The sequence below is a fragment of the Balaenoptera borealis genome, assembly GCF_965194805.1.
Source record: "Balaenoptera borealis genome assembly, chromosome: 9".
In the NCBI taxonomy this organism is placed as follows: domain Eukaryota; kingdom Metazoa; phylum Chordata; class Mammalia; order Artiodactyla; family Balaenopteridae; genus Balaenoptera; species Balaenoptera borealis.
Window position 1 is genome coordinate 35,208,789 of NC_138873.1, and position 110,832 is coordinate 35,319,620.

Sequence of the window (110,832 nt, forward strand, 5' to 3'; positions counted from 1 at the left end):
TGTGTTCTAAATTCAGGAGTGGGGTAGGGGTGGGGGGAAGAAATAAGACCTTGGGACCATTCCAGGTGGAGAGTTAAACTGAGTCCTGCCCTCCCACCCCTGCACAAGGTTGTGATCTTTGAAGGGCTGTGCCTTCTGAAAAATGATAAATGAGGCAAAATCTATACAACCAGAAAATGTGTCTGACTTCACTTGAGCTATGAGTGAGGAAAGAAATCTCCCTTGAGAATTTGTAAACACAGGCATGGTTCAGGCGGTCTTAGGGTTTTATTTTAAATCTCCTGGGTGGTTAAGTGCCAAGCTGAGAAATATACTCACACTGGTCCTCGTTGGCAGAGCCCTGGGTGTCTGGCAGAACACACTCCCTAAGGGCATAAATTTAATCCAGATTTGTGGATTAAACCTTGGATTCTCAGAAGTTCAAAAGTCAAGCAGATAAAGTCAGGGTAACAAGACCTCACACCTCATAATTACAAAACTCTCAAAGTTAAAACTGTTTTTAAAAAAAATTTTTTTAAATTGGGGTATAGTTGCTTTTACAATTTTGTTTTAGTTTCTGCCGTACAATAAAGTGAATCAGCTATATGTATACATATATCCCCTCCCTCTTTGACCGCCCTCCCCCACCCATCCCACCCATCTAGGTCATCAAAGAACACTGAGCTGAGTTCCCTGTGCTATACAGCAGGTTCCCACTAACTGCCTATTTTACACATGGTAGTGTATTTATGTCAAACTTAATCTCCCAATTCATCCTACCTTCCCCTTCCCCCCTTGTGTCCACATGTCCGTTCTCTACCTCTGCACCTTTATTCCTGCCCGACAAATAAGTTCATCTGTACCATTTTTCTAGATTCCATATATGTGTGTTAGCATACAGTATTTGTTTTTCTCTTTCTGACTTACTTCACTCTGTATGACAGACTCTAGGTCTATCCACATCTCTACAAATGACCCAATTTTGTTCCTTTTTATGGCTGAGTAATATTCCATTATATATATGTACCACATCTTCTTTATCCATTCATCTGTCGTTGGACATTTAGGTTGTTTTCATGTGCTGGCTATTGTAAATAGTGCTGCAATGAACATTGCGGTACATGTGACTTTTTGAATTATGGTTTTCTCAGGGTATATGCCCTGTAGTGGGATTGCTGGGTGATATGGTAGTTCTATTTTTAGTTTTTTAAGGAATCTCCATACTGTTCTCCACAGTAGCTATATCAATTTACATTCCCATCACCAGTGCAAGAGGGTTCCCTTTTCTCCACATCCTCTCCAGCATTTATTGTTTGTAGATTTTTTAATGATGGCCATTCTTACTGGTGTGAGGTGATATAAAAGTGTTTTAAATGCTTGAAGAAGTAGTAAGAAATGAAAACTGAGCAATTAACCAGGTATTATGCTTCTAACTATGGGCAGATGTGAAAAGTAAACAAATAGAAGTTATAGAAAAAAATTTAATATGTATGTATATAGTGTTCCAGAAGAAAGGAACAAATAGACAAAAAAGGGCAATATTTGAAGAGATAATAGTCAATAAATTTTTATAATTGATGAAAGACAAATCCACATAATTAGAATAAATAAAGAAAAATTCTTCCATAACTTATCACAGTAAAAATAAAGAACAGCAAAGACAAAGAGATGATCTTTAAAGCAGTCAGAGGAAAAAGATTGCCTACAAAGAAATAACAATTAGACTCAATGCAGACTTCTCAGTCTCAACAATGGAAAACAGAAGTGTTTCAAAGTACTGATACAGATTAATTTCAGCCTGTAATTATATACACAGATGAATTATTATTCAAGAATGTGAAAAAATAAAAACATTTCAGAACAACAACCAAAAATAGGTTCATTCTCCTCCAACAAAGGAAATTCCAAACTATATTTCAGAAAAAAGTAAAATGATTCCAGATAAGAGAAGGAATAATGATCAAGAAACTGATAAAAATAAAAAAGTGGTAAATCTTTCTTAAAGGACTGAATAAAATAATAATATTATCAATGTCTAACTCCAGGAACGAAAAAAGAAAATATAAAAAAATAGTGGACAATTACATAGTAAGATAGAGTTCATCAGAGTTATATATTATATTTATTATAATTTTCAAAGAAAAAACCAAGATAAATAGAATTGATAATTTACAAGTCAGTGGGAGAAAAAAAAAAAAAAACACAACAGTAGAAGTTTTTTAAAAAACTCCAGTAACCCAAAAGAAATTCAGAAGAAGAGGAGAACCTAAAAATCATGATATACAGAAAGCTTAAAATAAGAAAAATTTAATATGAAAACCAGTGAAGGACAGAATAAGAAAGAAAATCTGTCTTTTCCCAAGTCATAGATACAAAAACTGTTGTAGTAGTATCAGGAAACTGAATTAACAGTGTATTTAAAAATAATACATCATGATCAAATTGGATTGATCCCAGGCAAGAATGCAAGGATACTTTAGCATTTGAAAGCCTATTAATAGAGTTCATCACATTAATATATTGAAGGGAAAAAATTATCTGATCATCTCATTAAATGGAGAAAAAAACATTAATAATAAAATTCATAATTTCTATCACAACAATTCATAGGAAATTAGGAATAGAAGAAAACTTCTTTCCTGATAAACAGACCTATCATAAACTTGCAGAAACTTACTATACCTGATGGTGAAATGTCAGGTCAATGCACATTAAAATTGAGACAACAATGCTCATATCATCAACATATTGAATGTCATAAAGAAAGCTGGACCAGTACAGTTAGAAAAGGAAAAGAAAAAAGAGAAACTAATCAAGTAGTCATTATTTTAAAATGTGTTTGTAAAAAAATGTATAGAAAAGTATCTGATTTAATAAGATTAAAAACAGCAGCTGGATATAAGAAGATATATATATATATATATCCAAAAAAAAGACAGCTAGAAAAGATAATTTTAAAGATAGCATTTGTAACAGCAACAAAACAAAAAAATAGCAAGGAGGAATAAACCTAATAATATAAATGTATAACCTTAGTGGAGAAAATATGAACAATTTGCTGGAAGATATTAAAAAGATAAATCAAGTACCTGAAGGAAAGACTCCTATATAGCAAAGCTGTTTATAATCATATCTTAACCTGTAAATTTAATGTGAACTCCTTTCAAAATCCCACACAAGTTTGTTATGCAATTTGACAAACTGGTTTGAAAATGCAGATATATCAGCTAATGGCCATGAACAGGCCAGACAGTTTTGAAAAAGAAGAACAGGATAGAAGGATTTGCCTAGTTATATACTAATGCTTATTACAAAGCAATAATAACTGAGACAATACTGTGTTGGCTCAGAAGCAAACAAAAGATCAAAGGAACAAAACAGTAAGCCTAGAAACGGAACCACACACAAACAAACTTCATATATGACAAGTGGCATTGCTAATCAGTAGTGAAAATGTGGACAATTCAATAAATGGTGTTAAATAATTGGTTATAACCATGGAAAATAAATTATATCTATAAGTCACACCATACACAAAACTCAATATCAAATTAAAGTCTTAAAGACGGTAAGCAGAAGCATAAGACTTTTTTTTTTTTTAACTTTTTTTTTAAAATTTTTAAAAAATTTTTATTTATTTATTTATTTTTTATTTATTTATGGCTGTGTTGGGTCTTCGTTTCTGTGCGAGGGCTTTCTCTAGTTGTGGCAAGTGGGGACCACTCTTCATCGCGGTGCGCAGGCCTCTCACCATCGCGCCCTCTCTTGTTGCGGAGCACAGGCTCCAGACGCGCAGGCTCAGTAATTGTGGCTCACGGGCCTAGTTGCTCCGCGGCATGTGGGATCTTCCCAGACCAGGGCTCGAACCCGTGTCCCCTGCATTAGCAGGCAGATTCTCAACCACTGCGCCGCCAGGGAAGCCCAGAAGCATAATACTTTTGAATGATAAGGGAGCACTGTATGACTTTGGGACAGACAAGAATCAATAAAGAAGTTTAACGCCCTTAAGGAGTTGAAAATTAACCCTAATACAGGAGGAAGACTTACAGCATAAGAGGAGTCCGGCTCCTGGGTAAAACGCTTTGTGTGATGTTTCAGGCCTGACCAAAGGCCGCTTGGAGACAGCTGCCCTCCCCACCCTGGATCTGGCACACAGCCCTCCCTCTGCAGCTTCTGAAGGGGGTTGCAGTCAACGACTCAGGCTCCTCTGGCAGGCGGTGCTCTCTGCACAAGCCTTCATTCCCAAGCCTCTTTATCTGAGGCTTTGGGTGGGCTCTTCTTCAGGCACCTCTGCTGGGACCTCATTATCAGGGGTAGGAAGGGGAAGCGTTGAAGACACTTTCCGCCAGCCTGACTCAGTTACTCTGTACATTTCCACTCCTAGCCCTTCCCCCTTGCTCTCTCCTCATCCCAAGTTTCGTAAAACTGCCAGAGCCTTTTGCTGGGAATATTTAAATATTCCCAATTATCCTAAATTTTGGTTGATGAAATATGGGCATGATATTTGGAGATAGTAAAAGTGGGACTATTCTAATCAGCTTTCATTTGCCTCAGTGTTATAGAAAATGAGACGCTAAAATTTCAGCCTAAAGTGCCAAGTAATAGGTTGATATGGTGTTTCAAAGATTCAGCTACTCATTTGTGAATGATGTTATTTTCAAATTTTGAATCCTTCATAATGTGTGAATGATTATGGCAAAAAAGTTTTTCAATTACATGGAGTTTTGATTCCTTCACAGCAATATTAACAAAGTTCTATGAAAGAATGGATATTTTTAGAAAATATATTCTGTGGAAAAATATAAAAAGAATGAGAACAAAGTAAAAGAAAGAAAGCAAAGAAAATAAGTCTGATGAGAAAGTATAAAACAAGATAATCTAAATAAAATCAAAACCTCAGGAATAACAATAAATGTCAATACATTAAGCCTTTCCCCAGCAAAAATTGTGCTATCGGTTTAAATTTATACACACCCTAACAGAAATAATATAATAGATGGATATAATTTTTAAAACAGATGTGATATTACAGTTAGCAAGGAGAAGGGAATTCAAGGAAATTGCATTTTATGGAATTAAGCCAGTCATTTTATATTAATAAAATTCACAAGAAACTTTGTGTATGTATGTGTGTGTGCGTGCGCACGTGTGTGTTGAGAAATCTATATATACTAAAATATTGCATCAAAATATATGATATCAAAACTATCTTAGTTGAAGGGAAAAAAAATTCCCAAACATAATAGTAATAGACAATATAAATGTAGCTTCCAGTCCATCATAAAGTAGGCAGAAATTATAATGAAGGTAATCTGATAATGTAATTAATAAAATATATTAATTTTTCTAAACTTGTGCCCTACATACAAGACAACTTATTTCTTAAAAACCATGGAGAATCTACAAAAATTGAGTATTTATCAGGCCACAAAGGAAGCTCAAATTACAAAAAACATAAATGGCATAGGACACATTCTCTGAAAACAATGCATTGAAAACAATGCATTTAAACCAATGCAATACTAAAAGTATAAACAACAACAAAAATCAATCACTTAAAAATTTAAAACTCAGAGGATTCATCATATTTTCATCCAAGAAGAAATCAAACCTGTATTTTATTTAAACTGTAATTTTACTTAAAAATTATAGCAGCAATTTCCTTATAAACATACATTCTTAAACCCCTAAATAAAAATTAAGCAAAGTGAACTGTCATATGCTAAAAGTAATAAACTCTAATCAAGAAGTACTAGAATGGTTTAATATTAGAAAATTTATTCATATCTTAATTCAATCAATAAAGCCAAAATTTTAAAATTATCTCACTAGAAGCTGAAACAAAATTCAGTAAAATTCAATATGTATTTCTCCTGAAAGAATAAAATAAAAAGATATTTTCTCCACATGTTAATTAATAATATGGTGTTCCCTCTTCGGGTATTAGCAAAGCGCTTTATTATAGACTAGGTCTCTTACTAAGAACAACTAGACAAGCTGGATAAAAATATAAAATGCTCAGATATGCACTACAATGATATTGCTGAGTGAGTTGGCTCTGGACTGTAGGGAAAATTCATTTGAGTATGCTTCTGAAAGCCACCTGGATGGATAATCAGCACAATGGCCACAAGGTTTCCTACTGAGACAGGGGGAAATGGATGGCCTGGACTTCACTGAAATACAGCAGAGCACAACTCCCTCCATCTACTGTGCTCAAGAGAGGGGCAAGAAAAATGTTTACCCCATAATCCTAGGCCAGTTGAGGATACCAGAATAAACCCAAGCCTGCCACACAGACCAGAGATCAAGTCACAAGTCCCAGACAATGGAAATTAATATTTACTACTGTCAAGAGTATGTTTCCAAGAAACTGTCACAATATTTCACATAGAAAGTTTCAAGCGTCCTCTAAAGTCTACACGGTATCCAAATTTTTCTTCCTTTTGCACCTTCAGGCTTTGCTACATAAACCTGTGTTATTAATGCAGCTCACTCTGTTATTCTTTGCTTTACTAAATATGGGAAGATCAGAGAAGCAGGTCCTTAAGAGAAGCAAATATTAATGCTGTTGAGGGATGAAACGAACAGTTCTGCCTTTCCCTTTTCTAATGCTTAGGGGAGTGTGTACAAAAGAAAAAGGGAAAGAGAGAGAAAGTGAGGTCCATTGAATGCTCAAAAAACGATCTATAGAGCAAAAATGATTTATAGAGCAAAAATGTACTTTCCCCAAATTTTAGAAAATATTTCACCCCAGTAAAGAGCTTTCAGAGTATGCATTGATGATAGACTGAAATTTTCATACTATTCAACTGAAAATTATTTTGTCTTCCTAAACCATTTTTGTATACAGTTTTTCAGTTATTTAGGTTTTTCCTCACATCATTGTCTTTCATATCCAAACGCCATAAATAAGCTGAAAATGACAAGTGTAGATGGATTCAGAAGCTTTATATTTATCATCCTCCCACAGACTCTCTGTCTAGTTTGTGGATCCAAATGTTCCGTGTGCCCCCAGCTGCATCACATTATAGGCTGCCCTTGCCTCTGCTAGGGTTTCACGGGGCTCTAAGGCAAATGGGACTGGTTGCCTCTTTGTTTTCTCAGAGTAGATAGGCTTTATTCACTCCTTCCACATTTCTATCATCCTGACAAGTAGCAGCTCTTCAATTTCCTCTCTCTAAAGCAGAGTATCTTTCCCAGCTCCTTTACTTTGGCCAATGGGATGGGAGTAAATGTAAGGCAGGCAGGAACTTGAATGTGTTTGAGGAGGAAGGTTTACCCTCTTGCATTTCTGCTCTTTTGCTCTTATTATGGGGAGAGCCTCCCTTGGTTAGCTGCTGCTTCTTTTGCCTGGACCCCAGAATAAGGACACAGGAAACAGAGCTGCACCATTTGACCAATGGATCCAGGAGTAAAATAAATGCTCTTTGCTTTATGCCACTGAGATTTTGTGGTTTGTTTTTTGCAATGGTGAGCTGACACATGGGGGATCGACCCATAACACTGCTTTTTGCAGCCTAATTTCAGAATCAATGAAAAGAGAGAGAGAAAGAAAGAGAAACTGAGAGAGAGAGAGAGAGAGGAAATCAGACAGATAGACCTACTTTGGAGGACGAGGCTTAGGTGTACTTGAACTCTGGCTTCATAATACCGACCACTGAATCACACAGTGTTCCTGAACCAGCTAAAGCAGATTTGGCACACAGAAGCTTCCTTTTCCTTGAAACTCTGCCAGAAGGAGGAGAGCAGGATGGCTGTATTTGTAGGCAGATCCCAAAAGCAGAAGGATAGGAAGGGGTGAGATATGCATATCTAGCTCCCACTCTCAGGAAATGGCAAAGGGTTGGATACAAGGAGAGATGAAGAATAGGGTCAATAATTCAATCTACCACACTTTAAAGTCCTCAACAATGTAATCAAGAAAAATAGAGAAATGCTAGCAGTTTAGTAGGCATTGAGGTGTCTGTTATTATCCCCACTTTGACTATACAGCTTTATTTCCAGTTCTCTGTGTGGACAATACTGTTGCATACTTTTTTTATATCTTTGCACATGTTTTTCCCTATCAGAAATGCCTTTCTCTCCACCATTCAGCCTAGTAAAATACTACTAATCTTTCAAGACTCAGTTCACATGATACCCCCAATTTTAAGTTTTCCATGATTTCCTACTTTGGTATAATTTGTCATTATATATCAACTTCCATTACTACACTTGTAGTTCCTTAAGGCCAAGGACTGTACAAGTAAATCATGTTGTTGCTTGGATCTAAAATAGTGCCCTTTTTAAAGAAAATAATGTTTCATCAGAATATTTTGAAATAATTAAACATGAATTATATTATGCTATTCATTTTGACCCTGGGTAACAAAGTTATAGTTTCAGTAGTCCTGAAACCACTGAATTTGAAACAGCCTTTTTTTTTTTTAAAACAATTCCATTGATCTTTTATTTGTAATTCTTTACTTTTTAAAATTTTTTATTGGAGTATAGTTGATTTACAATGTTGTGTTAGTTTCAGGTGTACAACAAAGTGATTCAGTTATACATATACATATATCCACTCTTTTTCAGATACTTTTCCCATATAAGCCATTACAGAGTATTGAGTAGCGTTCCCTGTGCTATACAGTAGGTCCTTATTAGTTATCTCTTTTATATATAGTAGTGTGTATGTGTCAGTTCCAATCTCCCTATTTATCCCTTCCCCCCCTTACCCTCTGGTAACCATAAGTTTGTTTTCTACATCTGTAACTCTATTTCTGTTTTGTAGATAAGTTCATTTGTAACCTTTTTTTAGATTTCATATATAAGCAATATTGTATGATATTTGTCTTTCTGTGTCTGACTTACTTTACTCAGTATGACAATCTCTAGGTCCATCCGTGTTGCTGCAAATGTCATTATTTCATTCTTTTGAGTAATAGGCCATTGTATATATGTACCACATCCATTCCTCTGTTGATGGACTTTTAGGTTGCTTCCATCTCCTGGCTATTGTAAATAGTGCTTGAAACAGCCTTTTTATTTATGTGACAAACAGTTATTGAGCTCTCAAAATATCTAGATCTGATGGGAGAAACAGACATTAGGATACTATATGTACTTGAAGAGAGGGATGGACAAAATGTTGCATGAACTCAGAGGAGGAAACCTCCCACTGCCTAGTGGGTCGAGCAGAAATGTCACCGTTTAAAAATAAAATCTTGTTCCGCCTCCCTCTTTTCCACTCTACCCCACTACCACCACTCACCCACACACGTCCGACAACTTTCCTTGTCTCTTTCCGGAGCTAATCAGTGCCAAGTAACAGATATATGCTGTACTCAGATTCAGGAACATAGAGGTTAAACAGTTAAAGAAGTCCAAATCCTAGAGGCTAAAGGGCACTCTTCCTGGAAGACAGTATGTGGCCTGGCCTCCCCTCCCCTCTCAGGCCTCATAACACCTGGAAAGATACTCCAGTTCACAAGGCATTTTTACAGATGGTATTTCACTTCAACCTCACAAGCGCTCTGTGAGGAAGTCTTAAAGGTTAAAAGGATCACAGAGATCCCAACATCTTTGATTGAGCTGTCATTTAGCTTAAAGAACCAACCAGTGAGAATTTATCCTGAAACTTATCCACTTGCTTTTGTCTGTAAGATACTCATCTTTTTATATATATATATAAATATATATATGCACGTATACATATACTAGCTAAAAAGAACCTGAATTGCAATCACCTACTGTGTTCTGGGTATTCAAAAGCTTTTTGATTACTTTGAAAGTTAAAGCAGAGCCAGCAGTTTTTACATTACTTCAACACTTTCTTTAAATCTGTTCATGTTTGTCCGGTTGAGTTACATTATGGTAAATATGTAGTGGACACTCTAAAAAATGGCAACTTAACTAATACGATATAATATGAAATTATTTATTTTTGATGGCCCTTTAATTGCCTCATCCCTCCTGTTCTAAATGGAACCACCGTACCTATACGTGAGGGATTTTATATTGCGCTGTGCTATGGGTATGTTATTCTCTGGGCTATATGTAGCTCACCTATTTTAATTTTGTGTGAATACAGACATACCTTGGAAATATTGCAGGTTTGGTTCCAGACCACTGCGATAAAGTAAATGTAGCAATAAAGTGAGTCACATGAATTTTGGGTTTCTCAGCACATATAAAAGTTATGTTTACACTATACTGTAGTCTGTTAAGTGTGCAAAAGCATTATGTCTAAAAAAATGTACATAACAATTAAAAAATACTTGATTGCTAAAAATGCTATCATCTGAGCCTTTAGTGAATTGTAATCTTTTTGCAACAGTAACATCAAAGATTCCTTATCACAGGTCACCATAACAAATACAATAATAAGTAAAAAGTTGGAAATATTGTGAGAATTACCAAAATGTGACACAGAAACCCCAAGTGTGCAAATGCTGCTTGAAAATGGTGCCTGTAGACTTGTTTAACACAGTCACAAACCTTCAATTGGTATAAAAACACAGTATTTTTGAAGTGCAACAAAAGTGAAGCACAATAAAATAAAATACACCTGTATTTTATTTTTTAGTTTTTGAATTTTATTTTATTTTATTTTTAATACAGCAGGTTCTTATTAGTTATCTATTTTATACATATTAGTGTATACATGTCAATCCCAATCTCCCAGTTCATCCCACCACCACCCCTAGCTTTCCCCCCTTGGTTTCCATACATTTGATCTCTACTTCTGTGTCTCTTTCTGCCTTGCAAACCAGTTCATCTGTACCATTTTTCTAGATTCCACATATATGTGTTAATAAACGATATTTATTTTTCTCTTTCTGACTTATTTCACTCTGTATGACAGTCTCTAGGTCCATCCACGCCTCTACAAATGACCCATTTCATTCCTTTTTATGGCTAAGTAATATTCCATTGTATATATGTACCATACCTTCTTTATCCATTCATCTGTCAATGGGCATTTAGGTTGCTTCCACGACCTGGCTATTGTAAATAGTGCTGCAATGAATATTGGGGTGCATGTGTATTTTGAATTATGGTTTTCTCTGGGTATGTGCTCAGTAGTGGGATTGCTGGGTCAGATGGTAATTCTATTTTTAGTTTTTTAAGGAACCTCCACAGTGTTCTCCATAGTGGTTGTTTCAGTTTATATTGCACAAACAGTGCAAGAGCATTCCCTTTTCTCCACACCCTCTCCAGCATTTGTTGTTTGTAGATTTTATGATGATGCCCATTCTAACTGGTGTGAGGTGATACTTCATTGTAGTTTTGATTGGCATTTCTTTAATAACTAGTGATGTTGAGCAGCTTTTCATGTGCTTCTTGGCCATCTGTACGTCTTCGTTGGAGAAATGTCTATCTAGGTCTTCTGCCCATTTTTTGATTGGGTTGTTTGTTCTTTTAATAGTGAGCTGCATGAGCTCTTTATATATTTTGGAGATTAATCCTTTGTCTGCTGATTCGTTTGCAAATATTTTCTCCCATTCTGAGGGTTGTCTTTTCTTCTTGTTTATAGTTTCCTTTGCTGTGCAAAAGCTTTTAAGTTTCATTAGGTCCCATTAGTTTATTTTTGTTTTTATTTCCATTACTCTAGGAGGTGGGTCAAAAAGAATCCTGCTGTGATTTATGTCAAAGAGTGTTTTTCCTATGTTTTCCTCTAAGAGATTTAGAGTGTCTGGTCTTACATTTAGGTCTTTAATCCATTTGGAGTTTATTTTTGTGTATGGTGTTAGGGAGTGTTCTAATTTCATTCTTTCACATGTAGCTGTCCAGTTTTCCCAGCACCACTTATTGAAGAGACTGTCTTTTCTCCATTGTAGAGCCTTGCCTCTTTTATCATAGATTAGTTGACCATAGGTGTGTGGGTTTATCTCTGGGCTTTCTATCCTGTTCCATTGATCTATATTACTGATTTTATGCCAGTACCATATTGTCTTGATTACTGTAGCTTGGTAGTATAATCTGAAGTCAGGGAGTCTGATTCCTCCAGCTCCCTATTTTTCCCTCAAGATTGCTTTGGCTATTCAGGGTCTTTTGTGTTTCCATACAAATTTTAAGATTTTTTGTTCTAGTTCTGTAAAAAATGCCATTGGTAATTTGATAGGGATTGCATTGAATCTGTAGATTGCTTTGGATAGTACAATCATTTTCACAATATTGATTCTTCCAATCCAAGAACATGGTATATCTCTCCATCTGTTTGTGTCATCTTTGATTTCTTTAATCAGCCTCTTATAGTTTTATGAGTACAGGCCTTTTACCACCTTAGGTAGGTTTATTCCTAGGTATTTTATTCTGTTTGTTGCAATGGTGAATGGGATTGTTTCCTTAATTTCTCGTTCTGATCTTTCATTGTTAGTGTATAGGAATGCAAGAGATTTCTGTGCATTAATTTTGTATGCTGCAACTTTACCAAATTCATTGATTAGCTCTAGTAGTTTTCTGGTGGCATCTTTAGAATTATCTATGTGTAGTATGATGTCATCTGCAAACAGCGACAGTTTTACTTCTTCTTTTCCAATTTGTATTCCTTTTATTTCTTTTTCTCCTCTGATTGCCATGGCTAGGACTTCCAAAACTATGTTGAATAATAGTGGTGAGAGTGGACATCCTTGTCTTGTTCCTGATCTTAGAGGAAATGCTTTCAGTTTTTCACCATTGAGAATGATGTTTGCTGTGGGTTTGTTTTATATGACCTTTATTATGTTGAGGTAGGTTCCCTCTCTACCCACTTTCTGGAGAGATTTTTTATCATAAATGGGTGTTGAATTTTGTCAAAAGCTTTTTCTGCATCTATTGAGATGATCATATGGTTTTTAATACTTCAGTTTGTTAATATGGTGTATCACATTGATTGATTTGCGTATATTGAAGAATCCTTGCATCCCTGGGATAAATCCCACTTGGTCATGGTGTATGATCCTTTTAAAGTGCTGTTGGATTCTGTTTGCTAGTATTCTGTTGAGGATTTTTGCAGCATCTATATTCATCAGTGATATTGGTCTGTAATTTTCTTTTTTTGTAGTATCTTTATCTGGTTTTGGTATCAGGGTGGTGGTGGCCTCGTAGAATGAGTTTAGGAGTGTTCCTTACCCTGCAATTTTTTGCAAGAGTTTGAGAAAGATAGGTGTTAGCACTTCTCTAAATGTTTGCTAGAATTCACCTGTGAAGCCACGTGGTCCTGGACTTTTGTTTGTTGGAAGATTTTTAATCACAGTTTCAATTTCATTACTTGTGATTGGTCTGTTCATATTTTCTCTTTCTTCCTGGTTCAGTCTTGGAAGGTTATACCTTTCTAAGAATTTGTCCATTTCTTCCAGGTTGTCCATTTTATTGGCATAGAGTACTTGTAGTAGTCTCTTATGATGCTTTGTATTTCTGCTGTGTCAGTTACTTCTTTTTCATTTCTAATTCTGTTGATTTGAGTCTTCTCCCTTTTTTTCTTGATGAGTCTGGTTGATGGTTTGTCAATTTTGTTTACCTTCTCAAAGAACCAGCTTTTAGTTTTAATGATCTTTGCTATTGTTTCCTTCAATTCTTTTTCATTTATTTCTGATTTGATCTTTATGATTTCTTTCCTTCTGCTAACTTTGGGGTTTTTTGTTCTTCTTTCTCTAGCTGCTTTAGGTGTATGGTTAAGTTGTTTGTGATTTTTCTTGTTTCTTGAGGTAGGATTGTATTGCTATAAACTTCCCTCTTAGAACTGCTTTTGCTGCATCCCATAGGGTTTGGATCGTCGTGTTTTCATTGTCATTTGTTTCTAGGTATTTTTTGATTTCTTCTTTGATTTCTTTAGTGATCGCTTGGTTATTTAGTAGTGGATTGCGTAGCATTCATGTGTTTGTACTTTTTACAGTTTTTTTTTTTCCTGTAATTGATATCTAGTCTCATAGCGTTGTGGTCAGAAAAGATACATGATACTATTTCAATTTTCTTAAATTTACTGAGGTTTGATCTGTGACCCAAGATATGATCTATCCTGGAGAATGTTCCATGAGCACTTGAGAAGAAAGTGTATTCTGCTGTTTTTGGATGGAATGTCCTATAAATATCAATTAAGTCTATCTGGTCTAAAGTGTCTTTTAAAGCTTGTGTTTCCTTATTTATTTTCATTTTGGATGATCTATCCATTGGTGAAAGTGAGGTGTTAAAGTCCCCTACTATGATTGTGTTACTGTCATTTCCCCTTTTATGGCTGTTAGCATTTGCCTTATGTATTGAGGTGCTCCTATGTTGGGTGCATAAATATTTACAATTGTTATATCTTCTTGGATTGATCCCTTGATCATTAGGTACTGTCCTTCTTTGTCTCTTGTAATAGTCTTTATTTTAAAGTCTATTTTGTCTGATATGAGAATTGCTACTCCAGCTTTCTTTTGATTTCCATTTGCATGGAATATCTTTTTCCATCCCCTCACTTTCAGTCTGTATGTGTCCCTAGGTCTGAAATTGGTCTCTTGTAGACAGCATATATACAGGTCTTGCTTTTGTATCCATTCAGTGAGTCTATGTCTTTTGGTTGGAGCATTTAATCCATTTACATTTAAGGTAGTTATCGATATGTATGCTCCTATTACCATTTTCTTAATTGTTTTGAGTTTGTTATTGTAGGCCTTTTCCTTCTCTTGTGTTTCCTGCCTAGAGAAGTTCCTTTAGCATTTGTTGTAACGCTGGTTTGGTGGTGCTGGATTCTCTTAGCTTTTGCTTGTCTGTAGAGGTTTTAATTTCTCTGTCAAATCTAAATGAGATCCTTGCTGGGTAGAGTAATCTTGGTGTAGTATTTTCCCTTTCATCACTTTAAATATGTCCTGCCACTCCCTTTTGGCTTGCAGTGTTTCTGCTGAAAGATCAGCTGTTAACCTTATGGGGTTTCCCTTGTATGTTATTTGTTGCTTTTCCCTTGCTGCTTTTAACATTTTTTCTTTGAATTTAATTTTTGATAGTTTGATTAATATGTGTCTTGGCATGTTTCTCCTTGGATTTATCCTGTATGGGACTCTCTGTGCTTCCTGGACTTGATTGACTATTTCCTTTCCCATGTTAGGGAAGTTTTCAACTATAATCTCTTCAAATATTTTCTCAGACCCTTTCTTTTTCTCTTCTTCTGGGACCTCTATAATTCAAATGTTGGTGCATTTAATGTTTTCCTAGAGATCTCTGAGACTGTCCTCAATTCTTTTCACTCTTTATTCTGCTCTGTGGTAGTTATTTCCACTATTTTATCTTCCCGGTCACTTATCTGTTCTTCTGCCTCAGTTATTCTGCTATTGATTCCTTCTAGAGTATTTTTAATTTCATTTATTGTGTTGTTCATCATTGTTTGTTTGCTCTTTAATTCTTCTAGGTCCTTGTTAAACGTTTCTTGTATTTTCTCCATTCTATTTCCAAGATTTTGCATCATCTTTACTATAATTACTCTGAATTCTTTTTCAAGTAGACTGCCTATGTCCTCTTCATTTGTTTGGTCTGGTGTGTTTTTACCTTGCTACTTCATCTGCTGCATATTTCTCTGTCTTCTCATTTTGTTTAACTTACTGTGTTTGGGGTCTCCTTTTCGCAGGCTGCAGGTTCGTAGTTCCCGTTGTTTTTGGTGTCTGCCCCCAGTAGGTGACGTTGGTTCAGTGGCTTGTGTAGGCTTCCTTGTGGAGGGGACTGGTGCCTGTGTTCTGGTGGGTGGGGCTGTATCTTGTCCTTCTGGTGGGCAGGGCCACATCCACTGGTGTGTTTTGGAGTGTCTGTGAACTTAGTATGATTTTAGGCAGCCTCTCTGCTAATGGGTGGGGTTGTGTTCCTGTCTTGCTAGTTGTTTGGCATGTGGCATCCAGCACTGGAGCTTGCTGGTCGTTGGGTGGAGCTGGGTCTTAGTGTTGAGATGAAGTTCTCTGGGAGAGCTCTTGCCGACTGATATTACATGGGGCTGGGAGGTTTCTGGTGGTCCAGTGTCCTGGACTCGGCCCTCCCACCTTGGAGTCTCAGGCCTGACACTCAGCTGGATCACCAAGACCTTGCCAGCCACACGGCTCAGAAGAAATGGAAGGGAGAGAGAAAAAAAACAAAGAAAACAAAAAAACAAACAGACAGAAACCTAGGATAAATGGTAAAAGCAAACCTATACAGACAAAATCACACAAAGAAGCATACACATACACTCTCACAAAAAGATAAAAAGGAAAAAATATATATATATATAAAAAGGAAGAGAGCAACCAAACCAATAAACAAATCCACCAATGATAATAAGCACTAAATACTACACTAAGATAAACATAAAACCGGAAACAAATTAGACACAGAAAGCAAACCCCAAGTCTACAGTTGCTCCCAAAGTACACCACCTCAATTTTGGGAACATTCATTGTCTATTCAGGTGTTCTTCAGATGCAGGGTTTATCAAGTTGATGGTGGGGATTTAATCTGCTGCTCCTGAGGCTGCTGGGAAAAATCTCCCTTTCTCTTCTTTGTTCACACAGCTCCTGGGTTCAGCTTTGGTTTGGGCCCTGCCTCTGCATGTAGGCCACCCTCAAGAGTCTGTTCCCTGCCCAGAGAGGAGGGGGTTAATTCAGCAACGATTAGTGCTCTCTTGCTCACTCAGGCCAGGGGGAGGGAGGGGATCGGTAGTCAGAATTGGAATATGGGGAGAGCCGGAGGCGGCAGAGGCCGGTGTGATGTTGCAACAGCCTGAGGCATGCCGTGTGTTTTCCCAGGGAACATGTCCCTGTATCACAGGACCCTGGCAGTGGCGTGTTGCACAGGCTCCCAGTGGGGTGTGGATAGTGACCTGCACTTGCACACAGAATTCTTGGTGGCAGCAGCAGCAGTGTTAGCAGTTCATGCCTGTCTCTGGGGTCTGAGCTGATAGCTACAACTCGCACCCATCTCTGGAGCTCACTTAGGCAGTGCTCTGTCTTCTGTGGGCACACTGGGAAGGATTCCCCTCTCCTCACGCACCCTGAAACAAAGGTCTCTTGCCTCTCCAGCAGGTCCAGACTTTTTCCTGGACTCCTTCCCAGCCAGCTGTGGCACACTAGCCCCCTTCAGGCTGTCTTCATGCAGCCAACCCCTTTCCTCTCCCTGGGGACTGACCTCTGAAGCCTGAGCCTCAGCTCCCAGCCCCCACCTGCCCCAACCAGTGAGCAGACAAGCCTCTCAGGCTGGTGAGTGCTGGTTGGCACCCATCCTTTGTGTGGGAATCTCTCCACTTTGCCCTCTGCACTTCTGTTGCTGCACTCTCCTTCATGGCTCCAAAGCTCGCCCCCCCACCCAACCCCCATCCCCCCCAGTGAGGGGGCTCCCTAGTGTGTGGAAACCTTTCCTCCTTCACAGCTCCCTCCCAGAGGTGCAGGTTCCATCCCTATTCTTTTGTCTCTGTTTTTTCTTTTTTCTTTTGCCCTACCCAGGTACGTGGGGATTTTCTTGCCTTTTGGGAAGGCTGAGGTCTTTTGCCAGCGTTCAGTATATGTGTAGGAGTTGTTCCACATGTAGATGTATTTTTGATGTATTTATCAGGAGGAAGGTGATCTCCACGTCTTACTCCTCCACCATCTTGAAGGTCTCTCCTCAGAAAAACGTTGTCTTCATTTCCTTTCATTCTTTTTTCTGTTCCGTGGCAGTGAATTCCACCATTCTGTCTTCCAGGTCACTTATGCATTCTTCTGCCTCAGTTATTCTGCTATTGATTCTTTCTAGTGTATTTTTCATTTCAGTTATTATATTGTTCATCTCTGTTTGTTTGTTCTTTAATTCTTCTAGGTCTTGTTTAAGCATTTCTTGCATCTTCTCGATCTTTGCCTCCATTCTTTTTCCTCGGTCCTGGATCATCTTCACTATCATTATTCTGAATTCTTTTTCTGGAAGGTTGCCTATCTCCACTTCATTTAGTTGTTTTTCTGGGGTTTTATCTTGTTCCTTCATCAGGTACATAGTCCTCTGCCTTTTCATTTTGTCTATCTTTCTGTGAATGTGGTTTTCATTCCACAGCCTGCAGGATTGTAGTTCTTCTTGCTTCTGCTGTCTGCCCTCTGGTACATGAGGCTATCTAAGAGGCTTGTGCAAGTTTCTTGATGGGAGGGACTGGTGGTGGGTAGAGCTGGGTGTTGCTCTGGTGGGCAGAGCTCAGTAAAACTTTAATCGGCTTGTTTGGTGATGGGTGGGGCTGGGTTCCCTCCCTGTTGGTTGTTTGGCCTGAGGCGACCCAGCACTGGAGCCTACAGGATCTTTGGTGGGGCTAATGGTGGACTCTGGGAGGGCTCATGCCAAGGAGCACTTCCCAGAACTTCTGCTGCCAGTGTCCTTGTCCCCACAGTGAGACGGAGCCACCCCCTGCCTCTGCAGGAGAGCCTCCAACACTAGCAGGTAGGTCTGGTTCAGTCTCCCCCGGGGTCACTGCTACTTCCCCTGGGTCCCAATGCACACACTACTTTGTGTGTGTCCTCCAAGACTGGAGTCTCTGTTCCCCCCATTCCTGTCGAAGTCCTGCAATCAAATCCTGCTAGCCTTCAAAGTCTGATTCTCTGGGAATTCCCCCTCCCATTGCCAGACCCCCAGATTGGGAAGCCTGACGTGGGGCTCAGAACCTTCACTTCAGTGGGTGGACTTCTGTGGTATAATTGTTCTCCAGTCTGTGAGTCACCCACCCAGCAGTTATGGGATTTGATTTTATTGTGATTGCGCCCCTCCTACTGTCTCATTGCGGCTTCTCCTTTGTCTTTGGATGTGGGGTATCTTTTTTGGTGAGCTCCAGTGTCTTCCTCTCGATGAATGTTCAGCAGTTAGTTGTGATTCTGGTGCTCTCGCAAGAGGGAGTAAACGTACATACTTCTACTCTGCCATCTTGAACCACTCTCTCGATATGCCTGTATTTTAAATTTAGACAACAGTTGGAAATTCTCTTTACCTCTCCCTACGGTGAGCATAAGAACACCAAGAGTAGCATTTCAGACATATCACTGACATAAGAGAATTTGAATTCCAGAGGGATATTTAACGTGCAATTTCTTTACACAAAGATCATTTTCAGCTCGTTGTTTTTGACATTGACCAAATGATTTTTGCTTACTTTGAGTACTGCTTCACTTTCTGCCACTTAATTTTTGCAGGAACTGGGTTACTTTCTCTAAATAATGGCAAGCAAAAGACTGACTGACAACTTCTTTCCTCCTCCCACCATGATCCCCTCCTGCTGTCCTCATAAAGAAGGAAAAGAAGGGAGGATAGAAGGTCCTCCAAAAATGTCAGGAGGATACACAGTGATCTCTGCTGAGATGAAAACAGATCTGAAAAATCCACAAGCACTGTCCAAATTGTGACTTCTGGAGAGACTACCCATGACTTTGCACTCTGACCAAGTAATACATCTTTTAAGATTTCTGAAATTTCAAAATAAATTCTCCTCTCTTTCCTACTAAATTTGGTAAAGAGTAATATCGTTTCAAACTCTTTGAATCACTGGTATGACTCATTCAAATCCAAATTATCTGACAGGTAAAAATGACAGGAAGAAACCAGTTCCATGTTAAAATAAAACTAGTGCAGTGCTCACTGGGTTTTCCTCTGGTTCTATAAAGTTACATCCTTAAGCTTTCTCTCTCTCAGCTTCTCAAGTGAGTTTCATAAAGTTTTTCCTTTGGTACATTCAAATAGTCCTCTCTTATTTTAATTATTTGGGCAGATGTTACTTGATTTTTGTGTGTGAGTTGACTTTTCTAGGTGCTTGAAAGACATGAGGAAGTGTCAGCAAGTATAGAACTTTGCTTTGTCTGTTATTTTACCTCATTTTTCCAAGGCAAGAATAAGAAATGAGGAGGTGACTGAGATGGTTTGAGGAGAGAAAACCTACTGCACATCTTATTCATCCATTCGTTCATTCAAAAATAATTATCAAGCACCTCTCCTATGGTAATCATGGCAATTCAGAGCTAAAGGCGATAGTAATGGTCTCTGTCCTCATGAAACTTAGAGCTTGGCTAAGAAGACATTTATTAAATATATATTCACAAGCACACTGAGCCTTATAATGAAGTATAAAGTATACTGGGTGTGTGTGAAGAGCTAATCATGAAAACAAAAACCACTGAGTATTTAAAACAGCAGAAATTTATTGCAAAGGAATGATGACCCAGGTGATGAAAAACTGAGAAGCCCGGGCTTCCCTGGTGGCTCAGTGGTTGAGAATCTGCCTGCTAATGCAGGGGACACGGGTTCGAGCCCTGGTCTGGGAAGATCCCACATGCCACAGAGCAGCTAGGCCCGTGAGCCACAACTACTGAGCCTGCGCATCTGGAGCCTGTGCTCCACAACAAGACAGGCCACGATAGTGAGAGGTCCGCGCACCGCAATGAAGAGTGGCCCCCGCTTGCCGCAACTAGAGGAAGCCCTCACACAGAAACGAAGACCCAACACAGCCCCAAATAAATAAATAAATAAATAAATAATAATTAAAAGGTGCTAATAAAAATTCTCAGGCTCCCCTGGTGGCACAGAAAAACAAAAAAACAAAAAAAAACTGAGAAGCCAACAGAGGACCCTGAGGACCCTGAGGCTATCTAGAGGCTGGCAACAATAGGAACCCATTATCTCCTCACTTCAGTCTGAAGGGACAAAAGGCAGAGGTGGCATTATGAGAGCACAGGGGCCAGGGTCACCTGGTGGGAACTGGAGCCATGTTAGGAAACACAACTGCCATCAATTATGACACCACGGGCCAGGAGATGTGGAAACACCGTGGCTTTCCTCTTCTTCCCACCCTTCAGTTTCTCTACAGTAGTCATCATTGGCAGTAAACAATCTGGCATGGGAGTTTATCTTTTTGCTAAATAGAGCAGACCAAGAAGGAGATTTGAGGACAAATTGACCCAGGACCTGCACAGAGAATATAGAGAATTAGAAATATCTAACGTAGTACTGGGGATATCAGCTCTGAACCCTCTACTCACTTCCTACCTCTACATCAGCCTGGCTATGTAGCCACACGGTCAGAAATGTTCACTGCCAGTCTTAAAATACTCTTCCTTCTTCTTACTCAGACACAGATCTGAGGGAAGGAGAAAAATGAGGCGGAGGAAACTCTAAAAATGGTATAAGAGACCAAATGGAGGGGGAGTTTTATATATATGCAGCTCAGTATAGATACAAAGGAGAAACGTAGTCATTATCGAAGCACTATAAAGAAAAACCCCCGTAAGATTTGGGTTCAAATTATATCTTTTGCAATTACAAGCCATGAGCTCTTCGGCAGTTTATTTAACCAATTTGACCTCAGTTTCTTCATCTATAAAACGAAGTTAATAATATCAATACTTACCTTGAGTGGTGCTGCAAGGATTTCCATATATCAGACGTACGGGTGGCAAGCTGGTTGGGGGTGGGAGAATGAGAGCTAAACTCATGTTTGCACAGAAAACAGCAATTGCCCACTTTGGTACTGCCACCAATTAGTTAATGCCATGTTAATCGCTTGGATACATAGTAGGTGCTCAATAAAAAGTTACTTTTATTATGTTTATAAATCATTAAGAAAAACTTTGTGTGTAGTTCATTCATTTGGAATTCAGGTAGGTGTTGAAAGGAAAAGTATTTGTTTTGTCATCTCAGTGTTCGTGTTCATCTTTTTACAGCCATTTGGAATAACCGATGTAGAAACTTATGTAGAAAGAAACCCCTATTTCTTCTTTCAATGTCATCTCCTCCTCCTCCTCCTATACACCTGCAACCATGTCTATCTTGTTCGCTATTTGATCTTCAGTGCCTAGAACAAGGCCTCTTAGGACGAGAAAGGTCCTGAAATCATGTTGCTATGCAGGCTCCACTTTAGTAATTGATTGCTTAACTGGTAATTCTGAAATAATTAGGTTGTTGAAAGTGACCATTGAAATTTAAAGATCACTGCCCGACATGCCTTCATAGTTTGAAGACTGAACCTACTGTTTCCATATCGGAGCAAATGCTTTATGGGAGCCAACTATAAAATTCAAAAAGTTTTTATTCCAATTAGTAAATCTTAAAATAATCGTTGAAATTAAAGAATTTATTCTTGGTTGAATTTCTTCTGTGTGAATCAGCAAGACTAATGTTGTGGGTAATACTAAATAAGACAGATTATGTCTCTGTGTCAAATGTCAAAATAATTTTGATATGTGATGCATCATTTTCTGAATCTTTTTGCAACATCTCCTGGTTATGAAACATCCCAACATCCCACATCATCTCCTTTCACACCTTTAATACTAGGCTGAGAATTTTCTTTTTCCTTTCATCTCCTGCTGTTATATATGTATATAAATGACTCATCAGAAAGTCTAGCCTCATAATTTCTCAAGCTCCATATTTCCAAAACCTTTTATCTCCACTTCATTTCAGTCAGTCTTACAGCTCTGAATTGCTCCACTTCGAAGATTAAATCTCAAGACTCCACTTCTATCTAATCCTTTCCTCCTGCTCTGTTTCCTCTCCTATTTGTTGCATTTACTCTTCAGGAAGACCTCTGGTGTCCTTTCCCCTTCTGTATCTTTTCAGTACATTAGAGCCCCTTTTGGCTTCTCTTACTTTTCTATTTGGCCTAATTCCATGCTTGCACATTTCAACTCTGCCCTTTTTTCCCAGCACTTTTGAGTCCCTAGACCCTAACCTTCCACCGACTTACAAAATCAGGTCATAAACCTTGATAAGTGCTACACTCATCCCCTTCTTTTCCTTAGAACGCCTAATGTTCCTGTATGTCAAAGATGATGCTGAATCATATGAGTTCTTGCAATTTTTACCTCAATTCCAGGAATCTTTTGCTGTTCGTTTTTTTTTTTGGCCGTGTGGTGTGGCATGCAGGATCTTAGCATGTGGGATCTTAGTTGCCTGAATTCTTTGCTGGAGATCACAGCAGGCCCCAAGTGCCAGGAAAATGACTCGCTGGTGTGGGAATACATATACTCCAGCTCTCAACATTCCCTGGATGGGACAATTTTGCACACATGTTTTACACTGTCTTCTAGAGCTTCCCTGGGGATTAGGCTCCGTTTCCCCCACTGTGGTATCATGCTTAACTACACCTCCTTCACTTCTCTGTATCACCTCACCTGTGTTCCTGGCTACTTTCAATAAACTGCTTGCATGTGAATCCTTGGGTTAATGTATGCTTCTGGTGGAGGCAAAAAAAGACACTAGGAAATTCTAAAGTGCATACACTTTTGGGAATCAGTGCCTTAGCGAGAAGATCAAAGCCAGCTCTCATTAATTTATTTTATCTTTCCTGTTTTTCATCTCAAGACACATTGCCACACCACTCCCCTCATCAGAAAATATTCAGTAACGTCCCCAATTAACTTTTCCACTCTTGTTGACTTGGGAGAAAAGCTGTCTTTTCTCCTTGTCAAGCCATGTTACTTCTTATCTACTTTCAACACTAAAATCCACAGACTATTAAAAGATTGCCTTTATTTTAAAAAAAAAACAACAAAAAGAAACCTCTCCACCCTTGTACTTCTTGTCTATGCTTTTATAGCTACCCTATCTTGCATCAAAACATCTAAAAGAGTAGTTGCTAGCCAGCCTTTGCCTTCACTTCATTACCATCCTTTGAGTTTTTAATCATTTGCACTGCTTCTTCCCACCTTAATTAAAGCTGGTCTCTCAAAGGTGACCAATTTCAGGAGTCCCACCTCTGGAATGGCAGCATGAGGAGTTCCACGGACCCAGTCCCCAACCAAATAAGCATAAATAGTAAAACTTATTTTTAAAAAACATGATGTTTTAATGTATATGGAAATTGGCATAAGGACATACAACAAATAAACATTTATTCACGAAAATCTACTAAAACTCAGTAAGAACAGTGAGAATCTGGGCCATTTGAGTCACAACCTGTTCCCTCTGTCCCTTGCTCCACATCAGCATGAAATAAAGTTCATTCCAGACAAGTGCAACCAAGAACATAGGGTTCCCTCTCCTCTTAAGTGCTATGCAAGGGACAGGCTGCCAGTGTTTATCAAATACCCCAGCTACATTTTGCAGAGGTTAAATTCCAGGTGACTGCAATAGAGGTCAGAGCCTCTCTTCTTTCACCCAGCCTCAATTCATAGGCCAGAGGCTCTACCACAAGTGTGGTAGGCTGAGAAGACTGGGGCCTTGACTTCTCTCATGCTAGCTGATTTCGAGGTGGAGGTTTCATTATTGGAAAGGCAAGCCAAGAGGACCAGAGGCTACTGCCTACACTTAGCGCCTTCCTCCTGAGGGAAAGATACCATACATAGAAGTCAGAGATTTTTTTTCCTCAGGAGGACAGATAGGCCTTTAGAACAGAAATTTCTGAAGCTCTACCAGATGAACTAACTTTACATGAAACAGAGTGTGGGAAAGGTCGAACCTAAGGGTGCTCTTAGAAACAATGGAGCTGTTTGTTGGGAGTGAGAATGACAAGCTAAAAGGCTGGCCAGCAAGTTTGCTAGAGGGAAACAGGGAAAGAGATGCCTAAGAAAATCACTCCTGGCGTCAGAGCAATCTTCATACGCTGGCTTCAGACACTACCCCTAAAATGAGGCCCAAATTTAATTGCATCAAACTGTGGAGCAATTTATGCCCAAGGGCACTATAAAACAATACAGCAGATCAGCCAGCAATTGAAGGAGTCTAACATCTGGGTGTGATCAGGGAAAGAGACAGTCAAAGAAAGCCCTGCTAAAACCCCTATCATCCCAGGAGCGTTTGCAGTACTCTCTCAGGAGCAACATCAGAGCCTTCAAACTAAGATAGCAGCACCAGTAGCTAAAGAAATAAACAAGTAAACAATGATAAGCACCAAATGGGTGGGGGAGAATCATATGCAGAGTTACTACAATATATTATCTAAAATGTAAAGTTAAAAAAAAGGAGACATGCAAGAAATTGGAAAGGGTGACACATACACAGTTTTATTTTTGTTTGTTTTTTTTTAAAGCAGGCAATAGAAACTTTATTTGAGGGGGCCCAGATGTTGACCATAGCAGACTTCAAAGCAGCTATCACAAATATCTTCAAAGAATCAAAGGAAATCATGCTTAAAGAATTAAAGGAAGGTACAATGATAATGCCTCACCAAAGAGAGAATATCAAAAAGGAGAAAGAAATTACAAAAAAGAAACAAATAGAAATTCTAAAATTGAAAATACAATAACCAAGTAAAGAAAAATCACTACAGGGCTCAACCGTAGAATTGAACTGGCAGAAGAAAAAATTAGCAAATATAAAGAAAGGTTGATAGAGAGTATACAATCCAAAAAAACAGAGAGGACAAAAAGAATGAAGGAAAAATAAAAAGAGCCTAAGAGAAACACATAACATCACTAAGCTCACCAACATACATGTAATAGGATTACCAGAGCAGAGAAAGGAGAGAGAAAGAAGCAAGCAAACAAACAAAACTGCAAAAACTTATTCAAAGAAATCATGAAAATTTCTCATATTTGATAAAAAACATTAATCTACTCATCCAAGAGGCTCAACAAATTACAAGTAGGAAAAACACAAAGAGAGCTACCCAGAAACATGACAGTTAAATGTTCAAAGACATTATTGTCTAAAGACATCGTTGTCTAAAGAGAAAAATTTGAAAGCAGCACAATGGAGCTGTAATAAAGACAATGTCAGATAAACAAAAACTGAAAAAAATTCATTGTAAGTGAACCCAACTAACAAGAAATACTACGAGAACCTCTTCAAGCTGAAAGCAAGTGACCTCAGACAGTAGTTGGAAACCATATGAAAAAAAGAAAAAAGATACTGATAAAATAATTATGTAATGATAAAACATTGAATGTGTATTGCTTCTCCTTCTCTTAGTTGATTTAAAAAGCAATTATGTAAAACAGCATGTATATAAGTAGGTCTATAACATATAGAAATGTAATATATTTGCCAATAATAGCACAGAGGAGATTGGTGGGAGCAAAGCTGTATTGGAATAAGGCTATGACACTAGATGGTAACTCAAATCTTAAAGAGAACCATAAATGATAAATAAATAAATAAATGTATATAAATATACATTTGCTCTTTTCTTCTCTCAGTTTTTTTTAGAAGATATACAACTATATAAACGAACACTTATAACAATGTACTGTGTGGTTTGTAACATTTAGAAATGCAGTATGTATAATAATAATGGAACCGAAAGGCAGAAAAAAGAACTATATAGGAGTAACATTTCTATATGTTACTGGAATTAAGTTAGTATAAATCTGAAGTAGACTCTGATAAGGTAAGATGTATATGGCAAACCCCAGAACTACCACTAAGAATATAACCCCCAAATAATGAAAAAACTGTAAAAGGAAAAAAAATGTAACAAGAGAAAACAATCATTAATGCAAAACTAAGAAGTGAAGGAAAAATAAAGGAAAGAAAGAAATGAGACAGAAAACAAAAGGTAAAATGGCAGGTGTAAATCAACTATATTAATAACAACATTAAATATGACTGAATTAAACAATCCAATAAAAAGGCAGAGATTGTGACGCTGGTTAAAAAAACAGACAAGAACCAAGTATATGTTGCGAGAGTAGACAAATTTAGATTTATAGATACAAATAGGTTGAAGGTAATAAGATGGAAAAATATATATCATGTAAATAGTAACAATAAGAAAGCTGGAATGTGTATGCTGATGTAAAGCAAATTGGACTTTTAAAAAATGTTACAAGAGACAAAGAGGGACTTTAAAAATGATAACAGTGTCAACCTTAGGAAGATAAAACATTCATAACCGCATGTTTACCTAAAGTTAGAGCCACAAAATACAGGAAAAATTTACAAAATTGAAGGGAGAAACAGACTTAGACAAACACAATTCAACAGTAATAGTTGAAGGTGTCATTATTCCACTTCCTTCCCCCCCCCCCCCAGCTTCATGGAAGTATAATTGACAAATAAAATTGTATATACTTAATGTATACAATGTGATGCTTTAATATATGTATACATTGTGATATGATTACCACAATCAAGCTAATTAACATATCCATCACTTCACAGTTACCGTGTGTGTGTGTGTGTGTGTGTGTGTGTGTGTGTGTGTGGTGAGAACAGTTAAGATCTACTCTCTTAGCAAATTTCAAGTATACAAGACAGCATTACTAGCCATACTCATCATGCTATACACTAGATCTCCAGGATTTATTCATCCTATGTAATTTAAATTTTGTACCTTTTGACCAATATCTCCTCATTTTCCCCATCCCCCAGCCCCTTGTAACCACCTTTCTAGTCTCAGTTTCTATGACTTTGGCTTTTTTAGATTTCAAAAATAAGTGATATCATACAGTATCTTTCTCTAACTTATTTCTCTTACTGTAATGCCCTCAAGATCCATTCATATTGTAGCAAAGGGCAGGACTTCCCTTCTTTCTTATGGCTTAATAATATTCCTTTATATATACATATATATATATATGGCCATCAGATATAGATATTGCTATAGATGGAATATATCAATTTATATTTTTAGAATATGCTCAAATATTAGCAGTTATCTCTGTGGATGGGACTAGGGAAGGTTTTTGTTGTTTTTTAAAATTTTCATATGTGCACAGTAACATTATATTCCTAAACAGAAAAAACTTATTTTTTTCTAATGCCAACAGAGAATTACACTCTTTTAAAAATAGATGGGAGGGAATATCTCTTACTATCTAGGAAGTGAGGAAGTGTCGGAAAGAGAGAGAGGGAGAGGGGGAAAGGCATGGAAGAGACAGAGGAGAGAAGAAAATCGCAAAGTAACAGAAGTTATAGTCACTTGATGCTTTTCATATTTGATAAAAATATCTACTTTTATCTCTCAATTGGGTTTTTCTTGGACATCCAAACTCTTTAGAAAGGGATGAATGGTGACCTATCCAGATATAAAGTTGGGTCATAATACTTTTTAAGGTCCCAAAAGTCTTTTAGAATTGTTATAAAAATGCAGAAAAAAAGTAATTAAGTGTGACATAGAAAATTTTATGTGCCTCAAGACTGAAAGCTATTTTGAGCCAATCTCGCAGAAGAGAAGTCTTGAAAAGTCTTGAAAAGTCTTGACTGTAGAATATGAGATGGAGTAAAAGGAAGAAACGCAGTTTAACAGTAAGTCAAGTGAAGGAGGGGAAGAATAACTGGATATATATTTTATGAAAACTCAAATTAAAGAAATGGCCATCCAATATTTGCAGATTGAGCCAGCAGTTAAAGGTAGACTAGGCACTGACATGCTAATATTACAGCACATTAACTTTTTAGTTTGTGGTTCGGCACAACGGTTATTGTAGTAAACGGCATTTTTACACTAAGTTGTATGTAAATGTACACTGAAATGCTATTCATACAGATGGGCAACCAGAACACTACTGGGAAACAAAAAAAATGTGAAAGACTAGGTCTTGGAATAGAAAACTTTTTCTACAGGATATGGGAAGCAAGTATCAGATATCCTGGTCTCAGCCCTCCCAGCTCCCACCTTCCTGTCCTCCCAGGACACTTAAATAAATAAATACTTTTTGTGGTTTAGCCCCAGAGTAGATTCCAATTTATCAAGGCTAATTACAAATGTACACGTGTGTGTGTGTGTAGGGGGTGTGAGGGAATTTCAACATGAAATTCAAGTAAATATCAATAGAATTCGTTATTTAGGCCCACTGCCTACCACCACTGACACGTCATTGCAGATTCCCATTTACTCTAACTATATGCCCATAGCTGTGGGTGAAGAGGCACTTCTGTGGGTGAAGTGCAATTACAGAAAATAAATACTGGTCTATCAGCGTATTAGTCACAGTACTGAAATGCGTAACTGTCATCTTCTGTGCTACCTTCCATGAATCTTTACTAGTTGCCAAACTTGTTCCCCTTCCTCCAAACTCCTGAGCACCTTTTCAGCTACCTTCCAAAGCACTTCGGATTGGCAAATAATTTTAAGCTTGTTGAGCGTTACAATGACGCTATTACACGCGGTGCATATGCTTTTTGGCAAAAACAAAAAACACAAAAATGCCTTTCTCCACTCAATAACACAGATGACATGTGTAAGAAGGCACAGCCTAGATAACTTCTTCTACCCTCCCCTTTCGAAATTCTCCTAAACTGGCTTCCTTCTCCTTCACTCTTTCCACGTCTACACAGGAGCCTAAAACAGCGCAGGATTTAGGGGCTTCCGGGCACCAGCCCCGGCCCTGCGTCGCGAAGCTCGGCGGATAGGAACCCGCTTTCAGGGCTCGCTCACGACACGAGGGCGGGAACCCGGGCAACAACGGGGTGCTACGCGGCGCCGGCGGCGGGGCTTCTGGGTCTGGGGTTTCCGCCCTGGCACAGGGTCGTCGGGAGAAAGAGCCGACGCGAAAGACAAGTAACGGGCCGCAGAGGAGCGGAGTGCAGCGGCAGCGGGGTCGAGGGCGGGGTCGAGGGCGGGGTCGGGGGCGGGGGCGGGGAAACGGAAGAGGATCCGGGCGGAGCGGAAGGGGGGCGCGGCGGGGCGGAAGGGGAAGTTGGCGCCCGTGGGAGCTGCAGGACGTTGTGGCCGTAGGGGCTTCACTTTAAGTACCGTCTAGGAGAGGACCCTAGCTGTCGCTGCGTAACGGACTTTAGTGCTTCTCCACAGGGATTCCAGACGGCGACCCGCGGGGGTTCGGCGGTACGGTCCGTGTGAAGCCACCCCGCAGGCCCGCTGCCCTCTGCTGGGCGTGGGGACGCAGCGCACAGCGACGCAGAGCCCTTTGCCAGGTGAGGGGAGGGTGATGGGAAAAGATGAGTCGAACTTTCCTGGGAGAGTGGAGAAACAGCTGACATAAACGTTTTCAAAAGAATAGGGAGGCATGATTTCAGTGCACTAATTTAAATGCTGAATACTTTCCAGGCCCTCTTCTCAGCAGTGTTAAAAAAAAACGACTAAAGAAAATAATTTAGGTGATACAGTTTAAGTTCACACTGACATGAAGTGGGCAGTCTCCTTTTGGAGACAGGCAAAGTAAGGTGGAAGGCATGAAGCTTTTAAGATAAAAACAAAACAGCCAGTTATTTTACCAGCAAAATGGGCTTATTTGGGAATAGCAGAGGAATTGCAATTCGAGACAAGCGAACTATAGGAAAAGTCATAGATAGGTTCAGCAAACAAAGGAGAGGCCCATTCTGTTACAGAGAAAAAGGAGGAAGTTGGGAGGGGTTGTTTTGAAGAAAGTTCCCTGGTAGAAAGTGAGAGTTTAGGTGGTGATGGTTCCTCCTAGGCTGAGTTGCTCGGTGAACAGGAAATCTTCCCTCCTAGTAGGTCTGTGAATGATGCTTTCCTGTTGGAGTATGCAGTTAACGGGAGTAGTTGATGCTTCCTGTGGTAGTGTGTGAGGGTTCCCCCTTCTGGACTCCCAACTATTTTAAATGAGGTTTCCTCTATTCAGTTTGACATTTTCTGCTTTTCTCTGAAAGCATCGCTGATCAAAAGTCAGGTTTTCCATCTTCAGTGGCCTTTGTCCCTTGGTGCCAGGAAGGACTTTTCCTGGGTGTTGTGTCCCACCTTGAAGGGGAAGTGCACAGATTGGAAACCAACTGAGCTCATGTTCAAGTAACAAGGAGGAGTAGGAGGGAGAAATCTCAGGCACTTACCATATAAAGTCTGTATCTTCTTAAGGTCATAAGCGTTGGAGACCATTCTGATCATCTTGAAATGTTGAGCCAGCATTACCTGTTGGACACATAAGTTTTACAAAGGTGTGACAGGCAACAAAATACAGAAATTAAAATAGTTACGCAAACCGGAATTAAAAGTAACATAACTCCGAATTTTATGATGATCTAAACTAGGACCTTAGGCCTGAGGGTAGCCAACTGAACAAATCACGGAGGGTCAGGTGAGACTTGTTGGAATCAGTGCTCTTCCTCCTCGATTCTTCCATGCAGTTGAGTTTCTGCTGCTCTAATCATGTTTTCTTTGGCACTTACTTGGACCTGAGGGAAAAAAGGCCCTTCCTACAGAGGCAGACGTGGAGTCATGTATGCCTCCTGGAAGTTCCCACGCAAGGTGGCCATGAAGGTTTAGTAAAATGGATCAATGGGAGGCTTCTGTTTTGTATTGAAGAGAAAACAGAACAGTGAATACAGCAAGAGCACAAACTGAAAGAATTAACTGAGCATGTTGGGAAGACAGGGCAGGAATAAGTATGGCGCAATAGCTGACGAGCTCTTTGCAAAAACAGCAGAACTTCAAAGACATATTAAAATAGTATTGTTACCCCAAAAGAGCTGTTTAGAACCAAATGTGTTATCCAGTAAGACAGCCTATAAGGTTGCAAATTCAAAGACCATGAATCTAGGTAAAAAATCCCAAAACAGTTAATAGTCCAGATGAAAGAAAGACTTCAGTGAATTCTGAACCTTCTAACTCTTAAAAAAAAAAAAAAAAAAAGGTGAAAAGACTAATTTGTTATGGGGTCATGATGAGGTAGTTTCTGAAAGGCCATAATCAAAAGAAGAGGATTTGGGAAATACAAACAAGGGCATTGTCTTTCTGTGAGAGAGAGAGTAAAAAAAAAAGCAACAGTGAGGAAAAGGGTATACAGGCCTGGTCAGGTCATCTTTGGAAAGCTGTATGCCTCAGTTGTCAGCTGCTTCTCTTCCTAGTCATTTCAGTTTGGAGGTTTCCAGTGTTTGTATAGGACCACATGTCAGGTGCGGTCTTCTCTAGCTGTGAGATGTGTACTCAGGGTTCGAGTCCCTGAAGTTTGGCTGCCTTCTAGGTAGTGAGGAGGCCATGGTATAGTCCCTTCCAAGAGGATTCAAGGCAGTCTTTGTTCTTACTGATTTCAAATCAGAAAAGTGGAAGAAAATTGAAAACATTAGTCTGGAGAGGAGTAGCCAGACGTTATTGGAGACTAGAAGAATTTAGGATCCACTCCAGTGTGCAGGTATATGACAAAACCTTGAAGATAATTGATAGGACTAGAACTTAATAGCTACGTAAGTGCAAACATAATTTTTCTCTCTCTGATTGTCCTCACTTTTATCAAAGATAATCATAGTAAAACTAATTTGTTGGTATTAAACTTGGTTTGATTGTTTACCTAAATGCAGCAAGAATAATGATTGACCATATAAACTCTTTTTCAAAATTGTTTTGCTGGAATCTTGTAAGCAAGGTACCAGGCTGATTTATTTATTATTTTTGAGAAGTTCCTTAAAGCTGTCTGGTCATATCTGTCTATGTACATCTTTCTTGAATATGATAATCCAGCCAAAGCCTTGGTAATATAGCCAATATTTCCAGTTGTGTCTTGTTATGAGGAGAACAGATTCTCATTGAATTTATGCAAGTACACATATTGTCATAAAAAACATACTTAAGTTTTTGAATTCTGGAGGGATCAGGACGGGAGAAAAAAAATAAATGTTTTAACTTTTGTTACAAAGATACATTTTCTTAAAGGAGAGGAAGAAAAGGGTCCTTTAAATCTAGTTCTGTGTAATATCTTACAGTTATCTAATACCTGCGTTCTAGAGTATTTGTCAGGATCTTTTCTACGATTAAAGGTACTAGAAGTGATATTTGCAAAAGCACCAGAGCAAAACAACTGTCTATAAATGACAAAAGACTTAAAAATAGTAATGATTAAAGATCTGATGAAGGTTCATTATAATGTAGTTGACAGGTCAATTTGGTTATTTCTGTGACTACATCTTTAAAATCATGGCTAATAACATTATGCCAGGACACATCAGAATCATAGGAATTTTCATAGGAATCTCTAGAACATTTAATAACATTCACGTATACAACATAACCTAAGAAAGTTTATCATCATTTATTTGACAAAGCGTCCCATATAATTTGACATATCAGATAAACCTGATTAACATCTCCCTTTTTATAAGAAGAGAGAACAAGTCCTTTGAGAAGTGCCAGGGGCCGTCTGGAGATTCCCAAAGTTATTTTCAGGTCAAAACGACTTAATTTAGAGTTTGATTTTTGGGAAGTGTTTCAAAAATATCAAAAGGTTTTGGACATTTGACTAAATAAGATTACCCCGAAGATTACAAAACACTAAGTATCTATTTAATCAAAGTGACAAAAAGATTTCAAAAGACAAATAGAGAAGGTTACATAGCTGCAAAACAGAAACAAAAAACCAAACCAAACCCTTAGCTCTTCTTTATAAAAAAGACAGCTTTTTTATAAAAGCACAGGAAATAATTTTGATAAAATACAAAAAAGTAAGGAAAAACCTTTCACATTCTCTTATCAGGAGCAGACCAATAGCCCAAGCAAACTTTGTCCTTTTAGCAGCTGAAAGAAAATTAAGTTCCAGTTTTACATAAGTACACTATTGATATTAAAGCTTACTTTAAAAACCCTTATAGCAAGTATATTTAATCTTATCCTACTTTATTGCATATAAAATTTCTTTCAAAAGATTCTTGTTTCACAAACCCTTCTACAGTTTTCTTTTTACATTCAGATTTTGTCTTATCCTTTCCTTTTTATTCTGGCAACTATTTTACTTTAGGACAAAACTACTTCCTTTGCATACAGCGATGTTTTCCTTATCACTTCTAGTAGCTTTAATCATATTTATTAATCAGAATACATAACCCTTAGAATCTTTGATTTCTAGTGGAAACTAAGAAATAAGCAATTTTAGACTAGTAAATTTATAAATGTATTTTCTAGTTTCCAAAGGCATATGCCATTTTAACTAGTACAGTCTTTCAGTGTGACACAAGACATGGTTACTAAAAGACAAAAATTTATCTTTGGTTTCTCTAAAATAGAAAGCCAAAAGTCAATAGATCTGTGTTCAGTAATTAATGTTTTAGTGATTTATCATGTTTGGAGAATGATCCAGGCATTCAATAAAGATTTGAGTATGCTATTTTTTTCTTAAGGACACATATCATAAAACATAATTGTTGCACCTAGAAACTCTTACCCCATTTTCATCTATCTGAATTATTTGTTCCCAACATTTCTGTTTAAATTACTCACAAAAACTTCATGAGACATTAGACAAAGTCAGCCATCAACTCAAGCAAATTTTTATTCTAACACACTTGCAACAGAGATAACATGAACTTATTTGACTAGTAAACCCAAGTAGAATAAAAGTATTATATTTTATACTGATAACTCTAAAGATATGCCTGTTTCAATTAGACTAACAAATTTAAACTAGCTTTAATGCCAGATATTTTCCCAGATCACATGAACCACAAAAGCATCTGTTTGAGTTTCTCTTATATTTCTGATAATTTAATTTATATAAGTACTTAATTTTTTTAGGCCAGTTAAATAGAACTGTTTTTATAAATTAATTTTGGCAATACCATCTGGAGGTATAAAAAGAACACATATCTATGACATACATACATGGATGCACATAACATACAGACAGACACAGAGATCTTATAGCCTGGTACAAAGCTCAAAGAGAATATTTGGATCCAAATTGTATTTTTGGCAGATGGACTAAGTTAACCTGTTTAGTTGCATACTGTAAGGATCCTCTTAGAGCTGTCTTTTCGGAGTCCTCTTGTCTTTTTAGAAATTTCTGCATACCTATTAAAGAATGCATTCCATTGTCCTTGAGATCAGATGTCCTAAATATTGAAACTGGGTTTGAGCAAACTGCAGTTTTTCTTTGGAGACATTACATCCCCTTAAGGCCAAACATTTTAACAGGTGGATGCTGTCTTTCTGTGAAGAAATTTGAGAAGGAGGGGGGCAGAGAAACAGATTATCTACATAGTATATAACAAAGTAGAGAATAGAAGAGTTTATCGAAAAATTTGATCGCAGTAGGAATGGATGTCAGTAGCTTGTAGGGGTTAGGAACAATAGGGTACTGAGAGATAACAGTGTTATTTATTGTTCAGAGGTTCTGGACAAAGCTCCATCCCTGGCCTCGGGTTTTCTCACAGGTAAAATAGGGGTATTACAAGGAATGAGTTTATTGCTTTGAATGCTTATTTATCTACTGTGAAACTCTAGAATTATTATTTCCTTTTTGGAGAGAAAGAAATCCCAGCATGATACTTTTCTAAAAAGTCTTGGCCTAATAAATGAATAGGGGGCAGAGGAAGTTAAGGAGGGAAGAGTGGGTATCTCTCAAAAAAGGCCTAAAAAAAGGCCTGTTGCAGAGACTCCCACTATCTGAACCGTGTTAGTACCCGTCTTGGAGAAGGGAAGGAGGAAGCTGGCACTGGAGGCAGGGCCTGAGACAAAGAAAATTGGAGGAGGGGAAAGAGAGACCTCAAAAGACACGTCTTTCTTTCTTCGTTTGAAATGTGCATGAGGTAGGACTGCAATTTTTAAATATAATACTGTTCAGAGTCCCTGAAAGGGGAGGGGGGGAACTCTAACATGTAAATTACTGGGATCCCATTTCTCAGGTTTTTTTCCTAGAGCAAAAGAAAAATTCCTAAACAGTCTGCAGGTCAAATACCAGCACAGTTCCAATAGGAACAGCCCGATTCCAAAGGAGTTGGGCCAAATGCTAAGTGAGTGAGTGCTCACAGGAAGGATAAAGCCTTTATACAGAAAGTTATCTAATGGAGGTTGTCTAAGTTTTGGTTTGCTGATGTGGCACCCTTGGCAAGAACAGCTCCATTTTGGGCCTAGAAATTGATTTCAACAGTAGGTAATGTTCCCTAGGAACTCTGTAATTGTCCTTCTCACTACCTGTATTAAATTATCTTGCTTAAGTAAAATTTGCATCCTTTGTTTCATGCAGCCAACTTTTCAACAACAACAAAAATGACTAACTCATTTTTGGTAAATGTTCTTTCATTCTAGAATTCTTTTGAGACTCATTAATCCTTTTAATGCTACACACACATATAATTGCGAAATCTGCTGGGGGAGGGAGGAGCATGGTAATAAAACAGAGGATCTTTTCTTGATATTTTATTGGTCTGATCTGAAAGATGAGCAGATCTCAGTTAGCTGGGGCCCAGGCAGTGATCAGCATTCCAAGAAGAGAGACCAGCTTGCAAGGAAGAATGGAACCGAATCAGGGTGAATGGTGGGAATAATAAACAGGGTAGGTAGAGTTGGTTTGTGGACAGATTCTTAAGCCTTGTATGGCATTATGGATTCTCAAGCATTGTGTGCCAAATTATTACTGGTGAATATTATTTGTCAAGTACTGTACTAGGCACTGCAAATGCCCTCTTGCAGCTAAATCTAGTGGGAAGATTTGGTGAAAGAAGTAATTACAGGAAAGCGTGAGTGAGGGTTAATAAAGGATATAAATATTGTGAGAACAGATAGTAAGAGTATTTTGTATAGTTTAGAGTATTAAAGGAGATGACTTGGAGTTACTCTGAGGAAGAAAAAGTATAATGGGTGGGGGAAGCACATATTCAGAGGCTTGGAATGAAGAGAACACCTGAAGGATTTGAAAAACTGAAAGAGGTTCATTTCGGCTGAGAGGAAGAAAGGTATGTGTGGCACGTAATGACACTTGAAAGGTAGGTTAATAAATGACAGCTTAAAACCAAACTAAAATACGAAAAACAGGTCATATACTGACAGTCTAAAGTAGAATAGTTCTGATTTTTTGTTGTTTACTCCCTGCGTTAAGCTAATTGTTTTTTGTTTTTAAACATCTTTATTGAAGTATAATTGCCTTACAATGGTGTGTTAGCTTCTGCTTTATAACAAAGTGAATCAGTTATACATACACAATATGTTCCCATATCTCTTCCCTCTTGCATCTCCCTCCCTCCCACCCTCCCCATCCCACCCCTCTAGGTGGTCACAAAGCACCGAGCTGATCTCCCTGTGCTATGTGGCTGCTTCCATCTAGCTATCTAGTTTACATTTGGTAGTGTATATATGTCCATGACACTCTCTCACCCTGTCACATCTCACCCCTCCCCCTCCCCATATCCTCAAGTCCATTCTCTAGTAGGTCTGTGTCTTTATTCCCGTCTTGCCACTAGGTTCTTCATGGCCTTTTTTTTTCCTTAGATTCCGTATATATGTGTTAGCATACTGTATTTGTTTTTCTCTTTCTGACTTACTTCACTCTGTATGACAGACTCTAACTCCATCCACCTCATTACAAATACCTCCATTTCATTTCTTTTTATGGCTGAGTAATATTCCATTGTATATATGTGCCACATCTTCTTTATCCATTCATCTGTCGATGGACATTTAGGTTGCTTCCATGTCCTGGCTATTGTAAATAGAGCTGCAATGAACATTTTGGTACATGACTCTTTTTGAACTATGGTTTTCTCAGGGTATATGCCCAGTAGTGGGATTGCTGGGTCATATGGTAGTTCTATTTGTAGTTTTTTAAGGAACCTCCATACTGTTCTCCATAGTGGCTGTATCAATTTACATTCCCACCAACAGTGCAAGAGTGTTCCCTTTCCTCCACACCCTCTCCAGCATTTATTGTTTCTAGATTTTTTGATGATGGCCATTCTGACCGGTGTGAGATGATATCTCATTGTAGTTCTGATTTGCATTTCTCTAATGATTAATGATGTTGAGCATTCTTTCATGTGTCTGTTGGCAATCTGTATATCTTCTTTGGAGAAATGTCTATTTAGGTCTTCTGCCCATTTTTGGATTGGGTTGTTCGTTTTTTTGTTATTGAGCTGCATGAACTGCTTGTAAATCTTGGAGATTAATCCTTTGTCAGTTGCTTCATTTGCAAATATTTTCTCCCATTCTGAGGGGTGTCTTTTGGTCTTGTTTATGGTTTCCTTTGCTGTGCAAAAGCTTTTAAGTTTCATTAGGTCCCATTTGTTTATTTGTTTTCTTATTTCCATTTCTCTGGGAGCTGGGTCAAAAAGAATCTTGCTGTGATGTATGTCATAGAGTGTTCTGCCTATGCTTTCCTCTAAGAGTTTGATAGTGTCTGGCCTTACACTTAGGTCTTTAATCCATTTTGAGTTTATTTTTGTGCATGGTGTCAGGGAGTGTTCTAATTTCATACTTTTACATGTATCTGTCCAATTTTCCCAGCACCACTTATTGAAGAGGCTGTCTTTTCTCCACTGTATATGCTTGCCTCCTTTATCAAAGATAAGGTGACCATATGTGCGTGGGTTTATCTCTGGGCTTTCTATCCTGTTCTATTGATCTATATTTCTGTTTTTGTGCCAGTACCAAACTGTCTTGATTACTGTAGCTTTGTAATATAGTCTGAAGTCAGGGAGCCTGATTCCTCCAGCTCCATTTTTCATTCTCAAGATTGCTTTGGCTATTCGGGATCTTTTGTGTTTCCATACAAATTGTGCAATTTTTTGTTCTAGTTCTGTGAAAAATGCCAGTGGTAGTTTGATAGGGATTGCATTGAATCTGTAGATTGCCTTGGGTAGTAGAGTCATTTTCACAATGTTGATTCTTCCAATCCAGGAACATGGTATATCTCTCCATCTATTTGTATCATCTTTAATTTCTTTCATCAGTGTCTTATAATTTTCTGCATACAGGTCTTTTGTCTCCTTAGGTAGGTTTATTCCTAGATATTTTATTCTTTTTGTTGCAATGGTAAACGGGAGCGTTTTCTTAATTTCACTTTCAGATTTTTCGTCATTAGTGTATAGAAATGCAAGAGATTTCTGTGCATTAATTTTGTATCCTGCTACTTTACCAAATTCGTTGATTAGCTCTAGGAGTTTTCTGGTAGCATCTTTAGGATTCTCTATGTATAGTATCATGTCATCTGCAAATAGTGACAGCTTTACTTCTTCTTTTCCGATTTGGATTCCTTTTATTTCTTTGTCTTCTCTGATAGCTGTGGCTAACACTTCCAAAACTATGTTGAATAATAGTGGTGAGAGTGGGCAACCTTGTCTTGTTCCTGATCTTAGTGGAAATGGTTTCAGTTTTTCACCATTGAGGACAATGTTGGCTGTGGGTTTGTCCTATATGGCCTTTATTATGTTGAGGAAAGTTCCCTCTATGCCTACTTTCTGCAGGGCTTTTATCATAAATGGGTGTTGAATTTTGTCGAAAGCTTTCTCTGCATCTATTGAGATGATCATATGGTTTTTCTCCTTCAATTTGTTAATATGATGTATCACGTTGATTGATTTGCGTATATTGAAGAATCCTTGCATTCCTGGGATAAACCCCACTTGATCATGGTGTATGATCCTTTTAATGTGCTGTTGGATTCTGTTTGCTAGTATTTTGTTGAGGATTTTTGCATCTATGTTCATCAGTGATATTGGCCTGTAGTTTTCTTTCTTTGTGACATCTTTGTCTGGTTTTGGTATCAGGGTGATGGTGGCCTCGTAGAATGAGTTTGGGAGTGTTCCTCCCTCTGCAATATTTTGGAAGAGTTTGAGAAGGATAGGTGTTAGCTCTTCTCTAAATGTTTGATAGAATTCACCTGTGAAGCCATCTGGTCCTGGGCTTTTGTTTGGTGGAAGATTTTTAATCACAGTTTCAATTTCAGTGCTTGTGATTGGTCTGTTCATATTTTCTATTTCTTCCTGGTTCAGTCTCGGCAGTTTGTGCATTTCTAAGAATCTGTCCATTTCTTCCGGGTTGTCCATTTTATTGGCATAGAGTTGTTTGTAGTAATCTCTCATGATCTTTTGTATTTCTGCAGTATCAGTGGTTACTTCTCTGTTTTTTATTAAGTATGCGTTTGTGTTTATTGTCTAGATTTAGCAGTTTCAGCACTTGGTAAAACGTTATGGCTTCTAAGAGAACAGCTAGCTTAGATCCTGTGCAGGGAGGGGAGCTATTTGATCACCTTTGAAGAACTTTAAAACAAAAATGGAGAAAGTGAAACCTTTGATCTCAGATGTACACAAGGATCTCTTCTCTTTCCCTTTTCCCATGGTATGGTTGTGAGCTTGTTCAGATGGGCTGAATCTGCTTGTGGTAGGACAGCAAAGCATCCTGCAGGATGAGTTTTAAACATACTTTTTGTCCTGAAGAAAATTTATAAAATCAAAAATGCCTCCGAACCTTTTCATTGCCTCTGATCCTGGAACAAATCCAAAATGCCAATTGCTTAACTACATGCTTACAAAAGACCAGAACCTCAGCCCTTGTTTGTTCACTTATACTTTCAGATAATATGGTGTTTAATAGTGGTTTACACTTTGTCATCTTCTAAGTACTGAACTATTGTCTAATTTAATCTCTGAGTTTAGAATTGGGATGAAAGTATCCATAATAGGCTATTTCAAATGTCAAGAATTGGATCCCTAAACTTGAGGTCAGCAAATCTAATAGGCTTAAGCAGTGCCCTTGAGTTTCTCTGGTACTAGTGTGTGGCACAGACAAGGGGATATGAGGGGAGGAGAGAAAAGAAGGGAGAGTTAGTGGAAGGGGGACGAGAGTGAGGGGGGAAAAGAAAAAAAAATGGAATCAATAGAGAAAAAGGATAATGAGGTTTTTATTATAAGGTTTCCATGGAAAAATCAGCATATCAAAGTTGTCCAGTGAGGCAAAAATATTAGTAACATGAATATTTAAATTTGTAATGATTTAAGTATGAGGAGATACAGATCTGATGATGTCTATACGAATTGCCCTTGTTTTGGTTATTGGAGGTGGGGAAGTGTATGAAGACAGAACAGACAGACTCCTTACAATGAGAGAAGATAATGTTGTTTATTGATTCTATTATCCCTTCATAATAATTAAAAATGCTAATGATTTTATAAGCCTTACCCCTTCTTATTTTCTAGTTTAACTCCTTATTCTTTTCCCTAAACAGAATACTATGGAAAACATAGGCAAATTTATTTATTTTTTTAAATAGCCATTTAAGTTCTCATCAGGTTTCTTTGGCGCAATTCTTTTATACTGAAGTCATGGTCAATGTGGAAAAGACTTCTGCCCCAACTGAATTTTCCATTGAGTGGTCTCTTCTATATATGACTTATCCCCAGGGGCAAAACATGCATAGAGCATATTCTAGGCAAAAGCAAGCTTGGTCATATTGTGTTTGGCTCTGACTCTCTATGTAGACCTCTCAGTTTTGTGAACTGATCTGGCAGGTGACCTTGAGAGCTTAGTTTTCTTAGACTAGAAGCAGGCCTAAGGGACCCTGAGCCCTACTGCCTTTAACCTTCTTCAAATGCCTTCCGAAGATAAAGGCAGCCCCTGCTTCCATGTACCACACAAGCTGAAAAAGAAAGAGAGGAGAGAGAGAGAGAGAACCCAGTAGAGAGGAAAAGGAGGAAAGGAGGGAGATCAGAACAAAGAAATCCAAAGTGGCAGCAGTGCCGATGGAAACAGTTTCACTCTGTTGCCTTCTGCGGAAAGCTATAGTACTTTGAATGTCGTTGGCTCAAAACCGATAGTATCTTCCTTTGAAGGAGGAGTGGGGAAGGTAGGCCAAAATAGGTCAAGTCATGGGTTCCCCATTTAAATTTGCCACGAACAGTTACTAGGTCTTTTTAAAAATTAATTAATTAATTAATTAATTAATTATTTATTTTGGTTGCGCTGGGTCTTAGTTGTGGCATGGTCTTAACCTCAGTACTCACTGGGTAAATTGCCTCTTGTTCCTAGAAAGTTAGAGAATGTAACAGGCTAGTCCTAACCCTTGTGATGGAAATCTGGTTATACAGTTAAAGTATGAAGAATACTACCAACCAGACCCTTGTAAAATATGTATTACCAACTACAGACATTATAAATAGGTAGAGCGATGTCTTGTTATCTATTACTTACCATCATTTCTTAAAAAGTGTTAGTATTTTCATTAATGATCCAATAGAGGTTGTATTGTATGCAAACCCAATTTGTAAACATGAAAAGAAAAAAAAAATCAGACCCAAAGCTCTTGTCTTTTTTGTGAAAAGGAGCAGGGGCTCCTAAGCTAGGACTGACGGTGGAGTGGTGGTCCTGGATCAAACTGACCAGGGGCCGGTGAAAAGGAGATCTCCTCCTCTGGCTGACTGTAATACCCTTGAGCACTTGGAGCTACATATCCTGGACTTGCATTTCCTAGAATCCCAACAATGAAATAAACTTTTTCTATCTGGCAAATAGAGATCTTTTATTTAGTTTGGGAAATGATGGTTAGGTACAGTAATCCCTGTATGGTAATAACCACATTAGGTATCATTTAGTACCGCTAATATTAAATGTAAAGCTCTGTATGCTAAAGCCATGAATAAGATGTGGTCCCTACCCATAAGAGTTTTTGAATTTACTGGAGGCAGGAGCTTCATCTCTAATTCTTTCTTACCTGGTTTCTGGTTGTACATCAATTTTTAAGAAATATCATTACCTTTAATAAGGACACTTGCTTAGTTGTCAGACCTGCCAGAACCTTCAGACACCTATGTGACCACCAATGGCAAAATTTGTGTTCTTTATTAAATATCTTCTATGCAAAAAACAGAGTACTTAGAAAACTAGTTTTGAAATTGGCAGTTTAGAAGGTTGGGAGAGATTACTGACAAAGGTAGAGACCATCCCCCCCAAATTTGGAATGATATCCTTCAGTTAAAAAAATGTTTAGTGAGAAATGTAGCATACATGCATATAGTGAAAAGAGCATAAGAAGAGTTTAAAGAACAGCAACAACAAAAATAAATACCTGTGTATCCATTACTTAGGTTAAGAACTACAATACATTCATTCTGAAACCTAACTTTTTCAAAAGTATGTTAGGTTAGCTTTCTTCATTCCTCATGTCTACATTTATTTTCATTCTGGCTAACTGTAATACAACCTGATTTCAAAGTAAGTAAATGAAAGCAATCTTTTATAGAAGTAATACATGAATAGTAGTGTCGCACAGTTTCATAACCTCATAAATGTTTTGATTTCATCAGATAGCCTTTATGTAAAGTATGTTCTTGTCTATTCAAAAGACTTGTGATTCTAGGCAGCTATTTAGTTACCTAAAATAGTGTCTCAAGTTTTAAAGGTTTTTATACATTAATAATTTGTTTTTAAAAATTACATGTATTTATTTGGAGAAAAAGCAGAGTGAGAACTTCGAGAGCTTTCCTGTTGTTTCAGAATTTGACAGTAAGCAGGTCAGTCTCTAGAGGAAAGCTTCACATAAAGGTAAGCTTTCATTACTTGTAAAATGGAAATGTGGGCCCTATTTTCTGTTTGTTTGTTTGTTTTCTAGATTTGTTTTGGGAGGGTGGTGGGACTATATAATTTTCATTCTAATAGATTAATGCTAACGTAATCAGGTGACGAAGTGATACTCTGGAAATACGTAAGATGAGAGTATTTTGAAAGTAGTGCCCTCTGCCAATATTTTGGCCACAAGACACTGCAAAAAAAGAGCTGATCTGAGTTTACTTCTTTCTTTGGTTACTCCCCAGCAGAACTAGGATGTTGCTTGATTTTTGTTCTACTTCTGCTTAGAATGTTAAAACTTGGAAAGAATGAAGGGAAATAAAGTATAATCCTATGTACTGATTTAATGTCTTTGGATCCATTTCTGCCTATAGAAAATTCTTAGACTTCATGATAAAAGTTTATTGGTGAAGAGAAAAAAATCCTTTTATGAAGTTAAGGCTATATTTTAAATTTGATGCAGGTTTCTAATAGAGCTTAATAAAAGGTGGAATTTTGTTCTATTTTCAACTAGAGACTTGAATATTATTGCTGAGTGTGTATGTATTTTCTTTCTTTGATAAAACTAAAAATACTTTTTTTTTCTCTCTGAAATAGCTAGTTAGCAAAGGGGAGATCACTAAATAGGAATTCAATAAATACCAATTGAATTGTTACCAATTATATCTTACCAAATGCTCTTATCATATGCATGTATGTTTATATACTGGGATCCCAGTCCTTTGAACTTCTTGGCTATAAAAACCTATATACACATGGTGTAATTTACTTAATGGCTTTTATGCAAAGAAACTATTCAACCATTTTTTATTCTTAGAATGAAGCTATTATCTACTTTAAATAATCCAAGAAAGAATACTGTCCTGTTTTAAAAGATTTATCTTAATTGCTAATCTAGTTATTATGTATGTTTCTTGCCATTTGTCTTTTAAAAAGCAAGGAAGGCTTCCAGACTCATTTTGAATGATATATTTTGACGTATTTCCTTATTTTTCCCACAGACTTTGATCACTGAACTTGAATCTAGGGATAGTGAAAGGGGAGATGACAAAGAAAGAACAGTGGTTGGGGATGAGAGGGCTTTTTTGCACATTGCTGGAGTTGTGAGCATACATATAAATATACATATATATCTTGTCATGAGAATATAAGTTTTGCTAATTTAATTTATTTCTAGCCCCATTGCTTGTCATTTCTCAATAACTCCTGAAATTTTTAGTGTAGATTTCCTCTGCTAGCTAAGAGAATCTTGAGAGAACTTGATACTTATATTTAGTTGATAATTTAGGAAGCCTCCAAAATCCTTGTGTTTTTTCATAACTATTTCATACTTTTTAATTAGTAAAAACATTGTATTTCCCCCCCCCATCCTTTTCATTTCCCATAGACCTAAATTTTCCCACCTTTATCACTTTATTTCCCCTTCAGGTTCATTTTTTAGGTTCATGCTCAAGTCCTGAGAAGGACTAATTTTAAACCTTTTCAATTTCTTTGAAAAAGTACATGAAGATTTGTACTTCTAGGGGCATACAGTAGAAAGATAGCTCTGATTTTAAGGTGTAGTATACAACTAATTGGTGACCACTGTATTCATCCAGGTACATAGGTTTGAACTATGTTAGTCATAGAAGAAGTAAAGGATGGGAAAAATAAAAAAGGTTGCATATGAGAAATGAAGGTGGGGAAGGAGATTGGGTTTTCTGCTGTGGCTTTCTGGGTTGAGGATACTATGGATAGTTAAGGGAAGGAATAAAGTAGTTACAGGTTTTAAAAGTGTGAGTTCAGGTTTAAACAGTGATTTTGAGAAACCTGTGGTACATCTAGAGGTGAGGAGTAAGGAAGTAGATTTTTGTTTGATTTAGGAGTACTTGGGCATAAGGTCTCAACTAGAGATGGAAATGTAGAATTTGTTATCTTATGAGTTTTAATAAAAACTGTAGGCAAATGAATAAAAGAATTCCAACAAATTAGTACTAAAAAGGCAAAAAAATGAGCAAGAAAACTTGAAGAGGCACTTTACAAAAGATGATATGCAAATAAGCATATGAAAATGGAGCTTGACTTCACTAGACATCATAGAAATGCAAAGTGATACCACAATGATATACCACTCTCTAGAATGCCTAAAATGCAAAGAAAGGGAAAAAAAAAGACATTGACAAGTGATAACAAGGTTGTGGAACAGCTGGAATGTTCACTAGCTGTGGATGTGAAAACTCTTAGGCAGTATCTTTTAAAGTGAAATAAATGAACAGATGTGATCATTATGACCAGTGGTGTACCCGGAAAATGGCTGTGTGTGTGGGTGGGGGGAGAGATTGATATGTAGAGTTTGCTAATACTCTCACCATGGTTAATTTCAAGCTACCCATGGTTTAAAAAGAAACTTGCAAAATTCTTCAGTGTTTAACAAGCAGTTTTAGCCAGCTGCTGCCTGACCCACTAATTCCATTTCTAGATACAGCCAGCAGAAATGCATACTTGTTGACCCAAAAGACAGATACTAAAATGTTCACAGCAGCTCTACTTGTAATGCCAAAAACCAGAAACAACCCAAATGTCTATTTACATTAGAATAGATGAATTGTGGTATATTCATATAATAAAATACAACAATGAAAAGAATGGACTATTTAGAATCTAATTACACATAATAATAGTAATGGGTGTCACAAACGTAGTTGAAACCAGACACAAAAGAATATTTACTATATTTTTCAATTTATATAAAGTTCAGTAGCAGGCAAGCTAATCTTGGGTATTAGAAATCAAGATAGTTGTTATTTTTATTTGGAGTCATGTTCTGTTTCTTGATCTGAGTGCTATTTACTTGAATGTATTTACCTTGTGAAAATTCATTGAACTGTAACTTATGATTTGTATAATTTTCTGAATGTATTTTTTATGTGAACAAAAGTACTTACATAGGGCAAAAAAGCATTTGGGCAGATAGGAGATTACCCAGAGATGAGATATATAAAGTGAGAAGAGTGACAGAACTTTGGGGAACACAGAAACCACACACATACATTCCTATTTCTTTGCCCACTTTCCTCAGGACCCCTTCCAGCTTTTTCTATAAAGCATTACATAAGGTAAGGATAATGCTAAGAATAAATTTTCTGTTAGAGACTGGAACTGCTCTGTAGCATTTCTGCATAGAGATTGTTTCCAAGGGGACTTCTGGACTGAATTTATTCTTAGATTTAGAGTTCGAGGAAGAAGAACTGCTGTCATGAGGAAGACTCCCTGACGGCAGGAGATGGTGCTAACTACAGAGCAGCAACATTTTTCTAAATCCTCCTAGTGTGTTGGATCTCAGTAAATGCCCTATAGCTAGTCATCATCTCCTGATGATATACTGAAATAATGTAACTTGTATCCTTTGGTTTGAGAAGCGGGGGGAAGGGAAGCAATCCTATACACTTCTCAGAGAGTGTTTTGAGAAGTAGGCAAGTCCTCCCAATAAAGAGAAAGGTCTCTCACTAAAGCCTATTAATGTATGATATTCTAAAAGTGTCTGTTTATCCGGACGACTGCATACTTATCTCTCTTTTCCAGAAATGGCAAGACGTGTTTTGACGACATCACCTATCCCTATGAAGACAAAATTGCTACATCAAATAGGATTGTCACTTTATAATACCTCTCATGGCTTCCATGAGGAAGAAGTGAAAAGAAAACTTGAGCAGTTTCCCGGTGGATCCGTTGACCTTCAGAAGGAAGACAGTGGCATTGGCATTCTTACTCTGAACAATCCAAGTAAAATGAATGCCTTCTCAGGTATAGAGAGCTTTCTTTTGTTAGTTAAAACATGACACTAAATCTAACCTGCTATCCCATGCTTTTATCCTTAAATCTGTTGAACTTTCAAGAATTCTTGAAAGTCATGGTACTCTTTGTAGAACATGAGAAAACAAAACTATCACCTGAACCAGGAACATATTTTACTAACTGTGAATATTTTAATGTTTTTTAAAAATCCGTGAATATGGATGTTGGTAAAAAGGAAACCATCAAATTAATCTTGATTATTTTTTCCATTGAAATTTTAACTGCTTAATAACCTCATTTGTTTGTGTTCAGCTAATGTCACTGGGAGACAAAGGGAAGGATGTTTCAAAGATTTTAAAACCTAAAGAGAAAAGCCTAAAATGAAAAAAAAATTATTTAGCTTAAATTTTTTTTTTCTATGAACTAAAATAAGACTGTCATTTTAACCATGTAGTTCCAATAATCACTGAAAACACTGCACTTGCCTACTTGTTGCCCCTTTTCTAACTCTGAGATACAGGTAAATACCTTCTATTTACTAGGCAGCACTCTTGGCATATAAGAATTTTATATTTAAGAGACCTCAAGGTCCAGGACCTGTGATAATTTGTAATTTTTTGCCAAAGCTCAAATTTGAATTATTCTACCATGATGTTATACAAGAGCTCATGAGTTACCTTACTGACTACCCAGCACTCGTGTTTCCAGGTGATTTTGGCAATCTCTATTTGTTAGTTATATACTTCTTATAGGGGGAGCGAATTATATTTTATAGTAGCATTTGAAATATTGGGTTCAAAACTATCCCAATAAAGTTTCTTGTGTGTATATATAATCATACTTATAGACATACTTCAGTAGTTTGTAAATTATCAGTGGTGGGTCTTTAAACACAAGATGACTTTTCTTTACATTCAGCAGAATTCAGAGATGTCTCTATTAATGTTAACCAATAGAAGTATGATGCAGGACACAAGTGTCAGCTACATATGTAATTTAAAATTTTCTAGTAGCCATATATTTAAAAAGGAAAAAGAAAGGTAAGATTAATTTCAATAACATTTTATTTAACCCAGTGTACTCAAAATATTTCAACAAATGACTGATACAAAAATTATTAATGAGGTATTTTCCTCTTTTTTTTTTTTATACCAATTCTCTGAAATCTGGTATGTATTTTACATAACTGTTAGCAAATCAGGTCCGGTTGCTTGCCACTCAAAAATCAATACTCAAGAGACAAATGTTGGTAGAAAAAGGAAAGTAGCTTTTAATCAGAATGCTAGCAATCTGGGGAGATGTTGAACTCAGTGTCCCCCAAAAACCAGCTCTGAAGATTCTGCTCAGCCATGAAAGTTTTAAAGGGAAAAGGGGAAGTAATCTCAGTCGTTGAGATAAGGGGTCAGAATCGTCGCCATCCCCCACTGTGTGCAGGCTTGTTGACTTTTTGTGATTTTTCTTCAGATGCTATCTTGTTCACACAGATTTGTTCTCGAGATTTCTGAAGGGGAAGCTAGGGAAGAGATCTGGTCATCTCTTAATTACTTATTCTTCATTTCTACTTCTTTAATCTACGGAAAGAGCCAACAGGTTAGGCAACGTATTGTGTGATCAAAAGATCTGAAAGTTGTGCTAGGGCCAGAGATGAGTAGAGGATGGGGGTGCCTGGCTTAAGGTTAGTGACAAGACAAAAGGGGCCTCCTGTAGAGAGCTCTTTCCTGCAAAGAGGCCTTTCCTGCTGAAAGCTGTTTACACTACTGCACATCTCAGTTTAGACTAGCCATGTTTCAAGTGCTCAATGACTACGTGTGTGTGGTGGCTACTTTACTGGACAGTGCAGCTGCATACCTTCAACTGGTTCCGAGAATGAAAGCCAATTTTTATATTAGCCTAGGAAAAATAAAATTAGAAAGATAAGACTGCTCTAGGGATTTAGACTAGATAAATACTTGTTTTAACTTACTACTGAATAGCTACAATTTATAATTTATATTAGTCAAATTTTTATTCAAACGGAAACAAATATTAATTTGATGCCTAATATTTAAAACTAATACAAGCAGAACTGCTTTGATTTGGATGATGGTGGTTGGGTTGGGTTGGGTTGTGAGATGATGAATGAGCCCAACACCACACAACTCTCAAGGCCCTTGTTTGAAAATGAGCCAACCAGATACTCTTTAAGGTCTGTTTCAACTCTTATGTTTATTTTACAAAGTCAAAAAGATTATTTTAACTACTGGTACAGATTTCTCATACTTAGGGCCAGCATTATTTTTTCTACCTAACCACATATTTATGTGACTTCTTAATTAAGGGAGAGAGAGAAAGAGGTCACTATCAAATTGTAAACTTTTAAAGCAGAGACTGTCATGCTTGCCTCTTTTGTATATACTCCTTAGTACCAACATGATAGGCATTTGATAGGCATTCAGTAAATATTTGTAAAATTTGTGACCTAGGAGTCTTGTTTGACACCTTACAGTTTCTAAATTATTTCTATTTGTCCAATATTGTATGTGTTTTTGATTCCCCCTCCCCTCTGGCAGGTGTTATGATGCTACAACTTCTGGAAAAAGTGATTGAGTTGGAAAATTGGACAGAGGGGAAAGGTCTCATTGTCCGCGGAGCAAAAAATACTTTCTCCTCAGGATCTGATCTGAATGCTGTGAAAGAACTCGGAACTCCAGAGGCAAGTATTGTATGAATTATGCAATAGGTTCTACATGTTTGTCAGACATCTGGGCTAAGTATTTATATTCTACTTATATGGTTATTATCATGACAGCTTTTCTTTAATAGCTTTCCAAGGATCAGAGTTTTTGTTTTGCTTCTTAAATTAAAGATTAGCTTGTAATAATGTGAAGTAATGGGGAATAAAATGAAGGACAGGAAGACTAGCAATAAAAAGTTCATTATTAAAGCCAGCAAGGATTTTAATTTTTTAAGTGGAAGTCCCTTAGCATCTCATGGTAAGGAGTTTTCCATGAGGTACCTAGCATAGCTTTGGCACATGGTAGACTTCAACAAATGCTAACAGTTAAAAAACTTGCTTTTGAATTATGATTACAGAAAAGGAATCCGAATCATCTCTCGTTATCTGTCCTCCAAGCAACCTGTTTTTCTTGAATTCAGCCGTCCACTAACATCCCCTAGGCAGAAAAAATAAAAGAGAGTGAGAGAGAGAGAGAGAGAGGGGAGAGAAAAAAAGGTATCTGTTGCCATTTAATTAAAGATGTGAGCTGTATGTAGGTAATAATGTTTTAATGTTATTGCACAACTCTCATACCACTCTATGTAGTATAATGATCTCTATTTGCATAATATATGAGGAAGGATCTCTCTTTTGGAAACTTTGATAGATTTGTATTTGAATGCTGGTTTTTTCTGGCTAAGTGATTGGGTAAATCACTTATTCTTTCTAAGTCTTATTTTCCTAATCTATAAATAAGAATTGTATATTTCCCAGAGCTATTGTGAGGATTCAAGATAATATATACAAAGTGCCTACTAGCATGGTGTCTGAAAAAGGTAGCTATTATTTTTATTTCAAAGATCCTCATCCCTGATGATCCACAATTTGTAGCAGCGCTAGCCTTAAATCTGTAATGCCTCTGAACGGTTAGAGTGAGACTGCAGACATGCATCTCGGGGCGGGGGGCCTCCGAGGAGCTCTGGTTCTTTATGTCTCAGATCAGAAAGAATTCAGCAAGAGGCAAAGTGATAGATAAGAAATGATTTATTAGAATAGGATGCTTATAGGTTTACAAGCAGGCAGGCAGGAGGGTGCTGCCCTGAGAACTTAGTGGGCTACAGTTTTATAATCAAAGGAAAAGTGGGGAGGGGGAGAAGACCACCATCTTCCTCATTCTTGAGTAGACATCACACTTCCAACATTGGTTCCTCCTCCATGTCGGGTGGGGGATTTTTCTTGTCCCTACATGGTCAAACTGGGGCTGTCATGGTGTAATGGAAATGAGCAAAAAGGTGGTAACATATACTAAAATATGGTAAATCATCTCAGCTTTCAGTATAATGTCACCTTTTCCTTATATTTTTATTTTCAGTGTGTGCAGAGAAGCATGTCCTAGAAATCATTAACTTACTGACCTCACTGGGCAGGATGTGGGTCTCATTCCACCATTATTTTATTGTTTTGGGGCATGTCTCATGCTTCTGTTGCATGATTTTGCTGCTAAGCAAGCCTGCTTGGTTTTGTGGTGAAGCAAACCTGCTTTCTTGAGTGATCATTAACTTACAGGGTCTCCCATACTTTGTCTTTACTTACAATCCCCTAGTGGGATTAACTATTTAATCACCTACTTTGTCCCTTTAATCTGTCCCTGTCAAGAGCACTAAGCTGGGGATCTGAATATATGGATTCTTGCCCCAGCTTTACTGATAATTAACTATGTGACCTGTAAGTCATTTGATTATAATTTTTCATTTCTAGAATAATTGTATTGCTAAACACTTTACTTTGTTCACAAAAGATACTATAAAGATATTGTAGAATGAGATAATAGATTACTGTGGGTCTGGTGTGTTGTCAGCGTTGGGCTGCACCCTGCAGGCCTGCAAGGCCTGTATTTGCCCAGCTTCAAGACCTAAGAAAGAGCCCGGAGTCAGTGACAGAGACATCAGTGGTTCAGTGGATAGGGGGAGCGTCTGAAGCAAGGTCCTGGAGCAACACCCCACCATCTGCAGCAGAGGGCGGGTGGGACAGGGCAGGACAGTCTTCACTCCAAGGGCAAGGGGAGATTGGAGATTGCCAGTTTTAAGGGGAATTAACCTCAGGTTGGCTCATTGGTTACCAGGGAAACTAGCAGAAGGGCACGCCCCTCACCACCCCTTTGTTAAGAACAGTCACTAGCTGGGGCCTGGGGCAGGTATGTAGGAAGGTCAGTCATGTGAGTAGGGTGTAGGTAAAGCGGGCACTGGTGGAGCAGGGAATGTAGAGAGCCAGAGAACAGCCATCTTGAGTGGCCTGATCTTACCGTCAGATAGGAAAACACCCCTAAAAATGTGAAAGGTTATTTTGCTTTCTTCTAGTTAGAAGGTTGTTTCTGTCTAACTAGATCATGTGGCCAAGATTTTTTTCCCTATAAATGTAAAAACTAAAAGTGGAGACATGCTAATTGTTTCACATATATATAGTCAGTCTGATGTAAATCATGTGGGAAAATATGTATCATTTTTATTCAGACTTCAGGTAAGGGATCACTAAATAAAGTTTATTCTTTCCAGTAAGGACATTCTCCAAGTAATCTGTCCTGAATGCCTGCAGTAGAGTAAGATTGACTTTTGATCAACACCTGAGAACTCGGGTGGTGTGACCCCAATGCTTAAATAACACTGCCGGCGTTCATCCCTTGTAGTTATGCACATCTGCCAGTCTCATTAGAAAAAAAAATCTGGAATTGTGTTTCTGCTTTACAGTGTGTATGCTTCAAGCCCAGATTGGTATTTAAAATACCTTATTTTATTTAAAGCATTTTTTTGTGTAGATGGATCCTTTATTGTATTTTTATGAAACCTTCTTAGTCATAGTTATAGGAAATATATAGCATAGAAATAAACAATTTGAGTAAATTCTCTTTATGGATAATATTAAGAAAGACAGTAATGTTTATAAAGTGTGGTGTATTTGTCACATGATGATTTTTAAAATTAATAAGAACTGGAAACAGTTTACATAAAGTTCCTGTTAACTCTTTCCATTTCTCATATAGAACATATTCCTATATGCCTGAGAAGTAACTATAAATATGTGTAAAACTGAAATTTTCAATGGCCTTGGGACTTTTGAGGCTCATACATGTTTATGAATTGCAGCTGCACATATAAACGCATCTGTCCCTCACAGCTGAGAGATTCTGAGATGCTTAACATGACTTTAAGTATAAACAGCCTTCTCTCAACAAAGCTCTTCTTTATCTAATATACTTACTCTTTGTTGTTGCAAATGCGTCATTGCATCTGCTTATTTGGTGATTCGGTGAATTTGCTCTTCTGAGGATGATGAGATAAGTAGAATAGATGATTTTAGTAATTGGGTTACTTTCCCTTCTCATTATAAGATACGTGAAAGTGATTATTAAATAGCTTTTTTAAAAAAGATAATTATGCTGATGTTTTTGCCACTGTATGTTTTCAGTTTTGAAAAATACTTTATTAATAAAAATTACCAAATATAAACAAAAGTAGACGTGTCGACTGAAAAAAAGTGCACGACCTAAAAGTTGAGAGTTATGTTTTTTTCGGCAGACATTCTTAGGACTTCAAGCCTGGAGACAGCATCTCAGATAACCCTGAGAAACTGCTCCGAGGAGGTGAGGGGGAACCAGTATATATAGGAGTATTTGCAACAAAGGGCAGGTAGTCGGAATGTCAAAAGATTATTGTTAATTAAAGAAAACCAGATATCTCAAGTTAAGGAATTTACTGCTTTTCTATGTATAGGGAGGTGCAAGAGTCTGGGCTCACTGAAGTCATTCCCTTGATGTGCACTTCAGCTATCTGGGGCCAGTGTCCTGTGTTTTCTCATCCTGAGTTTCCTTAATCTGCACTGTTGGGGTGGCTGCAGTCTGATGACTGCTAGATGGGGGGCATTCCTTGTTTCCATCCCGAGTTCCCTCAGGGCTCACCATCGGCGGTGGCTGCTGTGACTGATGGCTGTGACATCCTTTGTTTACTGATATGACAGGCAATATTTTTTTTCTCAGACTAATACGTTGAAACCCTCATGTACTCATAATAGTATCAACAGTCATCAACATTATATTTGCTTATCTATCATTCCAGTTTTTTTTTTTCTTTAGGTACCTGGTCTCCTAAGAGGTTGGTTTCATATTTGTACCCTTTGTTTAATGAGCAGGAAAAGAGCTCTAATTGTTCCTGTTAGGCAGTTAATCCTTGGTTGAGAAGGTCCAGGCAGGGAGATGAATTAGCATAACACAAGCATTAGCCCTGAAAAGTTATGGGACAGAAAAAAAGAATAAAATAGGAAAAAATCTAGTGTAAGTATTAACCCATTTATAAGATTTGAATTGATGCTACCAATGTTCTGCAGACTAAAAGAAGTCTTTTTTCAGAGGGCAGAAGTAATCAAAATCCAATTAGAAGCTTCAAGATTTGGGGTAATAAAAACCTGCTTACTCTGCAGTGAATGGGTTTAATGCCTCAAGGAAAAGTCTGGCATTTTAGAAACCTTTATACTCTTATTAATCTAGCTCGAAGATAATATCCTCCTTTGTCCGCTGACCTCCCTTGTTTCTTTTCTACCAATCTGTTGCCCCCTATTTCTCTGTTGCCTAAATTTCCACAGCGACCTCAAAGTTCTTGTCTAACTTATTTGCTTTCGCTATGACTATTGTACAGTTCCATTGTAGCCTTATTAATTTGTAGACAAACTATTATAATTTCCTTGAAACCCTTCCATGTATTTTGAGGAAATTAATAAATTCATACAACAAGCACTTAGGGAAAAAAAAAGAGGCTCATTTATGGTTATGTTACTGTAAGGGGGACCCCTTCCAGGGCCCAAGAGTGGACTCTTGTCTAACACTCGGAATTGAATTGTCCAAGGAGACACCTGTACTGACAAAGGAAAAGATTTTACTAGGAAGGGGTGCCTGGGCGGAGAACAGCTGGGTATAAGGAACTCAGGAGAACTGCTCTGCCACGTGGCTTGCAGTCTCAGGTTTTATGGTAATGGAGTTAGCTTTCCAGGTTGTCTCTGGCTAATCATCTTGCTTGTGCCCATATTTGGTCCAATTCCTGGCAGCGCATACATCTCTCAGTCAAGATGGTTTCCAGCGTGAGGATTTCTGGGAGGTTGGCAGGACATATTATGGGCTGGCGTCTCCCTCATTTTGGCCCCTCTTCCAGCTGGTGGTAGCTCGTCAGTTCTGTGTTCCTTATCGGGACCTCCTGTTGTGAGATAATTCATTCAAGCAGTTATTATTCTGCCTGGCCAGGGCAGATGATTTCTGTCAGTGGTTCCCTAACAGTTCTAGGATAAGATATGTTTACAGGCTGGGCATTTTTCCACTCAGGATACATGTGGCTTAGAGTAAATATGATGTTGATAGTTCCCTTTGGAACTTAGGCTGGGCGTCGTGCGTCTCACCTTTGTTATTCTAGGAGGAGTGGAGGAGGAGGGTTGGGTCTCAGGGTATCATCCAGATAGGATGGAAGTATCCCCTTCTGCAGCAGCTCTCAAAACCTTTATTAAGTTTAAGTTCTGAGCTCCCAACTTTCATTCATCAGAGTAGGTCTAGATTTTCATTGGTTCCTTTCTTTGAGTTTATTCTATCACAAGTCAGGGTTTCTCTGTCACTGGCTTATTTTCATCCTGTAGCCTAGGAAGAGGCCTGAACATTTAGTCATTGTTGGCTCAGTAGCTTTGGGGAATAAATTTAATCAATTAAATATTTCTTCTCCCTAGGTCATGTTGGCTAGTGCAGTGTCATCTCTACTTTATGATACATTTAAAGCCAAAGCATACCTTATTATCTGATTGCTGTTACTGATATTAGTTATAACGATGATAGATAACATTCTTGTTCTAGTACTGTATGTCAGGCACTGTTCTAAGCTCTTCCGTGTTATAACTTATTTATTACTAATTCCCCTAATGAGATATAGGTACTATTACTAGCACCATTTTACAGGTGAGGAGACTGAGGCACAGAGAGGTTAAGTATCTTGCCAAAATTCAAACTAGCTATTAAGTGGTAGAGCCCAGATTCAAACCTAGGCAGTTTAGCTCTTGAGTCTGTGTTGTTATCCATTATTCCATATTGCTTTTAAACATTTTTAGTGTGACTTTTATCTTTTGAATGAGAAGTATGATAGTACATAGGTTAATACCCACTTCACTTTCATTTCTACCAATTCTAAATAATTCCATCAGTATTTTAAGTACTCTAAAATCTAGTAATAGAAAATAAGCCTATTAAAATTACTCTGTTGAGATAATTTAACAGGCTTTATAGGACAAATTTTTAATAGAATATAAACTATTCTAGTTTTAAACCTTCTAGCTCTTTGTGCTTGTGTTAATTTTCTCATCACTTTGTTGTATAGACTGACCTTCCTGATAAAGGCTTTCAGTTAGGAAATTTGTATCATACTGGGTTTTACCATTCATTGACTGCCTTTGTTTTATGAATCAACATAGTTCTCCATCTCAAATTCATCTGAGTCAGTTAACTTCAGCAAGCACATACTATATGCAGAACATTGTACTACGAGCTTCTGAGGATAAAGAAGGCATTTTGTTAGTCTCAAAGACTTTATTATCTAGGCCTAGCAAATGCCATCTCCCCTTCTCCTCTATAAAGCCTTCTCAACTACCCCAACGCAGTTGAAATGAATTGTTTCTTAATTGCCACCGTTCTCAGCTTGTTCAAGCATTTCTTGAAATACTTAATATACTATACCTTGATGCATGTTGCATTTCTTTATTTCTCACAAGATCTTTGAGGACTGGGAACTGGGACCACATTCTACTGATTATGTTCCCTGTTCTTCCTTTGTATAGATGATGTGACTGATAATAAATCCAAACACAGTGTATACAATCTGTAAATTCTGTAGTGTAGTTAGAAAAATAAAAATACTGCAGAAACACAAAGGAGAAAACTATTACTGTGGGATTTAGAAACTCTTGATGGAAAAATATTTGATCTGGGCATTCCTTGAAATAGGTAGAGAAAAGGACAGGCTGTTCCAAATAATGGGAATGATGTGAGCAAAGACACAGGAACAACAGTAACTGTAAGGTGTTAAAAGAATGACAAATAGTTTGTTGTTGCAGAAGTTAAGATGCTTGGATGAGGGGTGCAGCAGTCAATAAAGTTGGTAAAATAGTTTGGGATCAATCCTTCCCAAGGAATTTAGACTTCATTTTATTGGTGATATGAAATTATCATCCTATAGGGAGGTTTTTCAGGCAGGATGCAAGATATATCACAGAGGAAAAAGAAATTAAATATAGAGAGACCAGTTAGGAAGCAAGGCTGTTGTCATAATCTAAGCATGAGTAACACAAGTCTGAACTAGTGTTGCGGCAGAGAAAATAGAAAAAGAAGGGATTTGCATTGGAAATATTTCAAAGGAAGGATTGAGGGGACATGCTTGTTAACTGACTGAGCCTGGGAGAACTATGAAATGGAAGAGTTAAAGATAATACCAAAATTCTGAGCCTTTTGGACCAGAAAACCTTTCCTGTTAACTCAGAACTCACTCTGTGATCTTTTACAGAGTATCTAGGTACATTTTCATCTTTCCAGCCATTCTTTAAGTCAAATAGAACAGGTTTTTAAAATTTTCATTGCTTCCTTATGGATGAGAAAACTGAAGTTCATAGTTATGACTTGCTCAAGTTTATGTTGTTATTATGTGGCAACACTAGGATTAAAACCCAGCTTTTTCACAGCCCATTGGTTTTGCCATGCTGAATTTGAAGTGTTAGCAGAATGTGAAATTTCTAGCAGGTTTTGGGACTCTACGTGAAAACAGTAGTTGAAGCAATGGGAATGGTTGAGATTTCCAAGCGAGAAATTGTAGATAAAGGAGAGAAAGAGAATCATGGATTGGATTTTTGGTAATAGCATTTAGCTGAATAAAAAGAGATAAAGAAGAAAACTGGAAAATAACAAAGAAATAGGAAGAGGATCAGGAGTGGAAGATGTTGCTAGAAACTGAGAATATCAAAAGTGAAGAAACTGGTCAAAGCAAGATGCTATATATATTATGGAGACACAGAGGAAGATGAGGATAAGGAAAAGCTATTCAATTTAACAAATAGGAGATTGTTAGAAACCTTTGAGGAGAGTCTTTTGAGAGAAGGCTGAAGACCACATTATACTAGGTTGAAGAAAGTATATGAGGGAAAAAAGAAGAGGCAATGAGTTTACACTATTAGGAAACTTGTTTTTTATGTTTATGTTCTTAGGGGATCAGAGTTTGGGATAATAGGTGGGTTTGTCTTATGCCTCTTCCCTCCAAATTACCCTGAGTAGAACTCTCCTCTTTTCTGGGGTATATGACTTAGGTGTGAGAGTTACTCTCTCTCTCACACCTAAGTCTTTACTGATAGCTCATGCAAAGCTGAGCTCAAGGAACCCCAGAAGATCAACACAATTAAATACTGCATCATTTGCATTTCAGACAGCTTCAAAGAGTTTTAAATGAAAACCTCATTTTAAAAAGTTTGGTATATTTTTGGCTTTATTACTTTCTAAATCCTGAAAGTGTTTTTTAATAATTTCTTATATAATACATTTGCATTGTATCTTTGTGTTTATTCTTATTTAAAGGATGGAATGGCCGTATGCATGTTCATGCAAAGCACCTTAACAAGATTTATGAGGTAATGTATCTTTGTTTTTAAAATATAATTTCTAAAAAACCAAAAATAGCTCTTCATTCTATGCTTTGCAGTAGTTAAAAAATAGTCACTGATTTTCTAATCATATTTATTCTAATGATGAACTATTTGTGCCATCAAGGATTGTCATATAATTAAATGTTACTGAAGGACATACAAGTATGTCTCTTAAAAAAAAAGAGACGAGAGATTAAAAGAATTAAAGACATAGCACTTTTCCCTAAAGAGCTAATATTTAGGTATAATCTGGCTATATTTAGGTATAGACACGGGAAAGTTAAATACTGATACTAGAGCAGAATACACAGTGGTCAAGACATGACACATAAAGATTACCTAATATTCAAAATTAGTAGAATGTATAGTGAAGTGGTCTGTATCTGCAAGGAGATAGAAAAAGAGTTACCAATTGGAGAAGGCTTTTACAGATTTCTGAGGAAGATGGATTCACTTTGCACCTAGATGAGGAAGAAAAAGGAGAAATTTTTGGGCCTGTCATTTTGCATTTGGGGTTACAAACTATGAAATGATTGGGCTGATTAGCTTTCTACTTCTATATTCTGAATGTAAACAATTTAAATATAATTAAAACTAAGGAAATTCATATTTATTTAGCATACTTGTTAATTGGACGTCACTGTATTTTTGGTACTCTTTGTATGTGAGTCTAGAAAGAAAAGTGGAATCAACATTACTATTTAAAATACCTTCTTCATTGTCTTAGCTCTTATTCACCTACTTCTCCCTATTACATTTGACTTTTTCTTAAATAAATCTTAAAACTTTTGTTTTTTTTTTAAAAAATAATCCTTTTTAGGGACTTCCCTGGTCCCTAAAATGCAGAGGACGTGGGTTTGATCCCTGGTCAGGGAACTAAGATCCCATATGCTGCGGGGTAACTAAGCCCATGCGCCACAACTACTGAGCTCGCGCACCTCAACTAGAGAGCCTGCGTGCCACAAACTACAGAGCCCACGTGCTCTGGAGCCCGTGTGCCACAACTAGAGAGAGAAAAAAACCCACATGCCACAACTAGAGAGAAGCCTGTGCCCCGCCAGGAAGAGCCCACACGCTGCAACGAAAGATCCTGCATGCCTCAGCGAAGATCCTGCGTGCCGCAACTAAGACCTGATGCAGCCAAAAAAAAAAAATCCTTTTATTTGGAAGCAGTGTGTGTTAAGAAATTTGCAATTACTTTAGACCTGCACCTTTTCATTTTGGTTAGACCAACAAAAAATTCTATACTTTCAGAACATTTTAAATTCACCTTTTAAATACACACTTTGCAAAGTGGGTCTTTGCAAACACAAAAGGTTAAGACTTATTTTTACTTCAGAACCATTCTTTTATATAGGATCAGTCTCTGGATCATTTCAGTGAGTAATGAAAACATTTTTGATAGGAACCTTCAATAACACTTCTGGAACTCAGTCTTCTGTACCACAATTCTTCCTTTTGGATACAGCCTTAATTTTCCCATCCGTAATTTGATATCAATAAAAATGGACTAAGACAATATCACATTGAATTATTCCCGATTGCCAGCTGCTGAAAAGTTCCAGGAGCTATATACAGGCCCACCTCAGAGATATTGCAGGTTAGGTTCCAGACCACTGCAATAAAGCGATATTGAAATAAAGCAAGTCACAAGGATTTTTTGGTTTCCCAGTGCATATAAAAGTTATGTTTACACTCTACCATAGTCTATTAAGTATGCGATAGCATTATGTCTAAAAAAAATGTACATACCTTAATTTAAAAATACTTCATTGCTAAAAAATGCTAACCATCATCTGAGCCTTCAGTGAATTGTAATCTTTTTGCTGGTGGATGGTCTTGTCTCAGTGTTGATGGCGGCTGACTGATCAGGGTGGTGGCTGCTGAGGGCTGGGATGGCTGTGGCGGTTTCTTAAAATAAGACACCAGTGAGGTTTCCTGCATCAGTTGACTCTTCCTTTCATGAATGATTTCTCTGTAACATACAGTGCTGTTTGATAGCATTTTACCCACAGAGGAACGTCTTTCAAAATTGGAGTCAGTCCTCTCAAACCCTGCCGCTGCTTTATCAAATAAGTTTATTTAATATTTTAAATCCTTTGTTGTCATTTCAACAGTCTTCACAACATCTTCACCAGGGTAGATTCCATCTCAAGAAACCACCTTCTTTGCTCATCCATGAGAAGTAACTCCTCATCTATTAAAGTTTATCATGAGATTGCAGCAACTCAGTCACATTTTCAGGCTTCAGTTCTAGTTCTCTTGCTGTTTCCACCACATCTGCAGTTACTTCCTCCACAGATGTCTTAAATCCCTCAAAGTCTTCCAAGAGATTTGGAAACAACTTCTTCAAGCTCACGTTAGTGTTGATATTTTGACCTCTTCCCATAAATCACAAATGTTCTTAATGGCATCTAGAATGGTGAATCCTTTCCAGAAGGTTTTCAAGTGACTTTGCCCAGATCCATCAGAGGAATCACTATCTATGGCAGCTATAGCCTTATGAAATGTATTTCTTAAATAATGAGACTTGAAAGTCAAAATTACTACTTGATCCACAGGCTGCAGAATGGATGTTGTGTTAGCAGGCATGAAAACAGCATTAATTTCATTGTACACTTTCATCAGAGCTCCTGGGTGACCAGGTGCATTGTCAGTGGGCAGTGATTGTTTTTTTTGGTTTTTATAAATTTATTTATTTTATTTATTTATTTTTGGCTGCTTTGGGTCTTCGTTGTTGTGCGCGGGCTTTCTCTAGTTGCAGTGAGCAGGGGCTACTCTTTGTTGTGGTGCGCTGTCTTCTCATTGCAGTGGCTTCTCTTGTTGCGGAGCACGGGCTCTAGGTGTGCGGGCTTCAGTAGTTGTGGCACGCGGGCTCAGTAGTTGTGGCTTGCGGGCTCTAGAGCGCAGGCTCAGTAGTTGTGGCACACGGGCTTAGTTGCTCTGCGGCATGTGGGATCTTCCCGGATCAGGGCTTGAACCCATGTCCCCTGCATTGGCAGGTGGGTTCTTAACCACTGCACCACCAGGGAAGCCCTGGGCAGTAATAGTTTGAAAGGAATCTTTTTTTTCTGAGCAGTAAATCAGCAGTGGGCTTAAAATATTCAGTAAAACATGTTGTAAACAGATGTGCTGTCACCCAGGCTTTGTTGTACCATTTATAGAGCACAGAGTAGATTGAGCATAATTCTTAAAAGCCCTAAGATTTTCAGAATGGTAAATAAGCATTAGCTTCAACTAGTAGTAACCAGCTGCATTAGCCCCTGATGAGAGAGTCAGCCTGTCCTTTGAAACTTTGAAGCCAGGCATTGACTTCTCTCTAGCCATAAATGTCCTAGATGGCATCTTCTTCTAATATAAGGTTGTTTTGTCTACATTGAAAATCTGTTGTTTGGTGTAGCCACCTTCATGAATTGTCTTAGATCTTCTGGATAACTCGCTGCAGCTTCTGTATCAGCACTTGCTGTTTTATCTGGCACATTTATGTTACGGAAATGGCTTCTTTCCTGAATTCTCATGAACCAGCCTCTGCTAGCATCACACTTTTCTTCTGTATCTGCCTCACCTCTCTCAGTCTTCATAGAATTGAACAGAGTGAGGACCTTGCTCTGGATTAGGCTTTGGCTTAAGGAAATGTGGCTGATTTGGTCTTCTATCTAGACCAATAAAACTTTCTTCCTATCAGCAGTAAGGTTGTTTTGCTTTCTTATCATTCATATATTCACTGGAGTAGCCCTTTTAATTTCCTTCAAGAACTTTTCCTTTGTATTCACAACTTGGTTAACTGTTAGCCAAAGCCTAATCCAGCGCAATAAAGCAAAGCACAATGAAATGAGGTGTGCCTGCATTATACAAAAACATCCATTTATTTGGAAGAAAGTTGATATGTCTATAGTTTAAAAATATATAATGATTTGGGGAGGTATTTTGATAAGCTTACATAGCATTTAGTATGAATTATTATACCTTCATTATTATACTGTTTTGCTCATGATACATTGGCTAATAGTTCTATACTTTGAGGTGTGATTATTTTTATAAACATAGTTCAGTAATTTTGTTTCTATTGCATCTTAAGTTTTAAAAGTATTTGTAAATTAATATCAAAATTAAAAATATTCACATCCATTTTTCCTTTTTCCTTCAATATACAGACTTCCTTTAATAAGTGTTGCACTAGTTCAAGGTCGGGCACTGGGTGGAGGAGCGGAAGTTACTACAGCCTGTGATTTCAGGTAGGCTAAAAACTGTGTTACTCCTTGCACAGGCATAATTAACATATGCTCAAATTCATTGTTTGCCTGAATATCAATATTTTATTTATTCTTAAACAGGATAATCAGTTAGTGAATATTTTCTTTTTGCCAATCATTAAAGTAGATAATTTTAGTCAGTCTAGTATAACTCCATAATTACTTCATTACTATGCATTTCAAAAAGTTAACAAAAGGATCTGAATAAATCAAATCCATATTAGCAAAGTCCCTGGGGAAGGAAACCAAGAAAATATATGAAACTTTAAGATTCCCAAGAATTATACGAGAAAAGTAAAGAACAAAAAAAACCCAGAGAAATAAAGAAAAGAGAAGGGAGAAAGAGACTGCTTAAGTCTTCCTCTTACGAATAACAAGAGGTTTTCTGAGAACTATTTCCTGTCTTTACTGTGATTTGTAGTAACTTTGTGGAGCTTTGGGGCTGATTAGGGAATTTAATTAGAGAAAGTTACTTGGGACCAATTAACCATTCAGTCCCTAGAATTCGTTTTAGTATTGGCTAGCTGTGCTTCATAGGAATGACACAATTTTGATAAGGCCTTCTATAGTTTGGTTTTGTGTGTATAAAACATAAATGTTCAGTTTAATGACTTGCTACAAAATAGGAACCTATGTAACCATATTATAGGTCAAGAATTGAAACATTACTGGCATTCCTGAACCCCCATACATGCACCTTCTAAGTCATAGACCCTTCATTTCCATCTATAGGAAACTATTACCCTGTATTTTATGATAATTACTTTCTTACTTTCCTGTATAGTTTTATAAGTTAACTATTCTATAACCAATATATTCTATTTTTTTTTCTGTTTGAACTTCATATAAATGGCATCATATACTAATGGAAATACTATGAGGAAAGATTCAGTAAGCTAATTCATGCAAAGTAGTAACATTTTATTGATATATTAATTTTTCTTTTTTAAATTTATGACAGGTTTCAATTTATAAGTTGAAATATATCACTTTGTATTCACATAAATCGGGATTTTAAAATAGTTTTGGTGTATAAGACAATTTACAAAGATCCCAGTCTCTTTGAACACTAGTAGTTACTAACTGGGGAGGATTCTTGTGTACGCAACGAAAAATGGCCATTTCACATGACAGTGACCTCTGCTGTCATCAGTGCAGATTGCATTAGGAAGCTACATTTCATTCTTTGAGGAGGAAGCAGTTATTGGCTTCATGGACAATATGAGACTAAATACAAATGCTCTGTGTGTGAAAGGATTAAATGCTTTCTCACTTTACCCTGAAACACAGGTACTTGTGGAATATATAATTTAAATATATAATTATATAATATATATAAGATATAAAGTATATATTTAAGTATAATTTAATATATTTAAAGAATCCTAAGGTATATGTGAGTATACATTATTACACTTAAAAATTCTCTACATAAAAAAAAAAAAAAATTCTCTGCATAAAAGTAAGTGCAAGTTAAAACTTTATAGATGTACTCTGGAGAAAGTGTGCCCTCTAACACAGAGTCTGGTGTTCATCTTTTAAGCATTTATTAGACTTTTGCATCATCCTTTATATTCATTCCTGACCTGTGTTTGGGTGCAGTTAGGGTTTAGGCCAAAAGGCAAAATCACAGAAAAAAATAGAAATTATTTAGTCCTTTAATACTGCTAATTTACCTTGCTATGTTATTCTCTAAATGAAGTGTCATGTGTTCCTAGAGCCTCATAAAATATTTAGTTATTTTGATTATGAGTTGTCTGAGGGTACTGCCCTCATCAGATATATTCAGTAACATAACCAGATACAGTCACTTTTCCAATGAAGACATACTCATTTGTGGACCAACTACTTGGCATATACAGACCCTCATATTAAATTGCATTCAGTAGAGTCATTCATTAAACATAGTTTAGCACCATGGCTAGCTAGGCACTGCCATTTAAGAAACTTGTATGTCTTGGGGTTTTGTTTAGTTTTTCTAGTAATACAGTTTTATTACATTTTATAAAATTTCTGATTCACAACTGATAAGAAATTTTTAAAAAATAGAAACTGATCCTTCACAAGAGAAGTGTGAAAAGCACTGTCCTAGACTATTCAGCCCTTTTAAATCTTTATACTAAATGCAAGAGTTCTTAAAAGATAAAGGCTAATAGAGAGGGTTATATACTGAAGTACATTACTAGCCACAGTTACAAGGTAGTGATAAATCAGTACAAATTACTCTAGGTGATTTTCCCCCCAACTTGATCAGTACCCTGTCAGTTATCTTCTATGACAAATTATGTTCTAAAAATACTTGCTTGTTATAAAAAAACCACCAAAAGCTCTCATAGCATTCTGCTAAAAAGATAAGTTCCTTCCTTAGGTTGGCTCTTTTTAGCTTAACTTTCTTACCTTGGAGAATTGCCTGGAATTCACTCAACTGACATTTTCATTCCTGCTGCTCTTCTATTACCAATGGAAACTATTTCAGAACATGAGAAATAATCTTAATATGAATATTTCAAAGAATTGAGCTCATGCACCATTCTAGCATTACCCTGCTCCCTGCCCCAAAACCCTTTAAGCACCAGCTGATAATACATGTAATGAATTAATATGTCAGAAACAGGTCTACATGGCATATATAGACCCTCATACTAAATTGCCTTCAATTGAGTCATAATTTTCATTTAAACTTTCTTAGAGAAAATGGCTTTTTAAAAACATTTTCTAAAGCAAAACATTAACTTATGAATTAAAAATTGGCATTCTACAGTGCTCACAGTCTCGTCACTCTAACATTATCTTTCCCTTAAGTGACAAAATTGATGAGGAAATAAAAAGCTAGAACTGTATTAAAATCATTTGCTTCAAATTTTTAAATGTCTTGATTAATTAAAATATCTAGAATGAAATATAAATTAAGAAAATATTTATTTGAGTATTAGTTTTCTATTGCAGCCATAACAAATGACCACAAATTTAGTGGCTGATAACAACATCAGTTTATCTCACACATGTATAGGTTGGAAGTCTGGCTGGGCTCAGCTGGGTTCTCTAAACCTGGTCACACAAGGCCCAAATCAATACGTTGGCTGGACTGGGCTCTGAGGGCTCTGAGGGAGCATCTACTTCCAGGTTCATCCTGGTTACTGCGGGCAGAATTCAGCCCCATGCACTTGTAAGACTGAGGTCCCTGTTTTTCTGTCAGCCTGTCAGCCAGGGGCCAGGCTTAGCTCTTAGAGGATGCCTGCATTCCTTCTCATGTTTTCCATGTGGCCCCGCTTCAGCAGTGGTGGGTTAAGTTCCTTTCATACTTTGAATCTTTCTCACTTTCCCCTCTGCATCTCTCTGACTCCAGCTGGAGAAAGTTTTCTGCTTTTAAGAGCTCATGTGGTTAGATTAGGCCCACTCAGGTAATCCAGGATAATGCCCCTATTTTGATGTATGTAACCTTAATTACATTTGCACAGTCCCTTTTACTATGTTTACTACGCACAGCTTCCAGGGATTAGGGCCCAGACATCTTTGTGGGACCATTCTACCTACATCATATAGGCTTGGCATAGAGAATATAGTTGCCAGATTTTTTGCTTTTATATTCCTATTTGATCACCAATTAAAATTGGTAACTTTGTTACTCTAAGCTACCTTTGTAAACTCTTTTAAAACTCTTATTTAGGTACTTTTTAGAAAACATTAATAATAGTTCCTATATACACCAAATTTATAAATGTTCATTGATATAAACATTATTTTAAGTGTAATTATAGTATGGTTTCTTAGATTGGTTTCAAGCTCAAGTTTCCAGAATGCGTTTTAGGAGGTACTTAGAACACTCATTCCTTGATTCTGCTGTCTTATTCCATATCATTCAAAAAAAGGGGGTCGGGGTGGGACAAAGGGGAGAGAAAAGAAAATCTCTCAGAACTACCCTAGAAAATAGAAAATGGCAAACTCAGACTGCTTGGCTTTTCAGCATCAACTTTTGGCGGTCAAAAGCATATAAACAGTTTAATTTCATGTCTAATATTTAGTTTTTGCTACTTAATTTGGTATAAGAGAGAAACTGGAATTGCATTTTTTGTTTGGAAATACAGTCAGCCCTCTGTATCTGCGGGTTCCAAATTCAAGGATTCAACCAAGGATTGAAAATATTCTGGAAAAAAAATTCCAGAAAGTTTCAAAAAGCAAAACTTGAATTTGCCACGTGCTTGCAGCTGTTGACATAGCATTTACATTGTATTAGGTATAAATAATCTAGAGATGATTTAAAGTATATGGGAGGATGTGCGTAGGTTACATAAAAGTACTACGCTCTTTTATATGAAGAAATTGAGCATCTGAGGATTTGATATATGTGGGGGGTCCCGGAACCAATCGTGGAATGGACAGAGAATTTTCCTATACCATATTATCACTTAAATTCACCGATTTTTAACACTTTGCTGTTTTGTTTTTCACCTCGTGTGTGTGTATGTGTGTGTGTGTATACGTATGTTTTATATATATATATATATAATAATTTTTTTTCGGAGAAATTTGAGTAGGTTGCAAACGTCTTGCCCTTTTGCTCCTTTAAACACACACATACTCACATAAATATATATTCTTTTTTAAGAACTAGAGTATTTCCTTATTTAACCACAGCACAGTTGTCAAATGCAGGAAATTTAACATTAACGCCATACTTTTATCTAACATGCTATCCATATTCCAGTTGTGTCGATTCAGCAGTAATATCCAGTATAGCACTCCTGGACTTTTCCTCCACTGCGAGGTCATGTACCACACTTAGTTGTCAGAGTTCTTCACATTCAGAACTGAGATAATTGTTTCTTAAGCCAATAAGTTTGTGTTATAACATCAATAGTAAATAATACAGGTGATGATATTTTTAAAATGTTTATTGTGCTTTCTGATTGTAAAAGGATATGTGTGCATTCCGGTGAGTATGAATCACCTGGGGATTTTATTAATACGCAGTTCTGATTTCATCTCAGGGGTCAAGCCTGAGGTGATGCTGATGTTGCTGGTCCACAGACCACACACTGAATAACAAGGTTCTAGATTATTTTGAAAATACTTATTTCAAACATATTTTACATATTGTAAAATATACTTTACTGTACATTAAAAAAATTTTTTAAAAATGTACAGTTAGAGACTAAAAATTAAAGTTGTTGCCATTCAAAGATAATTAGCATTAGCACTGTGGTGTGCTTTCTTCACATCTTTTTAAAACAGACGTATAACTTTCTATTTTTTAAAAATTAGGATCATATGACATAGTTTATATTTAATGTACTTGGAAAACATGAATTTAATAAATTTAAAATGTTCCATCAGTCTGGATTACTAAAATATCCTTCTTTGTTTCTAATTTTTCTCTATTATGATTAATGCTGTGGTAACTGACTTATAATATAAATAAGGCTTTGTCCTTTTGGATTATTTCCTTAGAATAAATCCTAGTACTTATTAAATAGTTCAAGTACTTAGTCAAGGGATGTGAAAATGTTTAAGGTGTTTGATATATGGTGCCAAGTTATCCTCCAGGAAAGTTTCTGCCAATTTATACAACCACCAGCAGTATATGAGTGTCTGAGAGCATCCTTTCTTAAAATGAGTATCACTTTTTTAAAAGATCTTTTCTAATTTTGATAATCAAAAATTAAATTTTATTTTAATTTGCATTTTTAAAGGTTTCAGTGAGGCATAAATTTTCACATGTTCATTGATGTGTGTGTGTGTGTGTGAATTGTCTGCATTTTCTTTTTGCTCTTCTTTGGAGTATCCAAGATTTAGCTGTTTATACACTGGATGAAAAACACATTTTTATTCCTCCATCTCCCTAGAGAAATAAAATTCTCAATTATGCAATTTAGAGCCTGCCTATCTAATTTGTTTTCAATCTCTAACATTGCTTTCATGAATATAAATAACCCTCAGCCAAAGGTATTAGCATTTCCAGCTGCTACCCATTAGTTCAAAGTATATTACAAAGGGAGCTATAAACAGCTTTGTCCCAAGGGAGCTACTGTAGGTAGGGTAGCTCTTTTCTTAAAATACTAACTTAATAAGTAAAACACAAAATACACATAATATACACACTTGCACAAATGTGCGCGTGCACACACACACCAACCAGCACATCCCAGAGTCATTAGAAAACAAATTCCATTTTTGCTGCGGCAGTGCCTGTTCTCTAAATATGCGATGTCCACCTTAGGAAGCAGTCATGCTGCCCACGCATGTTGCTTTGTTTTGTAGTTATCACCGTATTATGCGGAAAGACTTATTTTAGAGCCTGTGATATCAAGAAAATGCACCTCTGAGCATGCTAGGATTACTGACTATTAAAATCAGACTTTATATTCCCAAAACATTTTACTGTCTGTTTCTGTCTCACTGTAGCACCACCACCACACACACACACACACACACACACACACACACACACACACACACACACACACACACACACACACACACACACACACACACACACACAATATTCACTCATTCAACCACATACTCTCTTACTCAAGCAGTCTCTTTGCATAAAATACTCGGAGCCTCATGAGAACAATCAGCTGAGAGCAGGAAATCAGAACAGTGAGCTATGGGGAGAATCTTTGGGGTCTCTCCTTCTATTTTCCTTAATTTGTCTTATGTTGTGATGGCAGGTAGAAAACAGGAGGAAGGAGGTGCCAGGAAAGTACATGCACAAACAAATAAGTGTCTGTGTTCAAGGCATGATTTTAAAGTATTGTTTGTGGTCAGATATGTTGTTGCTATTAATTTTATGTGCCATATTTCCCCGTATCACCAGTTTGCTTTGTTGTATTTGGTTTGTTCTTAATACCATGTAAAAGGACCAGCAATTTCTGGCCCTAAAGTTTATTTAAATCAATGATTTCAGACTTTAAATTTATGATATCATGTGATTTAATTTTGTAACAGGACTGCTTTCTTTAAAATTTTTAAATATTTCAGCTTTTACTTATATTGCACGGTATTCCTTAAGTTAGTCTTAGAGAGATATATGTCTATTTTTCTTTTTTTAAATCAACTTGGAATCTTCTGCTTCAGCCATATCTATAACAGAACACAGTTTTATTTCTACCTTTATTTGGAAATGAAAAATTGTATATATTTTGTATTCTCCATTAACAGATACTGAGGAAAGGTAGTATATCATTATTAGCTGGGCTTCCAGTGCGAGTATAGCTCTTTTACAGTCAATACTTTAGGGACTGAGTGAGTTTAGTCCAGGAAACAACTTTATAATGTCTTTCTAGCAGAAACACTGCTGTATTTGTAGTGACTTATTTATTAATGTAACCAACTTGATAATAATAAAAGCTAGTACAATTTTTATATTCCAAATAAAAGTATAAATAATACTGTGTTCTATAGATGTGGCTCAGAAAATTTCACACTGATTTTTTTTTAAACATATATAAACACAATTCCTCTAAGATTCTGTTTAAAAGAATTGTGGTGTATGTATGTTCTAAGTAACTTTCATATATTAACCATTTAATACTCATGGTAATTCTATGGCATAAGTACTATTGTTATATCTATTTTATAAACAAGCATACTGAGGCCCAGGGATGTTAAGTAATCTCCTCTTCCTCATCCTCTTTATACCATGTGTCTTTTTTCTTTGCTGTATTTTTCAAGGTGTAAAATGCAGCCGGTCTAGTGGCCAAGCCAGGCAGTCTGGTTTACATCTATGCACTTCACATCAAGGCTGTACTCTATCCTAATGCAGTTATTTATGTGTTTCTCACTCTTTGCCACAGAGATCAGTAAAAGTACCTTTCTTTAATAATAAACATTTTTTAAAAACTTTTTTATAGCTTTTACTAAAAAGCTTCCTGTTTTAGTAAAATTTGGTAATTGTTTTAAAATTGTTTTTCTTGAATACATTTGTTCAAAGTCCTGCAACTTATAGCTAACTCATCAGAAAGTAGTAGCACAATGAACAGTCCTTTCAGGTATCAACATTGACTTTGCAACACCTGTCAAAGGTGATACTCTCCCTCAAGTTATGGGTAGTTTTTCCTATAACACTGATGCATCCATACTGTAACACCAGGTAAATCCACATTTGATTAATTTCCTCATCTCCCCTCTCCCAAGGTGTCACAGGAAATTTTCAGCTTTGCCAATAATAATGACACTAATAAACAGATGATACGTACAATTCTTTTACTTTTCAAAATAAGAGAGTTTAATATGGTTTTATAAATGAGTCGGCTATAAGGCTTCAGAATCTTAAGATTCAGGTCTTCCAGTTTTCTACGTAGATTAATAGATTATCCCTTGCAATAAATTACATTACAGGTGGTACCAGGTAACTGCATCTAAACTCTAGCAGTAATTGGTGTATAATCCTATAAGGCCTATCAGGAAGCAGTTTCTGTTTTTGGATGTATCTTGTTGATATGACGTTTTCTTCATAAATTCTGGTTATCACCATTGAAGATTTTATACTTAAACTAACTTTTAGGTTAATAAAGAGTATTGTGAAAGGTTGTCATCTGAATGTTCCATATTTCTCTCACTGTTAGACTAAACTACTTTGTGTTCTTTTGTCACTAATACATTTTTTGGTCATATTTTCTAATGTATTGATAATACGTACATCAGTACACAAGTACACCCTATGCATGACATATAAAGAATGGATGTCAGAGTTTGATCACAATAGGTATTTTTATAAAGATCACCTCAGGATTTGTTAGAGTTATAAAATATGATTCAAAAAATCATACCTCACCTTGTAAAATAAGGCAAAAGGGAAAAGCCACACATGGTATAAAGATGGTAATAAACATTCTTCTTTAGAAGCAAATAATTCCAAATATAAATATGCTTACATATATAACTTTTGTTGTCATAAGTTCATCTACGTTATCCCAACATCTAGAACTTTAACCAACTTTTATGTTCAGCTGATTTTAAATGAATTTTTCCCTGACATAATCCTTTTCTGTATTGTAGGCATAGATCTGAGCCATCAGTGTCAATTCCAGTATATAATTAGGAACCGTGACACATTTATTCTGTGAAAAGCCTTATAGGACTTTCAATATTAACAATATTCCTATTTCCAAGTCTATTAGACATTATTGTAATTTCTATTCTACTTTCTTAATTTTTGACCTTGATTTCTGTTTACTGTAAGACAGTACTCCTCTCACAACTTGGGGCTAGATTCAGATTAAGACACTTGTTCTTTCTTCCCTCACATTTAAAAATTATTTATTGAAAACTACTATTTTCATGGCTATTTGCTTCTAATAGCAGTTGTCCATAATTGAGGCAGATTTTCTCTTATAGGAATTCACAGCTGTGAAGAGAAAGTTCTCTTTCCCAGTGGGTTAGTAAATAGGCTTTTGTGAGAATTCTCTACTGGAATATTTCTCTTGATTAAAGGGTCAGAGACTGAAAGTCTGTTGTTCTTGGTGCTAAAAGAACCAAACCACCTGCAGCTAAGCATTGAACTCTTCGGAGAAAACCAGAACAATCTTAAAGTCTTCGTTTTTGTAATGAGTAGTTTGAAAGCAATAATTTTTCTTAAAAAATTAAAATTCAGACATGACCTCTGGTCCAAATTAGAGATTTTAACATAGTGACTGCATTGAAGCATGCAGTCCAAATAAAACTCATAGCTGCATTCTCTAAACAGTATAGCTTTATGCAGCCTATTAATACTACACACATATTTAACTGGCAAATGTGATTGCTGTGCCCACTAATCTCTTTGTGTTTATCCCCTTTTATTGTTCCACTTGATTATTAATCCCCCTATTCATAAAAGTCCCAAGATTTGGGGGAAATGAATCCCTGCTATAGGAAATCACTCAAGTCCAACCCAAGCCACTGTAAACTTTAATGGCATCCCTGCTTCCACTCTCATCTAGTTAACTGTTTTATGTACTGTGCGGTTAAGAGCACACATAATGAAGCTAACTTACTTGGATTTAAAATTCTGGTCCTGCTATAGCTGCATGGCCTTGGGTGCGCTATTTATTCAATCGCTGTTGCCTCTGTTTCCCTCTGTAAAATGAGCATATTACTGTACCTCACATGGTTGTTCTGAGGATTAGTTAACATAAAGTTCCTTAAATAGTTGGTGTGCTATTAAATGCTAAATAGGCTACTCTTACAAAACATCAGATACTACTCCTTTGGTCAGCCTCCTCCTAAAGAGCTTCACACTTTAAAAATAAAACCTGACCACCTGTCTGAGTGCCTATAAGCTTACCTGTCTGATTTCATCCTCCATTACTCTCTGTTGGCTCTATTCAAGCTACATTAGCCTGTTCCCCAGAGATACTAAGCAGTTCTACTTCAAGGCCTTTGCACTTGCAATTCCCTCTTCCTGGAATTCCCTCCCAGAATTTTGCATCGCTCACTCACTTGGGTAGCTGCTCAAATATTCAGAGGGCTTCTCCATCTCAAATAGCACACACCCAACACACATAGCCTCATTCTCTAGTTCCTTGCCTCATTTTCTTTATAGCATTTATCACCACTGACATTATATTGTTCAGTGTCTTTCCTAACAGGAATGTAAACTCAGCATAGGGATTTTATTTTGGTCATTCCTGTAGTCCCGCATCTAGCATTGGTAGTGCTTAGGAAATATTTGTTGGAAGAGCGGATCAATCAATTCTGAGTTAAAAAAAAAACATTTTTTCTTCCCCTGAGGACTATTGAGTTTAACTTACTATGCATTTTTTTTCATGGTATGCACCTAACATTCCTTACTCCCATATTTTCACTTTAATCCAGGTTTTCTCAGTAGGCCACCACTCACTTGAGAAAGATACACTTCGGGCTCTTAGAAGTAAACATAAAGATTAGATTCTTATATGCAAAGTAAAAGATAAGCGAGCACAAGAATGTTGACCTTGTTTTCAAAGGGAAGTGCTAAATACTGTGCAATAAATTGAATTCTATACTTAGCCAGATTTTTTGAACATTGTTTTTAATACAACACATCTACCTGTAAAGATCTATGGAGATTTCAGATCAGATTATGAATAGGTAGTACTTTGTGACTAAAGCATATATAGTTTCAATTAAGTTTTTTCTTTTCTCTTCTGCAGATTAATGACTACCGAGAGTGAGATCAGATTTGTCCACAAGGAGATGGGTATAATACCAAGCTGGGGAGGTACTGCCCGGCTAGTTGAAATAATTGGCAGTAGACAAGCCCTCAAAGTGTTAAGTGGGGCCCTTAAGCTGGATTCAAAAAAAGCTTTACAAATAGGAGTGGTTGAGGAGGTCTTGCAGTCTTCAGATGAAACCGAATGTCTCAGAGAGGCACAAGAGTGGCTACAGCAGTTTATCAAAGGGCCACCAGAAGTAATTAGAGCTTTGAAAAAATCTGTTTCTTCAGGCAAAGAGCTTTGTTTAGAGGAGGCATTACAGACTGAAAGAGATCTTTTAGGAACAGTTTGGGGTGGACCCGCAAATTTAGAGGCTATTGCTAGGAAAGGAAAGTTTAATAAATAGTTTTTAAAAATATGTACTGCAAGTAAAACTCCAATGATTAATATGTATAAAAGTCAAATGATATTAAATATGAATGTCAAAACTACTTTGAAGGCTACTATTAGTATTTGGGTTTTTAACAACTGTTTGAATACCTGAGCTCATCGGCCTAGTTTTCAGTCTATTTGGGTACTTACCAAGTAATTTTGAACATCTGACTAAAATATGCAACACTTTCAGCTTAAAAATTATTAGCAATTCCCAAATTCCCATATTAGTTCTTAGGCTATAACCAAAGACCAGTTTTTAAAAGAAAAAACTACACAAAATCTATTTCTGGTGTTATTTTTCATAAAGTCTTTGTCTTACCTTACCTGGAAATAATTTACAAAAATAGCTTAATGAAACTTAGCAAAAGTGGAGAGGGGTCAGGGGACAGGAAAATATGCAAAGGTTATGATTAGTCCTTTTCTTCTGCTCCAAGCAGCTGGAGTAAAGAAGTCATGGGGTAACAGCCCTTCTTTTAAATAAAGATGCTCCTCACCTCAACCCTCTACAAATTTGGACCTTATTTATTTGATCTTTTAAATAATTATTAGATTTCTATTTTAAATTATCTATGAAACAATGATAGTCACCATATAGAAAGTCTACTAACTACAAAATTGGCCAGTTCATTTGTGTGCTCCAGAATTTCCAAACCAGTAGTTAAGAAGTACTATAGTTTACATAGTAATCAAATTTAACTTTGATCAAAACTGCCAAGGACTGCAGAGACTCAGGAAGCACCCTGTAACATACATTTGCATTTTACATCAGATTTCTATTTTTTTCTGAAAAGTAGCTAGCATTTCTTCTTTTATAACTAGCTATCTTTTAAAAGTAAAGTTAATAACAATGTGCAACTCAGACTTTTATGATCATCTCAGTAATACAGACTTTAAAAAACATAAGTCAAAGAATTAAGTCCTAATTCTAACCTATCAATCACAACAAGAGGTAAAAAGATGGACCTAGAGTCTGTCATACAGAATGAAGTCAGAAAGAGAAAAACAAATACCGTATGCTAACGCATACATATGCAATCTCAAAAAATGGTACTGATGAACCTAGTGGCAGGGCAGGTATAAAGACGCAGATGTAGAGAATGGACTTGAGGATGCAGTGAGGGAAGGGGAAGCTGGGACAAACTGAGAGAGTAGCACTGACATATATACACTACCAAATGTAAAACAGATAGCTAGTGGGAAGCTGCTGCATAGCACAGGGAGATCAGCTCAATGCTTTATGACCACCTAGAGGGGTGGGATAGGGAGGGTGGGAGGGAGGCTTAAGAGGGAGGGGATATGGGGATATATGTATACATATAGCTGATTCACTTTGTTGTACAGCAGAAACTAACACAACATTGAAAGCAATTATACTCCAATAAATATGTAAAAAAATAAAAAATAAATAAAAGTAGTGACAGTTTATATTTGCTATTGTAACATTCAATTCACCTTTGAAAAATCATATTAAAGACAACTTGCGTATGCTTCGTGATCCTACTGTTTTACTCAGGAAAATATAGAAGAGAAACTCAGCGTTACTTTTCTTCAGGATCAAATTCTGGATTACCAAGTTAACCCAATGCTTCCTACCTTGCTATATAGATTGTACCACATTTTGTGTTGAATCACTTTGTGTCTACTAATGCTGTTTAAAAATAAGCCTACCATTTAATTTAGATTAGGGTTAGCCATTAATGAATACTGGCAAAGAAAATCTAATATATATACACGGTCTCTACTATCAGTTATTTAAGGCCTTTAAGTCTCACAGGCTTTAGGTTTATTTCCATACATATTTATTCCATGAACATTCCCTGTAGACTCTGTTTAAATATTCTCTATGAAGAAATCAGACTTTTCTGAGCAGGTGGACTATGTAAGCTGAATACACCACCGATTCAAATCACCCCCTTTTTAGTGACCTTTTGGCCACAGATGTCAAAATGTTTCCATCCCCTTCCAGACTCAAGAGACAGATTATTTTTGATAAACTCTAGTATTTATTAAATTATAAAGTCTGTAATCAAAAAGAAAAATGTGGATCAAGACACCTCAAACTACAAGGACTAGACAGCAAAGCCTATGGGAACGCCATGAAGTGTGTTAGACAAGATTCTGAAACATAAGTTATAAGCTGTTTTCTTTACATTTCCATTTCAGTAACTTTACTATTAAATAGTTGTTATTCATCTATTTTAAAACCCCAAATTCACATCTATGCTCACGTTAATTAAGCTTCTTGTTCATACTGATCCCAGACATCTCATAGGTGCCAAATTTTAGTAATGGTTTTTATGTCATTCCATGCAGAAAAATATGACAATGCAAGAATCAGATGAGGATCGTTAATGCACAAATAATACACGCTGGCCAAAAGAACTGAAGATATTTTAAAAAACTATAAACAGACCTCAAGAAAACTGGGTTATTACTAAACAGCTCTCAACTATTAACACCCAAGTTCCTTATATTAAATAAATTTCTCAACAGAGACATGATAGACATTTTAATTACAGGTCTATCCTTACCATACCCCTTCCCACCCCAACTCCCAAAATGCACTACTAGGGATGAGTATAATGTTATGTGGGCAGAAATGTACAGGTAACCATTTTTACCTTGAGCATGGATCTGAAAACTTTATTACTTAAACTTCAGTTACTGTGCACTGTCCATCAGGCCTTCTGGATCTGACACTGACACCCACTGTTGCACCCCCTGCCACGGATCGATCAGTTCCTGATAGATCAGATCGATCAGATACTGTCTGGTTGGGATTAGGAACCGAAAGTCTCTGTTGGGTCAAGGAGTGTTGCGCAACAAGCGCAGATCCATCCTCACTATCACTACTGGCATCTGATTCGGTTTCTTCAATGGAAGTGTCTGGTGCTGGTACCCTGCCTGAAGATGGTGACTCATGATCTTCTTCTCCTTCCCCCCTATGACTCCTTTCAGCTATGCTGTCTCCACCGAGTTGTAAATGTGCAAAAGAGTCTTCCAGAGAAGTGCTTGCATCAGGGGATGGTGTTGCAGGGCTTGTTAACTGCCCATCTACTGACGTCAGGGGCCTTACAGTAGATGACACCAGAGGCTGAACAGAAGCTCCACTCTGTGCTGGTACACTGTCCGCTCCATCAGCAGAGCTCTCTCTTGCTAGGTTTACGGTATTAGCATCACAGTCCAGCCTAAGTCCGGCTACTCCCTTCTTTGGTATATCTATTATATCCCGCTTAATCTTCCTGCGACGTCCATGTTCATTTCTCCTATATTGAACCATATTTTCAAGATCGGCAACATACAGAAACCCGGCAATTAACATTTCGGTGCTCTTTTTACCTTTGGAAAAAGCATCTTCCAGCTCTCTACTAGTACGCTCATCATACTGCCACCACCCATTTCTTCCTTCATAATACCATGCATATTCACCATTTCCTCTACTTGCTGCCTTGAGTTCTTCTGGTGACAATAAGGTTGGCTTATCAAGGAAATCCTCGGGAATTTCTTGTCGACAGAGGGCACATCGCTTTCCAAGCCATGACGCTCCCTTCACACACAGATAGCAGAAAACATGCTTGCAAGGCAGACTGACTGGGTGAACACATGTTTGCAGACAAATGGCACATTCAGGGACAGTTAGAGAAGGTGCAGTATTAGAACAGGACTCATTTGCTTTCCTGTTCGTAGGAAGCATGTTTATTGAGTGATCAATTTCACCACAGCCAGCCATCCTGAGAAAATGAGAGAAAATACATATAATATTAAAATCTTGTTTTAACTCTTCCAATATCTTAATTCAACAATTCAGAAAACATTAAGTACCTGTTACATGCAAGCCACATCCTAGACAATGGGGATACAAAAATGAAAGTAGAGAAAAAACTCTAACTTGTACAGAAAAATCTTTTTGATTTGTATTAATTTTTACTTGGGGGGGGGGCAATGAGGCACACAAATGTTAAGCCAAGAATAAAAACATACAACCAAAGTATAGATTTCAAATAAATACACCATTTCTATTCATTCACAGAACTTGCAAGATAGAACTAAATGCAAAGCTTTTAAAATGTATCAAGACAACCCATCTAGACTTTTACAATCAGTCTGGAAAGTAGAGAAACAGAAAATCGCTAAAAGTAATTCAGGTTACAGTTGCAGAAAGTAACAAATTTTGTAGCCTTTTAGGATACTACTAGGTGCAGTTTTGCAAATATTGCCATGTATTAATGTACTTTTGGTACTTGACAAGGAGACCATATGAAATCAATACCAGAGTTTAAATTATAGAAATTCCCTTTCTCTGCTGTATAATCTAAAAACACTGGTTCAACCAGTCATTTCATTCCCCCTCTGTGAAACACTCTCTTCTTATGGCCTTTTCTGTTGTTGCTGCCTCTTTCTAAACCATATATATGCTCTTCTTGCTATACTCTTTCAAGATGATCTCATCTATATTCATGGCTTCAACTGTTACCAACTCATAAGTTGACAGTCACCAGCCCAGGTCTCTCCTTTTAGCCCTATACCTATACTTTTAATTGCCTATTTTAGATCTCTTCTTGGATGTCTTGAAGGCACAAAAACTGAATTTATGATCTGCTTCCTCCTTATTTACTCACTCCCTAAATGCCCCTCTGGAGACACCTCTATTCATCTGCTTTTCAAGCCAGAAATCCATCATTGAAGCTGTCCTTCTCCTAACCCCTCCCCAACCAAAACATCAGCAAGTTTGATATTTTACCTCCTAAATATCCCCTAAATCCATCTACTATCCATCTCTACCCTTCCCTAGTCACCAAGCAAACACTACTTATTAAATTACTGCATATGCCTTTTAATGGGTCCAGCCTTACCCCTTTTTAAAAAGTTGATTTTAGGTTAAAGACCAGGATCTATATGCCCTGCATGGTCTGGATGCCAGCTCCCACGCCAGCCTCATCTCACATCAAACTTCCCCTTGATCAGGCTTCCAGCCACAGTGGCTACTCCCTCCAATAATAGGTTTTCTCTATATGGAACATTTCTTCACTTCTTGCCTCTCATGCCCCGCCATGGACAAACTACTACGCATCTTATATCTCTCTTGAGAAAGCCTCCATGAATTCATAAAAGTTAGACGGGAAGCAACCCCACCAAAAAAAAAAAAAAAAAAAAAAAAAAGCTCAACAAATGTTACAATCATGTAAGACCATGGGGGAAAATAACATGAATACCGAAGTTGCCCTGAAGAGGAAGGAGAGAGGAAAAAAACCCCAAAGATTTGTCAAACTATCTACAAACAATAAATGCTGGAAAGGGTGTGGAGAAAAGGGAACCCTCCTACACTGTTGGTGGGAATGTAAATTGGTGCAGCCACTATGGAGAACAGTATGGAGGTTCCTTAAAAAAACTAAAAATAGAACTACCACACGACCCAGCAATCCCACTCCTAGGCATATACCCAGAGAAAACCATAATTCAAAAAGATACATGCACCCTAATGTTCACTGCAGCACTATTTACAATAGCCAGGACATGGAAGCAACCTAAATGTCCATCAACAGAGGAATGGATAAAGAAGATATGGTACATACATACAATAGAATATTACTCAGCCATAAAAAAGAACAAAATAATGCCATCTGTGGCAAAATGGATGGACCTAGAGATAGTCATACTAAGTGAAGTCAGACAGAGAAAGACAAATATATGATACCACTTATATGTGGAATCCAAAAAAAAAGGGGTACAAATGAACTTATTTACAAAACAGAAGTAGAGTCACAGATGTAGAAAACAAACTTATGGTTACCAGGGGATAAGGTACCATAAGTTTGAGGGATAAACTGGGAGATTGGGACTGACATATACATACTACTATATATAAAATAGGTAACTAGTAAGAATCTGCTGTATAGCACAGGGAACTCTACTCAATGCTCTGTAATGGCCTATATGAGAAAAAAATCTAAAAAAAAAAATAGTGGATATATGTGTATGTACAACTGATTTACTTTGCTATGCACCTGAAACTAACACAACACTGTAAATCAACTATACTTCAATAAAAATTTTAAAAATTAAATTAAAAAATAAAGATTTGTCAAATGATGTATAGAGCTTAAACACTGACATAAAATTTGGAACTTCCACCTTACTGATTCAGATAAACATTTATTATACTACTACTATGGTCCATATACAATTCTGAGTATTGATGGATCTAAAGATGACTAAGACACATACCTACTCTGTTAAATAAGGAAACGTACCTGCAAACAAGCAGATATTCACAACGTGACCTGATTGCTACAATAACTGAAATGTGTTAGGATACTTATTAAAAGTAACAGTGATAAGAGAGATGAGAGGATAAACATAGGTTAGAAAATTTGGGGTACAGGAGGCTGGGGAGTAGAGGAGATTCAAGGCAGAGACATGTGCAAAGCACTGAGTTATAAGCAATGGAGCAGCAGGAAATAAAGCTGAAAAGGTAACCAGATGCCCAACCTGAAAACCTTACTGTGCCCTGCTAAAGAAACATCTGATTTGGTTTAATCCCATAGTAACAGGAAACCACAGATATTTTAAAGGGGGAGAAAATGGTAAGAGGGAGTATATGAGTGATAAGTGAAAGACTGAGAAATGGAGGTGAAGACCTCACAGAGACTAGCAGCCCTTAATTAACTGCTGCTTAAAGTGAGTGGCAATCTCTCTCTACTAGTTGGTTCTACCATTTTAAATACGGAATATTTAGTATTTAATCACCATAAGGATATCTGCTTTTTTCCCCAAGATCAAGCTCTCAAAAATGGGTTCAATGGTTACAAAAAGTATATAGTCAGTAAAAATGTTCACACTTATCTCTTAGGCTTTCATCACAGTACATCTAATCAAACAAAAATCCATTCTCTTACTGCTTTTTCTGTGTCCTTGGTTCCTCAACAGGCAAGGTTCAAAATGATAGTAAGTTTTTGAAAAGACCGCACTTATCTAGAAAAGGAAGCAACACACAGTCTCAAGGGAAAGAACTGATCTCCATGAAATGCTTAATTTCCAATCTTTTTTTTTTCAACCTTTAATTTCATTTCCAATCAACTCCTTTACCAGAAACTCTAAGTTACAGAACCTAGTAAAATACAACTTTTTCCTAACCTATGGTAAATTCTAAGTCAACCAAATATGACCTCTTAATATGCGTTAGGCACTACAGGAGCTTCAGAGTATTTTGAGATACACTCGTGCGCCTTCAAAGATTGTGTAATTTAACAATCTGAGTTATAAGTGAAAGCACATGCTTCTCAACCGGTCAATTAATATCCCCCACCTATTTCCCCTAAAATGAACTGGCTGTACACAGAATATTTTGCTAGGCTCCCAAAAACTCATATGTATTTCTTGAATACAAAATCTAAGTACTTTCCAAAATGGCAAGAGACAGAATACCACATATTTCATTTGTCATTTAGCAAAAGATTCAGAATACTTTTGTCTGCCCCAGGTAATCTTACACGGTGGTAACAGTTTATATACACTACTTTCAATTTGGCCAAATACCATACTCAGTGCCCAAAGTACCTTTAAGAGATTTAAAAGAAAAAATATCTCACACACCATGCTTCTGGGACTTCAGTTTTCTCATCAGTAAAACAGGAAAAATTCATGTTTTGACTCAAAATTCCCTTTTCTAAGATATCTAATACATGCCCATCACACAGTACATAATAAATACTTGCTAACTGAACTTAGCTTCTCACTTTTCTGTTTATTGGCAAAAGCTATATATAGGCCGTGCTCAGGAAAAGAACAACTGAAAACAGTTGTAAGGCACTGGCTACCTAGTTTTAATTCATCAGGTCGCTACATTTAAATCTCAGGATAACTTAACATTTTCGTAACAAAAAGAACTAAAATCAGCTGTAGAAAGGGTGAACGATTAGTACATATATTCTTTCATCCCTTTCAATCTAAGTTAAAGAAATCAGTTGTCAATGAAATTCTTGAAAATCTTTTTTTAAATCTCCAAATTTATTTGAAGCCCAAGTAAGAAAAAGAACATAAGGAAGCCCTCCATCCACAAGTAATAATTTAACTGAGTAAGCGAGATGTTTGATTCTATTTGGAAGACAAAATGTTGAAATGGGCTAATGCTCATCAGTACTCTGAAAAAACAATGGCAACATCTCATATACAATAAGTCCATATCCTAAACTATCTAGGTACCTTCTGGGCAAAGGACAGGCCAATAAGTTTAAAATTTTAAAAAGAAAATGTCTAGTAAAATGTAAATAAAATATCCAACAGTGCAACTTGGATGAACGCCATACTTTTAAAAGATACATAATCCCAAACCCTGCTGTATTTAAGTAAAATTAACCCCAAAAGTCAATCTTCCATTAGATGCAGTTATCTACAAAAAAGAAAGTTTTCAACCTAAAAGCATTACTCTCCATCCTGTTTAATATGATCAATATTTTATATGACTCTTACTCTTGCATGCACAAATAAACGTAAACATATAATTAACAAACTAAAAAAAGCAATTACAACCATCTCAGGGGAAGACATGAACTGTGAAAGCAACAAGCTTAGAAAGGCAAAACAATTCTTTTGGGGCAGGTATTTTGGTTCCCTCATTAGAATGAAGTAAAATTGGATAAACTTCATCAGAAAACAGACACAAGATAGTTAAAGTTTCATTCACCTAAAGCACTTTCAACTATCAATTTGCCATAGCAAACATCAAATTCTGATTCTGTTTAACCCACCAAATACACTCCTAGTCTATCACCAACTAAGAAACGGAGAGAACTTATAAATACTTTTTACATAACTCTGGATGAGGCACATACAGTGGACAAGATACCATTAAGATATTTAACAAGATAAAGACAAAGCAACCCAAACCACTAGCCTGCCTATCTATAGACACACTTCAAGGTAATTTTCATTACCATTTTAATCTACTCTACAAAACAGACTTTTTTTCTTTGCATAGTTTCAATGATCTTCAAATGGGTTGGAGACTGAATATGTTCAGAGGATCATACTGATGTGTAAGAAATGCTTTTTTTCCTTTCCTTTTTGTAGAGCAAGGATTTGATAAAGAGAATGCTAATCAAAGAGAGGTATTCCCTAATAAATGTCTCAGGAAACTTCAGAGATCATTTTGGAAAAGGGAATTTATTTCCTGGTTACTAAATTAAGAATAATATGTAGAAATTTGGAATGACGTTAGTCCAACTCTGCTGAAGAACATAGTAAATGTTTCACTTTTTCCAAGACTTTTTTACTAACTGAACTCTTAATGTGATATTATGACTTTTAAGCATAAATCCCATTCTTCTTCTAAACTATGTAAAGTACTTCTGGAAGACAAATAAACGTCTATTAATGCTAGTAAGCCTTCTCTTCAACAAGACCAAATATAGAGGGATATGGGCAGATTTAGTGGAAATTTCCAAGTATTCAGATTTTGTTTAATCTTCCTAAAGACATTTCATTAGTCAAAAGAAAGGTAAAATTACTATAAATGAAAAAGACCTTTAGCTTACATAGTATTGAAGAAATTTCTGCCAGCAATAAAAACTACAAATATTAAAAATCAGATTTTTAAGTCTGGGCTCAGAATCCAATTAAAAACATAAAAAAGGGAATAAAGAATAAGGTACTGCAACATCTTTTGTGCAGACCTACCAAAAAAGAATGGCATCTTCCTTCCCAAAACTTTGACTATTTTTTAAAAGAAAAAAATTCCTCAAATCTTTAGTTCTGCTGGAATATAAAGAGTTTGAGGTTTAATACAAGTTAAAAATATAACATTAAAATTTTAATTTTAACAATGACCATTCCTAAGTCCTTAAGGCAAAATTCTTAACTTTTCCTATTGTACAGTGTGTTGTAATTGGTGGGTGTTTAATTTCTGTTGGATGTCTGTTGATGCATATCTTATTACATTAAAATATAACAACTATTTACTGATTGCATAATATGTGGCAGATACTTTGCGAAGCACTTTATATCTAATCCTCTTATCACCCTACGAAATGGGTCCACTATTTTCCTTATTTTACAGATGAGGAAACTGAGGTACAGAAAGTTCAGGTGAAGAAATACCCAAAGCCACAGTTCATTAAGTGACGGAGCCAGCCTCAAATCTAGGTTTCATAATCCAGGTGATCTGACTTCATAGTCTTTACCCTTAACTGTTACAGAATGCCTCTAAAATAATCATGACTATCCAAATGTAAGAACCGCCATCAATAATTTTAGGAAAGATAAGACTTAAGGAAGTTACTGATAAAGGAATGACATTTTTATCACCTGCTGCAAGAGCTGTCACGTATTTCTCCTTAAGCCTTTTCAGTTTTGAACAGAGAAAGTGTCTGAGCATCTACCATGCCCATGGCGCTAGCAGAGAAATGGATGATAAAACCTGACATCAAAGTTAAGTTGAAGAACACTACATTACCTAATGGTTTCTGATAAGTGTAGGATACCATTTCTTCCTTTGTACTCCCCAGTAACTAGCAGGGAGGGGGACAGATACATTTTGAATGGATGAAATGTACTATGCAAGAAGTATTGCAAAGATCTTGTACATTACGCTATCTTAGTAAGCTTAAACACTTATATTAAATACAAATGGTTCTTAAACATTGTTAGGTTCACAGTCTTATTAAGGAAATCTTACATATAACGTCAAGGAGTTCAAGGATCTCTATGAAGCTGGTCCATATATGAACCCCTAAGGAGGCAACAGGAATTCACTGAAAGGTTTTATGTTAGGAAGTGATAGTCAGTTTAGTAGTTTATCAAGACCATTTGGACAGGAGTTTGGAGGAAGACTTGGTAGCATGGGGCTAAAAGGAAACTAAAATCTATAGTAATCCAGGTATAAGATAATTGGCGGGGGGCGGGAGGGAACAGATGTAAGGCTCCAACAATAGAATATAAGAAATACTAAGCAAACAGAAATGAAAGCATTTAGTTACTGATGGATGATGGCATCATTCATCAAGATTCAGAACTTGAGGCAAGTTCTGACATAATGACTTTGAGATATTTATAAAGTCTTCAGATGAAGACAGGTAGGTGACAGTTGAGTTTACTAGATAGGTGCTCTGAAGAAATCTAAGCAGAAAGAAGTCTCATGAGTCACCAACACATACATGGTTCTTGGGACATAAAAACATACGAATGCCCAAATTAAACCTGTAGAGAGAGCACACAAAAGGGCCAACCAGAGAACCTTGGATTACTCCAACATTTATAAGTGAGGCAAAGGATGGGAGGAATGGTCAGAGAGGAATGGGGAAAAAAGCAAGACTGCCACCTCAAAAGCCACAAGGGGAGACATTTGCAAAAAAGAAGGGTCAAGCAAGGAGAGAACTTATAAAAGTTACTCTTCAACTTATGAAAATTTCCATATTTGTAGTGAAATATATGCTGCAAAAATTGTGAGCACCATATACTGATTAGCTATTTTGATTCCCAGAATCCATCAAGCCTGCTATCAATTACTTTTTACTCAGCTAAGACATCTTTCTTTCCCTATTCCCACAAAGACTATTACAAAACTTCTCCAACCTCTTAGTAACAAGATATTCTGGACTCCCTTATTAAGAAATAAGGTATGAATGACTCCTCAAAATTTATTTTTACCTTCACTCTACCTTATCATCATTCCTCTTGGCTCAGGATGGGGTACTGCTAGTTTTCAAAGCTAAACCATCTCAATTCCTCCAAGACTTCGATTAATAGTCTCCATCCCTAAATTTCAAAATCAACTAACATGCTAAGTCTAACGACCTCTTTCAGTCTAATCTATTTGATCCCATTGCACTAAATGATATTATTAACCATCGACTCTTTTTCTAAAAATTTATATTATTCATTTCCATGATGGTACTCTCTCCCAATTCTCCTTTCTGTATCATTTTTTTCTACCTTCTTTAGCTTCCCTTAAATATCAGTATTCCTCACAGGGGCTCTTGGGTGACCAAATTTTCATACTACATTCTATGCCTAGACAATCTACTGAGTATTCCAAACTTATACAGATGTATTAGTTTGGAATACTCAGTAGATATATAGTATATATATATAAACCCCCATGAGTCCCCAAATCTAATATCCAGAACTGTTCTGGATACCTAAAATCTGTATTTCCAATTCTGTATTCAAAAAGTCTACCTCAATATTCTCCAGCCACCTGAAATCAAACATTAATAAAACCAAAATTATCTGCTCCCCTAAACGTACACCCTCTTCCTTTGGTCTCTATCTTGGATAAAACTTGGGAGTCATCCTCAGTGCCCCCCTATTCCTTGGCCACTTTGCTTTTCTGCAACAGAAACTTCTTTAGAATGTGTTCCCTTCATTCCTAAAGCTGTGACCTTAATTCTGGCCTCTTGGACACACTCTTGTACAAAATACTGACCTCCCAAGTGGCCTTCCTGACCTCAGTCCTTTCTTCTTCATCTTTCCTCAGTTCAATTATGTCTAATTAGTCTCCCCTCCACTCAATCTTCAATAGTTTTCTACTGCCTACATAATCTCATAGAAATTCCTAAGCACTGGCTTTCAATTATACTGACATAGCCTTCAGAGTAAAACAGACTTAGTTAAAATCTATCATTTATTCTTACTGTTGACCTCCAACAGTGTTTCCCAAACTTCTCGGAAGATGAGAATTAGCTGGTGTGCTCTCTCCTGGAAATCTGGACACATCTGGGTTAGAGTCTAAAACTCAGTTTTCAAGAAGTGCCCTAGTAGATTATTCTCAGAGAAATTTGGTAAACACTGACCCAGGGAAAATGACTTCATCTCTGTTTCTTCATCAGTAAATAAGGCTACTACTATCTTCTGACTGAATTCAATAATCCAAGTAAAATACCCAGTAAGCACCTGGCAATAAGTAGGCACTAAATAAACACTCATTCCCTGTGAAGTCTCTATTTCCCACTCCATCTTCACACATAGGACTGCTCCCTGACTCCCCTAAGATACCTTGATATTTAGGCAGCTGTGCCCTTCCCCATTCCCTTGGCTTAAAAAATAATTCCTAGTTTTCTCAGATTGTTAAAATTCTATTCATTCTTTAAGACCAAACCAAAAGTTCCCTGTTCACTCTGAACCCTTCAGATGGAATAAATCCTCTCAGTTCTGAAAGCATTTTATTGTTGCCTCAATATAGTATTTCTTCTACTGTGTAATTATTAATTACATATGTGTCTTACTAGACCACAGTCTAGTTCCTTGATGGCCATGATAGTCTGATGGTCAGACTATCTGACCTACAGGATTAAAAAATATACATATGTATATAGATAGATAATACATGAACAGGGTTAAATAAAAAATATATTTGTCCCAATTTTCAAGAAAAATGCTTACTGGTTTCAATTGTCTTTTATCAAATTCTCAACACTGACTAAGAATGATATGGTCATACTTTTAATGGGAATATATAATCAAAGCACCATATTGAAAAGTTGATAACAATAGTTACATGTCAAACTGGGAGAACATGTGAAATAGTATCTACAAGGGTCACACTCTGGTCAAGTATATTAAACACTGTTATCACCAAAACTGTAAAAGTAAAGTGTTCACTGCATTTTTCATGAGTGACTCAAGTTGGATATTTTTCACATCAACTTGGAAGACGGAAATATGATGTTCATTGTGTGAAAAAGTTTCATCAATAACAGAACGGAGTTCAATATGGGCAAGATCAAGGTAGTATTAACATTTTAAAGCATATTTCACAAAGAGAAACTGATAGGAAAACAGAACTGGTAAAACTGGGGATTACAGTGACTCCAATAGGAATTAAAATGCATGTACTAACTTGTTAAAGAAACCAATTAATTAAAAAACCAATTTAATTTAGTGAAACATGTTTTTAATAACTAGTGTTCTATAACCCATAAGTCTTTCTTATTTATAAAGGCTGATATTATCTCCTTAGCTTAGTTATTTAAGTAAATTACTATGTAAAGAAAAAGTAGAACCTAGAAGAACTGGAGATCTTTCCAGTTTTTTTTTAGCCTTCTATGAGCAAATTTCTGTCTTCAGTTCCACTTTTTAATAGAGATTTTTCCCTATGAAGAGATTTTTTTTTGGAAATCTACATTAATAATAATTTAATGTGAATAAAATTGTCAACTCAAAGATCTAAAAGTCTATATAAAATGCTCATTTTGTATAATTAAAACTAACTATGACAGATACTTGATTTATTACATTTTATACCAGTCCACTTAATTTACTGCAGCTTTGGAACAAACATGATGCCATACTTACATTTCTATTACAGATCCCACAGATGCCTGTCACAAAAATAAAACATCATCTTCACGAGCAATCAGCCAGTTTGCAGTATTTTCTCCCCCATTGCTGGATCATCCTGTGCTGCAAAAGAAAAATTTCAACATCAACTTCTCTACAGACTAAGATCAACAAAATTAAAAATTAATTTCAGTCAATTATGTATGAGTCTTCATTTAACAAAATTCACTGGCAAATTTTATCTCAAAAGTGGAAAAATTTCAAGACAAGGATGCCTGCTTTCACCACTGCTATTCAACACTTTACTGGAAGTTCTAGCCAGAGCAATTAGACCAGAAAAAGATATGAAAAGCATACAAATTGGTAAGGAATAAGTAAAACCATTAACTATTTGCAGAGACAGTAAAATTTCCTCTATTCTCTATATAGAAAATTCTGGAGAATCCCCAAGAAAGCTACTAAAGCTAATAAACAAATTCAGCAAAGTTGCAGTTTGTTATAAGTTCAATGCACAAAAAAGTCAGTTCTGTTTCTGTATCTAGCAGTCAACAATTCAAACAGGAAATCAAGAAAGCAATTCCATTTATAATAGCATCTAAAAGAATGAAATACCTAGAAATCAACTTAACCAAGGAGGTGAAAGACTTGTACATTGAAAACTACAAAGCACTGCTGAAAGAAATTAAAGAAGAGTTAAATAATGGAAAGACAGCTGGTGTTCATGGATTGGAAGACTATGAAGATGACAGAACTATCCAAAGTGATCTACAGATTAAACATAATTCTTATCAAAATTCCAAGAGCCTTTTTTCCAGAAATGAAGAAACAAATCCTCAAATTCATATGGAATTGTGAGGGGCCCCAAACAGCCAAAATAATTTTGAAAAAGAACAAAGTTGGTGAGTTCAAGCTTCTCAATTTCCAAACTTACTACAAAGCTATAGTAATCAAGACAGGGTGGTACTGGCATAAGGATAGACAAAGATACCAACAGAAGAGAGAGTCCAGAAATAAACCCATCTATGGCCAACTGATATATTTTACCACAAGAAAAAAAATTTAAGTGAAACAAGTTCTATATGGACAAAGTAGCCCACATGGAATGTATTCCATAGCCACTGCCTTCCTACAAGAAGGTAATGTATGGGAAGGCAAGGTCCTCATCACATTAACTAGGACCTCCTGGTATTTATATGTATGTCCAAGTTTAAGCCAACCTTCTCTCAAGATGCCTGCTGTCCAGGAAGTCCAGAGTCACCAACTAAAGCATCATCTCAGCCATTAATCCTCTTTCTTCTCATTTAGTTATTTCCTCCTTCCACTTCATCATGCCCACTGTAGGAGGCTCATTTTACCACACAGAAATTAGAATCAAGCATACATGATGACTAAAGAGATGACGGGCTTCACAGTAACCACAAGACAGGAGAGACAAATACTCTTTCAGTTCCATGTGCCGCTCACAGTGTGGGAATCCATCTCCCTAAAAAACTTGTAATTTTAGTATTCAAAGATTTTTAAGACGATATATGGCCTTTAAATACAAGCCAGCCTATCTCACCAAATGTTTAACAGACCAAACAGTGTGCAATCTGTTTCAAAACTGGAGAACTTTCAAAAGTAACTGACTAGAAAGGGTTTCTAAACAACTTGACTTTTTGTTTTACTCTGACTTTAGAACTTAGTCTTTACATGGTAAGACTCCACTGTCCTGACTTTCCCCCACAGCACTTTCACTTTACCCTCCAAGAGCCTACAACTTCAATGGCACCAAAGAATACTCCATCATTCACTTCCCTCCTGTAGCCTACTCAAAATAGAAACTGTCCAGCTTCACACACAAGACGGTAGGAAACACTCTACTATTCTAACATCATTGCTCTTAAAAACAAACAAAAAACCCCCACTTAATCTTTGAAGTCTCTAACCATTGGCTATAATCCCCTATAGCTATTCTCTCTTAACCCTTAAGGTACTGACTTAATCTGCTCACTACTGGTCATCCTATTCATCTTATCTCCTGACATCTCACCATGAACCTATTTAAATATCCTTGAGAATAAACCATTCAACACCTAACTCAGAGGTTCTTGAACTTGCCCCCCAGAGGTGGCTTGTTAGAAATACACATTCTCAGGCTCTAACCCGAGGTACTGCAGGCCAGTAGAGATGGGTTTCAGCCCAGGAATCTCACCTCAAGTGATGCTGATGCAGGTGGTCCATCGAATACAATTTGAGAAACACTGTCCTTGTTTTTCCAATTCCTAAAATCCTAAATTCAATGAACTTCATCACCCCCCTCCCCCCAACAAAATATGATGGCCACATTTGGAACTAGATGCCTCCTAAAACTACTGCCTCTCTAAAATCTTAATGTCACTCTCAGATCACAAGCTCCGGTCCTTTCAGCTCACTTATTCATTCCCACACCCACTCTTTAATTTCAAGGGGCCCTCCAGTCTCTTGACCACCTCCTTTCCTTTCTCCTATACCTGATCTCATTTCCTTTCCTGCCCAATCTGGAGCCCAACCATTTTAACTTCTTAAGAGAATGCTTGGTTCTCTCATATCTCTGTCTCTCATCTACACATACTCTACACACCCCCATCTCTGCATATATCTTACAATGTGACATCTCAGCTTCCATGCCTTAACCAATGAGTGCTGACAGAGAAAAACAAAATTCTTTTTCTCATTCCCCTCTCAACACATCACACCAAATTCTGTCAACTTTCATCCCTAACACCTTTGGAATCTATCTTCCATTCTCTTACCATTGCTAGTCCCCTAGTTTAGACTTTTATCCTCTCTCTCCCGGACTACTGTTCCGCCTGATTATCTTGCTTCAGTATCACCCCTTAAATTTATTCACCAAGTCTCTGAGTGTGACACTCTTAAAAAGAAAAATGAAGCCTTCCATACGCGAAGCCCTATATGGGCTCTCCAGCCTATACAACAAAGGTAAAGCTCCTTAGGACAATATTCAAAAGCCTTAAAGACCTGAAACCTAAATAACTCTCTAGTCTTATTTATCTCTCACAAATTAATACTCTACTTACACCTAATTACTCAGTTCTCCAAACTTCCCTCTGTAGTTCTGTATTTCCTCCTGCCTGGTATAGTCTCCCTCTTTTAAGGCTAAAAATAATGCTACTACCTTTCTCTGACTACCTCCAAAAAACTGTTCCCTCCCCTCTATTTTGTAATTCTTCTGTTACTGAATTTATCATATGCACTGCAATCATCTGTTCGCTTCTGACTCTTCTAGTAAACCACGAGCCCCCTGAAGACAAGGACTATTATATCTCTAAGCAGCCAGTAAAATGCCAATCAGTTGTTGACGACTTGAACTCGTATTTCTTGGATGAATGAAAAACTAAATTTATTTACTAACATAACACAACATTTGCATTCTAATTGTGAATAGGCACCCAGCCACAAAAGACATAAAGATATTTAAGCTCTAATCCTTTCTTTAAACAACTTAAAATCTAACAGAGGGAGTTACTACATTTACAAATATAAAATTCATGCCATCTTTATATCTTCTGACAAGTACATCATTTATCCAGCTTTATTCCCTGGCAATGAATTCTCCAGAATGCAGATAAAAATCTAGGAATAAAACCAATTTTAGTAAATCTTGCAAGCTACGGGGACTTTTCCAATTCCTGTATCCCATGGCTAAATTTCAAAGCTGACTCTAAATGGATAATGGTTGAGGGAAGGAAAATAAACTAAAACCCATGTAGTAATCTAGATCCTAGCTATGACAACTGTGGTCCTCAACTAGCAACATCAGCATTACCTGGGAGTTCCTTACAAACAAAATATCTGAAGCCCCACTCCCTACCAAGAGAATCAGATCTCCAGGTATTTCATATGCATATTGAAGTTCAGGAAGCACTAGTAGACCCATTATATCATTGAATCCTCAAAATGACTCTGTGAGAAATTTTATAAATGAGGCATCCCAAGCCCACAAGGATTTAACTCCAAATCATAAAACTATCAATGCTGGGAGATGAGATTCAAGCTCAAGTGTATCTTAAAAAAAATATTTTCCTCAATGTGCTGTATCTCAAAGAAAAGGTCTAGAATACCATTATCTAATAGAAAGATGATGCAAGCCACATATGTAATTTCACATTTTCTATTAGCCACATTAACAATAATAAGAAAACAGGTAGATTTAAAGAATATATTTTATTTAACCCAATATATTCTAAACATTACCATTTCCACAGGTATTTAATATAAATAAATAATTAATGTGATATTTTACACTCATGTGTGTGTGTACACTCTTTGAAATCTAGTGTGTATTTTACTTATAGCACAACTCAATTCAGACTAGCCACATAGTTTGCTCAATAGCTCCATGTGGCTAGTGGCTACCAGACTGGCAATGCAGGTTTAGAATGTCTTGCATACCAACAGGTGTTTTCCAACACAAAACTGGCAATTTACTACAAGAGTTGCTGAATAAAGAAAATGAACTCCATGTTACTTTACTCACACCTTTGCTGGCACAGATAAAAAAGAAAATTGCATATTTTGCTGTGATCAAAACTGACTGGTTTAGCTAGTCCCAATTCTACCAAATAGATCCATCAACTCTAGCCTCTGAGAATTACAATGCCAATTGGGCACAACATAGGGTATGGCATGTATCAGTAATATTCAGAACAGTCATGTAAAGTAGCCCTCAGAAAACTTCTACGTTTGAAACCAAATATTTTTTCTTTAATGGAGGGAGGGGGAGGCTTTTACTTTCAACCAAAGATAAAAGAATAGTATAATTCTAACTACAGGCCAGAATTAATTTGGCAAACATACATAATTCCTTCTGCAACGAATGATTTATAAATTATGACCAAAGTCAACACAATTTATGAATTATTACAGTAAAATTTACCACAATATTTTGACATGCAAATACCAATTAGCTAATGGGTTAAGGTTCCTTCTTAAGGTGCAAACTTATACAGAAATGAACTATTAGGAAGGTAACATAGGAAGAGAAAACATATGAAACTAAATGAGATATTTCTGCCCCTTAACAATTCTAAAGAAAAAAAGTGGCAGACTGAATTTAAAAATATATAAAAGAGATTAGAGAGTATCAGTTAATTTAAATCATTTACCCATTCAACCAATTAAGTATAAATGAAAATGAATATTGTATTATTTATAATTTGTGACCACTCAACAAATTCATGCTCCTATTATTTGCACCTACTGTTATTTTCTCTGAAAATAGGCTTAATTACAACTCCACTTTTCAAGTCAGTCATGGAGTCAAAAAAAAAGTTTTTTTTTAAATTATAGATTCAAATAAATGATTACCTTTTTTAAAAGAACTCATCAAAGAAAAAGATAAGCATGTAACAGTTAAAATATCAAATTACAAAGATCTGAAGATTTCCTGTATTTTTCCAATTATACTAACAGCTAATGTTTAATAAAATAGTTCTCTTTATTTATTCAAAATACACAAAACAGGAAATGTCTATATAAAAGATACCAGTGACAGAAAAGAAAAATACTACAAATCTTACAACTTTTGGTATACAAAGTCAAAAAAGAAAAAAGAAAAAAAAGCAAGGACCAGTAAAAGAAGGAACACAGAGAGAGAGATCGGGTGTAATTTAGCAGGTACATTTGAATATTTCTTAAGAAAGAGTCCCAAATTGAGAGATGTAACTAAATGCCCTAATGTTTCCATTTTTAGCTTTCCTTCTCATCTCCTGCTAAAACTCAGCTTACAGAAAGCACAGGTCATACTGGGAAACAAAAGTCTTTGGTCAAAACTCATTTCAACTAAATGGTGTTCAATATTTTACAGTACTCTATGTTAAAGAATTATTTCCACCACTGCATTTAACACTTCCCATAAAAAACATTACTGTATGACAATCTCCGGGCTTCACAATCTTCATACCCAAGAATTAAATCTTTATATTTTCCACCCAAAAATGTGGGCTTTGCATTTTATTTTAACAAAACATTAAATGTGAATGTGAACAAATACTGTCTTTTAATCACATAAAACAGAAGTTGCATAGCCTGCAGCCATTCTGTAAATAAGAAAAGCTCTGCTGCTAATTATCTGTGTGACCTTGGTCAAGTCACAACTCCCATGTCTTAGTTATTTCACCCTAATCTACACTTCCATAATTCTAAATACTTTAATTAATACGATTTAACAACGGGTTTTGTTTTAACTAACTCAAAGGGTAATAAGCCATGAACACTCAACAGTCCATAAACAGCACAGGTGATTGTAGCAGAATGTAAATAAGATGGATTCCATACCCACAAAGACAGTTTCTAATCCAGCTGGTCGCACAAAATCAGGTTCCTTGGGCACAATCAAAAACCAGGCAAGAGAATGGAAAAGGTTCACCTTCTGTTACTAACACTGGGGGAAAAAAGCATTCAAATACCCAACTGACAGTGTGTCAGGTGTTTTATGCTAGTAAATTGCTAATACATGAGATAATATTCTCTATGCAAATCAATATTGTGAAAAGAAAAAATTTAATACTATCTTTTTCTCCTACTAAGTCAAGAAATCATTTTTAGATCCTTTCAAAAAAAAAAAAAATCTGCCCCATCCTTGCACAACTCAAAAACAAAATACTTTACCAGTTGATACATGTCTCCTAAAAAAAAAAAAAAAAAATTCTTTTTTTCTTCCTCTTGTCTAATGATCAGCTATTTGGAAAAACAGTTTTCCTGATGATTATAATTCTACCAAGTTTTTAACAACGAGTGAATAACAAAATCCTACAAATGTTTACCATTATTTTCATTTGCCCACAATTTACACTGGCCCACTTGAAACATAAATTCTAAATCAAAGATTCGGCTTAACAAAATGCTCCAATTTAAGATGTACAAGCTAAAACAAACACATCCAAAATCTATTTCTAGAGTGGTTTTTCACTTTTCCGGTTTGCTCTTTAAAATTGGATTACTTGATGTATTTTCCTGATTTTTAGAGCACTCTCAGACATTCAACACAAACAGTATTTGCTGGTCACAAAAACAGCAAAGCCAACATCATAAATCCTGTTATTTGTGCAGGTCATTTTCCTCCTGTGTCCTACATGCCACGTCTTTTAAAAGTCTAAATATAGATTCACTTATTAAAAAAACAAAAACAGTTTTAAGTCTTCCAGTTTCCATAAGTATATACTGCTTTTAACGCCAATTTCATACTTTCAAATTCTATTTTAAAAGTACACACATTGGAAGGGTACCTGAAATGTCAATCATCCAAAGACAACCCGTTTTTCTATCATTTCTTGGCTTTCTTCTCTCAATTCCAGTTTTAATATTACTTAATAAACAAAATATTACTTAAACAAAATGTACGTACTTTAGAAACATGCTCACTAAAATGGCACTTAGGGAAAAGAAAAACATATTAAAAGCGATATCAAGGGGAAAAGATCTAGTTGCCAGAAGTGTGTGTAAACTCAAAACAATTTTTCAGCCTTTCTCTAGATGCCCACGGAAAATAAAGCAGCGGCAACAATATAAGGCCCGTACTCTTTCAGTCGGGATGGGGGGTAGGGAGAGAATTCCGCACCCAGCAACCAAAAGAACAAAGCAACAGCCTCCGCTGTTAAGATGCACCGAGGTTTTTGGAGGCTCAACGGGTACTGAGAGATCTCTTAATGATTCTGATGCTTTAATAACAGCGCTGGGCTTAACCAGGGCAAGGCGAGGGACTGCTCGTCATATTAGGCAATACCCAGAAACTGAACAGGAGGAGGAAGGAAAGAGGGAAGAGAAAGAAGCCAAAGACACTCCGGAAAAAGACAAAATGCAGGAACTCTACGCCCTGACCCAAGGCCCGGGTAGAGGCCGCCGCACGGGAAATTGGGAGTAGGATACCCCTCAAACCATTGCCGCCCCTAAATCTTGAAGCCAAAAGTCCCCGTGTAGAGGCCTGACACAACCGACGAGGGGAGAGGAGAGGAGAGAGACCTGGCTGCCACCAAAGGCAGCGACGAGGACCCCGGCGGAAGAGGCTGCGCAGTAATGGCCGCTGCTCCGCCTCTCGCACCCGGACCGTGACCAGCTCCGGGCTGTCGCCCAGGGCAGGGGCTGCGGTGGCCCCAGGCAACGCAGAGCCCGTCACCGTCTTCTTGCCTGTGACAGCAGCCAAGCTGGGAGCGACGGAAAAGGCTGAGCTGTCCCACCCCGGCTCGGCGCAACAGCCGCGGTCGCCCCGGCCCAAGGGCGTCCACCTACGTACCGGCCCCTGACCCCGCCGCCGCCGCCCCTCTCAGGCCCGGAGCGCAGGGCCGACCCAGAGCGCGTCGCCGTTGGAGGTGACACTGCGGGCCATCACTCCTCTCCCCGAGTTAGGATCCCGGAACGGCTGACTTTCACCCTGCCCCTCGAGTGGGCTTCGCCCCGACTCCCACCTCTGTGGCCACAGCCGCGGTCGCCTCGCAGTCTTTTCTCTTCGGCCTCGGAGCCCGCAGCAGCCGGGGACGCGCGCGCGGCCGTCACGTGACCGCCGGTAGCGTCGCGGGGGGCGGGGCCGCGCGATGCGGAAGCAGCGCCGCGCACCCGTGAGCTCGCGCCAGCCCAGCTCCGCCCTAGTTCCCCACGCCGCGTTCCTGACGCACGCCGCAGGGTGCCTACCTTCTCCTATCTTTGGGGAGCTGCAGTTTCGCCGCTTCTAACTGCTTTATATTTTGCTTTACTTGTAATTAGGTGCCGAAGAATTCTGAAAGAATGCAAGTCCACCAGAGAGAGATTTGGGGCCGAGGAAGTAAGACACGTGTAGGACCAGCAGGTGGTGCTGCTCAGAAACCCAGCTTCGAGATCCAGGAGAAGCCCTTTGGGCGCCTAGCTGGATTTGGGGGTGAAGAGTCCTTGGCAAAACTACTTGTTCTCTTTCAAAAAAAAAAAAAGAAGGAAGTTCCAATTTATTCATCTTTTGAACCACTGAGCAATTTAATAGGAAAAAAAATCTTACTTTCCTTTGGGCTCATTTTTCTTAGACTAGGACACAGGAAGCTGGAGGAAGAGATTAATCAGCATAAAAATCTAAAACTAAAGAAATGGGGCTTCCCTGGTGGCGCAGTAGTTGAGAATCTGCCTGCCAATGCAGGGGACACAGGTTCGAGCCCTGGTCTGGGAAGATCCCACATGCCGCGGAGCAACTGGGCCCGTGAGCCACAATTACTGAGCCTGCGCGTCTGGAGCCTGTGCTCCGCAACAAGAGAGGCCGCGATAGTGAGAGGCCCGCGCACCGCGATAAAGAGTGGCCCCCGCTTGCCACAACTAGAGAAAGCCCTCGCACAGAAACGAAGACCCACCCAACACAGCCATAAATAAATAAATTAAAACTAAAGAACTGGATTTATTTTATTGCACGTGTTTGGTTTCAAACATCAGAATCCTGGCAGTACCCTCCATTTCATTTTAGCATATACATCGTCTTTTTTTGGAACTGATTGTATTTTCTTAATTTGTAGTAAAATGAAAAAGGTGGAAGAGCATGCTTTTTTATTTTTAAAAGAATATATGTTTCAACAGTCCTTGCCAGCGTCTTCTTAACTTGCAATGCTGTTGCATTTTGAACTCTCATTAACTGTTTATGGTTAATTTTCAAGGTTGGAAATTTTTCAGTGTTTATATATATGTGCATTTTCTTTTATTCTGTCTGTCTACCTGTTTATCTGCTGATCTGTCTATCCATCTGCGTACAAGAAAGGAATTAATCAACAGGAATCCCACTAAAACGCCGTTACAGGCTTCAAACTCTCTCTCAGCCACAGCTATAGTCTTAGTCATTTCAGTGAATAGCTCTTGTTCACATCATCTTTCCTTGCTCACACCTATCTGTAATTTCTCTCTTTCTCTTATGCCCCATATCCACTTTGCAAATAATCTGCTGGCTCTTCGTTCGAAACACGTTTTGAATTGGACTACTGACCGCCTCTACTACAACCTACATTATCTCTTAGCCCAGGGACTGGTTTTCTTGCTTCTGTCCTTGCTTTCCTTTGAGTCTGTTCTCCACCCAGAGGCCACAGTAAACTTAGTAAAAAGGAAGTCAGTCATACCACATCTTTGTTGGAAGTCTCCCCTAGCTTCCCAAAACAAAGTAAAAACCAAAGTCCTTAACAGTGGTGCTAAGACTCTCCCCTCATTACCTCCCTGACCTCACAAACTGCTTGCTTAGCTTTGTGTTCCAAGAAGACTCTACAAAGTCTCTCAACCTCGGTCTCTGCAGTTGCTCTTTCCTCTGCTTGGAAAACTCTTCACCATAGTGGCTTTCTCCCTCTGTCTGGGCTCAAATGCCATCTTTTCAGTCAGGCCTCTACTTGCCAAACTATTTTAAATCGTGACATTCCCCCATTCCCAATATTTCTTATTCCTCTCACCTTTTTCTCTCTAATACTTAGCACAATGTAAAGGATGACTTAGTTTACCTATTTATCTCTATTGTGTGTCTCTGCACACTAGAACATAAGTCTCTCGGGGTCAAGAATTTGTGTTCTATTTTGTATTCCAACTGCCAAGAATAGTACCTAACACATTTAGAGAGGCTCTCTGGAAATATATGTTGAATGATTGAATGAATATGTGCACACACATTTATATACTAAATAATATATAAATGAATAAAAACTTCTTATTTGTCAGCAATTGTATGTAGAGAGGAAAATTGAGTGTATGGAATGTTATGCACCCCACCTTCACCACACCAGACAGATAGTATGAGTTTCTGTCTGTGAGTAATACAGGAGGGCACCTCTCAACATGGACAGAATTGTTTGAAACGTAATTGGTTTCCAGTAATTGTCAAGATGCCCAAACTTTCAAATGTTTTACATAAAGAAATAAATCAGAGCCCAACAGATTCAAGGTATCTCTGTAATAATGTTATTATCATTTTCATTCTATTTTGCTTCATTGAATCAAGGAGTTGCAAAAGACTGCTAGGAATTGCTCATTATTCATAACTGACTGTCTATTTCCCACAAGCATATAAAATGTGTTCATGAATACCACACATCTCAGGTACCCCCTCCTCCCTATACTATCCCCCCAACATATAAAAATGTTTGATGTTGTTAGTTTAATGATCAAAATATTCTGTTTAGTTAACATCTGAAGACATCCATGAAAACATGCATGAGAAAATTGTATGTGTTGCAGTGGAAAATGTTTTGAAAACAATTGATGTAGCTAGTCTAGGGCAGTGGTTTTCAGAGTGTTTTCTAGTGTTTCCTGGGGGTCCTTGAGATCCTTTCAGAGGATCCTAGAGGTAAAAATAATTTGGATAATAATATATACAAAGACTCTAGCTGCCTTGTTTCTCCCCCACCCCTTTTCACTTTAGTACAGTGGAGATTTCTGGAGGCCACATGATATGTGATGTAACAACAGATTGAATGTAGAAGCAGATTCTAGAATTTGGCTATATTAATTAGACCAGGCATTAAATAAATTTGCAAAACATAAAATAATACTGCTCTTCTCACTAAGTTAACTTTGGTTTTAAAAATAGTTATTTATCAGGAAATATTTATAGGGTTATTAACGTTAACATCAATGGGGTTATTTTTAATGAATTAATTTTAATTGATGAATTAATTTTAATGAATTTAATGAATTAATAAATATTTTAAACAGTTCTCAGTTTTAGTTTGGTAAATATTGATAAATTAACATATATAAACAATACTTCTTTTGAGCCTTCTATAGGTTTTAAGAGTATAAAGGGGTCCCAAGACCAAGAACTTTGAGAACACTAGTTCTAGGGTAATGTAAAATAGTCTGGGACTATTTTGTGCACCAACCCTAAGCTAGATTTCTTCCCACATGCCAGCAGTCATCTGATAACTGTGGACACAACTTTCTCATGTGTCTGGAAACAGAACAAACCAGATTCAGGAATGCACCAGTCATTACAGCTAGCAGATGAATAGAAATAAAGCCAAGAGGAAGTTTTAGAAAGCAAACTTTTCCATTTCAGTTGAAGATTTTGCTCCAAGAGCTGATATATAGCTTGGTCTCTGTCCTACCATTTGACATGTTCTTCAGTAATCAAAAATATGTACTTTTCTACTAGAATTCCTTTGTAAATAGTAGTAGACTAGACAGTTTTTCTGGTGCTCTTCCTTTACCTAATGTGATAATCAGTTCTCTCTCTTTGGCTCACTCTTAGTGCTTCTACAGCAGCCGTGGAAGTTACAACTGAGTTATGACAGTTGTATGCCTGGGAAATAGCCCAGGACAAAACAGTCACTGAGTCAGATTTTATAGTTTGTAAAGACAAGCACGCCTTTCCTAACCCTGATTGTATCTGTACATGATGTATGTATTGATTTTTAGATGTCTTATATTGACAATATTAGCTATTATATTATTTCCAAAGTCCATGCTTATTTCGTTGGACATGACCTCATTGAGCATCGTATTGAATAAATGCTTTATTTTATTTATTGGCAGAATCATTTATTATTTTAAAGCTAGATTATTATTTTAATAAAACTGACACTTAAACAGTGCTCCCTATTACATTAAGGAAATAGCTTACAGTCATACAGGCAGCAAATATGTTTTGCAATACCACATTTGCCTCCAAATGGTTAGGTTAGGAAATCAATGTTAAATGGTTTTATAATCGTGCATATTTGAATTTTTATTTATTTATTTATGGAGTTATATGCCTATCAATGATCAGTTTAATACAACTATAACCTAGAAACTTGAAATACTTTTCACAGTGGTGTATCAGGGTCCTGTTTGGAAAACAGACACCACCCTAAGTATTTCAAACAAAGGGAATTTAATGCAGTGAACTGCATTAAAAGTATTATGAAACTGGAGGACCAAAAGAGGGAAGATGAGGATACCCTGAAATCAGTAACTGCAGAAACTCACTAACTCTCCTAAGGTTGGAGGAGCAAAGGCTTTATTGATGTTCCCAGGAGCCTACTCTTATACCCCCATAGGCTGCCATAGAGCACTTCTGTATGAATTGCTGCAGTAGGAAGCCAGGACCCATATGCTCGCTGAGCCTACAGGAATCCAGGAACTCACGGTGACCAGCAGTCGCCAACCCCACCACTGCCAGAGCCAGGAACAAGAAAAGAATCACATTCTCCCTCCCCCTCCTATTTTCATATCAGTACCTTCCATCGAAAGAACCACGCAGGAAACCAGTGGTCAGTGGATTCTGGAAAATAACTTTCCCAGCTCCTTTAAATATAAAGCAGAATACACAAGTGCCAATGTGAGGTTGGGCATCAACAGGCAAGGAATTTGCTGCAACTCTGACTAGAACTGAGTTTCTCCTTTTGTTCTTCCCATTGTCCCTGATATCCATAGGGGTCCCTGAGATTCTAGGAAATATTACTTCATCCTTGTAAGTGGAGGATGTGAAATTCTGGGACTTTTACAGAGAGTTTTGGAATACAGACCCTCTCCTCCTTTGGATGGCATCAAGTGCAGGTGTCACACCTTTAACTGCCTCATCCATATTGTTACCCTGAGGAAAACTGGCTGAAGATGAAACTGATAGATGGAGGACAGCAAGACTTAGAGAATGGCAGAGGCCTCATTGAAGCACATTGAAAAGCTGTCTTTTCTCTGAACTTCTCAATTATGTGAGCTCATATATAGCCCCTATATTGTTTGCCAGTTTGAGTTAGCTTTTCGTGTAGTATTTGCAACAAGAAACAACCTGACACATGATTCAGTTCCTAGTGCTGGCAACAAACAATCCCATAGTCTAGCTACAAACTTTCATATTTCTGGCTCTCACACTTTCACAATCCTTCTGAACTGTTAGAAACATAAGGCAAGTGTGAAAAAAACTTTTTTGCACAACTGATACATCTTTCAACCTTCCACAGAGTACACAGAAAAAAAAAAGATAATGACAAGGAGAAACTGCATGATAGTTTACGGCTGAATCAATGGATATACAATAAACTTTATATCTATAAGAGAAGATATACCTTATATTCAAATGTCCATGTAATAATTACCAAACAGAGAAAGAGAAAAAAAACAACTCATATACTTAGACTGCAAAGAATATTTCAATAAATTTCTCAAAAGTTTATTGGACCATATTTTTCTGATAAACAATGTAGTTAAATTCGGTATTAACAACAAAGTATTAAATGGGAAAAAATTCATTTCAAAGTTCCAAGTAAAGTCTCTAAATCTTGGACCAACAATAAAATCAGTATTATAATTCGAGACAATCTTAAAACAAGGATAACAAGAACACAATGTATTAGCATTTTTTGAACATGGGCAAAACTAACCTCAGAGAAAATTTCATAAACTTAAAATGTTTTATTACTAAAAATAAAGAACAAATCCAAGAATTTTTAAAAGGACACAAGAATAGAGAAATAAAATCCTAGATATAAAAATCAAAGTAGAATCAATAATCCAAAAGTTTTGTTTGATTTAAAAATAAATGCACAATATAATAGATAAATTTGGACAAATTTTATTAAGAAAAGATGTAAAATATAAATAAGCATTATTATTAAGAATAAGAAAGAAAAACAGTCATATATAATGGAAGAAGTTAACATCACTTGAAAACACTATACTAATAAATTTGAAAATTCCAGTGACATGAATAACTTGGAACATACTAAATTTTTGTACACACAGAAATTTTTCCTACACTTTGGACTAACTGTGCCTTCTACATAAAATCTTGCTATGGTCTGAATAACTGTGTCTCCCCAAAACTCATGTTGAAATCCTAAATTCATAAAGGTGATGATGTTAGTGGGTGGGGCCTTTGGGAGGAGATTAGGTCGTGAGGGTGGAGCCCTCATGAATGGGATTAGCGTTCTATAAAAGAGACCCTGCAGAGCTCCCTAGCCCTTCCACCTGTGAGGCTGAAAGGAGAGGTCTGCAACCTGGTAGAGAGCTCTCACCCAATCATGCTGGCACCCTGATCTTGGACTTACAACCTCCAGAACTGTGAGTAGTAAGTTTCAGTTGTTTATAAGCTAACCGGTCAGTGGTATTTTGGTATAGCAGCCCAGATGGACTAAGACAAACTTCTTCCCCTGGATCTTTGGTGGTTCTTTCTTGTCAATGATGTCTTCGCCTTAAATGTCACTTCATCAGAGAAGTTTTTTTCTGATTACTCATAATTCTCCAACCGTCCCTCAGCCTGTCATTCTCTATCATATCACATTCTTAATTTCACCAAAGCATTTTTTGTTACATGATATTTGAAAAATTTATTTCTTGGTTTATTATCTGTTTTTGCTTCTGAGAATGTAAGTTCCTTGAGAATAGAGGCCTTGTATGTCTTTACTGCCCAAAGCTCATAAAACAGAGGCACATAGCTGGTATCAATAAAAGGCTTAAATAAATAAAATAATTTTTTAGGAAAGTAAAAAGTGATAAGAATCACAAAACATATATCCAATAATCATGGAATTACTTCAAAAAATAGTTCCAAGCCATGACAGTTTTAATGTTGAGCTCTTTAAACTTTCAATAAATGGAAACTCTCCATGTTATATAAAATGTTTGCTAGCCCAGAAAATGATGCCCACTTATTCAGTTATACATTTAGAAAACCTAAAAGAATAACTTGTAAAATTCTTAGAACTAGAAAAAACCTAAGTCAAATATTTAGATATAAAATAGATTATAAAAATTAATATTTTATTAAAATAGTAAAATAAGTATTATTTTATTAATATTATTTAAAATTTCAAATTAGTAAGAATTTACTTTGAATTTAAAATTTCAAATCAAAATCTGAAAGGATATTGTTGGAGATGGACAAGTTAGTCTTAAATTTACCCAAATGTGCAGGAAATAATTGACAGCTGCTAGTAAACAAGTGTACAGTGTTTGATGAAGGAAGAATAAGATCTTAACAAGAAAGGCTGTGTGTTTTCAACAAACAGTTTTGGGGAAAAATTGCATACTTGGAGGAAAAAATATCTACTCTCCACCTCTTATACTGTAAAGCAAAGATTGCAAGCTGGCCACCCTTGTACCATAATTGGGCCACAAATGTATACTGTCTGTTGCATTGTATTTTAAAAATCAGAAAATTTTACATCAAAATATAAAAGTTAAACAGCTTGGGAAGAAAAAGTAAGTCAGAAGATAGAGCAGTGCTGGACCCACATTCCCAGATGGCAGCAATTGGCAGGAACAGAGGAGTGGTGGCCCTCCTGGTGCTCAGCAATTTGGCACAGTTCTTCCTGCCTCCCATTTTATGCCAGCTTGCCTCACGCATTTAGACGAGTGGCTCCAGTCCTGTAGCCATTTGAGATTAAAAACTCTGGATGGATCAAGAGTGAGATATAAAAGATAAAGCCATGAAATAAATTAGAAGAAAACACAGGTGGATATTTAACTGGTTCTTGTGAGTTGGCCTAACTCGGGTTATTTTTGTTAAAGAATGGTAGCCTCCAAGGGTTAGAGGTAAGTGAAGGTTAACTATTTCCTCACAACCCCTCTATCAGATTATAGAGAAAGCAATTCTCAGACCAAATTCTTCCCCACAAGCAGCCATTTATCCAATTTTTATTAGAAAGTAGGCAAAACATCTCAGGGATCAAGTCTTGGTGTCATCCCTAAGCAAACAGGATATAGGGCTCCCTAAATTCTTACATACATTTAAGAAAGGGTAGGAAGTGTCTCTGAAATTTTTTATCCAACATACATATCTCAAATGCCATTAGTTTCACCAATAAGAACTCATCTCCCCAACAAAAATCCTTTTCTACCATTTGTATATTGATTAGCAAAAGTTCTGGTGGTGATTAGAGACAAGCTAGCTGAAGCATTGGGGTTCTTTGGAGTGTGGCCTTTCTGACTGAGTGCTAGCTGATCACCATTTGGATGGGAAATTCTAATTAGGGCAAATAGCTACACATAACAAGTAGCTTAAGCCAAGTAGCACATACATTGTAGCACACTGTCTCTGCTCAAGTTCTTTAAAGTGAACCATAGATACCACAACACTGGCATTTTGCAGAAAAGCACTTTCCAAGCATAAAAGAAATGGAAGAAATTACAGTGGAAAAGGAAGGTATTTGATACCATAAAAATGACAAGTTTCTGTACATCAAAAATACCATAAATTAAGAGTGGAATGAAAACTGTTGGAAATATTAGAGCAGTTATTTCCTAAGTGAAATATGTATTGTGTTTATTATACATACATAAATGTACACGTTTATATGTATTACATATATATGTGTGTGTGTTTCTAGCTTCCTCTTTGTCCTTTTGTATGAATCTCATTATGCCAGATATGGTTGCATGGATTTTCACTAAATGCTTGCTTTGGACTAAAGCTGTTTCTTTCACTCCAGCATTCTCATCTGGCTTCTATGCTATGTTGCCCCTGCTGATTCTCTTGAGTGTTACTCTGCTGGCCACAGACCATCTATTGGTCACCCCCGAGGAAACCCCATCCTGATCTTAAGCAAAGAAGAAACTCCTCCAGTCCAAATAGCTGGGTTTTATTGTTTTGTTGTTGGGGAGGGCAGGTATTTTGGGGGGGGTTGTTTTGTTTTTTGTTTTTTTACCATGCACCAATTACGCACCACTCACTCAGAGGTACCTTGCATGAAACGGAAGGACTCCACAACCACTGTCACGGATACAGGAAGCTCCAGAAAGTAGCTTATCATTCTTCATTGTTGCTATTGCACCTCGCACAGCACACAGAGATTCCCAGAAGCCACCACAGGCAGGAGTAGTTCTAAGATAACATCTTGGCATCAGCATGATGCCTGCAGCTCCAGAGAGTGAAGAAAGACCCTTCCTCTTCCAGACAGAGGCCTATCTCATTTCCTCCTCTAGCATTAACCACTTCCTAGAATGACTGATCTTGAGAAAATCCTTTCTCTTACTAAAAAAATCATGGTCTTGCACCAAGATTCAACTTGTAATCATAGTGCTGTTCTACATTGGTACATTTCTCAAAACCTGTGTTATTCAGTCATGCACTGGACATCTGTTGTTTAAGGCTGCCAAAACTCCACTTCCCCTTCTTTTGAAATGGTACCCTGAACTTACATTGGGAAAACTACTCCTTCACTATTGGATGCAACCACGGAACTATCAATCAAGATGTCCCTATTTCCCCTGGCCAAGGGATGGACATGTGACCCAAGCTATACCAATCAGATCCTTTCCTCTCCTTGGAATTTGAAGCTCATGTGGAATGTGGGAAAAGGTAGAAAAAGCAGTTGGAGTGGATCAACTCCATCTGGCTGTGACTGTCCATTCCTTTTCATTTTCCCCATAGAAACCTTGGCTTTTGACTTTTCCAAGACTGACTCTGAGGTTGTGTAAAGATGTCCCATGTTCTTCAATCCTCCAATATATTCCTCTGTGCTTGTTAGGCTGGGTTGATTTTTGTTTCTTGCACCTAAAAGTCTAAGTGATACAAGTTCTACTCATGATAACATTTTTATGTAAGTGTGCTTTTTCTCTAAATTTCCTGTTACTCAGTTGCATCTATCTACCAGGATAGAATCCTACACTGATCTTACCAACACCATTCACTGATCTGGTCTACTTTCTCTTGAGATGCTGGATCTATCCCAGGATGAGGCTAAGATCAGATCATGCCTAGAATGTGGTTATTGAGGTGAAATAGCTGTCATGTCTCATTTCCAAATGATAATAGTTTTTTTGCTTTTTCATTGCCTCAAATCAAATGCACTCTTTGAGTCCCTGAAGGAAAGAGAAGAAAATGAATGAAAGTAATAACCAGTGATGTGGAGGGTCTCCTTTCCCCTGTCTTTGCCACCTGGCAGGAAGGAATAGGCCAATGCAGGTATAATCAGGGCTGAGGTTTATGAGTTCTGGGTGAAAAATTGAGTTTATCTTTGGGAAAGACACTCCCTTATTTTGTGTCAGGCTTCTTAAAAATGTCTCTTTAAGTATTTCTTTAATCTCTTTAACCATAGATCTAAAGCAGAAACCTGCCTGTGAGACAATAGAAAAAAATTATATATATATATATGTGTGTGTGTGTATATATATATATATATATATATATATATATATATATATATATACACACATGTATATATCTGCACCGGGTTCCTGGCACAAATCTAAAATTCTTAGAACTTCCTAAGTGATAAAAGAACTAGGAGTGTCCTTTTGTCTAATATTTGGTGTTTGATCCTATTCCTGACACAGAGTTCCTAAATCCCTTGGAATTTCCTGGGTGATAGCAGTGTCTTTTATTCTAACGCAGTGACTCTTGGTGGGCTCCTCAATGTGGGCTGGTCACTGGAAAGACCAAGACATGATTAGAAGTTTAGAATTTTCAGCCCCACCTTCTATCTTCCAGGAAGGGGAGAGGGGCTGGAATTGAGTTGATGATAATCGTGTCTACATGATGAAACCTCCATAAAAATCCCAAAGGTACCAGGTTCAAGGAGCTTCTGGGATGCTAAACAAAGTGGAGGTGCTGGGAGAGTGGTGTGCCCGGAGAGGGCTTGGAAACCCCACAATCCTTCCCACATAACTTTCCTTATGCATCTCTTCCATCTGGCTGTTCATCTGTATTCTTTGTCATATTCTTTTATAATAAATTGGTAAACAGTAAGTAAACTGTTTTCCTGAATTCTGTGAACAGCTGTAGAAAATTAATTGAACCTGAGGATGGGGTTATGGGAACTCCAATTTACAGCTGATCAGTCAGAAGTACAGGTAACAACCTGTACCCTAGACTTGCTATTGGCCTTTGAGGATGGGGGCAGCCTTGTGAGACTGAGCCCTTAACCTGTGGCGTAAGATGCTATCTCCTAGCCGATAGTGTCAGAATTGAGTTAAATTGTAGGACACCCAGCTGGTGTCACAGAATTGCTTGGTGTGTGGAAACCCCCCCATAGCTGATGTCAGAAGTATTGTGAGTCTGATAGTAATGTGAGAGTAAAGGAGAAACACAGGGGTAATATAGGTTTTCTTTATATTACCCATTATTCTTGGAAAAGCCATTTTCATATTTATATATCGCATGTTTTACTCTTCCATATGATTTTTAGGATTATTTCTAAATTCCATAAAAAACCTGTTGGGGTTGTTTGTATTATACTGGATCAATAGCATAGGGTTACCCAATAAAATCCAAGATGCCAAGCTAAATTTGAACTTCAGATAATCAACAAATATATATATTTGTATAATTATTATATATATACAATAATTGTTTTGGTGCGAGTGCATCCCATACAATATTTGGGATAATATTATATACAATAATATAATAATAATACAATAATAATACAATAATATCCCATACTTATACAAAACAGTTTTTTAAATTATTTATTTGAAATTGAAGTTTAATTATTTTCTATTTTAATTTGATAACTCTGGCAACCTAATTTGGGAAGAAATGATATCTTTAAATACTGTCATCCTTTTCACAAACACTCTATCCTCTCCATCTATTTAGTGTTTATATCACTAAATCATTAGGGTTGTATATCTGGCTTATTGTGTTAGATTTATTCCTAAGTGACTTAAAATTTTTTAAGTTATTGTAAATGAGAAAATTTGTTATTGCAGAGGAATCCTATTGATTTTTGTATAGTGATCTCATATTTAGCACCCTTGTTGAACTTTATTAATTAATTTGTCTATAAAGTATCCTGAATTTTTGTATTTACAATAACATCACTTAAAAAGAATGAGCTTTATTTCTTGCTTTCTAATCCATATCCTTTTATTTCTTTTATTATTTTACTGCATAGATAGGATCTCCAATACAAAGCTGAGTAGAAGTGGTAATAGCAGGTGTTTTTATCTTGTTCCTAATTTTTAAAAATCTATAATTTTATCAAACTATTATGTTTATTGAAGACTTTTAATAGATAATTCTTATCAGGTTAAAATTTTTCTATTTCTACTTTGCTAAGAGTTAATTATTATTATCATGAATGGATATTTAAACTTATCAAAAATACATTCTGTACCTATAGAGATCATCATACAGTACTTTTCTCCTTTAATTCGTCAGTGTGGCAAACAGAGTAACAGATTTCCTCATATTCTCAACTTAGTCAAGGCACACACAGAAACAAACACACACAAACATTGGTGGATTCCATTTGTTAGTAGTTTGTTTAGAGCGTTTTTATCCCATGTGACATTAGCTTATAATTTTTCTTTCTTGTAGTGTTTATATCTGATTTTGGAGTGAAGGCTTTCTTGGCTTTATGAAATGAAATCACTAGAGAGGAATTTCTGTTTTTACTGTCCTCTAAAATAGTTTGTATAATTTTAGGTTGATCTTTTCCTTGAAACAAAATTCTCAAACTTCAGCCTGCATCGTGTACAGATCCATCGGCTCACACCCAGGGTGGCTAATTTAGTGGGTATGAAGTGGAACTTGAGAATGTGCAGTTCTAACAAGTTCTCAGGTGATGCTGATGCCTACGTTCTGAGGGCTCGACTTTAAAAACCACTGCTTTAAGTATTTGGTAAAATTTACTTATAAAATCTCATGGGCCAAGTTGTTTGTTTCATTTTATTTTCTTAAGTAATGGGTGAATTTGAAACTATCAATATTAATTCACTATCTTAATGACCTAATTCTAGTCTACTTTCCTTTTGGGTAGATTTGGTAAGTTATAGTTCTCTAAGAAATTGTCCACATTTTCACTTATGTTGACAGAATTATTCAGGATATTCTCTCACAATGTTTTAAATCTTTAGTACATTGTGCTCTGTTTTTCAATTCTAATATTATTTGTTTGTGACTTCTCTCCAGTGGTGTGCTGGAGCTGGATTGTACCAGCTTCCCAGAGCCAACTCTGTGTATCTCTTCCCAACATGTGCACAGTGACATCATGTCGGTAGATTAAAATCAGAAATAGTGGGAATATTTCAACTATGGAAATCAGAAATCTTACAAATTAGCGCCTACCTCCACCCCAGAGAAAGCTGATTTACCAGCATAACTCCTTCCCTCTCTCTTTCTTTCTTTCTCTCTCCACTCCCTTCTCTCCCTTTTTCCCTCCTGTCCTCTCTCTCTTCCATCAAACTTGTTATATATTTTTCTATTTTATTAGTTTTATCAAAAAATAATTTTTTGAATTATTTGATTCTCTGGTTTGTATCTTTGTTTCTTATATTAATAGATATTTGATCTTAGTTTTATTATTCTCCTTATCTATTTCTAGGACTTATCCTGTTATTATTTTTCTGTTCTTGGAAGGATGACGGGCTCATTAATTCTTAGTTTTTCTTGTTTTGTAATATATACATTTTAAGCCTATACATTTTCCTCTGAAAACTGTTTTGATTGCACAAGTTTTGCTCTATGGGAGTCTAGTTGTAATTCATGACTTAATACTTAATAATAAATACTGTCTGTTATTATTTCTTCTTTGACTCATGACTTATCTAGAATTGTGCTCGCTTAAATGTCCAGATATCTGTTACTATGATTTTGATTTGTTTGTTAATTTTTTAGGGTATACATTATTGGTTTTTCATTTTGTAGCAGAGTAGTTATGGAATGTGGTATATGTTATTCATTTTGGGGGCATTTGTTGAGAATACTTT

General features: G+C 36.9%; 2 protein-coding genes and 2 long non-coding RNA genes across 20 annotated transcripts; 1 reads left to right on the forward strand and 3 right to left on the reverse strand.

Moving 5' to 3' along the window:
• Window positions 1-29,420: 29,420 nt before the first annotated feature.
• On the forward strand, window positions 29,421-90,616 carry ECHDC1 (ethylmalonyl-CoA decarboxylase 1). Of its 16 annotated transcripts, none has more exons than XM_082406249.1 (7): window positions 29,421-29,691; window positions 33,198-33,266; window positions 46,550-46,771; window positions 49,312-49,454; window positions 58,090-58,142; window positions 62,312-62,392; window positions 73,528-74,021. In XM_082406249.1, exons 3-7 carry the CDS (start codon window positions 46,552-46,554, stop codon window positions 73,934-73,936), a joined length of 906 nt encoding a protein of 301 aa, XP_082262375.1. In that variant the 5' UTR covers window positions 29,421-29,691; window positions 33,198-33,266; window positions 46,550-46,551; the 3' UTR covers window positions 73,937-74,021. The 16 variants fall into 16 exon arrangements, with proteins under 16 accessions (XP_082262375.1, XP_082262382.1, XP_082262385.1 ...); XM_082406256.1 differs by lacking the exon at window positions 33,198-33,266 and adding an exon at window positions 42,874-42,964; XM_082406259.1 differs by lacking the exon at window positions 33,198-33,266 and adding an exon at window positions 42,880-42,964.
• Window positions 29,700-31,754, reverse strand: LOC309635284. Its single transcript, XR_014248721.1, has 3 exons — window positions 30,766-31,754; window positions 30,565-30,643; window positions 29,700-30,475 (listed from the first exon to the last, which is right to left on the reverse strand). It is a non-coding gene; the product is annotated as an uncharacterized lncRNA (long non-coding RNA).
• On the reverse strand, window positions 54,242-58,080 carry LOC309635293. The gene is made up of 2 exons (XR_014248737.1): window positions 56,209-58,080; window positions 54,242-54,694 (listed from the first exon to the last, which is right to left on the reverse strand). It is a non-coding gene; the product is annotated as an uncharacterized lncRNA (long non-coding RNA).
• RNF146 (ring finger protein 146) lies at window positions 75,946-88,362 on the reverse strand. Of its 2 annotated transcripts, XM_082406237.1 has the most exons (3): window positions 88,255-88,351; window positions 80,862-80,937; window positions 75,946-77,696 (listed from the first exon to the last, which is right to left on the reverse strand). In XM_082406237.1, the coding sequence occupies exon 3, from the start codon at window positions 77,693-77,695 to the stop codon at window positions 76,616-76,618; it is 1,080 nt and encodes a 359-aa protein (XP_082262363.1). In that variant the 5' UTR covers window position 77,696; window positions 80,862-80,937; window positions 88,255-88,351; the 3' UTR covers window positions 75,946-76,615. The 2 variants fall into 2 exon arrangements, with proteins under 2 accessions (XP_082262363.1, XP_082262364.1); XM_082406238.1 differs by lacking the exon at window positions 80,862-80,937 and having other exon boundaries at window positions 88,255-88,362.
• Window positions 90,617-110,832: the final 20,216 nt, after the last annotated feature.

Bases quoted from the DNA above. Each gene is read 5' to 3' on its own strand.
- ECHDC1 (XM_082406245.1), top strand. From the start codon at position 35,875: ATGAGCAGATCTCAGTTAGCTGGGGCCCAGGCAGTGATCAGCATTCCA. The intron at 49,455-58,089 runs GCAAGTATTGTA...TCTTATTTAAAG, and splicing joins AAGAACTCGGAACTCCAGAG to GATGGAATGGCCGTATGCAT. The intron at 62,393-73,527 runs GTAGGCTAAAAA...TCTCTTCTGCAG, and splicing joins ACTACAGCCTGTGATTTCAG to ATTAATGACTACCGAGAGTG.